The sequence below is a fragment of the Argopecten irradians genome, chromosome 4 (genome assembly GCF_041381155.1).
Source record: "Argopecten irradians isolate NY chromosome 4, Ai_NY, whole genome shotgun sequence".
NCBI classification, from domain to species: Eukaryota; Metazoa; Mollusca; class Bivalvia; order Pectinida; family Pectinidae; genus Argopecten; species Argopecten irradians.
The window spans coordinates 18,029,383-18,150,554 of record NC_091137.1 but is presented as its reverse complement, the minus strand read 5'-3'; the positions used below and the strand labels follow the sequence as shown (position 1 = coordinate 18,150,554).

At 35.2% G+C, this 121,172-nt stretch overlaps 4 protein-coding genes across 4 annotated transcripts in view; 2 read left to right on the top strand and 2 right to left on the bottom strand.

Moving 5' to 3' along the window:
* The first annotated feature begins 10,787 nt into the window (after window positions 1–10,787).
* Window positions 10,788–18,445, top strand: LOC138320819 (peptide methionine sulfoxide reductase MsrB-like). Its single transcript, XM_069264060.1, has 5 exons — window positions 10,788–10,996; window positions 11,780–11,898; window positions 12,454–12,530; window positions 12,779–12,926; window positions 15,602–18,445. Exons 1-5 carry the CDS (start codon window positions 10,867–10,869, stop codon window positions 15,695–15,697), a joined length of 570 nt encoding a protein of 189 aa, XP_069120161.1. The 5' UTR covers window positions 10,788–10,866; the 3' UTR covers window positions 15,698–18,445.
* Window positions 18,446–19,458: 1,013 nt separating this feature from the next.
* Window positions 19,459–33,248, bottom strand: LOC138320818 (peroxisomal trans-2-enoyl-CoA reductase-like). Its single transcript, XM_069264059.1, has 8 exons — window positions 33,092–33,248; window positions 29,648–29,781; window positions 29,060–29,225; window positions 28,603–28,684; window positions 27,976–28,072; window positions 27,475–27,582; window positions 26,802–26,913; window positions 19,459–20,224 (listed from the first exon to the last, which is right to left on the bottom strand). Exons 1-8 carry the CDS (start codon window positions 33,213–33,215, stop codon window positions 20,142–20,144), a joined length of 906 nt encoding a protein of 301 aa, XP_069120160.1. The 5' UTR covers window positions 33,216–33,248; the 3' UTR covers window positions 19,459–20,141.
* Window positions 33,249–39,621: 6,373 nt separating this feature from the next.
* LOC138320817 (sodium- and chloride-dependent GABA transporter 2-like) lies at window positions 39,622–57,835 on the bottom strand. Its single transcript, XM_069264058.1, has 13 exons — window positions 57,606–57,835; window positions 51,690–51,821; window positions 51,027–51,396; window positions 49,095–49,227; window positions 48,466–48,600; window positions 48,144–48,247; window positions 43,626–43,750; window positions 43,106–43,218; window positions 42,781–42,909; window positions 41,719–41,818; window positions 41,054–41,154; window positions 40,547–40,717; window positions 39,622–40,318 (listed from the first exon to the last, which is right to left on the bottom strand). Exons 1-13 carry the CDS (start codon window positions 57,784–57,786, stop codon window positions 40,169–40,171), a joined length of 1,944 nt encoding a protein of 647 aa, XP_069120159.1. The 5' UTR covers window positions 57,787–57,835; the 3' UTR covers window positions 39,622–40,168.
* A 55,770-nt stretch (window positions 57,836–113,605) lies between these two features.
* The window catches only part of LOC138320816 (FMRFamide neuropeptides-like), a 24,535-nt gene continuing 16,968 nt past the window's right edge, over window positions 113,606–121,172 (top strand). The window contains exon 1 of the mRNA XM_069264057.1: window positions 113,606–113,839. Within this exon, the coding sequence (XP_069120158.1) occupies window positions 113,755–113,839 (85 nt within the window). The 5' untranslated portion in view covers window positions 113,606–113,754. The remainder of the gene's footprint in view (window positions 113,840–121,172) is intronic.

The window sequence follows — 121,172 nt, the reverse complement described above, 5'->3', positions numbered from 1 at the left end:
TATAGGTTGTGACGTCAAGTATATTTGCGAGCGTAACGTCATACTTTTCGGAGAAAACGACGTAAATTGCGCCCATAAAATAATGACGTCACAATGGATACCTTCCCGCAAGGGAACTAACTCTGTAATGTTCAAAGACGGAATGTAACCTTATCAAGCGTAGTTGGTAGTCAAATAGACAATAAACTTCAAGCGCTATTATGACGTCATTATCATTTTGACGTCACAATTGTCGTCTCACTCACAAATATTTCATAACTTACCTGGGTACTTTTTTTCCAAAAAAACAATAACAAATAAGAAACACAAAACAACAATTTATCATACACATGTAGCTACAGTTGGTAGTAGACTAAAGGTTATACATTGTGCACACGGTGTGAACTACGAGTGGACACGGAGTGCACGAGGTTTACCCCACAGGTAGACACGGAGTGCACGAGGTTTAGACTAAAGGTAGACACGGAGTGCACGAGGTTTAGACTACAGATGGACACGGAGTGCACTACGTGTGAACACGGTGTCCATTACAGTAGGACATCGTGTTCAGATAATATGTCCACTACATTCAGACCACAGACAGACTAGATGTGTTACAGAGATATGAGAAAGATCTATTTATTCTGTAGTCTATATGGACTAGATGGAAATATTTATTTCGATCAGAAACATAATATTTATTGCAACATAAAATTACCGTTGATTACTGGAAATCATTCGTACTGTAATGTTTATTTGAATTGATTAATATAAAGTATAATGTATCAATAAATATTATCATATAATTTAATTTATGATAAGGATGTTTAGTAGAAGTTATAAAAAAAACAAATTAACTGCATACAGGTTTAAATTAAACCACGTACTGGTTATGTGTCATGGAAAGATAGTTCAAGTCCGCATTGTATAGTTTAAACATTGACTTTTTATCAATCTTACTTTGGATAGTTCGAACCAAAGACGTAGATGGAATTCTTGTTAGAACTCATTAAGTGATGAACCTTACGTGAAGAAGAATTTCATTACTACCGCCTAAGAGATATTTTGATCAGCAAAATATTTTGATTAAAAAATTATATATTGATGGGCATAATAATATTAAGGACATTTAATAAAGAAAATGTTTGTGTTATAGAGGGTTCGGTTCGTTGGTAATGAGTGTAAATTGCAGGACACAAAACGAAGAATTCAAGTGGAATTTGCTTTTCTCTTGTATTGTATTTCTTTCTCATATATCAAACATATGTGGCACATTACATAGAAATAAAATGAAAGTTCACTCGTATTGGTAATCCAACGTAGACACTGAATTAGTTGTCCGTAGATGGCGATCCACCTTATAAAAGTTCAGAATTTGAATAATGTTCACACACACAGTTCACTATCTGGTAATCCAAGAAATATCCGTAGTGACCGCCTTGAAGGTTGGGGTTCCAACTGATGTTCATAAATCAGGCATGGGTTATTATAATAAAATGACCATTGTCCAATAGGTAAACCCGGATGTAATCAAGATTAATAGCATAAAGATATTATCACAATTAAACGACTTGACAATATATCGACAGTTTGATATGAAATATATCTACTTAGCTTATCAATGACACCATTGCCTCAAGGAAGGTTATAAACACTTTGACATGTGAATACTATATGTAATTGGTGGTCACTCCACAAAAATAAGACCACAATGCCTTAGGGTAGATTTTAAACTTGTCAACACATCTATAAGTAAACTATACAATTATATAACAACAAAGAACATCCCAAATTTCTCTATGACAACTTCCTTCTCGCTCAGGAAGACTCTGTCCCAGAGTCTAAATTATTTGTCAAACAAGTCAGTGTTGATAATCTAAATACACCTAGGCTTTTCTCAACTTATAACGTTCATTCAATAGATTTCCCATCAAATTAATACACATGTAATAAAAGTGGATACTGTTGTTTTCAAGAGACTGTCATTGAATTTCATTTACCTCTTCAAATATAGAAGTAAAATTAGCTTAAAGCATGGGTTAAGCAAAACCGCTAAAAATTTAATAGTAACCGAATTGGTTTCCAAAATTTCCTCGTCTTCGATTTGGCCGAAATGGTTGGTTATGATTGGGAGGTGCGTAATATTGACAATTTTGTCGAGACGTTTGAGAATTTACAAGCGAATTTTCTCTTTCGAAATTCTGAATCTTGCTTTCAAGATTAGCGATTGTTTCCTTGTATTTTGTTATATCTTTTTCGAGACGATCTATTTCACCAGATGTATCATCGTGTCTTTTTTCAAAAAATGCATTCTCCCTTTTTAAACGCTCATGTTCACTCTGGTACAAATTAAAAGTTTCTGCAAAGCTGACTCTTAGCTCATTGGTATAAGTTTGATTCTCGTTTAGTTCTGATTTCAAGCGTACATTTTCAGCTTCAAGATTTTCATTGGTGATTTTGAGCTCTTTAAGTTCCAGCTCGTTTTCACTTGTGCCATTGTGACTTTTGACTGATGTTACAATTTGCACTTGAATTTGATTTCTTTTGTTTATTTTGGTGAATTCTGAGTCAGAAAGGTCCGAAAATGGAAATGCACATACGATTGATTTTCGTGAGATGAACTCTGACATGCGTTTTGCGTCCCTGCTTTTATGAAATTTACTTTTTGATTTATGATTTTGGTTTGATTGGTCCGAAATTGGGCGCTTTGAAAAACAAGCCCGTGAAAAATGTCCGAACTTGCCACATTTGAAACATTGGGCTGATTTTGCCTGACAGGTGAAATTAACGTGCTCTTGAAAACAATGGAATACCCACTTACCACATCTAAAACACTGATTCTGAGGCGACGATTTTGGCCTGATAGATGGCATCTCGGGTCCCTGGTGTCTTGTAGCCGTTGTTTGGCAGGCGTCGTCGGATGAACGTGTCCATCTTCGGTTGAAAGGTAGATTTGGTAGAAACGTTGTTCGTATCGTTGAGGGGAATGATCTTTGGTACGACATTTCGTTTCGGTATGTGGTATCCATTGTTGAAATGCGGAGCAGATTTGTGGCAACAGTCTTGGTGCTCCAAGGTTGGGGTCTCGCTGAGGTTCCCGGGGATCTTGTACGTAACTTGGCTTACCTGTGGCAAGTTACTCCGAATTCTCTCACCAATTTTAATAAAGAAAATGTTTGTGTTATTGAGGGTTCGTTTCGTTGGTAATGAGTATAAATTGCAGGACACAAAACGAAGAATTCAAGTGGAATTTGCTTTTCTCTTGTATTGTATTTCTTTCTCATATATCAAACATATGTGGCACATTACATAGAAATAAAATGAAACTTCACTCGTATTGGTAATCCAACGTAGACACTGAATAAGTTGTCCGTAGATTATAAACACTTTGACATGTGAATACTATATGTAATTGGTGGTTACTCCACAAAAATAAGACCACAATGCCTTAGGGTAGATTTTAAACTTGTCAACACATCTATAAGTAAACTATACAATTATATAACAACAAAGAACATCCCAAATTTCTCTATGACAGACACATAAACAGATTAAGTCCTTCATAAAATGTTTAACTATGAAGGTATGGCATATAGTTTTCAAAACGGCAAGGCGCGCGAATATTTAGTTTTATGCCCTGTCAAATTATATACGTAATGCATTTGCTTCATGGAACCTGGCGCGTTTCAATATATAACAAAAATCACACTTTTCAATCATGATATGGCATACCTGTTTATACTGTGCGCGAAATACAGGACAAAGTCTAATACAATAAAAGATCAATTTTGCTTCTACGTATTGGTGAAACACTCTACTGTTCCGTGAGCAACTTGCATTTTTGAATTCTTGGCCATGAGTTGAATACCGAGCAAGTATTCCACGAGCGTAAATAGCGTAGCCCGGTTTGTACGAATTACCTAACATTGAGACTCCCTAACATTGGTCAGACTTGGACATGGCGCCTTGGGCCCCGTCGATATGTTCAGTCAGGTGTATCACAGCTAACAACACCTGTATACGTACCTTATCCCAACCCCAAGAGGTCGATTTATAGCATGATGTACTTAGGTGGCAGCCTCTCTACATATATACATTGTACTCATCACACAAATACGTAAATTTCATGCTAGTCAACAGGGATATGTATTTTAACTGGTTGTTGCATTTTAATTAATTTGATAATGAAAGCTTATATCTTACTTATAAATCCTTGTTTGTATATTAAAATTAAAAAAATATATAATCAAAATACCAGGTGTATAATTAAGAAAAATATTTTGATATTTCTAGATTATTGGAATATCCAAATCCATCAAATTGCTATTTTATTATTTTCATTTGACACTGACTATTCTGAATATGTACATAAAATACCATATTATAATGTTTAATAAGTACCTTATCTAACTTTTGCAAACATTGAAATATTTTGATCATAATATATACATATACATCAAGGATATACATGCATCTTTATTTCATTTAGCAAATAGGCTAAAAAGCCTATGTGCAAAACAAATACAGACATGACAATGGTAAACAGACTTTTTTGAAAAAAAGGATGTACACTATATATATATAAATAAAAAAAAAAGAAATCAGCGAAAGGATGCACACAACAAATATATCAATTATCAAATAATATTGAATTTCTAACTTCATTAGCTCTGTGAACAAAGATAGCTAAATTTTTAACAATGCTACTATTGTACATGTATTTTTGGTAAATTTAAGGTTGTGCCAAACATGCTTGATTTACGCAATGTACAGCTCTCGTCAGCTCCACTTCACGGCTGCCTGTCATGACAATAAGTTACATGTAGGTGTATTCAGCATCACTTACCATATTTTACCAGCTAGTTTTTACCTCATCCCAATCTACTCCCAGGATGCGATGTACATGTCTACCCAGGCTCTCCAACATGCATGTAATTGTATGTGTATCTAATAAATATGGTATTAATGTATTTCAAATTCATAAACAAATAGGATCGATCGGTCGGGAGGATTTTTTTCCTATTTTTTTTAGTGTCTTTCATGCTAAACTGATGGCTGGAACCGGAGTAGGATCGATCGGTCGGGAGGATTTTTTTCCTATTTTTTTTAGTGTCTTTCATGCTAAACTGATGGCTGGAACCGGAGTCTGAGAACGAAATCCCGACTTTTTATGTTTTTTGTTGTTGAAAAGTGGAAAAACAGTTAAGGTCGAGTGTAAAAAATTAGAGTCGGTCGCGTAACCCTATATGATTTTCAAACGGTAAAGTATTCAGATAAAGCCGTACAAACAGAGAAGGCAACGATTCTGCCCTCTGGCCATCTATCGATGGTCACCTTGAGGTCCCTGTATATAGCTAGATATTGTGGCTTACCTGTATGTTTGACAAATTATGATTATTGGACCATGACGCAATATATACGGTCAAGATAACTTGCGGGGTTGGGATCATAAATATATTGTGTTTACCGGCAGATTCAGATTCTTTTATTTCCTTGTTTTTTAAAACATCGGAGAGTTGACATGAACATATACAATATAACAATGCAGACAGTGCTGGACAAACATATAACTACATTTTTCATAGCAAAACAGATACATTGTATGATTAATTATGTATATATACCATTTCATAAAACATAAGATCAATGATTTATAATGCACATTTCAAACCTTGGAATATTAATTAACTTAAATTAGAAATTAAATTATCTCGTAGCTTTAAAGCCAAATCTATATATTTTCCTAACCTGTTTAATTCCCCTATATTCTGGGTTGATAATAAAAGTACCAACTTAAACACACTAGGACGTCTATAATAATATGATTTAATATATATTTTCTTAATTCAGAGTAACAATTACATAAAAGTATAAAGTGAAATTCATCTTCAATGTCATTAGCATTACATACCTCACACAATCTTTGAATTCTCTGACGATTCCTATACCTCCCTTGTTCAATATTTAAATTATGTGAACTAAGTCTTATACGTGCAATATTCTTCTTATGTGAATTATTAATTGATTTTGTTAGGTAAAATTGAAGAGTGAATTTATCTATAATATGTCTATAAAGAAACCCCTTTGATATCGTTTGTACATTTGAAATTAGTTCTTGTCTATAAACATCGTAAAATCTATTCTCAATAATTTTATAAGTAACTTTATCATCTACTGTCGTATTGTTCCAGAGATATGTTAATCCTAATTTATTTAATTCCCCTCGTATATTTAAAATCCAACTGTCATCAGATCGTATCAAGCTCTTAATACACAATTATTTGAGTTACGAATTTTAAGCCAGTACTTAATTATACGTAATTTTCTTAATGTTGACAATGGCAATCTTCCGAGTTCACAATATACTAAATTATTACAAGTGCTCTTTTTTACCCCTAGTATTTTTTTACAAAAATTTAAATGAACCTTTTCTACATCTAAGGCTTTATGAAAACCCCAAACTTCCGCACTATAACTCAATATACTATTTACATATGTGTCAAATACAGAACATTGTGTACTTACGTTAAATTGATGATTTTTGAACTTACTATTGATTGCATAATAAGCCTTATTGCCTTGTTCAGCAACATGTTTTTGAGTTACATAAAATTTCCCATTATAATTGAAAAGCATTCCAAGATAATTGAATCGGTCAACAATTTGTAATTCGCTTCCATTATAAAACCACTTTTCAGTGTTTCTAATAATGCCCCCATTCCTAAACACAACTATTTTTGTCTTATCAATATTCAAATTAAGGCTATGCTTATTATTGTAAGACTTCAGAGCATCTAACATTTGCTGTAATTTCTCTGGTGTTTCTGCAAAAAGCACTGTATCATCTGCATACATTAAAAGAAAAATACTTATTAATTAAGTTCAATTGATGGACAGCATTCATTAATAAAGTGCATTTCACAATCACTTACAAATAATGAGTACAAAATCGGGGAGAGAATTTCTCCTTGGAAGAGACCGATTGTATTTGAGAAAAAATCTGAATAATAACCATTATGCTTAACACAAGATTTGACCGAACTATATAATGATTGAATTATTTGTAACAGTTTCCCTCTTACACCCTGTTTAATCAATTTACTCCATAACTGAGATCTATCAATAAGATCGAATGCCTTCTTATAATCCTTAAAACAACAATACAATCTCCCGCCCTTTTTTACTTAGATACTTGTTAATTAAGGTTTGAAGTACATATATTGCATCTATCGTTGAATAGCCCGGTTTGAAGCCAAATTGAGCATATGTTATAATATCATTTTCAGTACTCCACTTTACTAAACGTTCATTCAATATGGATGTAAAAAGTTTACCCATACAGCTAACAAGAGTTATTCCTCTGTAGTTATTAATATTTTCAGTATCACCTTTCTTAAAAACTGGTGTGATAGAACCAGTAGACCAGGCCTCTGGAAATATGCCCGAATTAAAAATGGCATTAAAAAGCTTGACCAAAAATGAAGCAAGTATGTCCTTACAATCAAGGAAAAGTTCATTAAGTATTTTGTCGACACCACAATTTTTGTTTCTTTTTAATTTGCGTATAGAAAATAATACCTCTTGATCAGTAATTTCCTTATCTAATTCATTAAACACATAGGACAAATTGTTATCAATAAAATCATTAGTATTGTTGGTACATTGATCCCCATTTAGGTTACATTGGCTCGCGAGATTCTTGAAGTGGAGGAAGAAATCATCAATTGAAAGTTTATCAGATGTTTTTTATTTAGTTTTGCAGAATAATTTGTAAAAATGTTTTGGATTATGTTTTCTTAAATATTCCATCATATCACCTTCATGTCGTTGATATTCTCTTTTAAGTCTTACTTCATACTTTTTATAAGCGGTCTTTTTCTCTGCAAGCGCTTTATGATTACTGTCATTTTTCTCATTATTAAAATTATACAAGGCTCTTTTGTATTCGTTGTACTTTTGCTTACAAATATCATTGAACCAGAGTTTATCTTCTTTCAATGCTGATTTCTTCCTTTGACATTCATACGATTTATGTAAATTACAAGTAAAAACATCACACAACGGTCAACATACATCACGTAGAATAGAACCAATTCGTTCAATACATCTTTCAATATCAACCGGGTTTGTCAATGAAGGTCTAAGTGAATCATCTAATGAATTCATATTTTCCATAAGATTTTGTCTTATCTCATTTATATTTCCATCCATCCACCGTATATTTTCACATACATATCTAGTATGAATATCATCTTTAATTTGTCTTACTTCGGATATTTGTTCTATTCTCAACGTAAAAGATATAGGAATAATATATGCATAAGAATCAAAACAAATAGCCTACAACAAGTGGAAGACGTCACATAGTTTGAAGTGATCATGATCTTTTAAAGACGTTCAGTTTTTAATGAAGGATGCGTAATTAAGCTATTTTACGAACACTACTTTTAGAACTTAAACTAGCAAAGAAAAATAATATACAAGTGTATATATTTCAATGAGTGACGATCTACAAGCGCTAGATAACTGATTGATATGCATCAAATCTTTTTATTTAAAAGCTATGTCTTACCCGGTATATGATTGTATTACTGACAGCTTATTATGAAATAAAAAGTGTTTCAAAAGCACAATAAGACTGGTTTTTGCTGTAATTCAAAGTTGTTTTGACTTGTGCAAATGCGTTTATTTCATGTAAATGGTATATATGTGATGCAATCTACCCATAAGACATTGACTTTTGAAAACGTAATGTATTTGATATGAAATGGAAACTACTGATATAAAATTAATTAGACATTTACTTAATGAATATGAATTAATCTTTGTTACTTTTGCAGTGAAAAGGTTTTATTTATGCAGCAGAGATGTATTTACTAAGAAAAATATGGTATATAGTTAGATGTTGTAATGAAAAAAATTAAACACTAAAAATTATAACTATGTATTATTTCAAATTGAAGAATGTATTCTTCCCCCGATCCCTAGCTGTAGCACATCACCATGTCTGTCTAGGTCTGAATGTACCTGGACACCGTGTCCACCTGTAGCTAAATCTTGTGCACTCCGTGTCTACCTGTAGTCTAAACCTCGTGCGCTGCGTGTGCACAAGAGTGTAACCTTTAGTCTACTATCAACTGTATGTTATCGAGCAAGTATTACCGAAAATGACCGTGTCACCGTCATGACGGAAAAATGTGTCATAAATTATTTTTTCGCGGTCATATGACCAAATCAACGTTTTCTACGTCCTACCCAGAAGATTTCTTTGTATCCCGGTATTAGCGTATTATCTACAGCGGTAAACGATATCTGGATCCAGTTTCATCCACATTCCGACTAAATTCTCCATATTAGGAAATATGTGTTACAGAAAAGTTAAGGAGAGCTCCCAATCTAATTAAAATTAGACTCGTAATTCTGCTGCACTTCGATAATCGTTACGCGCGTAATGTAGACTTGAGTATCATAGTGGAGCGGATTTAATTAGATTGGGAGAGCTCCTCAACTAAAATCATTTTTTTCTTAAAGATGCTCCACCGCCGACAGAGCATAAATGGCATTCATCATTTGAACAATAGTTAGTGTTTAATAGTGTATACATAAGTCTAATTAACACAAAAAATAATATAAAATAATTTATTTTGATTTTGGGTCATGCGTAATCAGTACTTCATTCCATATAGGATATAGTGCCACGGAATTTTTTCGGGATGCAATTAATTGTTTTTTCATATTTTTAACTTGAAGTAAAATTAGAAGCTCAAACTTTTCAACGGCGGTAATGGTGTAAAGTAAGTAACTTTTGTAACTGAAGAAAAATACGAAATCGTCTGCTCCTGTTTTTGATAATGAAAAAATACCATTTGTCAGCGGTGGAGCATTTTTAAACTTCTGTAATGTTTCCCTTGTGATGTGTGTTAGAGCGCTATCTTAGCTCCTTTTCGTTATTTCCAGTTTGGAGATTTCTCTTTTCGATATTTTTATTTCAAGGCGTGTATAACAAATAAAACATATTAAATTCCGGAATTCCGGGCTTTCTTACTTCCTGGTATGATGTATCTATTTATTCTTCATTGCCGAAGGAATATTCCACGATGTCGTTTTTACTTAAATAGCTTGTCAGCATTTATCATTCTTCAAATTTTGACGAGAGATTTTTTTTTCCATTTCATTAGAAATTAAACTGGATACATTCACACCATTTTCACCGACTTTAGCCGTCCTTGCCCGACTGTTCACTTTAATCATATGATGAGATATAATAAGATTAGTCCGCTAAACCTGCCTATATTATCACGCTTTAAAAAATTCTTATTATACAATTTAGATCTATATTTGGCAAAAAAAGTAATAAAGATGAAAAAACCTCATTCAGCCAGAGTTAGAGAGATCTTGGAACTATTTGAAAAAAAAAAATAAATAAATAAAACTGCAATGTATAATGAACATGCAATTTATCGATCAATTCATAACTCTTAAGTTACAGTTTGGCCTATATATATACGTGTATCCATCAATCGATCATAATTTCAAAGATCTACAAATGTGTACGTTACACATATGATTTATTATGGTCTCTCACGTGCGTGAACGTACAAAATTGGTGGTGTTAAAATATATTGAAATTTGTCACAGATTATATTAAAGTTTTTTTTAATGGTTTTGAAATCGTCATTTTGATCGGGTCTATTGATGTGAATTTATCATTGTGATTTATATCGAATCAGGGAATCTCCCTTATATTTATAAATAGCAATGAGGGGAATCCCCTTTTGCACGCGAATTTTCTGCGGGGAGATTCCATGACGTCATCAATCGGCACACTGAGAATTTTCCTCGACTTGCAACGGTCTAGGCCAAGTGAAAACATACGGAATATGCAAAATGTCTTCCTCAGTGAAAATGTTGCGCAGTTTATGCCGCATAGTATGCACATCAAGGGCAATTGTTACTAGAACAACAACTCCTGATGCAATGAAAACAATTTCGCCAGCGTTTCAGCAGGTCGTCCGATGTAAGTGAACGCAAAGGGTCAGTGAAGGAGAAATTCATGTTGAAGTTCATGTTTCTCTGTTATGTTTTCACATTATCGCATATGTACCAATTTCTTTACATTGAATGGATTACATTAAATTTCAGTGACATGCCATGTGCATATACGTGGTTGTCGCTTTGTTATCAGACATATGTCGATTTTTTGAGGGATCTGGGGTCCGGCAGATGCCATGTTGAAATTAGGTCACGCACGTAAACAAACATTTCTGTCAGAACCTACATGCATATATATATGTATAGGCCTATAGCATCTTATACTATACACAATCTGTTAGTAGAATTCACGTAATATAAAAGAAAACCTTTATTACAAATACACAAAACTCGTGTAATTTTGAAACAAAACTTTTTTCATAATATAAGAAGTTGTTCTTGCTGGGACGAAGTTGAAGAAATCTGTATTATTTTGGACACTTTTCATACAAGTCTAATAATTAAATCTAACAAAAAATGAAGATCCAAAATTAACATTTTATGATACTCTGTAGTCTGCCATCAATATAAACGAATAATATGACATTAACCTACAGTATAAGCTTATAGTATGTCACATAATATTGTAAAGATAGATTTAAATAAGTAAGCAAACATATTAACTAAGGAATATTAGATATGGTGTTGCAATGATAATAGCAGATTAATAGATTAAATAATGAATCAGGATTGAAATAAATAAGTGGGACAGTATCGGTTTGTATTATGTAGTAATTTAAAAACAAAAATTGATGTTTTGTATTCAAAGGGGCATCTCCTTCTGCACAGTTTGATCCAGAGGACCCTCGCACATATTCAAATAAACACTGGGAAGAACGCCTAACACCAGAACAGTACCTAGTATGTAGAGAAAAAAACACTGAACCGGTAAGATATTTTATTTGCATATTTTTGCTGCTTTCTACTAGTTATCTTACATTTTTGAAGTGTCATAATATTTACTAATTTTACCCTCAGTATTGATGCTAAAATCTTTTTGCCATTACTAGGTATTTGGATATGGAAATTAAAATAAAACATATATATGCAGTCTTTTCTTTAGCCTTTTAGAAGTTATTTAAAGCACAGGTCCTGCTATTATAGTAATACTGCACAGTTAGTCTAAAATCCAGACACTATAGGCAGATGGTTATTAAATGTTATATACAGGCAGTAATTTAAGTCATTGACAGACTAGCTATAAATTGTAGTTTATGTCTGTGTGATCACGACCTTTCAAGCTATGCTGTAAAGTATCAGAACAGTAAAGGTCCCTTTTGGTGAAACCATGTGTAACTGTCATATATGTGTCACCATAGTGACCAGACCATAATCTATTATTTTGACCTTTGATTTAGCTAAATGTCTAAAATTAAATCATAAGAAAAGTTAAACCACATTTAGTAACATTTTACAATTAGCCTGATATTTGTTCTGTTTCAGCCTTTCACTGGTGCCTATGTAAACAAGTTTGAGAAGGGGATGTATGATTGTATTTGTTGTGGAGCAGAATTGTTCAGGTAATTCTATCAAATTGTCTGTCCGTTTGAATGATTTTCTTAATTGAATTCATCAACATTATAGTTTTGGACAGATTACCGAACAAAAATTAGCATGTCAAAATTTTCTTCCAGTTTATGATGCATATTAGTTGAAGATATTCTCTGATAAGTTGAACTGTTAAAAATAGTTCCTGTTTTTGATAGTGTCAGCGGTGGAGCATCTTTAACTAATGTTAATATTATTATCCTGATGTATGGTTTTTTAGCTCGGAAACAAAGTACGACTCCGGATCAGGATGGCCTTCATTTACAGCAGCTCACAGTAAGGTCCCTGGAGATGAGGGAAGTTCTAATATCTTAAGGAGGCCAGACAATAGTGATAGCATGATCAGAACAGAGGTCATCTGTAAAAAGGTAGGTCAGGTCAAAGGTCAAATTTATCAAGGTGAGCTAGGACAGAGGTCATATGTAAAAAGGTAGGTCAGGTCAAAGGTCAAACTCATCAAGGTCAGCTAGGACAGAGGTAATCTTTAAAAAGGTAGGTCAGGCTTAATTTCATACTTCATTATTTTTTCTAAATCTTTTTTTTTCGTACATTTTCCCAAATTCAAAGCCATGGACCCCATTCCCAAAGCAGTGAGAAAATGCTTTCAATTGATGAAAATAAGATTTACAAACAAACAAGATGACCAAGGGCCTTAATGGTCATCTAAAAACCTTGGCAACAGTGGCATAGGAAATTACCACGGTAATTATTGTGTATGATGGCCATGTTGGATTTAGGAATGACCCCAAAAATACAGCACTGGATCAGGACAATATCGGGATCACTTCAGGCAAGTTTCAGCCAAATTGCAGTGGTAGAATTTAAATTCAAGATTGTGGCTGTGGTAGCTATAAGGGCTGTAACGAGTACCCGGGTTAACAGTTACGAGTCGGTTTTTAGTCATACCCAGGTCAGAAAATGTGTACCCGAACCCCAAAGCAGTGTTGTATTTTTAGCAACTACTTCCGAATGATAGGTATAAATAAAGTATTTTTGAAAGGTACCTTCATGTGACAAACATTTCTATAGTTAAACAGTGTTCCAGTGATTTAACATTACCATATTTCACATGCTGTTAACATCTCGTGCCCGATTGTCGATATCGAGAATCCACAACGTAAGCTTACAGCGATGTATGCTTATGTCCTAGAGAAACATTGACTGGACAACAGAAAACTATTAATTTGAAATGAAGATATTGTAAGCAATTAAGTGTACATGTGTGCATACTAAAGAATTAACACATTGTGTAAACAATTAAGCAGTTCCTAAAACATTTTCAGCTCACCTGGCCCAAAGGGCCGTTGAGCTTATATCATGGTGCGGTGTCCGTCGTCCGTCGTCTGTCTGTCCGTCAACATTTCCTTTAAATCGCTACTAGTCATAGAGTTCTGCATGGATTGTAACCAAATTTGGCCACAAACATCCTTAGGGGAAGGGGAACAGAACTTGTATAAATTTTGGCTCTGACCCCCCCACCCCACCCCACCCCACACACACCCGGGGGCAGGAGGGGCGGGGCCCAATCAGGAGGGGCGGGGCCCAATAAGGGAAATAGAGGTAAATCCTATAAATCGCTACTGTCCTAGAGTTCTACATGAATTGTGACCAAATATGACCACAAACATCCTTGGGAGAAGGGGAACAGAACTTGTATAAATTTTGGCTCTGACCCCCCCAGGGGCAGGAGAGACGGGGCCAAATAGGGGAGATAGAGGTAAATCCTATAAATCGCTACTTGTCTTAGAGTTCTGCATGGATTGGAACCAAATTTGGCTGCAAACATCCTTGGAAGAAGGGGAACAGAACTTGTATAAATTTTGGCTCTAACCCCTAGGGGAGAGGAGAGGTGGGGCCCAATAGGGGAATTTGAGGTAAATCCTTTAAATTGCTACTTGTCCTAGAGTTCTGCATTGATTGTTACCAAATTTGGCCACAAACATCCTTTGGGGAAGGGGAACATAACCTGTATAAATTTTGGCTCTGAGCCCCTGGGGGCGGGGCCCAATAGGAGAAATAGAGTTAAATCCTATAAATCTCTACTTGTTCTAGAGTTCTGCATAGATTGTGACCAAATTTGGCCACAAACATCCTTGGGAGAAGGGAAACAGAACTTGTAGAAATTTTGGCTCTGACCCTGTGGGGGCAGGAGGGGTGGGGCCCAATGGAGAATTAGAGGTAAATATTCAAATTCCTTCAAAAAAGAAACAATGAACCTGTATCCAGAACATTACTTGGCATTACAAACCAGGTGAGCGATACAGGCCCTCTGGGCCTCTTGTTATCGTTTTCCTCTGCCTGAAGTAGGCAGTACTTTCGGTCATGCGCACATACATTGCAATCAACATGGCTTCGGTGATCAGAACAGAAGCGATGAAAGGGGCCCCTATCAGTATCGTTTACATCTTCTGGATATTACCATGACAGTTCGGTTTATTATATTTTTAGTAATGAAAGAGTTCTTAAAGGTTGATTTTTTCGTATAACGAGAAAAATGTGTTATTTGTTGATCTTATTATCGATGTGTAATGTCCCGATACATTACCCTTATAAGCTACGGGTAACCGGGTATGGGTCGGGTTGCAACAGCCGGGTACCCAGGGCAAAAATTTTGTACCCGTTACAGCCCTAGTAGCTATCTTGGATATCAGATAAACCCCAAAAATAACAACACATAGTTGGTATGGAACAATGTCAAGATCATTTCAACCAAGTTTCAGCTAAATCACACTGGTTGAACTTGAGAAGAAGTTCAAAATGTGAAAAGTTTATAGAAGGCGCACGGTGCACAGCAGATCAATAGTTGAATACTAATTTAGGCTCATGGCATAGATTCATTGTAGTTAGCTCATCAATATATAAAAGGTTACATTTTCATACCAGTTGGCTTTGTTGATAAATTACGGTAATTTCATCTCAATACCTTGGTAATATTAATTTCCTTTACATTTCATTAAATATAAAAATATGACTCATTAACAAGGGAGCTTACCTTTAGTTCATCCAGTCTAGGAAAAATTATCAATAATAATTTTTTTTTCAGTGCGACTCCCACCTTGGTCATGTTTTCCCAGATGGACCAAACAACACAGAGCGGTTCTGCATCAACAGTCGGTCCCTTTGGTTTCGTGAGACCTAACACATCAGATTCTCATTGATCGACAACAGTCTCAGATTATAGGCTAAAAATGGCACCATCTAGGGACAAATTGTGTATAATATGATATGCTTATTGGAATCTAATTCAGAACTATGAGCTAAGTTTGCAGAGTTCAACAATGAATAAGAATAGTCTTATCATCAAAGTAATTGAGATTTATACTCAAGACCCTTGCAGTAACTGTTATGATGAACATTAGCAGAGGTTCCAAAGTAAAGAAATATGAATTCGGGAAAATCAATCGATGGAAAAAACATCTTAATTTGATACCATGGAACTGATACATCAAAAAGTAAAAAACTTATTTGACCCAATAAACACCCAAATAAGGGGATGCTTTATAGATTTGATTAGTGACAAATTGATATTAAATGCTATATAGTATATGTCCTAATAACATCAAATACTTATCATTATCTAAAACCTATTACGAGTGTTTTCCTCAAATTGTTGCAAGTTATATATATGTGTTCTTAATGTGTGCATAATTTAAAACTAACTTTCCAATTTATGCTTTGTTAAATGAAGAAATAAATATTTCTTCATGTGACAGATGATGTAAAGTTGAGACATGATTTTAAATAAAAACGTCCTTGCGTATCATTATCTACCAAACACAATGATAGAACATGTTTTTTTCTTTGCTTCTCATTACTACCATGGTAGTATCTGTCCCATGTATAGTTCAGTGTAAACATTATATATAATTCATAAATGTTTAGTTATAAGCTTTTATTCCATCGACAAACTCTTAGGGATTTCACTCAAATGCTATCTGAATGATTTAGCATTATCCTGTAAATACTGTAATGTACAGAAGATCTCATGAGTAATGTCCCTTTGCTACAGTTGGCCCTTGTTCTAATTGGAGTTTGTACCAGAGTTAGATCTCCAATGATTTGCCAAATTTGGTATCTGATTTGTCTGTTAAATTGGGTTTACCTGACAAAATTGTAATGATTTCTTGCAGGTTATTGGAACATTTTGAAAAGAAAAGTTTATCGAAGGGCTTTACAATACCGCGGTAACTGATCTCTCACTCAATCCTTCTAACAAGTACACTGGTCACATTTGGTACGAAAGTGTCTTTTGCATTTATTTCAACTCCTCCTTACCCCACCAAATTCTAAATGTTTTTGAATTAATTATTGTAACTTAGGTGAAAACACAAAGATTTATATTTAGTTTTAAGTCATTCACTCCTGAAATTTTACAATGGACTGTTCCAGTTCTTGCAGAAGAAAAGTCCAAATGTGGGTTAATTTAGCTAATGCATTTTAAGTTGGTATCTTTCAGTTACTAATACAGGGTTGATTAATACCGGTGTATAGTTAGTGTTGACCTCTATCTAATGAAAAAATACTTCCTATTTTTTACATGTCATGATATTTTGTGTTATGAGGAAGGTGTGTAACGATATGTACGTAACTAACTATATGGTAAATACAATTTGGTCATTGTTTTACCCTGTATTTCCATGTGAGAAAACTAACAATATGGTAAATACAATTTGGTCATTGTTTTGCCCTGTATTTCCATGTGAGAAATCTCCACTAAATACTGCATATATATAATTAATCAATGTGAATTGAAAATGTAACCGTAGAAAAATTACAAATATAGTATGGTACCATGTAATTGAAGTTTCAAGCATGCTGCATGTACCGTCAATTTTTTATGGGAGTTAATGTTGCCCAACCTAAGAGGATGATACATACCGTACATCTTGTACTAAACACAACAGATATGGAACATTTTGTAATTAACGTTTTTAATCTATATAAAAGATAGGCAGCCCAACAAATGTATAGTTGAAGGGGGGCAAGATACATATTATTGAATTACAAAATAGATTGAACTTCAACTGTGATTATTATATTTATTTATCATTTGTTGCAAATTTTCAAGTTTGCTTTGTGTAAGAAGTTAGAACATGAAAATATTTGTTTAGCTGTTAAGAGTTTAAAGAAAATACAGAGATAAACAAAGAAGTCTTTTCTGTTTGTGATATAGATTTGTAAATATGTAAATATCAGTTGTATATAGACGAGTAGTTTTAATTCATATCTCTGTTCCTGCTTATATATTCTCACTTTAAGTGACTGTCAAAGTTAAGTATAAAGTCCCTGTACTTTATAAAATATAGCGAATTAATATGCAGTAAAAGATTTCTAGCTTGGCGCATATAATGATTTATATTGATTTTATCACAATAGCTGTATCCACTTTAGTCTGGTCTGTGATTTACATTATGAATCTCCGCTGATTATGGACTGTTCCTCACATTTCTAGTCTATATGTTCTGGGTACAACATTTAAAAATTCTGGCTGGAGTATTGGGTATCTTTTCTGTAGATACCATGGCATGTTCACGTCAAACAAAATATCTACAGCATGTTAACTTCAAAATACATGTGTTAACATGAGGTGCTGCTGGAGATTCAATTATACGAATTTATTTATCAAAATAAAAAATAATAAATAATTGCACCCTATGTAGAAAGGGAGGCATCCTCAAGAGATGTTAAATGTTTGTGAAAACATTCTACCATTTAAAAACTGTTGAGTGTTTGTGTTATTTTCAATGTTGTTAAGGATTGCAGATTTACAATATACCAAGTATTGTAACTGTATGATAGAAATATATATGTCATATATATTTGTATCAGTTGTACTTTATTAATTTTGAATTTTAACTGATTGAAAATAAAGTTATCCTGATTTGCTTTTATTACTACGAGTTATTTTTTGTTCATGGTGATTTTATCTGTATCAAACCTTGCCGCCAAATAAAGATTTATTATTAAAAATTCTTATGTAACTAGAGCCAAGCAATCTTATATATTCTCTTAAAAGTAAATCCATTGATTTTTGGAAGATGAAATTTTTGATAATAATGAATGAATCCTGAAGGAGTATTTAGCACTTATATGCCTTAACTTTTTGTTTTGTATGTAAATGCAGCCTAGCTGAAAGTATGCTCTGATTTCAGTTGGCAACAATATTTTTTTGCAAGAATTTAATCACTTAAAAAGATATTAGAAGGCCAGGTTGAAATGTTTGTATATCATATTTACTGAATTCACATTCATGTGTATTGTCAGATTTCCGTGATAAAATTAAACATTGAAAGTTAATATACCTGGTAAATGCTTTTGATTCAATGCTAAAAGCTTTTCAACTCTGAAACATTAAAAACACGAATTCACATGAAACTTTTTTTTAATTTGAGCATTGTAAACCTAATTCTTTTTGTAGAATTACCACCTTTGGTTTTAGAGTAATAATTTGGTGATTTACAGTACAAATCTATGCATTTGTACTACAGTACAAATCTATGCATTTGTACTTCATTTGAAATTTTTTGCAATTCAGTTTCCAGAATTTTTATTGCCTGCAAACTACATTTACTCACAAGTAAAAATAGGCAGGTTTATAGTTCTAACTTATTGAAACACAAAAACAATATATTATTGTCATTTTTTTATTTCATCAAAAATGATATGTGTAACATATTCTCATTCAAATCTGCATACAAAATGTAAATATTAATAATGCAGAACGATTAAACAACTTACTTCTTTGTTCTGTTATTTAAAAAAAAAAAGGGGGGGGGGGGGTTACCATATTCATCGTAATATGCGCCCCTCCCCAATTCTGGAGGAGTTGAAGTTATATAATAACCTTTCCGCCAGAGTGTGGAAGACAAGAGTGTGGAAGAGTAAAAGATGATAAAAATAGATTTTAAATATGCAATTTTTGTGTTGGCCGATTTTTTTAAGATTTCATTTTGTCCACAACTTACCTTTTCATCACCTAATTAGTGCCCCCCTTTGTTTTGATTTTTGAATCACCCTAGACAAAAAATTACAGCGAATATGGTATGTAATCTTGTTTTAACAATATAATTTTTACATGTATAATATAATTGTATGATTAAGTTACCTCCCCTGGCTTCATTATTTTCAAAAATAATTATCTTGGATAAAATAGGAAAATAATGTAACTGGAATATAATGTCATATAATTGTAAGGCTGCATTATCAAATACATAAAAAAATGAATTAAAAAATACTATTACATAGTCATATTCAATTTATGATGCAGCAATGCAGTTTGACATTTGTTTTTGCCACAGAACCTTACAGTATACATACAGAGTACTATTAAGAAAGTTCAATACTTTATACAGTATGCAACACCATTCATGTACTGTGCCAGTATAAGTACAAAGATAAATATTGGTTTTCTTAGTTCTATTGATATTATCAACATTCAATATCAAAACAATCATGTATACAATAAAACACTGAAGTTTATTTTGTTATGATTATCACAGTAGATTATAATCAGCTATATCAGAATTAATTAAGCTGCATCCTTAAAATTCTTTCACACACATACACACGACTAATTAGACAATTCATAGTTTGGATTTGGGCTCGTCATCATCTTCACTTTCCGGCTTGTAGTTCTTCCAAGTGAAGGCTGGAAGTTTTTTGTGATCTGGAGTATAATTAAAAGTATTCAGGTAACACAAAACATTAAAATAATTACAGTTATAAGCTACAGCTCAAGAAAATGTGAATTTCTGAACATGATCAATAAAATATTATTACAAGGATAGAGATCAAAATTAATGTATTAAAACCCCAAAATGATAAAAACCTAGAATTACCTTCTATCAGGACAAAAAAAACTTCATGACTTTTTGAAGGATATATATGTATTGCTGAAATAATGAATTCTACACTATTTAACTGGCTTTGATCTAGATCCACAATTTCTGACTCTTGGATTAGTTTGGCCATTTCGTCACCTTTTTTTGGAAGGAACTAACGTGAAACCTACCAGTGTTAATTAAAAACTTTTTCATTATTTCTACTGGTCACAAGTTGTGTTACATACAATACTTGTAGTTAAAATTCTCAATAAATTCTTGGTGTGGTCAAATCCAAACCATTACTTTCTTTAGTACTAAGTCCTGACTTCCTCTAAATTAGTAAAAAGTCTAAACCATTCCTATGACCATTGTTCATTCCTTTGACCATTGTTCACATCAAATTCTCTTTTCCTGTGTTCTAACTATATAAGACAATGACCCAAACTTCTCTTGCTATGGACTAGCTGACAAAAACTCATACCTCTGGTATTCAAACCTAGATCCTGACTTCCTGTTGGAAAACCCCCATTCCCTATACAGTCAGAATTAGAACTTTGATTTCTGCGATTTAATCAGGTATGTCAAGTCCTGTGGTCGTATACTATCAGCTCATATCTTCATGTAGTCATATTGAAATATATTCTTCATAAAACCAAACTTGTTTTTGTTAAATTACAGGTAATGCACTACCTGGAAATAATACTTAACCTTGATTTACCCATTTACTAAGCACAAAAAATAACCAAAATGCCTGATTTCCCAATTTGTGTTGTACAGACAGTGGCCCCATGCATTGTTTACTGACTTACCCCTGATTTCCCACTTTATAATATTATACAGACTATGGGCCCCGTCTACTTTACTGACTTACCCTTGATTTCCCACTTTATAATATTATACAGACTATGGGCCCCGTCTTCTTTACTGACTTACCCCTGATTTCCCACTTTATAATATTATACAGACTATGGGCCCCGTCTACTTTACTGACTTACCCCTGATTTCCCACTTTATAATATTATACAGACTATGGCCCCCGTCTACTTTACTGACTTACCCTTGATTTCCCACTTTATATATATACAGACTATGGGCCCCGTCTACTTTACTGACTTACCCCTGATTTCCCACTTTATATTATACAGACTATGGGCCCCGTCTACTTTACTGACTTACCCCTGATTTCCCACTTTATATTATACAGACTATGGGCCCCGTCTACTTTACTGACTTACCCTGATTTCCCACTTTATATTATACAGACTATGGGCCCGTCTACTTTACTGACTTACCCCTGATTTCCCACTTTATATTATACAGACTGGGCCCCGTCTACTTACTGACTACCCCTGATTTCCCACTTTATATTATACAGACTATGGCCCGTCTACTTTACTGACTTACCCCTGATTTCCCACTTTATATTATACAGACTATGGCCCGTCTACTTTACTGACTTACCCTGATTTCCCACTTTATATTATACAGACTATGGCCCGTCTACTTTACTGACTTACCCCTGATTTCCCACTTTATATTATTATACAGACTATGGGCCCCGTCTACTTTACTGACTTACCCCTGATTTCCCACTTTATATTATACAGACTATGGGCCCCGTCTACTTTACTGACTTACCCCTGATTTCCCACTTTATATTATACAGACTATGGGCCCCGTCTACTTTACTGACTTACCCCTGATTTCCCACTTTATATTATACAGACTATGGGCCCGTCTACTTTACTGACTTACCCCTGATTTCCCACTTTATATATTATACAGACTGGCCCGTCTACTTACTGACACCGATTCCACTATATATACAGACTATGGCCCGTCTACTTTACTGACTTACCCCTGATTTCCCACTTTATATTATACAGACTATGGGCCCCGTCTACTTTACTGACTTACCCCTGATTTCCCACTTTATATTATACAGACTATGGCCCAGTCTACTTTACTGACTTACCCCTGATTTCCCACTTTATAATATTATACAGACTATGGGCCCCGTCTACTTTACTGACTTACCCCTGATTTCCCACTTTATATTATACAGACTATGGCCCCGGTCTACTTTACTGACTTACCCTGATTTCCCACTTTATATTATACAGACTATGGGCCCCGTCTACTTTACTGACTTACCCTTGATTTCCCACTTTATATTATACAGACTATGGGCCCCGTCTACTTTACTGACTTACCCCTGATTTCCCACTTTATAAATTATACAGACTATGGCCCCCGTCTACTTTACTGACTTACCCCTTGATTTCCCACTTTATATTATACAGACTATGGGCCCCGTCTACTTTACTGACTTACCCCTGATTTCCCACTTTATAATATTATACAGACTATGGCCCCGTCTACTTTACTGACTTACCCCTGATTTCCCACTTTATATTATACAGACTATGGCCCCGTCTACTTTACTGACTTACCCCTGATTTCCCACTTTATATTATACAGACTATGGGCCCCGTCTACTTTACTGACTTACCCTTGATTTCCCACTTTATATATTATACAGACTATGGGCCCCGTCTACTTTACTGACTTACCCCTGATTTCCCACTTTATATTATACAGACTATGGGCCCCGTCTACTTTACTGACTTACCCCTGATTTCCCACTTTATATTATACAGACTATGGGCCCCGTCTACTTTACTGACTTACCCCTGATTTCCCACTTTATATTATACAGACTATGGGCCCGGTCTACTTTACTGACTTACCCCTGATTTCCCACTTTATATTATACAGACTATGGCCCCGTCTACTTTACTGACTTACCCCTGATTTCCCACTTTATATTATACAGACTATGGGCCCCGTCTACTTTACTGACTTACCCTTGATTTCCCACTTTATAATATACAGACTATGGCCCCGTCTACTTTACTGACTTACCCTTGATTTCCCACTTTATATTATACAGACTATGGGCCCCGTCTACTTTACTGACTTACCCTTGATTTCCCACTTTATATTATACAGACTATGGGCCCCGTCTACTTTACTGACTTACCCTTGATTTCCCACTTTATATTATACAGACTATGGGCCCCGTCTACTTTACTGACTTACCCTGATTTCCCACTTTATATTATACAGACTATGGCCCCGTCTACTTTACTGACTTACCCCTGATTTCCCACTTTATATTATATACAGACTATGGGCCCCGTCTACTTTACTGACTTACCCCTGATTTCCCACTTTATATTATACAGACTATGGGCCCCGTCTACTTTACTTACTTACCCCTGATTTCCCACTTTGTATTGTACAGACTATGGGCCCCGTCTACTTTACTGACTTACCCCTGATTTCCCACTTTATATTATACAGACTATGGGCCCCGTCTACTTTACTGACTTACCCCTGATTTCCCACTTTATATTATACAGACTATGGGCCCCGTCTACTTTACTGACTTACCCCTGATTTCCCACTTTATATTATACAGACTATGGGCCCCGTCTACTTTACTGACTTACCCTTGATTTCCCACTTTATATTATACAGACTATGGCCCGGTCTACTTTACTGACTTACCCCTGATTTCCCACTTTATAATATTATACAGACTATGGGCCCCGTCTACTTTACTGACTTACCCTGATTTCCCACTTTATATTATACAGACTATGGCCCGGTCTACTTTACTACTGACTTTATTACCCCTTACTGATTTCCCACTTTATATTATACAGACTATGGGCCCCGTCTACTTTACTGACTTACCCTGATTTCCCACTTTATAATATTATACAGACTATGGGCCCCGTCTACTTTACTGACTTACCCTTGATTTCCCACTTTATAATATTATACAGACTATGGGCCCCGTCTACTTTACTGACTTACCCCTGATTTCCCACTTTATATTATACAGACTATGGCCCGGTCTACTTTACTGACTTACCCCTGATTTCCCACTTTATATTATACAGACTATGGGCCCCGTCTACTTTACTGACTTACCCCTGATTTCCCACTTTATATTATACAGACTATGGGCCCCGTCTACTTTACTGACTTACCCCTGATTTCCCACTTTATATTATACAGACTATGGGCCCCGTCTACTTTACTGACTTACCCTTGATTTCCCACTTTATATTATACAGACTATGGGCCCCGTCTACTTTACTGACTTACCCCTGATTTCCCACTTTATAATATTATACAGACTATGGGCCCCGTCTACTTTACTGACTTACCCCTGATTTCCCACTTTATATTATACAGACTATGGGCCCCGTCTACTTTACTGACTTACCCCTGATTTCCCACTTTATATTATACAGACTGGGCCCCGTCTACTTTACTGACTTACCCCTGATTTCCCACTTTATATTATACAGACTATGGGCCCCGTCTACTTTACTGACTTACCCCTGATTTCCCACTTTATATTATACAGACTATGGGCCCCGTCTACTTTACTGACTTACCCCTGATTTCCCACTTTATATATATACAGACTATGGGCCCCGTCTACTTTACTGACTTACCCCTGATTTCCCACTTTATATTATACAGACTATGGCCCCGTCTACTTTACTGACTTACCCTGACTTATATTATACAGACTATGGGCCCCGTCTACTTTACTGACTTACCCTGATTTCCCACTTTATATTATACAGACTATGGCCCAGTCTACTTTACTGACTTACCCCTGATTTCCCACTTTATAATATTATACAGACTATGGGCCCCGTCTACTTTACTGACTTACCCCTGATTTCCCACTTTATATTATACAGACTATGGCCCGGTCTACTTTACTGACTTACCCTTGATTTCCCACTTTATATTATACAGACTATGGCCCCGTCTACTTTACTGACTTACCCCTGATTTCCCACTTTATATTATACAGACTATGGGCCCCGTCTACTTTACTGACTTACCCCTGATTTCCCACTTTATATTATACAGACTATGGCCCCGTCTACTTTACTGACTTACCCCTGATTTCCCACTTTATATTATACAGACTATGGCCCGGTCTACTTTACTGACTTACCCTTGATTTCCCACTTTATATTATACAGACTATGGGCCCCGTCTACTTTACTGACTTACCCCTGATTTCCCACTTTATATTATACAGACTATGGCCCGTCTACTTTACTGACTTACCCTGATTTCCCACTTTATATTATACAGACTATGGCCCCGTCTACTTTACTGACTTACCCTGATTTCCCACTTTATAATATTATACAGACTATGGGCCCCGTCTACTTTACTGACTTACCCCTGATTTCCCACTTTATATTATACAGACTATGGGCCCCGTCTACTTTACTGACTTACCCCTGATTTCCCACTTTATATTATACAGACTATGGCCCGGTCTACTTTACTGACTTACCCTTGATTTCCCACTTTATATTATACAGACTATGGCCCGGTCTACTTTACTGACTTACCCCTGATTTCCCACTTTATATTATACAGACTATGGGCCCCGTCTACTTTACTGACTTACCCTTGATTTCCCACTTTATATTATACAGACTATGGGCCCCGTCTACTTTACTGACTTACCCCTGATTTCCCACTTTATATTATACAGACTATGGCCCAGTCTACTTTACTGACTTACCCCTGATTTCCCACTTTATAATATTATACAGACTATGGCCTGGTCTACTTTACTGACTTACCCCTGATTTCCCACTTTATATATTATACAGACTATGGGCCCCGTCTACTTTACTGACTTACCCTTGATTTCCCACTTTATATTATACAGACTATGGGCCCCGTCTACTTTACTGACTTACCCCTGATTTCCCACTTTATATTATACAGACTATGGGCCCCGTCTACTTTACTGACTTACCCCTGATTTCCCACTTTATATTATACAGACTATGGGCCCCGTCTACTGTTACTGAACTTTTACCCTTGATTTCTACTTTATTATTATACAGGACTATGGCCTACATCCCGTTCTACTTTACTGACTTACCCCTGATTTCCCACTTTATATTATACAGACTATGGCCAGTCTACTTTACTGACTTACCCCTGATTTCCCACTTTATATTATACAGACTATGGCCCCGTCTACTTTACTGACTTACCCCTGATTTCCCACTTTATATTATACAGACTATGGGCCCCGTCTACTTTACTGACTTACCCCTGATTTCCCACTTTATATTATACAGACTATGGGCCCCGTCTACTTTACTGACTTACCCCTGATTTCCCACTTTATATTATACAGACTATGGGCCCCGTCTACTTTACTTTACTGACTTACCCCTGATTTCCCACTTTATATTGTACAGACTATGGGCCCCGTCTACTTTACTGACTTACCCTTGATTTCCCTTTGTATTGTACAGACTATGGGCCCCGTCTACTTTTATGACTTACCCTTGATTTCCCACTTGGTATTGTACAGACTATGGGCCCCGTCTACTTTGACCGTTTCTCCAGAAATTAGGCTAGCAGCAGGCGACAACAAGTAACAAACACAAGATGATATCTAAAATCAGAGAAGAGAATAACAGCTAATAGACGGATACATAAAATTAATGAAGGATATTTATTTTGAACAATATAAACCTCTTCATTGAATGAAACTTTATTTGAATAATGGACATATGGACTTAACATCAATTCACAGAAGGCTGTCCACATTAGTGCTGAAGCGCTGTGCATGTTATACGTACTGCATAACAGGTAATTTTGACAGGTGGAAAGTTTCTTGACTTTTACTTGATTCAAGGAAAGTAAATAATAATCAATTACTATTTTGTGACCTAGCTTTGTATATTCATCTTAAAAGAATTATTATTATACTGAATATTTTTTTTAACTATTTACTTGCATTATAAGTGAATAATAAGAGCTACATAGTTGTATAAACAAGTGACTTGATGAGAAAACCTCAGATCTCATGTGAAAGTAAGTACAACTGCCATTTGAGCAATCTCTTAGATTCTATTTGAAATGATGTCTAGAGTTAAATACGGTCTCTATCACATGCCTAGAGCCAATGACACAATCACAGTATGTGTTGATTAACCTGACCACAACCACCTACCTCTTCTGGAGTGCCAAGTCGCTTCACAGGTAAAACATCAATCATGTGTTCAAAAATCTTGTTATCACCATAATTTGCTGCTGCAGTCTCTGAGTATATGGAACTTCCCTAAATGAAAATACATGTTCTATATTATTTTTCAGGTATAACCACTGCACAGGTATCAGTTCGATATGGCTTTATGCTAACAAACCCCTAGATAGTACAGAAAGATTGTATGGTGTGACATAAAACACCAAAAAGACAAACAAACAAACAACTGTCTACCAAAATAAACAGTGTGGCCGAGTGGTTACCACAATTAAGCCCCAACCTTTGGGTCATGAGTTTGAAACCCATGTGGGGTAGATGCCAGGTACTGAATGTAGGCCAGTGTATTTTTTTCCTCAACTTTCTGAACTTGGCATGTACTTAATCGATGATCGTCCATAACTGATTATACTTAATAAATATTGTCGTTAGTTTTTACTCTACTGACCACGCACACAAAAGGTCCCTTACCGGTGCCACAGAATTCACTCTCACGCCATCTGCTGCCCATTCTATAGCCAGTGTCTTGGTCAGGTTGTCTACACCAGCCCTAGCAGCTCCTGTATGGCTATAAAACAAACACCATTTTTTACCTGGTTTATATGATTTAGTTTTTTTTCAGACTTTTATTCTTAAATTGATAAAAGATAAATTGCTTTGATGCTCTGAATTTTACAAATGCCAATACCTGTTCATGTTGAATATACAGTATTTCACAATTTTTTGGTTAAAATGTTTTTGATTACAATCCATGCTAACTTTATGACTAGAAGCAATTGAAATGAACTGTTAACAGACGGATGGACGGATGGACGGATGAAGACGCTATATGCTATACACTGGCTCGTCGGGCCAGGTCAGCTAAAACTGATGTGTGTTTAGGACTATCCTTTCACACTATTAGTGAACAAGGTAAACCATGAATCAAATTGTAAAAGAAATCAAATAAAGAAACCAGATTGGTTTTTGTATTTTCAGTCTGCATATAATGAGGTAAGTGAAATGGAAAGTGAGAGAGAATCTGCTTTACGGATGGGAGCACTTATTGGTTCAAATACCATCAGAAGTATTGAACAATGAATTAAAATGAATGAATACCTCATTGTAGGGAAGCCTTTCCACATGTCTGCTATAATGTTCACTATCACTCCGCCATTCTGCTCCATCCATTGATTGTACACTTGAAATAAAATAAAACACACAAAAACATCTCTCAAATAAATGTAAAGTGTATTTTAATTATGAGCCAACTGATTTGTAATAATTGTTGTTCACTTGGCCAAAGTACATGTTAGAACCAGGTGATTTAATTGTGATAAGGTGACAGTTGCATTGTTACATAATAAATAACACAAAGGTGAATGGTCAGGGTTCAAATCAGACATCAGAATATGAAAAGACATTTGTGTGTGCATGCCGAGTTAAAAAACTGTATATAACCAGACTTAAGCTATTGCCTCACGTCAATCGACCACTTGGAAGACAAGTCTCATACTCATACTTTATTATGCTTACATTTATGATAATTTCAAAAGAAATTATGTTTGATTCTCACCTTCCCTACACATTATAAATGTCCCTGTGAGATTTGTATCGATCACTGCATTCCAACCTTTGACCGATATGTTACTGGCAGGGCTTGGAAACTGACCACCTCCGTTGTTAACCAAGTAGTCCACTTTTCCAAACTTGTTAAGAGTTGTTGAAATGAGTTCTTTTACCTGAAAATCCAGACAATTAATTTCATGTTATTACTAACATTATGCATCAAAATTTATTCGAAACTGTTGCTACATGCATTGGAGGAATCAATATATTGATAAAGGAAATGGTTATGGCAATTCCCTTTTCTTCATTAACTTATTGATCTCTGTTTTCATTTTCTGCTATAAAAATTGTTAAAAACATTTATGTATTTGACATCTAAATTACACTGTGTACATTTCTTTTAATACAATGTTAATAGGATGTTAACCCATCAAAACTAATACATCATATATATCTGAAATATTGTAACTTTGTCTATAATAAATACTATAATTGATCAGATTTTAAATCATAAATGCTAAAATTGGAGGTAATAAAGTTGGTTATTCAGATAATATTACAAAATTATGGATCCAACAGTAAATCAACAACTCACATTATCTTCTTTCCTGATGTTACATTGCATGTGTGCTAGATTTGATGGTTTATTAGGAACAATGGTTGATCTCATTTCCTCAGCAGCTTTCTGGAGTCTCTCCATATTCCTAGAGGCTATCATAACTTTACATCCTGAAGTTCAAATATTAAAACAGCACAAAAATTATTCCTTTATTTGGTCTCCACAGAAATGTCAATTGAATGCCAACACCAGGAAAATTAACACAAACACAACATGTAAAAACATATTGTTAAATGTATGTGTTGATTATCTCGGTACAAAATGACAAGATAAACACATACAGCAAAGTATGTAGGCCCATTACCTTTCAAAACTAAAAATTTAAACTTTCTTACAAACAATGATAACACAAGAAAATTTATATTGATGACCTTGGATGAAGTTACTAAATAATCAATGCAAATGTAAAACAAATGCCAGTTTCCCTATGTAGCCTACACATATATACGTTGACAGTGAAAATTCCTTTCGTTGTTTTGTTGTCTGGCACGATGAGTGATCTAGTAAACCAACTTGCCACAATTATGATGACAGCGAGAAACATAATACGACGGGCTTTATAAAAAACATTAACATTTTATTTATTTTTATTTAATTATTTAGAAGGTGATGATAGGTGTATTACTAACAGAGTGCTGATAACATTTTGCCTCTACAAATTTATCAATCTTATTTCACATTCCAATTATAACAAGAGGCCCAGAGGGCCTGTATCGCTCAACTGGTTTGTAATGCTATGTAATGTTCTGAATATAAGTTCATTGTTTCTTTTCTAAAGGAATTTGAATATTTACCTCTAATTCCCCTATTGGGCCCCACTCTTTCTGCTCCAGGGGGTCAAAGCCAAAATTTATACGAATTCTGTTAACCTCAAGGATGTTTCTGGCCAAATTTGGTTACAATCCATGCAGAACTCTAGGACAAGTAGCGATTTTTAGGATTTACCTCTATTTCCCCTATTGGGCCCCGCCCCTCCTGCCCCCAGGGGGGTCAGAGCCAAAATTTATACAAGTTTTGTTTCCCTTCCCCAAAGGATGTTTGTGGCCAAATTTGGTTACAATCAATGCAGAACTCTAGGACAAGTAGCGATTTATAGGATTTACCTCTATTTCCCCTATTGGGCCCGCCCCTATTGGGGGGGGGGGGGGGGTACATCTGGGGGGTGGGGGGGGGGGGGGGGGGGGGGGGGGGGGGGGGGGGGGGGGGGGGGGGGGGGGGGGGGTCAGAGCCAAAATTTATACAATTCTGTCCAAACTTCCACCCCCTAAGGATGTTTAGGGCACAACCACAGGTCTGGCCCGAAATTTGGTTACAATATCCATCCGAGAACGCTAGGATAAGTAGCGATTTATGGGATTCACTTCTATTTAGAAGACCCCTATTGGGCCCTGCCCAAAATCCTGCCTCAGGGGGATAAGTCAGATAGTCACCATTGGGCCAAGGATGCAAAATCTGATCTCACCCTTCCCCTTATTATCCTATTGGCCCCCGCCCCTTGCTCACGGGTCGGTCACCATTTATGCAAAATTGATCCCCTTCCCTAAAAGTTTCTGGCCAAATTTGGTTGCAATCCATGCAGAACTCTAGGACAAGTAGCGATTTATGGATTTACCTCTATTACCCTTATTGGGCCCCTGCCCCTCCTGCCCCAGGGGGGTCAGGGTCACCATTTTATGCAAAATCTGATCCCCTTCCCCTAAGGAAGTTTCTGGCCAAATTTGGTTGCAATCCATGCTGAACTCTAGGACAAGTAGCGATTTATAGGATTTACCTCTATTACCCTTATTGGGCCCCGCCCCTCCTGCCCCAGGGGGGTCAGGGTCACCATTTATGCAAAATCTGATCCCCTTCCCCTAAGGAAGTTTCTGGCCAAATTTGGTTGCAATCCATGCAGAACTCTAGGACAAGTAGCGTTTATAGGATTTACCTCTATTACCCTTATTGGGCCCCACCCCTCCTAGGGGGTCAGGTCACCATTTATGCAAAATCTGATCCCCTCCCTAAGGAAGCCCTTATTTGGTTTGCAACCATGCCCCAAGTAGCCTGCCCCTATTACCCCGCCTCCTACCCGGGGGGTCAGGGTCACCATTTATGCAAAATCTGATCCCCTTCCTTAGGAAGTTTCTGGCCAAATTTGGTTGCAATCCATGCAGAACTCTAGGACAAGTAGCGATTTATAGGATTTACATCTATTACCCCTAATGGGCCCCGCCCCTCCTGCCCCAGGGGGGTCAGGGTCACCATTTATGCAAAATCTGATCCCCTTCCCCAAGGAAGTTTCTGGCCAAATTTGGTTGCAATCCATGCAGAACTCTCGGACAAGTAGCGTTTTATAGGATTTACCTCTATTACCCCTATTGGGCCCCCCCCTCCTGCCCCAGGGGGGTCAGGGTCACCATTTATGCAAAATCTGATCCCCTTCCCCTAAGGAAGTTTCTGACCAAATTTGGTTAAAATCCATGCAGAACTCTAGGACAAGTAGCATTTTAAAGGAAATGTTGATGGACGGACGACGGATGACGCGCCATGGCAATAGCTCACCGGCCCTTCAGGCCAGGTGAGCTAAAAATTAAAAGCAGTCTCTACAAGGCAGTGTGCTGTGCTCTTAAGGCCTACAATTAATATGATGTGTTTAATTAAAAAAAAATATTGAAAAGAGGAATAATATTTCTGCCTATATGTGTACAAGAAACAAACACTCTAACCAATAATTGGCACAGAAAATATTTATAAAACCATTCACTGGAAATAATTGGTGACATTAATTCAATTCAATTAACTGTTGTCTTTAATATGTTTTTATAGCTAGCTATATATAGCTGGATCTAAAAAATGTGTTCATGCTGAATTTTATAAGTTCTTAGAGTAAACTATATTTTCAAAAATTCAACTTATGCTTACTATGCGTAATATAAAAACCCATTTTTATATACAAAAGGAATGATCAATGACCTTTACATGTATGTGCATGGGCTTGATGTCATCACTTCTTTTGGTGAAGTGTATTGACTATTTTACATGCAGCACACTACAACAGGCGTATACCAACAATGTTAGAGGTAAAGCAGGACGACATGCATTTGAAACATTACGTCATGTAAAAAAAAAATGGCTGACCATGGCCAGTGGACTCTCATCTTATCATTGTTATGGGAGTACTATGGTAATGGCCAGATTGTACAAGTATATTGAACTATAATATTGGAAAGAGACGTTGTCTCAATAATATGTAACACACACACACACACACACACACACACACACACACACACACATACACACACACAAATACCTCCAAATATTCCATGAGGGTATTTTGCAATTGTATATAATTACATCAATTGCCTAATATTGAGAGAAATGAAAATAAGCTTGTACGCAAAATGATCTATCCAAATACATTTAAAAATGGTCGATTACCTAAATGGAGAAGCTCCTCTGTTATTGCTTTGCCGATACCAGTGCCACCGCCTGTGACTATAGCAACTTTCCCCTTGAAAAGACTTTTACGGAAAATACTCGACACTTTCGCGGCGGCCGCCATTTTGGACAAAAGCAGGGTCACATGATCAGAGGTAGTCTAAACAATGGTTCGATCTATATCCGGAACAGCGACACCAACCTTGTGCCGTTTTCGATTACAATACGATTTGACTGGCCATGTTTGGACCTAGATGTTCGTTTACGAATTAAAGACGGACCTAGTAGGGTTTTTTTTTTTTTTTTTTAAACGAGCCTGATAAAGCCCTCACAGGCCTGTATCATAAACTGCAGGTCCGCCAGGATTTATACTGTTACATGTTAAAGGGCCACTACCTTTCCGAAACGGCTTTTAATTTTTATAATAGGAATGTAAAACGAGATCAATAATTTTGTAGAGTCGCAGAAGTTATTAACTATACGTTTACTAGCACACTTATCATCACTTCGGAACTGTTTAATTAGAATAAATAAAATGTTAATTTTCATAATGCGGGTCGTTTTATGTTTCCCGCCGTCGTCCTAAATGCCGCGCGGTAGTTGACTATCACTGCGCCAGACGGCAAAACAGCGAAATGAATCTCCACTGTTATCGTACATTAGACAGGAAATCTTGCATATGTTTGGTGTTGTAACCTCATCTTAAGCCATCGATATATATTTTCCTTTGTTATTAATGTTTTTAAGAAACCTATAAATTTTGCTCCGGAAAGGTAGTGGGCCTTTAATGACTTGTTCCGAGGCCCAGTAGCGCTACTTGGCAATCTCTCCCAGCTGGGTGCATAGTGATCCGCACATTTCATTGCGAATGGACGACAAAACAGCGAAATGTGCATGTGTTTGGTGTCGTAACCTCTTCTTAGACTATCGATGTAAATTGTCAGATGCTAGTATTGTAAAAAAAAAACAAAAAAACTTTCATTTTTAAGAATAAGGTGATTTAGTGCGCTTGATACGATTACTAGTGAAATCGGATTGGAGATAGGTGTACATCAATGTATATCAATGACCATGAAATAATAGACCAAATTCTGTTCAACATCTAAATCTTTGAGGACGATATAATTTATGGAATCAGCAACACTATTGAAGAATTAGGAAAGGTTCAAGAGGATATAAATAAACATGGTCAAAAAATGGCAGCATGTTTTTTTTAATGTTTCTAAGTGTAAAACTCTCACTTTGATTCACGGAATCAAGCATAGCTAGGCGTATTCAATGTTGAACGAGGATGGAAATATTATTACCATAAAAAATGACACATCATAGAAAGATTTAGGTGTAAAATTTAACACTGAGTTGAAACTGAACATTCACGTTTCGTATTGCACGGAAAAGGCAAAACTGTTGATCGGATTGATATGACGCACATTCACAGTTATGGATAAGTTTATACCAGTTTAAAAATCGCGAATTAGGTCACAACCTGAATATGGAGTAACAGCATGGTGCCAATTATTAAAGAAGGACATTCTAGAACTGGAAACTGTACAAAGAAGGTCAACAAAACAGGTAAAAAGCCTCCATGACAAAACACATACAGAAAGACTAAAATGACTCGAAATTCCAAGTCTCCAGTATAGAAGAATTAGATATGACATGATTCAAGTATTCAGAATAGTTAATCGACGTAGCAAGTGTAACATCAGGAGGCCTATCTATTCATTCAAAATGAGGACGATAGAATAAAGAGCTACAGTAAAAAGCTTAAAAAACCAGGACTAGACTGAGATGTAGAACCAACTCATTTGCGACCCGAGTTGTGAATGTTTGGAATAGCCTTCCAGAAAACGTCGTCAGTACAGAAACACTCAACTCGTTTAAGTCTAAACGAGGAATGGAGAAATCAGCCGCTGGAATTTAAACCAGATTGCTACTGATATAACCGTGTCAGGTCATATCTGACAAAGACAAAGTCTAGATATAATGGACAAAGTAAAGTGCACGTAAATATATGAAAGAAGAAAACACAGTTTTAATTATGGACAGTTATTTTTAACTCCTAATATGTTTGTGGACCAATAGGTGTGACTCAGCGATTTTTATAGCAACCAAATTCAGTGACTCCATCTAATTTGAGGAGGAAGAGGCATTGTTGCCTATACAGACCGAGGATATGGTAAATAGGTAGTGATAGTAGTATTGTACATACGACCAGGGACAATACTTTGTTTGTTTATTTGATTAATTAACGTCGCAGCTATGGTCATGTAAGGACGGTTGTTGCGTGTATGTTGTGCGAGGTGCGTGTTTTGGGAGACTGCGGTAATTCATGTAGTGTCACCACTGTTTCCCTTTTTATAGTGCTATATCACTAAAGCATGCCGCCGAAGACACCAAGCAACACACCCCACCCGGGCCCGGCACCATAAAAACTTTCTCAGACAATTTTTTACTCCAGCCTATGGAAATTCATATACTTGAGTAAAAAATCTCTCTGAGAAAGTTTTATGGTGCCGGGCCCTGGTCACATTATACTAACAACGGGCGAACCAGTCATCCCACTCCCTGTATGCTGAGCGCTAAGCAAGGGCAGAAACTACCACTTTTATAGACATTAGTGTGTCTCGGCCAGGGGACAGAACCCAGAGCCTTCCTCACAGGGACAATACACAAGAGATTTTCTCACAGTGGCAAATGCTCAACTCAAACCCAAAAAAGGAAGCATTAGGATTACTTAAAATATGTACTGCTCCAAAAACAATTTACGATCATAAAAGGGGCAGCGGAATCTATTCTAATGCTCTTTCTGCATGACATCCTTCCCAGTTCTGTTTATACCATGCTTGGTAAATCGTCATTAAGGAAGATTCATAAGGATTTAGCAAATACATAACGAAATGAAAACAGATGTTCAGGTTAACATGGATTTGAAAGTTATAATGGTGCAGTTTGTAGATTAACTGACGTAACATACTTAGCCAAGGACTTTTGACAAGTCTATTATGATAACAACTGCATAATATGCCTCCTATTCCCCTGCTCTTTGTGGTGCAAAGGATTGAATTATTTGTGATTTTGTGTCTACCATTTTTGTCTTTTAATCTTATTTGGAAAAGACAATGTTGTATTATCTTCCTTGTCGCTCTCACTTGTTTGTGTCTTTATACACCGCTTACACAATTGATATAGGCCATAGATATTTCTTTGTCTTTCCCTTACAATTTTTAAATACATATGGGGTTAAATTGACTTTTACATGTAGTTGATGAGGATGGTATTGGTCAGAAGAACACGACCTCCTATGTGAGGATGTCTGTATATTTTTTTTTTTTTTTGGGGGGGGGGGGCTGCGGTATGTTCGTGCTGTGTCTCCTTGCAATAGTTGAACTGTTGCTCTAATACAGTGCTATCTCACTGAAGCGTACCACCAAATTGTAGAATCCGTTGTTAGATTCCTACATCAAACCGAAATTTCCTTATTGCTATGAGCTAGAAATAGCCTAGACTACAGACAATATAACAACTTATAGGGACAGGCTGCGCTAGTGAATTCAGAAGCTTGAGCTATGTAATAAGACAACCTGACATTTATCTACTAGTATGACCTTTAACCCTTGCGACTCGTTAGCCGTTCATCTGCTCTGTAGGTCGTTAGAATGAACATAAAAGGTGACTCAATTTGTGACATATTTTTCTATTCCGAACTATGATGACTTTCTTCTTTATGACGTCTCTCGGGTTGCATTCTGAATGATATATCCTGTCCATTTTTACTGAAAGACCACAAATAAGAGGTTAAGGAAAGTCCTCATAATGGTCATGTCAATGTAATTATAAATAATATTTTATTTTTACCTGTACATGGTGCATTTTGTTCCCTATAGAACAAAGATACCCTATGATCCAGCCATGGTTGGATATTGTTATGATCATTAGCTCCGTATATGTACCTGGTATATTTTTTCGTATCTAATTTTCTATTTTGTTTATGTTGCAGGCATGGAAAACCCCAGAATATAGGAAGTATTTCTTGAGACTATACACATACTCTCCTATATGTAAAAACCAGACAGTATTAAATGCATGGAAACCATAAGATCTCTTTTTTTATTTCCTGAGTTCATCATCTATTACAAAATTTCTTTTGTTCATTTGAAAAATGCAGCATTCAGCATTTAGCACAATAATTTTGGAACATATTGTCATATACAAACATATATGAAGATGTGAATGTCTCAGAAAAAGGTTTTACTGTAAAATTAAGTATAATTTTGATGAAAAAAATATCTAGTTTATAACTGGAATTGCCCTTATACTTGTTAATTTTCAGTAAGTACATTTCAGCACTCATAAATATATCAATACTGGGAATCACAAGATAGAGTATGCATGGTAATAGTATAGGTACAGTCAATATATACCTGGTACATGTACATTTATACTTGTAGGTACTAGGTAATACATGCAGGTACACTGTATAATTGCATATTAAGTTGATTAGTGGATAAAAAATGGATGCAATAGGGCCTAAGGAGGTAGTACAAGTTCATTTAAACACAACAGTACTGAACACACAATTTTAAAGATTCTTACAATTTCTTCTTACAGATGAAAATAAATGTATCCACATTTGTTCAATTCAGGATCACTTGGAATATGAATTACCTATACATGTATATGTGTATACATGGCCTCACATTGACAAATGGATTTTTGTTTTGATGTTATGCACTGACCATATTTTGGTTGGTATATCAATATTGATTCCTAAACACAGTTTTCAGAAATGCAGAATTTGTCATACCTGTTTAGAATTATATATATATATATATTATATTTTATAACATTGCAACTTTAAATCAAGAATACAACAACCCTTTTAATGTAAATAGAAAAGATGGAGAGAGAGAATAAATGAAATATTTGTGAGCAATGTCTTCTATATAATGAAAGATCTAGGATGTACATGTAAGTTCAATGTTATATTTTTTCCATGACTGCATGTGACATTAAAGCCCCATGGTGATTCTCAACACTGATCCAGTTTATTGCTGTTTTTGTGTAATGAACTCTCTTAGCTATGAAATAGTATTTGCCTGCAAATCTGGATTAAGTCATTTTATAATTTTGAGGAACCACTTTAAAAAATCTACTGAGCTACTGCTTACATGTATCTGTACTGAGTACATTTGTATGTCATTGTCTTGGGGAAATGTCACTGGTCTGTTTTTTGATTATCTCATTTGATTTAAGACAAAAGTACATTCATATGGTGTAGATTAATAAACAAACAAGAGCTGTTGGAGAACAGCAAAGCTCGCCTATTCAGAAGAAGTTGATGTTCAAGTATTTACTATTTAAACTTGGAAATATGACAAATTAACAGACTCAAAAACCCCCTAAAGGGCCCCAAATTGGTTGTATTATCACGTTCAGCAGCCATACATATTAGGAAAATAAAATCATAAACATTTATGATGACTTATGCTTAAACAATTGACAAAATAGAAACTTGCTCAAAAACTTTAACATGGAAATATGACAAATTAACAGACTCAAAAAAAACCTGAAGGGCCCCAAATTGGTTGTATTATCACGTTCAGCATCCATACACATTAGGAAACTTGCTCAAAAACTTTAACATGAAATGGGACGCCAACGCTGACGCCGACGCCGACGCCGACGCCGGGGTGACAACATTAGCTCCCCCTATTCTTCGAATAGGCGAGCTAAAAAGTAATAATTGACACCAACACATGATATATATCTTTGCTATAAATCCGGATCCTTAAACCCCCAGCCGAGCACTTGGCCTGGTAGATCGTTTTAGTCAGCAACGTTGAGGCATGCGCATTGTTAGTAAAAACAAAAATGGCGAAGCGGGATGTTTGAATTGCGGTGTTATACTCAGAAAAGTGGCATATCTGTACTAATAAAAGAGGTATCGTTATGGAAATGATATCCGAAGAATTTTAGTGATATAGAGATTCATTTAATGCGTTTACTTTAAATGAAAACGGATAAAAATGTAGCATAAAATAGCCGTCGAATGGCTCTACGGCACCCACTGCTAACATTTACGGCCCTTTCGCCCATTTCGATGTAGGTGTATACGAATATAATCTAGACGATCGAAGTCAAATTTGAGCTTAAATTGTCATTTTATACTTGTATTTTCATATCACAATAGTATAAATAACAAAACACAGTAACTAGGATTTTAGAGGGGAAAACCCGAATTTTGTACCAAAAGGGGTCGTGTACCAATGGGGTATGGTCACGTTAACGTTTAATCTTGAATTCGAGGTTCACGATTCTTTGGAAGGCTATGGACTCTAGCCAACACACTAAATTAATACATAGTCATTAAAGTGGTACTTCCAAATCCTATAGTTTCTCTTCAGTTTAGGATGTTAAGCCTAGTCAACCAACCAACCATCCATGTTTTACGCGAACCATGGCGCACAGGCGTCTGCATCTGGTTTTGTCCTAACCCTACTATATGAACAAGGTGAGACACTCCATGAACCGGAAGTTGAGGGTACGCTCCAATTCACTCTGAAATTAGACCAAATTTGACGAAAACATTGATTGTCCGCTCGTTCAATCAACGTACCTTAATTAAGATTCCTCTTTTTGCAATGTATGCCAGGTTTTGTCGCGAAGTTACGATTTTTTAATATGAAACAGGGCACGAAGTATCCAAGTAGCGGACGAGGCATCAACTATGGAACGGAAGTTGATCTTTCAAGCAAGCAGTTTTGCAAGTTGCAATCTGGTTGGTTAATCAAATTAATTGACCAATCAGATTGCTTCTTGCAACTGCTCGCTTGAAGAGTTCCAATTCCGTTCCACAGTTGAAGTATCGGAGTGTCTCACCTTGTTCATATAGTAGGTGTAGGTTATCCTATTTTTATCAAAAACAGAAGCAGACGCCTGTGCATGACGTGTGACTCTTGAAGACTTTGAATTGTTGATTTCCAAGTATATTTACATAAAGTACAAGTACAAACTGTTTTATTGGCTTATTGCATATTTTTGTAAATTTTGTTTATGACTTGTGTACAAAATGTATCATGGAGTGTTCTGTTGCTTGGTAAAGCCAACGTTAAAGAGAACCTTCTGGGTAATGTTGCCCTGTGTCTCCCAGGGCAGTGACAGGTATTCATCTTTGTCCACTGCCGGATGCCAATCCAAGGTGGGCCTAACAGTCTGAAGCAATTTCTGAAAGACAGGAAATACTGTTAACTGACTTATATTTGCAGTGACTTTTTCACGGAAAGTCTAATTTCGCGATGTAGATATCTTTGGTTTTATAATTACTACTTTACCTATAATTGAAATATTTTCAGGGAATTTTATCGCGAATTTCTATCTCCCAAAACACGCGACTCGCATTTCCCACACGCAAGACACCATGAGCCATGCATTATGTATAAAATAATGGCTTACCTGATAAATTGTTTTTCCGGGCGAATCATAAATGACATGGATACCTATGATAACTATAGGCACAATTGGCACGCAAGCCAGCACCCACCCAGCATTTCCTATCCAACTAGGGTAGACATAGTCCCCATAGGTAGGTGGTACATACAGCGCTAGACTGGCAATGATCAGCACCTACAACGTAACAAGGTCATTAATGTAACAAACTTCACACACAAATACAAAAAAGCTTACAGTATCGTGGTAGGTAAAGTATTTTTAGTGAATAAGTTATACTTATTACACTTAATGTATGCGCCAAATATATTTTTAACCCCGAAGGACAAATTGTATTCGATTAATCTTCTTTCGCTCCAAAGGACCCCAATTTATTCCGAAAATCAGTGAAAGGTGTCATACATCTTTACGAATACAACTTGGGTTAACCAACACTTGCATTTCAATATATCGAGGAAGTGGATAGAGCATGTAAATCTTTGTAATGTTTACTCTATCTATGAAGCGTCTTACACACAGGAGTAGAGGTGAGAGAAAAGACCAGCAGAATTTGATGTATCCCGGTACCCTCTTCCCAATCATCATCTCCACATCATTCGAGAACCGCTCAGATCCTGGTAATGTAACAAACGACACAAACGTAGATCTACAGACTTTCAATTTGCATTGTTATTTAATTAGAAATGAAAGTTCCGTCATGCACCGTGTATTCTGTCAAGTGACAAGGATTTTAATTTCAAATTATAATAAATATACTGAACAACACTTTGAATATTTTCACCATGAATGAAACATACACACAGAAGAAGAGGCCTATTATTAGAATAACTATATAAACGGTGGTTTATAAGAAAGAAGCTTAAATACCGTATAGCCGGTTAAATTCGTAATTTCGTGGATCGTCGAAGTTAATGCGAAATTTTGATTCGTGAAATATTAGTTTTGATCGAAATACATTTACCTAAAGGATGAAATTGCGAAAAATCTGACCCGTTAAAATAAGCGTCTATACGGTATTCACAATGATAATATTTTTCATATTTGGCAATAGTGTAACGGCGAAAAAGGAGTACAAAATATGACGACCAATACTTCATGATATGATAAGAAATGGATACATATTAATTCATATTGTATTAATGACAAAATAAATACAGTACATAGTCACGTTTACTTACCATAAAGCCAAGCGACTGATAGACACTCGGCCAAGGTGAAAATAAAAGGTCCTAATGTTGCCAAATACCAGTCGATGAATTGAAATAGGTACACTCCTGCCTGAAATGCAAACATGCCAATAGATGTTTAGTTATGGGTGACTGGATTAGCGTCCTAATAACCACCGAGGTGATTACGGCCTCCAGTGAATGCGGCGTGATGCATGGGTTTGGACACTACCGTATGTTACAGTCGTAACTATTGACACGTAATCTGCACACCCACCCGGTCATATTATACTGACAAAGGGAAAACTAGTCGTTCACTCACTTGATGCTAAGCAGGAGCATAAACTACTCACTTAAAGACACCGTCTGAGATGGTTAGCCAAGTAGGCAGAAAATTTCGAACACTCATCTCACAGCCAAAAGGAGGCTATGTCTATCCTGTATGGACTCCCCAGTGTATTCCTCCTTCGGCCTCGGGCAACACTTTGTCTTCGGATCCAACAAATCATCTGTTGCCCTCAACCCTAGTCAACAATTGTATACTGTTTTCATAGGATTGTATATACGCTATCAGCGACACATTATTGCACGAAAATAACAAATATTTCCAATTCATCAAGAAAACGATTCCTTCACTGGCTTCAGATGGAAAAGATTATTTTTGAGAACACACACAAAAAAAAAATGTTTTTAGACAAAATTTACGATGTACTTCTTTCATGCTCTATATTAATATTTGTTTTCTATGAGCCACGTCATATACCGTTTTTGTCGATGTTACTAACCCAGAGCAAATTTTACGATATAATCTTCTTAGATTCGTGCCTCTAGTAAGTCTTTTTTTTACATTACTTACCTATTTTAAGTCTTAGAATGATTCGTGGTCTTTGTATTAAGTATGCATTTGAATCGTAAATCAAAGTTGGTTTTAAAATACTTAGATAGGTTAACATTTCCTACACAAATTGCAAAAATGCCTATTAGAGAGAAAGCTATTGGAAATTATCAAATTTCCACGACAAAAAGTAATTTACATCACCGTCGTCTTTCAATGAAATAGCAACATTTTCTTACCTGTGTGCAGAATGGCAAACCAAGCACCATTGCGATCAGAGTTAAACAAGCTCTGCCAATCATCCGTTTCCTTTTTATAACAGCGAAACATTCCTCAAAGTATACATAGGTTATCTCCGTCAGGGTAAACTACAAAAAAGGAGCACTAATCAATTTAGAATACATGTTACATGCTTTTGGAATGCAATACTATACACTATTGGTGAAAATATCTTTCTTATAGTCTATTCAATGGGAGTGGGGGTAAGTTTTGAAGGAATCACCTTGGTTTATGATACATAAAGCATTGTATTTCCCGACTGTACACATAAGAAAAAACTTTTACTTGACTATCCAGTCCTAATGTTACCATGGCGACGAAGAACAATATCGCCCAGAGGTTCGGGAGGGGCATCTGTGCGATAGCCATAGGGTATGCCACGAACCCCAAACCAGGTCCTACAAACATAAATACAATGGAATCGGCAAACTCAGAAAGTAATGTTTAGGCATATTTTTAAAACGCGATTGGCAAGATTTGACAGTATGGGGGAAAACTATGGTATACTGCAGCAGTGATACTTATTCGAAATAATACACGAACGAATGTACCTGGATAAACGGTCGATATTCAAATAAACATAAACTATAATTATTAACCAATTGTACTTGCAAATTGATGACAATTGGTTTTCATTATCATTTTAATTCCCTTTAAATAAGTATGCACATTAAAAATACAGGTTTCAGTTTGGTAACATATCTTAAAACAGTTTCTTATATACTGTATATTTGATTTTGACAAGTCAAGCTGCCTTTTCTCAATACGGCTTCTTGTTGTTATGACGACTTTATTAATTACTTACCCGATTTAGATACCTCTGTTATTGGAACATTTGCTTCATGTGCCATAAATCCGAGTGCAGAAAATATAACAAACCCTCCGAACACACTGGTTCCTTCTCCAGCAAGGGTCATTATAAAGGTGTCTCTGGATAGGAAATATACAAGCTATAAACGGCCAGGTATCTAGTGTTAAAACCCATAAAGGTAGACTGACTAAAATGGACAGTTTACGATATCCATACACGGATATGTATAGGGTGTATTGTGGTCAATTTCAAGGAAGTGGATGACGCTTTTTTTCTTAATAAACATCTTATTCTCTTTGCCGTGGAATGTTTCAATGTTTCACTTATTTTGCATACGTTGAAATTTTACGTATTTCGAGAGCGATAAGATACCACGAAATTATATCGTAGAGAAAACTATTGATATACAATGTAGCTTATTGAAAAATATGAAATAAAAACTCCGTTTACATTTTTTTCATGCTTGCAATGGAAGAGTTCTTTCCATGATCCTTTGTAACACCCAAAGGAGGGTAACTGTAGTTTTTATTCTGTATGACCTTGCAGGTAGGGCGTTAGAATGGTACCTGCTGCCCCTATTGCATAATGTAAAAGCGACTAAATTTAAGTTTCTTTCTCTTGTTTTATAACCGACTTTCTTATTTCTAAACGTCACCCCTGACACCGCCTCATTTTTGACCTTCTGTTGAGCGCTCGCCACTGTCAGGTAGGCTGTGGGTTTTGTCCCCTGGCCGAGGCACAACAAAATCTATTATAAAAGTGGTAGATTCAGCCCCTGCTTAGCGCTCAGCAAACAAGAAGTAGGACGGCTGGTTCGTATAAAACTATTCAAGAAGACACAACACGACATATGGCAGTCTCCCAAAACACGCACCTAATTTCACACACTACACTTCGCATACATGGGACATGGGAGGCCGGCCTTACATGACCCGGGTTGTTAATAGGTCGTTAATTAATCAAACAAATTCATCCTGGAAAATGATAACGAAAGAGAAAAAAAACCTTTTCTAAACGTATTAACACAAAACGATGAAAGGATGTATACATTTGCATAATTGACATTTTACAAAATAAAGTAGGTCACTGTGACCTATGATGTGATCAAAAGTTATATTTTCGGTTACATTAATGGGTAATGATTTATTATTTGGTTCCAGCAAAACTGGGCCAAACAGAAATCTGACCTTCCTGTTTGACCCCCATAACTCACAACGGACCTGACTGAATCATACCTCATAATAGGTAGGGCGTTAGAATTGTACCTGCTGCCCCTATTGCATGATCGTAAAAGTGTGATGAAATACGGTTGTATTACCATGCTATCCGGAATCGCTGTCCGCTCTATTTTGTCTGTTAATCTCGCCGTCAAGTAGACGCTTGTATTGTTAAGCTATATGTAAGTTAAGCGTTCTAGGGCCTAGGATTATTGTAAATAGAGGGCGCTAATGTCGTTGCCCGGCAGTATATAAAGCCGCGGTTTCAACGAGAGTTTTTCTTAGTGTTGAACGAGCTGCTGAAGCGAAAACACCTAAGTGGTTAATACAAGGTAAATATAGATGTGCCTGAACAAGGCTTGCCTATAGGAGATTTCAGAAAAGATGGCGTGACGTCACAGAAAATTTACATCCGGGTCCTCAAAGGTACAAACACGGTATGGCAACTAATAAAAACAATAACAGATACGTACATCCCTGATACACAATCGATACGTTGACAAAAGTATACACTTTCATACTTGCAAATTCTGATTTCAAAATAGTTTCTTATTGTTTCAGAGGTTACAGACATTTATATTTACAATTGTTTATTGCTAAATATATTTGTTTAGATTTAGTGTTGAAGCCAGCTTGCGAAGCGGTGCCGGGCCGTCACACGTACCCGCTTTTTGTTCACACGTAGAAATCCATGTTGTGAAAAAGTTATGAATAAATAATTGATTTCAATGTATCATATTTCTGTTATACACGAAAAATCTGTTCATAACACTATTTAATATAAATATAACGAAATGTGAACCACCTGGCCAGACCTCGGCCGCTCGTGCATTGCTTCGCTGGTAGATCACCTCGGGCAACAGCCGATAGTTGGGAAATTAATAATATTTATACGTAATTACCAACGTATATCTCAATAAGTACTTGTAAAATATATATATATATTTCGTTATTTCCCATGTATATATTATTTTAAATGAATGTTATAAACCACCGTTACACATAAATGAAGATATACATGTATGTGTACGTAGACGTACAGTATGGCTGCCGATATCTCGAAAAATAAAATAGTGAAATCGTTCAATTTCATGAGTTTATTTTTTATTTTTTAATCACTTTTATTCCATGTGCCGTTATGTGAAGTCCCAAATTGAGGTGATATTACTTTTAAATAATTTGAATACATGTTAGATAGACTACATTTAGATTTATGAATATAGCTACAATGTAGATCGTACTTACTATAAATGCCGACCAGGACACATTGCGCATGGCTTTGAGAATTCTAAAATACTCGAAGTTTTGTTTAAAAATATGATAAAAAGTAACTATAAAATGACTCATTTGAATGTTATAAACTAAATCTCAAAATTTCTAACGAAAAAGTTAACCAGAATACATAATTTTGTGACTATGAAAAATCACGAAATTCGGGATCTCGGCAGCACTGTACGTAATGGCTGCAGTGCGCTTGGGGTATCTACGAAGGCAAATTTTCATTTGGTCATAATCACACATCGTAAGGTGTTTTATTAAGTAAGACTTAGAAAACAGTAATTGCTTATTAAAATATCGGTATAATATTTGGGGAAACTTGGAATTTAATTTGTAGTTTCTGTCAATTTTGTAACTTCTGTCAATGTTTATACGTAGGTCTAATGGCGGCCGTGTTTTTTTCTCGTGGCGGTAGAAAATGGAGTATAAACGGAGTAAAATATATAAATACCAGATGTTTATATCTAAATATTATTGTTAAATATTTTTATTTACCCTTTTTATAATTAAAATAACGCAATAGTTCTCGGATTGTCGTACTATTTATTAGAATAAAATGTAAACAAACATCGCAAGCGGCTGTTTTCCCTCTATGTTTATGTGTAGATATACGGAGTTGTACCTTTGAGCGCCCGGATGTACCTTTGTGTGACGTCATCGCCATCTTTTCTGAAATCTCCTATACACGGTTTAGAGCTAGATAATATACAATACGGTAGAGTTGAGATCGGAGATTGGCGTGCCTGAATAAGGCTTTCCTCCTCCGCGTTATATACTCTGGAGAGTAAGTTGTAAACTGAGCCTTGGGATTGCTCGTTGAATGATTGCGTTTACGTGAATCATTGAGAGTACTAGTGATTATAGTAATATGTAATGATTGTGTGTGAATCATTGCTGGAGTGATTGCTCTGAGAGTACTCGGTAAACGTGAGTGCTCAGTAGCAGTGAGTACTGTGAGTACACAGTGATTTTGAGTACTCGGTAGCTCGGTAGTGTTAGGCCTTAGGGAAAGGTTCTTAATAAATAATATTACATTGATTTTATCGTAGTCTGGTTATATATGTGCGAGTAGGGATTATCGAATCACCCGAGGTAGGGGAGACTACTCGCATAGGCTTATAGATAATTCAGTAGTTGTTGCTAATCATTTAATAATTATTCCGATCTGTATGATTTATGCTGTTTGTATATTTTGAAGTTAAGTTATCATGATCACTCAGAGGCACTGAGTGATCAGTAGGATTGATATTGTTAATCATAATATTTAGGGATATATAGAATCACAGCTAGGTCAGCTGTGTATTATTTGTATATATTTTTGCACTGAGTAATTTGATAGGAACAGTACATAATATAGACACTATAGATCATCAGTTAATAGTGACTGGATCGGACCCGGTAAACGTCACAAAAGGCGACTGAATTATAGATCTTATCTTTTGTCTTCTTTCCTAACTGACTTTATATTTCCTAATGTCTCCCTTGGCACCGCCTCACTTTTGGCCTTTTTTCGCCCTTGTGAGGAAGGCTCTGGGTTCTGTCCCCTGGTCGAGACACACCAAAGTCTATAAAAGTTGTAGATTCTGCCCCTGCTTAGCGCTCAGCAAACAGGGAGTGGGACGACTTATGTGACCGGGTGGGGTGTGTTGCTTGGTGTCTTCGGCGGTATGCTTCAGTGATATAGCACTATAAAAAGGACAACATTTCCACTATACAAGAAGAAACAACATGAATATACCGCAGTCTCCCAAAACACGCACCTCGCACTTCACACACGCAACACACCGCATACACGAAAGGCCGTCCTTACATGACCCTGGCTTTTAACAGGACGTTAAAATAATCAATCAAACAAACAAACCTCATATCATGATGCCCCAACCTATGGGTCACTGCCACCAGAGGGCCCAAATTGACACTCCTTTATATTATCACAACATAATGCTATTGTGCAGGATTCCGGATACATAGAGTAAGTGTTTAGTGATTGTATGGTAGTCAATGCCGGATACATTACCTGAGACAGTTGTTGTTAAATTTGTTAAAACTGGCTAGTGTGATGTGAATTCCCCAGCCGATTGTAATGGAATAGAACACTTGTATAGTAGCCTCCAGCCACACCTAAAACAGAATACCAAACGTATCATAGGTGACCCAGTTATTCATTCAGAAACCTTCTATGTCATTCATAACGAATAAATATGTTTTGCTTCTCTCTTTTGCAGAGTTGATAAAATGAATATTGACACATATCTGAAATAACTAGTAGTCATGAGAATGGCAATTATTTAAATGCATATATTAAGCAGAAAAAACCTAATTGCCCGATGATGACTTACCTGTATGTTCAAAAGAGACTGAAAGTCGGGTTTTATAAAAAATATGATTCCATCTAGTGAGCCTGGTAAGGTCAGATTGTGGACGAGTAATGTCGTGAGAAGTATGTATGGAAGCGTGGCAGTCACATACACCACCTGGTATAGACGAAGGCTTATATTGTGATCGTGGTCAATTACATTAATATGGATATAGAGAATACCTGGCCAGTGTCTTAAATGTATTGTGTTGTATTTTGGCGAGGGTTAAGAAGAACTCATATGGCCACTTTTTTCCATTCTGATCCGAGCCACAATTTCTAGACACTGGCCACGTATACGTTTTATCCTGCAACATTCATTCAAAACACATACAATAAAACTGAAATATGCTAACATTTTAACAAATATGTCTAGCTTTCAAACAAAAGGTCATCGAATCGGCAAAACTGCTGCATGAAATGCTGTTTTCCGTCAGGGCCGAATACAGCGAAACTATGTGTGCCACGTGTATTGCGACAACACCAATGCTGATTGCTGGTTATTATTTTGCAAAGACATACCTTATACTGACCTTAACTCTGTTAACCAACAATTGAATATACACAAAATCAACTGACGTAACGAGGCCTTATTAAGACATGATAGCTTACCTTTCCTGTTGACTTGATGCCTTTGATGACACAGAGGTAGACGACAATCCAGGCAACGACCATACACAGTACCAAATGAGACTTAAGCGACCCAAGGTGATCCACTCCTTCAGATCTGTCAAGAACCTTGTATCTTCAAAACAAAAGAAATTCTGATTCTTTAAAATGTTTTAAGAATTAGATGTTATTTTTCCTTATTTCTAATAATATATATTCATTTTTATTTTCATGTTTGAAGTAATTGTTTTAGTTACTAATATTATTTACAATGTTATCAAACATGGTGTGTCACTGTAAAGATTTAACATTGATGACTAGGTACTAAATGCATAACGTTTTTGCTTTTTGTTTTTTAATTTCGCATGAAGAAAGAAAAATTTTCTGTGTGGAGCACTCTTGATTTGTATGTACAACGTTTGAAAGAAAAATCAAGATGGCGATATATATGAATTGCAAGTATATCTGAAAATTACAATGGAACCTCGTTAATTCAGCAACCTTCATATTGTGTTATAAAGGACCACATAGCGAATCGGACGAAATTGAGAGACATTGATAGAATAATACATTCGTTTTGAAAATATTTGACTGAATAGTGAGGGAACTGTATAAATGGAGGCCAGATTGGCGAACCTGCAGTATACATAGTGTATATACATGTACAGGAAATTGATAAGCTTTCGAATATACCGATATTTTACATACGAAATTTAATACTATATCTTTTACTTGAAAGAAAAAAGGACGGTTTCAGAGAGCATACATGCAAAACTAACTTATGTGAAAGCACTGTTTTTAACCAAACAAAACATTTGTGTACGTAATTTACTGTAATTTAAGGTTGGTCCCGGATTCGTCCTGAAATGTATGTTTACTGATAAACGTGTTTAGATGTATGTAAGGTAAATTAATGTTTTACATAAGGATAATTATAATTCCTATGACTAACTTAGACATGTAAAACATTAACAGCATATTACTCACCGTGTGCTGTTGGGGGTTTGCCCATTAAACTATTAACAGTTCATGCCCCTGTGACGTAATTCTCCATAAATTATAACGAAAGTTAAAGTAGAGTTTTATAGGAATAAAAAGGACAACTAAATGTGGATTTTACTTGTTCAAATTTTCATTTTCATAGATATCTCAACCCGAGTGAAAGATTTTGGCTGGTCAACCCGCGGCTTGCCGGCAAACATCGAGTTGACCAGCCAAAATCTTTCACCCGGGTTGATATATCCCTATCCACTTGGCAGGCACATGTTTGTTTTTTCTCCCTTATCTAAAAATCAGTTATTCAGAAATACTGTTATAGCGTCGACATCATAAATACGTCGTAATGCTTTGAAGTTAATGATTCAATGACGTCATTGTCAAGCGCCTGTGAGTTGTCTTTTCCCTACCCCGGTAACCGTTGGATAACCCCATTAAGTATGTCAGAAGTACACTTTTCGTCTTTCTCTAAATCTTAATTTCATGTATCTTTGACTTTATCCTAGTGACAGGTTATCATCGATCATCGTTACTTTCTGGTCTTTGATCTAGAAAGGACACAGTTATTGTAGAATATATCGTTCTCATTTTGAAATTCATTTATTGAATGCGTAAATATCCCTCGTGCCTTTTCTGTGTTAATTTGTATGTATGCGTTTATGTTAAATATTACAACAAAAGTTAATTTGATTATTCTATACATGTTTGACAATACGTTGTCTAAGATCGATTACGAAACGAGTTAAAAAAATCTATCACTTTCGATGGCCGCGTGCAAGGATCTTAGAGTGGGAAGAAACTGGAATACCCGGAGAAAACCCATGTAATCGGCAGATGATTGAAACTCGGCAGCTAGGTGAGAAGCGAATTGTCACTACACTGGGTGATGTATTCAAGAAGATTTTAGCAGAGGTTGTGTAGATGACAAATGATACTTACTGCCAGAACTCTTCCTCAGCACTATGACCTTTAACTCCTTGTAATGTTATATTCGTCAGGCTTCCATTGATATTGGACATAAGTGGATAGCTAATAGAACTAGCGTCAGTGACGTTACCATGGTAATCTGTAGTATAGCTGTATAAGTTATGTCCCGTAACGTTTGTACTATACATAGTGGATTGGTTTGTTGTTATTTGTTTGTTTTCTGTGAAACTGAAACAATAAGGCGTGTTCCATTCGTTATCGCACGTGCTCCAGGGTAGAGGATTTAAGAACGAAAAATATACATAATACATAACCCAGGCCAGTAGCATTATGTAGTAAGATATACCGAGCACAAGCATAACCTGCAGACCAACACCCAATCCTGAAAAAAACCAATAGCAATAATTATTGAAGCCGCAACAATAATCCACACATTTTGTTTCAATTCATATATATGCCTCTACAATAACAAGCACATTAAACAACCTATACAATCCATTTATTTTAGCTATTTATACTGTAGTTATTTGCGTGCAAATCATTTATAAAGAAATAAAAATAATGTTAGAGATAGAAAATGTGTTCATCTTCGACCCACCATTAATACGGATTCCAACTAAACTTTTAACTGGAGGTAATTCAGTATGTGATAACAACGATAGGATTACTTATTACCTTTAAGGAGCGGACAATAACTCCAAACATCCTTAAACGATTTCCCGGTAAACTGTCCGAGCGACACTTCCAAGAAATATACAGGAATGACCATGAGGAACAGTGCTATTACATATGGGATTAGGAATGCACCTGCAATAGACATTATTCAAACTAAAGTTTGTCATTATTGCATTTGCTTACGTTTATTTATAAATGCCGATAGCAGTGATGGCGAAGGACGTGCCTTATTTATTTATGTATTTATTCATTGAAAAGTGTATACATGTATATAAAGTACTAAGGGTGGTTCATGTCTTTCGTATGTCTGAGCTGGAGGTGTCGGGGTGGGAAAGTGACATATTAAAGCCGCATAATCCGTATCTTTCAGGGTCCGTAAAACAAACAATGACAGGATATGGTGTAATAGCCCTAAAAGGTTATGAACTTTCCCCAAATTAGAAGTCTAGAAAGTTAAGAGGTCCAAAGATATAGATATACAAAATTTTATTTTAGACTTGTGGTCCGAGAGAAAGTCAAAAGTTAACGCCTCCGAAGCTTATAAATGCTACTTTGCGCATGTCCGCAAATAAAAGTTGTGTACCGCAATGGAGCGAGCTTTGCAGTGACAACTCACCGGCTTAGAATCAACTGCTGATTCGAAGTGAATAATTAGTTTATTTTAATCTAAAAAATGTTGTGAATTGCTGAGAATATTATATGGAAACGAATTTGAGCTATGACAACAACTATGATTTGTGAATTATTTACAAAATCCACTAACCTGACTATAAGGTGAGTGGGGCCCCGAAGGGGTAACAGTTTTATTACACCAATCTATATATGAGGAAATATTATATTTTCAACTATTATCCCAATCGTTCAATAAAACCTTGTTATATTGCACAGTTCGAAGTTATATTGCACGCTTCCATGGAAACGTTATATTGCACGGTTCGAAATGTTATATTGCACGGCTTTAGGAACACCTCGGTGTTGTTGTCTAGTTTTGTAGAAAACTTCCGAGGAATCGCGGGTAACAGTGAGTTACGTTATTATGACGTCACAGAGGTTCACGCTCAATTTCGCGCTAACGTTATAGATCTCGAATCGAGCACGTCATGTAGACGTTTATCGAGTAGAGGAGTCAGGACGGACACGGCAAATGCGTTGAATTAAAAGGCTGCATGCAGGTATAATAATGTGAAAGAAGACAATAAGACATATCCAAACCAGAGTTACAACCTGACGTTCGTGTGTTATACGTCAATCTTCAATAGGATTTGAAGCTTCTCCGTACGATACGGTGTTGAGATTTTGTTAATTTTCGTATCCGCTTAACAATATTCAACTGAAAAACTAGTGATTATGTAATAAAACAAATATTCCATGGGTTACTGTGCTCTAGTTCATAATATTTACCCCTCGGTGGTGGTAATCAACAAATATTATATTGCACTCGGCCTTCGGCCTCGTGCAATATAACATTTGTTGATTACCACCACCTCGGGTTACCTCGGGTTATGAACTAGAGCACAGTAACCCATGAAATATTTGTATAATATTCTATAAGTGTTTGGTCGCTTTTTGGAATGGGTACCATAGTAAAATAGAGATTAGAAATCAGGAAAAGTACTGATAGATTGGGGAACATATAACAGATTTAATCTTGGATTACAACAGAAGCATACATAGAGTCGTATTATATAGAGAATACACGGTTAGTATCTTACAATACAAGGTTCATTTTGGTGCGAGACTTAGGAAAGCCGAGATGACGAGGCTTTGCCGAGTCATCTCGGCTTTCCGTGTCGAGCACCAAAATAAAACTTGTATTGTAAGTTACTTACCGTGTATTCTGTTTATCCTGCAACCATTATGGCATTCAAAACGAAAGCAAATTGACAGTTCCTTACTTTGTTTCGCTCGAAGCGAGACGCTTCTTTGATGCGGAGGTAAAGATTCATTCACTTAAAGATGCTCCATGGCCGACAGAGCATAAATAATATTCATCATTTGAACAATAATTGGTGTTTAATCGTGTACATATGCTCAATTAACACAAAAAATAACATAAAATAATTCATTTCGCCTTTTGTGCATGCGCAATCATTACTTCATTCCATATAGGATATAGTGCCACGGAATTTTTTTCGGGATGCAATTAATTATTTTTCATATTTTTAAAGCCTCGTCATCTCGGCTTTCTTAAGTCTCGCACCAAAATAAACCTACTAACCGTGTATTCTCTATATACGTAGCTACTGTTACAGCATCAGGAGTGTATTTTTTTCCGATATCTATTTGTGTATTTATGTATATATGCAGTGATATATATCCTTTTACTATATGCTATGGGTATTACTGTATTAAAGAAGCCACTTTCAAACTTACTTCACCAGTGCCAGTGTGTGTAAGATTGTACTTTTTAGACTTACGGTCACTTAGTCACGTACTCGTTATCCTATCTGCTGGTCTTAATTATATAAAATTCACACCAATACTCCTAAGTGGTGTAAGTAAAGAATAGTAATTGACTTTTTACAATATGTATTATATATTATGTCCAATATATTTAGGCTACATAAATTCTGGCACTAATTAGTACCATTATTCTTCACATGAAAATGCCTAGACCCCTGTAATTCAAGAAATGACTAACTTAGTGTCTAGTGAGGTTTGATTTTGATAAACTTGTGTTCAAAAGATGTGTAATTGTTATAAATTTGTGTTTGACAGAAAACAATTGGAACTGGTTTGTTTTACATGTAGGCTTACACTGAAAAATTATGTACATGTATGTAAACAGTATTTATCTCTGTACATAACTGACATTTACTCCATATTTTCTTTATAGAATGTATGGGACCTTCAACCAGTTGACAGAAGTGCAAGATATGATGGCAGCTAGGTCAAAAATAAAAGCAAAACAACTACATGTATCTCTGAGATCAAAACTGACAGTACAAAAATAGAGTGTGTTTGCAATGTACCCATTATAAACCAGAACGAAATTATTTTCAAGAAGGAAGGACAGATTCAGACTTGAAGTACAAACCTAGCATAATTCTTTACTATTATCACCAGGATATTTTTAAATAATTTATTTCTTCTTCACACAAATGAAAAAAGGAATAATGATGATTATTGCATGTTTATATACCTAGTATGTATAACTTTTGAATAATTTATGAACAATAAACCAATTAAAATGATATATGTCATTTGTCTGAGTTGTTTAATTATGTAGTGTTCATTTTAGAAATGTTCAAACACTGAAAATAAATAGCAAACACGACTGGAGCTAGATCAAAGGTTATTTGGGTCAAAAGTCAATGTCAAATCTCAAGATTTTGGCTCTATAGATATACAGATATCCCTATTATGTGTTATAAAAAAATCTTGTTGTGTAATACACAAATTGCACATATATAAGAATAACTATATATCTGTAGAGACAATAGCCTGTGATGCATGTTGTTAAATTGCATTATTCATTATTGTCTATTTTAAGTTGCAAGGTTTTGATTGAATTAGAAAGGAATAGACTGACAATAACTTCTAACTAGTCCAGGTCAATCAAGGTCTACATGTACAAGCTCTTAGCAACTTCACTTAGTGTTTGGAGCAAGATCATACTAAAGGAATTAGGATTGCTTGAATATATAAAAATAAACTAACAAAATACATCTAATAAAGTTAGATTTTCCACCAGGTTAGACTATATACATACTAAAAAAAGACTTTTTACTACAATTACTCTGATGACATGAGAATCACATGCTATGGTCAGCTTATTTACTACTGGATGCTATTTTGAACTCCAGTCTTTTTTATTGACTTAAAATTCAATGCATAATATGTGTACATGACATGTACAATTTATATGAATGTGCTATTTGTGCATGAATATGATTGTATAAGAAACACCTAGGTCATTCATTATACATGTTTCTGATTCATTTGATTCAGAGGCAAATTCACGACTGGACATCATATTATATGGTAGCTACATGTATATGGTTCATTGGCAAGCTATCATGTACATCACAAATTTAACCAAGGGAGCTGTCTTCATTATCTACACAGAAAATTAATATATAAATAATTGCATGATAGACATTCAGAAATTTTAACACATATTAAACCGCCTTATTTCAACCTCAACCCCATTCTTTCTTTTATTTTTTTTTGAATTTTCTGTTATCCTTGAAATCATATAACCAAATGTTTATAGTTTCACCAGAAAGTTATCATTATGTTTTTAACGAACATGGAGCTTTTCCAACATAAATATCAGAAATATACATACATGTATTCAGTTTTATACTCGTTTATGGCGGTACATGGTGATTTTTAACTAATAGATATGTATACATGTATACACATATGACATTGAACAAAAATGCATATTATGTCAAGTTTGCTCTCCGTGCTTATTTTACTTGATTTATTATTATATTTCAATTGGACCTTTATAAAACAAATGGTTATACAAGGCAAGTCAAATATCTATTTTATATTTATTTTAAAAAGTATCACCAGAGATTTACATATGCGTCTTGTCTATTTCATTATTTATCAATACTGTTATTTATATATCTGGTTTATTTTTGTACAATTTATTATCTTGTCTAGTACGATGTATGGTATCGCAACACGTATTTTATACGAATTTTAAATACCGTTCCCACAAAAATCCCTCCGGTGGCCCCCGGAAATTAGGCAAAGCATAGTCAACCGATCGCCGTATTGTAAACACTCAAAATGTATGGTGGCTGATTACGGCCATCTCGTGTTGTTGTGTTGTCGCCTTGTCGTGTTGTCGCCTTGTCGAGTTGTCGCGGTCTCAAACTGCGACAACCCGAGATTTAACAGTTAAATTGTCGACTTGTCGCGTTTTCGAACCGCGACAAGTCGACAACACGACAAGACGACAAGTCGACAACACGACAAGTCGACATTTCAAACACGCTAATTAGCGCGTACAGAATCTCGTGTTGTCGCGGTAAAATGTCGACTTGTCGTGTTGTCGAGTTGTCGACTTGTCGTGTTGTCGCCTTGTCGTGTTGTCGACTTGTCGTGTTGTCGAGTTGTCGTCTTGTCGTGTTGTCGACTTGTCGCGGTTCAAAAACGCGACAAGTCGACATTTTAACTGTTAAATCTCGGGTTGTCGCAGTTTGAGACCGCGACAACTCGACAAGGCGACAACACGACAAGGCGACAACACAACAACACGAGATGGCCGTAATCAGCCACCATACAAAATGACCGAATGAAGTATTGTGTACACGACGATAATATATATATGCGTGCCTTCCCAAAATCTTTGTTCGGTATATATATTGTTCTGGGGGACTCTTTAACTTCATCACATAACAAAACATTCACTTGTTCATGAAAAGTAACACGTTCTTCCGTAGAAGTTCCCGCTAACATGAACGACACACTTTTGACTGGGCACGCCATTACGTTTGGTCTGGAAAGTCACGTGATCGTCTACGCAGTGAAAATGCATATTCAAACACTCAGGATATCGAATTTTTAATCATTAATTTCTTTTGAACTCGGGACTTTTTGGGTGTGTAATTAGGGGAAAGTTGATAACTTTTTATAATTTATGTACCCTAATTTTCTTTTATTGATTTACGGACCCTGAAAGATACGGATTATGCGGCTTTAATCACTGATCAAGGATGACCTAATTCCAGATATTTACGGTATTGATTCTAATTTCTATTTCATTGAAATAAAAATGGTTCGTTTTGAATGCGTATTCATCACAAAACAGACAGACATCCTTTCTTCATTATGACATTTTGTGAAGCACTTTATGACAGTGTTTCATCCATTTCTTGACTTCTTTATTTAAATTTTAGAACTTTTTTTTTCATTGAGATATCTCATGAATAGTATATCATGTATGTATCCACTCACCTCCACCATTTTTCATACAGATGTAAGGAAACCTCCAGATATTTCCAAAGCCGACCAGATAACCGAGAATTGTTAGCATGTAATCCAACTTACGACTCCATTGTTCTTTTTTTATGTGTTTTTCCTTTACGTCTTTCTGCATTATCAATGTTTCTGTTCCGTTTGAAGTAAATGTCTCCATATGTGTTGTTCATGTAATGGAATTAATTTGTCGAGTGTAGTCGCCTGGAAAGAGATAATACGCTCTGCAGTGCTTTGTCAGACTTCATATACTGGAGAGGTAATACATGTAGGTTATGCGTGCTAATAAATTAATCGTAAATACTATGCCGAGGTAATATAGCTGTTACATGGCATGTATACTATTCCCTACATTATTGTTGTAGTTATAAAGCCTACCAGTTTTAATATTCTGAACATTGAAGTGCGTTTTGGAAAGATATTAAGTGTTCAGGTCACTGTCTTAAAATAAAGATATTAATGGCCTCTAAAAATGCATATTTATGTCATTTGAACAATATTAAAAATAATATGGAAATAATTGCTATTAAAATATGTAATAACTCAAGATGCTGAAATTTTATTTACCCTCTGACACAATTTATATGTAACAAGAGGTGAAATTATTTAAAGGATATATTAAGTATTAGAAAATATATAAGGCAGCAATAAAGCAGGCAGCCAGCAACACAAATGGACAGTGATACCAGCGAACAGAATCGAAAATCAACAACCACCAACAGCATCACAAGAAAGCAAAAACAAAACCAACAGCAGTACAAGAAAGCAGAAACAAAAACCAACAGCAACACAAGAAAGCAGTAACAAAAACCAACAGCAACACAAGAAAGCAGTAACAAAAACCAACAGCAACACAAGAAAGCAGTAACAAAAACCAACAGCAACATTAGAAAGCAGTAACAAAAACCAACAGCAACACAAGAAACCAGAAACAAAAACCAACAGCAACACAAGAAAGTAGTAACAAAAACCAACAGCAACACAAGAAAGCAGTAACAAAAACCAACAGCAACACAAGAAAGCAGTAACAAAAACCAACAGCAACACAAGAAAGCAGTAACAAAAACCAACAGCAACACAAGAAAGCAGTAACAAAAACCAACAGCAACACAAGAAAGCAGTAACAAAAACCAACAGCAACACAAGAAAGCAGTAACAAAAACCAACAGCAACACAAGAAACCAAACAAAAACCAACAGCAACACAAGAAAGCAGTAACAAAAACCCAACAGCAACACAAGAAAGCAGAAACAAAAACCAACAGCAATACAAGAAAGCAGAAACAAAAACCAACAGCAATACAAGAAAGCAGTAAACAAACACCAACAACAACACAAGAAAGCAGTAACAAACACCAACAGCAACACAAGAAAGTAGTAACAAAAACCAACAGCAAACAAGAAAGCAGTAACAAAAACCAACAGCAACACAAGAAAGCAGTAACAAAAACCAACAGCAACACAAGAAAGCAGTAACAAAAACCAACAGCAACACAAGAAAGCAGTAACAAAACCAACAGCAACACAAGAAAGCAGTAACAAAAACCAACAGCAACACAAGAAAGCAGTAACAAAAACCAACAGCAACACAAGAAAGAGTAACAAAAACCAACAGAACAAAAAACAAACACAACAGCAACACAAGAAAGAGTAACAAAAACCAACAGCAACAAGAAAGCAGTAACAAACACCAACAGCAACACAAGAAAGCAGTAACAAACACAACAGCAACACAAGAAAGTAGTAACAAAAACAACAGCACAAAAAGCAGTAACAAACACCAACAGCAACACAAGAAAGCAGTAACAAAAACCAACAGCAACACAAGAAAGCAGTAACAAAAACCAACAGCAACACAAGAAAGCAGTAACAAAAACCAACAGCAATACAAGAAAGCAGTAACAAACACCAACAGCAACACAAGAAAGCAGTAACAAAACCAACAGCAACACAAGAAAGCAGTAACAAAACCAACAGCAACACAAGAAAGCAGTAACAAAAACCAACAGCAACACAAGAAAGCAGTAACAAACACCAACAGCAACACAAGAAAGCAGTAACAAAAACCAACAGCAAACAAGAAAGCAGTAACAAAAACCAACAGCAACACAAGAAAGCAGTAACAAAACCAACAGCAGTACACAAAAAGCAGTAACAAAAACCAACAGCAACACAAGAAAGCAGTAACAAACACCAACAGCAACACAAGAAAGCAGTAACAAAAACCAACAGCAACACAAGAAAGCAGTAACAAAAACCAACAGCAACACAAGAAAGCAGTAACAAAAACCAACAGCAATACAAGAAAGCAGTAACAAAAACCAACAGCAACACAAGAAAGCAGTAACAAAAACCAACAGCAACACAAGAAAGCAGTAACAAAAACCAACAGCAACACAAGAAAGCAGAAACAAAACCAACAGCAATACAAGAAAGCAGTAACAAAAACCAACAGCAATACAAGAAAGCAGTAACAAAAACCAACAGCAACACAAGAAAGCAGTAACAAAAACAACAGCAACACAAGAAAAGCAGTAACAAAAACCAACAGCAATTCAAGAAAGCAGTAACAAAAACCAACAGCAATTCAAGAAAGCAGTAAACAAAAACCAACAGCAACACAAGAAAGCAGTAAAAAAAACCAACAGCAACACAAGAAAGCAGTAACAAAAAAACCAACAGCAACACAAGAAAGCAGTAACAAAAACCAACAGCAACACAAGAAAGCAGTAACAAAAACCAACAGCAATACAAGAAAGCAGAAACAAAAACCAACAGCAACACAAGAAAGCAGTAACAAACACCAACAGCAATACAAGAAAGCAGAAACAAAAACCAACAGCAATACAAGAAAGCAGAAACAAAAACCAACAGCAACACAAGAAAGCAGTAACAAAAACCAACAGCAACACAAGAAAGCAGTAACAAAACCAACAGCAACACAAGAAAGCAGTAACAAAAACCAACAGCAACACAAGAAAGAGTAACAAAAACCAACAGCAACACAAGAAAGCAGTAACAAAAACCAACAGCAACACAAGAAAGCAGTAACAAAAACCAACAGCAATACAAGAAAGCAGTAACAAAAACCAACAGCAATACAAGAAAGCAGTAACAAACACCAACAGCAACACAAGAAAGCAGTAACAAAAACCAACAGCAACACAAGAAAGCAGTAACAAAAACCAACAGCAATACAAGAAAGCAGTAACAAAAACCAACAGCAACACAAGAAAGCAGTAACAAAAACCAACAGCAACACAAGAAAGCAGTAACAAAAACCAACAGCAACACAAGAAAGCAGTAACAAAAACCAACAGCAACACAAGAAAGCAGTAACAAAAACCAACAGCAATACAAGAAAGCAGTAACAAAAACCAACAGCAATACAAGAAAGCAGTAACAAACACCAACAGCAACACAAGAAAGCAGTAACAAACACCAACAGCAACACAAGAAAGCAGTAACAAAAACCAACAGCAAACACAAAGAAAGCAGTAACAAACACCAACAGCAACACAAGAAAGCAGTAACAAAAACCAACAGCAATACAAGAAAGCAGAAACAAAAACCAACAGCAACACAAGAAAGCAGTAACAAAAACCAACAGCAACACAAGAAAGCAGTAAAAAAACCGAGCAACACAAGTAAGGGTAGTAACAAAAACCAAGCAGCAACACAAGAAAAATAACAAACACCATCACAGCAACACAAGAAAGCAGTAACAAAAACCAACAGCAACACAAGAAAGCAGTAACAAACACCAACAGCAACACAAGAAAAGCAGTAACAAAAACCAACAGCAAACACAAGAAAGCAGTAACAAACACCAACAGCAACACAAGAAAGCAGTAACAAACACCAACAGCAATACAAGAAAGCAAAACAAAAACCAACAGCAATACAAGAAAGCAGTAACAAAAACCAACAGCAACACAAGAAAGCAGTAACAAAAACCAACAGCAACACAAGAAAGCAGTAACAAAAACCAACAGCAACACAAGAAAGCAAAACAATAACAAACACCAACAGCAACACAAGAAAGCAGTAACAAAAACCAACAGCAACACAAGAAAGCAGTAACAAAAACCAACAGCAACACAAGAAAGCAGTAACAAAAACCACCAACAGCAACACAAGAAAGCAGTAACAAAACCCAACAGCAATACAAGAAAGCAGAAACAAAAACCAACAGCAACACAAGAAAGCAGTAACAAAAACCAACAGCAACACAAGAAAGCAGTAACAAAAACCAACAGCAACACAAGAAAGCAGTAAACAAAAACCGAACAGCAACACAAGAAAGCAGTAACAAAAACCAACAGCAACAAAGAAAGCAGTAACAAAAACCAACAGCAAGAAGAAAGCAGTAAACAAAAACCAACAGCAATACAAGAAAGCAGTAAAAAAAAACCAACAGCAAACACAAGAAAGCAGTAAACAAAAACCAACAGCAACACAAGAAAGCAGTAACAAAAACCAACAGCAATACAAGAAAGCAGTAACAAAAACACCAACAGCAATTAACAAGAAACAGCAACAACAAAAAAACCAACAGCAACACAAGAAAGCAGTAACAAAAACCAACAGCACACAAGAAAGCAGTAACAAAACACCAACAGCAATACAAGAAAGCAGTAAAAAACACCAAACAGCAACAAGAAAGCAGAAACAAAAACCAACAGCAACACAAGAAAGCAGTAACAAAAACCAACAGCAACACAAGAAAGTAAGTAACAAAAAACCAACAAGCAACACAAGAAAAGTAGTAACAAAAACCAAACAGCAAACAAGAAAAAGCAGTAAACAAAAAACCAACAGCAACACAAGAAAGCAAATAACAAACACCAACAGCAACACAAGAAAGCAGTAACAAACAAACAGCAATACAAGAAAAGCAGCAACACAAAACAACAGCAATAAGCAGAACACCAACAGCAACACAAGAAAGCAGTAAAAAACACCAACAGCAACACAAGAAAGCAGTAAACCAAACACCAAACAGCAATACAAAAAAGCAGTAGCAACAAGAAAAGTAGTAACAAACACCAACAGCAATACAAGAAAGCAGTAACAAAAACCAACAGCAACACAAGAAAGCAGTAACAAAACACCAACAGCAACACAAGAAAGCAGTAACAAACACAACAGCAACACAAGAAAGCCAGTAACAAACACCAACAGCAACACAAGAATGCAATAACAAACACCAACAGCAATACAAGAAAGCAGTAACAAAAACCAACAGCAATACAAGAAAGCAGTAACAAACACCAACAGCAACACAAGAAAGCAGTAACAAAAAACCAACAGCAACACAAGAAAGCAGTAACAAAACCAACAGCAACACAAGAAAGCAGTAACAAAAACCAACAGCAACAACAATAAACAAAGTAGTAACAAAAACACAACAGCAAACACAAGAAAAGCAATAACAAACACCAACAGCAACAATACAAGAAAGCAGTAACAAAAACAACAGCAAATACAAGAAAGCAGTAAAACAAACACCAACAGCAACACAAGAAAGCAGAACAAAACACCAACAGCAATACAAGAAAACAGCAACACAAGTAACAAAAACCAACAGCAACACAAGAAAGCAGTAACAAAAACCAACAGCAACATACAAGAAAGCAGTAACAAACACCAACAGCAACACAAGAAAGCAGTAACAAAAACCAACAAACAAAGTAAAGTAGTAACAAAACCAACAGCAAACACAAGAAAGTAGTAACAAACACCAACAGCAACACAAGAAAGCAGTAACAAACACCAACACAGCAATACAAGAAAGCAGTAACAAAAACAACAGCAACACAAGAAAGCAGTAACAAACACCAACAGCAACACAAGAAAGCAGTAACAAAAACCAACAGCAACACAAGAAAGCAGAAACAAAAACCAACAGCAACACAAGAAAGCAGTAACAAAAACCAACAGCAATACAAGAAAGCAGTAACAAAAACCAACAGCAATACAAGAAAGCAGAAACAAAAACCAACAGCAATACAAGAAAGCAGAAACAAAAACCAACAGCAATACAAGAAAGCAGTAACAAACACCAACAGCAACACAAGAAAGCAGTAACAAAAACCAACAGCAACACAAGAAAGCAGTAACAAAAAACCAACACAGCAACAAGAAAGCAGTAACAAAAACCAAAGCAATACAAAAAAGCAGTAACAAAAACCAACAGCAATACAAGAAAGCAGAAACAAAAACCAACAGCAATACAAGAAAGCAGAAACAAAAACCAACAGCAATACAAGAAAGCAGTAACAAAAACCAACAGCAACACAAGAAAACAGTAACAAAACCAACAGCAACACAAGAAAGCAGTAACAAAAACCAACAGCAACACAAGAAAGCAGTAACAAAAACCAACAGCAAAACAAGAAAGCAAGTAACAAAAACCAACAGCAATACAAGAAAGCAGTAACAAAAAAACCCAACAGCAACACAACAGAAAGTAGTAACAAAAACCAACAGCAACACAAGAAAGTCAGTAACAAAAAACCAACAGCAACACAAGAAAGCAGTTAACAAAAAACCAACAAACAAAAAAACGTACAAACAAACAGCAACACAGAAAAGCAGTAACAAACAAAACACAACAGCAACACAAGAAAGCAGTAACAAAAACCAACAGCAATACAAGAAAAGCAGAAAACAAAAACCAACAGCAATACAAGAAAGCAGTAAAACAAAAACACCAACACATACAAGGCAAAAATACCAAAAAACCAACAAGGAAAGCAAAAAAAAAAAAAAAAAAATACAAGAAGCAGTAACAAAAACCAACAACCAACAGCAAAAACAAAAAAACAGCAGTAAAAACAAGAAGAGCACGAGACAACACCATCAGCAACATAAGAAAGCAATAACAAAAAAAACAAAAACACAAACGAAAAAAAACAAACACCAACAGCAACAAAAAAAACGAAAACAAAAAAAAAAAAAAAAAAAAAAACAGTAAAAAAAACCAAAAAAAAAAAAAGAAAAACAAAAAAAAAAAAAAAAACCAAAAAAAAAAAAAAAAAAGGCCAAAACAAAAAAAAAAAAACAAAAAACAAAGCAGAAAAAAAAACCAAAAGCAAAAAAAAAAAAAACAAAACAAAAAAAAAAAAAAAAAAAAAACAAAAAACAAACAAAAAAAAAACAAAAAAAAAAAAACCAAAAACGCAAAAATATGCAAAAAAGCAGAGCAAAAAAAAAAAAAGAAAAAAAAAAAAAGAAAAAAAAAAAAAAAAAACAGAAAAACAAAAAAAAAGAAACAAAAAACCAAAAGCAATTACAAGAAAGCCGAAAAAAAAACCAACAGGCAAATACACAAGAAAAGCAGTAACAAAAACAACCAAACTCAAGACAAACAAGAAAAAGCAGTAACAAAAACCAACAGCAACACAAGAAAGGCAGTAAACAAACACTCCAACAGCAACCACAAGAAAGCAGTAAAAAAAAACACAAACAAGCAATAGTACAAGAAAGCAAAAAACAAAAACAACAAAAACAAAAAAAAAAACAATAACACAAAAAAACAGTTAATAAAAACCCAACAGCAATACAAGAAAGCGATGTAACAAAAACCAAACACCAAACACAAGTAGCAGAAAGCAAAAAAAAAAACTAGCAGTACCAAGGAAGCAACAAACAAGAAAAATACAAGCAATTGAGAACAGTTAACAAAAAACCAACAAGCAACACAAGAAAGTAGAAACAAAAAACAACATCAACACAAAAGAAAGCAGTAACAAAAACCAACAGCAACACAAGAAAGCAAAACAAAAACCAACAGCAACAACAAAAAAGCAGTAACAAAAACCAACAGCACACAAGAAACAAGAAACAAAAAAAAAAACAGCAACACAAGAAAGCAGTAACAAAACCAACAGCAACACAAGAAAGCAGTAAACAAAAAACCGACAGCAAAACAAGAAAGCAGTAACAAACACCAACAGCAACTACAAGAAGCAGTAACAAAAACCGACAGCAAACAAGAAAGCAGTAACAAACACCAAAGCAAAGCAACACAAGAAAGCAGTAACAAACACCAACAGCAAATACAAGAAAGCAGTAAAAAACACCAACAGCAATTACAAAGAAAGCAGAAACAAAAACCAACAGCAACACAAGAAAGCAGTAAAAAACACCAAACAGCAATACAAGAAAGCAGAAAAAAACCAACAGCAATTACAAGAAAGCAGTAACAAACACACCAACAGCAAACACAAGAAAAAGCAACACAATTTCAAGAGTAAAAAAAAAAAAACAGCAATACAAGAAAGCAGTAACAAAAACCAACAGCAATACAAGAAAGCAGTAAAAAAACACCAACAGCAAATTCAAGAAAGAAGCAAACAAAAACCAACACGCAACACAAGAAAGCAGTAACAAAAACCAACAGCAAACATAAGAAAGTAGTAAAAAAAACCAACAGCAACATCAAGAAAGTAGTAACAAAAACCAACAGCAAACACAAGAAAGCGAGTAACAAAAAACCAAACAGCAAAACAAGAAAGGTAGTAACAAAAACCAACAACAACACAAGAAGGCAGTAACAAAAACCAACAGCAACACAAGAAAGCAAGTAACAAAAACCAACAGCAACACAAGAAAAGCAGTAACAAAACCAACAGCAATACAAGAAAGCAGTAACAAACACCAACAGCAAACAAGAAAGGCAGTAACAAACACCAACAGCAAACACAAGAAAGCAGTAACAAAACACCAACAGCAATACAAGAAAGGCAGTAACAAAAACCAACAGCAACACAAGAAAGCAAGTAACAAAAACCAACAGCAACACAAGAAAGCCGTAACAAAACACCAACAGCAATAACAAGAAAGCAGTAACAAAACCAACAGCAATACAAGAAAGCAGTAACAAACACCAACAGCAATACAAGAAAGCAGTAACAAAAACCAACAGCAACACAAGAAAGCAGTAACAAAAACCAACAGCAACACAAGAAAGCAGTAACAAAAACCAACAGCAATACAAGAAAGCAGTAACAAAAACCAACAGCAACACAAGAAGCAGTAACAAAACCAACAGCAGTACAAGAAAGCAGTAACAAAAACCAACAGCAACAAGAAAGCAGTAACAAAAACACCAACAGCAATACAAGAAAGCAGTAACAAAACCAACAGCAACACAAGAAAGCAGTAACAAAACCAACAGCAACACAAGAAAGTAGTAACAAACACCAACAGCAACACAAAGAAAGCAGTAACAAAAACCAACAGAAGTACACAGTAACAAACAAAACACAACAGCAAACAAGAAAGCAGTAACAAAAACCAACAGCAACACAAGAAAGCAGTAACAAAAACCAACAGCAAACAAGAAGCAGTAACAAACACCACAGCAACACAAAGAAAGCAGTAACAAACACCAACAGCAACACAAGAAAGTAGTAACAAACACCAACAGCAACACAAGAAAGCAGTAACAAAAACCAACAGCAACACAAAACCACAGAAAGCAGTAACAAAAACACAAACAGCAACACAAGAAAGCAGTAACAAACACCAACAGCAACACAAGAAAGCAGTAACAAACACCAACAGCAATACAAGAAAACAAAAACCAACAGCAACACAAGAAAGCAGTAACAAAAACCAACAGCAACACAAGAAAGCAGTAACAAAAACCAACAGCAACACAAGAAAGCAGTAACAAACAAACAGCAAGTAACAAAACAAACAACAGCAACACAAGAAAGCAGTAACAAAAACCAACAGCAATACAAGAAAGCAGTAACAAAAACCAACAGCAAAACACAAGAAAGCAGTAACAAAAACCAACAGCAACACAAGAAAGCAGTAAAAAAAAACCAACAGCAATCAAGAAAACAGTAAACAAAAACCAACAGCAATACAAGAAAGCAGAAAAAAAAACCAACAGCAATCAAGAAAGCAAGTAACAAAAACCAACAGCAACACAAGAAAAAGCAGTAACAAAAACCAACAGCAAACACAAGAAAGCAGTAACAAAAACCAACAGCAACACAAGAAAGCAGTAAAAAACAAAAAACCAACAGCAACACAAACCGACAGCGAAAGCAGTAACAAACAAACCAACAGCAATACAAGAAAGCAGTAACAAAAAAACCAACAGCAATACAAGAAAAGCAGAAACAAAACCAACAGCAATTCACAAGAAAGCAGTAAAAAAACCAACAGCAACACAAGAAAGCAGAAACAAAAAAACCACAGCAATACAAGAAAGCAGTAAACAAACACCAACAGCAATACAAGAAAGCAGTAACAAAAACCAACAGCAATAAAGAAAGCAGAAACAAAAACCAACAGCAACAACAAGAAAGCAGTAAACAAAAACCAACAGCAATACAAGAAAGCAGTAACAAACACCAACAGCAATACAAGAAAGCAGAAACAAAACACCAACAGCAATACAAGAAAGCAGAAACAAAAACCAACAGCAACACAAGAAAGCAGTAACAAAAACCAACAGCAACACAAGAAAGTAGTAACAAAAACCAACAGCAACACAAGAAAGCAGTAACAAAAACCAACAGCAACACAAGAAAGCAGTAACAAAAACCAACAGCAACACAAGAAAGCAGTAACAAACACCAACAGCAACAAGAAAGCAGTAACAAACACCAACAGCAACACAAGAAAGCAGTAACAAACAACAGCAACACAAGAAAGCAGATAACAAAAACCAACAGCAACACAAGAAAGCAGTAACAAAAACCAACAAAAAACAAGAAAGCAGAACAAACACCAACAGCAACACAAGAAAGTAGTAACAAACACCAACAGCAACACAAGAAAGCAGTAACAAAAACCAACAGCAACACAAGAAAGCAGTAACAAAACCAACAGCAACACAAGAAAGCAGTAACAACACCAACAGCAACACAAGAAAGTAGTAACAAACACCAACAGCAACACAAGAAAGCAGTAACAAAAACCAACAGCAACACAAGAAAGCAGTAACAAACAAACACAACACAAGAAAGCAACAAACACCAACAGCAAACAGAGAAAGCAGTAACAAAAACCAACAGCAACAAAGAAAGTAGTAACAAAAAACCAACAGCAACACAAGAAAGCAGTAACAAAACCAACAGCAACACAAGAAAGCAGTAACAAAAACCAACAGCAATACAAGAAAGCAGTAACAAAAACCAACAGCAACACAAGAAAGCAGTAACAAACACCAACAGCAAAACAAGAAAGCAGAAACAAAAAACAACAGCAACACAACAGTAACAAAAACCAACAGCAAACAAGAAAGCAGTAACAAAAAACCAACAGCAAACACAAGAAAGCAGTAAAAAAAAACCAACAGCAATACAAGAAAGCAATAACAAACACCAACAGCAAACAAGAAAGCAAAACAACAAAAACCAACAGCAACACAAGAAAAGCAGTAACAAAAAACCAACAGCAACACAAAGAAAGCAGTAACAAAAACCAACAGCAACACAAGAAAGCACTAACAAACACCAACAAGCAACACAAGAAAGTAGTAACAAAAAACCAACAGCAACACAAGAAAGCAGAAAACAAAAACCAACAGCAACACAAGAAAGCAGTAACAAAAACCAACAGCAATACAAGAAAGCAGAAACAAAAAACAACAGCAACACAAAAAAGCAGTAACAAAAACCAACAGCAACATTAGAAAGCAGTAACAAAAACCAACAGCAACACAAGAAACCAGAAACAAACCGACGCAAACAAGAAAGTAGTAACAAAAACCAACAGCAATACAAGAAAGCAGAAACAAAAAACAACAGCAACACAAGAAAGTAGTAACAAAATTCAACAGCAATACAAGAATGCAGTAACAAAAACCAACAGCAACATTAGAAAGCAGTAACAAACACCAACAGCAACACAAGAAACCAGAACAAAAACCGACAGCAACACAAGAAAGTAGTAACAAAAACCAACAGCAACACAAGAAAGTAGTAACAAAAACCAACAGAAACACAATAAAGCAATAACAAAAACCAACAGCAAACACAAGAAAGCACACCAACAGCATCTGAAAAAAATGCTCCTCTTTTCTTCAACTATCAATTAACCTAATTAGCGTTAAAAACAAGTTTTTCTGTTTACCCCCTGTGACCTTGTATGGAGGTCAAGGTCATTCATTTGAATACACTCGGTAGCCCTTCATTCCAGCATGTTCGAAACACAATATGACGTTTCCAGGCTCCTTAGTTATTGATAAAAATGTATAAAGACTAGCTTATTTGAACCGTGCCAACTTGGATAAGAATAAAGGTAAATGAATTTACTTTTTGAAATTAGTTGACCAACTATTGATAAAAACAACGTTTATTGCAACACAATTGCACTCATTCAAATGTAAATATTGAAACATAATAACCTAATGTATTCAATCCATATAAATGTACATGCATACAATATACTTGTATAAAGAGGTTTTTATTTACGACAGCGTATTAGTACCACTATATAATTTTATTTATCTTGTACGTACAACTTGGTGTATTATACGTACAAGTTATTACAGTATATTCTACGTGCAAACTATTAACAAAGCATATATAATGTATATTTAAGTGTCTGCTATTACCTTGTACATCTGTACGTAGAACGTAGTATCATGTACGAGTTATTATTTTAAGTTGTTCGTATGAGATACTATGCTGTACGTACAAGATAAATACTATAAGACTCTTTCATAAGTGGATATGAAGGATAGGGATATTCTACCCGAGGGTCACAAAATGTAGTAAAACCCGAGGCTTGCCGAGGGTTTTGCAACATTTTGTGATCCCGAGGGTAGAATATCCCTATCCTTCATATCCACTTATGAAAGAGTATTTTTCTTTCATACCTCGACGTTTTATTGCAATTTTACAACTATAATATCCCGCCATTTTGAAATAAATTTGATGAAATCCACAACTTGAAGTCAATTTTTCATACATGAAAAATAACGTGATATTTTCAGGACAAATTCCGTTATTTGCATCTTTTATAGTAAAACCAGTCATATTTGTGAAAAAAATGTGAAAATTTCACCGAGGAAAAGGAGATTTTGTTGACGCCGTGACGTCACGAGGCTTTATTGCATGGGTAGACATGCAATACAGCCGCAGGCGACATGAGTGTATTGCCCTGGACCAGCCAGTATTACACCCGTAGGTATGAAAGAAAATTATATATAGTGTACCCAATACCTCGTCATAGGTATTTCATTGAATATGGATAGCAAACCCTAACCCAAGCACAATACAATAAACAAAACTTTGAATCGGTAAATAAGGACGTTCATACGTTGTAGATCATATCATATTACTACGGTGGCATGATTACTGTCATATCATTTATATACATTTACATTTTCCCCGCAGTCCCACTATGTAACCTTACCAAACGCAGTTGGCAGTAATATAGACAATGAACATCAAGCGCTTATTATGATGTAATTATTATCGCGCTTCATGAAATTTGCCTCTATCCAGTTTGCATTCATATTGGCTATGAATGCCAACTGAAAGACGTTTAATGCTTAAATGATAATTAGCTCAATAATTATTTCGTCCGAACGCAATAACTATTTCGTATTGCGTTCCCACTGCAATAATTTTATTTATTTCATGTCCGCTCCCAGCCATCGTAGAGGATATATACTGAGAATAAAAAAATAAGTATCTACATACAACATAAGGGCTGATAAAAAGGTGGTTATATATGTTATTTTATCTTTTGTCTCTTTCAACATGTTTTTCTCTCAATGATCCTGTGGACAACAAGCTTCTCTATTAGCATGTTGATTGTTAGTCCCTATATACTTGTGTTTTCCGTCATCTGTCAAAATCTGGTAGTTCTTCTATTATATGTTTCATTTAGGAAATAAACTGAATGAAATATTAATGCAATTGAAGCAATCGGTCGAAAGATTTTGAAAAGATATGTGCCATAATGTGCATAATACCAAAAGTAAAGTTTTCTGCGAATTACAAGATTTACCATATATGGTTTTGTTTTAGTAATAAAAAGTCAATAAAGAGAGTTGTAAGCGTTTGACTTATTTATGTTAACATCTAAACATGTTCGCAGACTTCCTGCTGTTTCTAATGTCTATTTACATGTTTGTCTGACTCTCAATCTTAATTGCTTAATTTATCAAGACTTGTGGGATTCAATAGAAATCAAACTTTCACAACAAGAATTTCTTAAAATAAATATCGCATATCTTTCCATATTTTACTGGTGGTTTATGTTTTGTGTTTTGTCGAAGATGTTTTATGCGTATCTTTCAAAATGAAAACTGTCGAGACATCTTAACCACACGGCAACCGCATACTATACATATTATAATTACCATCTCAAAGATCATGTACTCTTTATGGAGACAAAATAACAACCTGTTGTCGAGAGAACAATCGATATCAACTCAGTTAGAATATGTAATTAGCAATAATTATCATTTCAACTGGTACGGTATTGTATTTCTTGATAACTTAATCAGAATTCCTGATAGTTTGAATTCATACTGGTTTTAAAATTGCAATATAAAACACTTAAGGATGTTAACGACTCACTATCCACTTGGTACCAGCTGTTCTTTAGTGTACTGCATGATCGTGCATTGTGGCAGCCCTATCAACTTGGATGGATGGATGATAGTATCCCTAACAAAACCGTTGTGGTGAAATGATGTCATGGTATGATAAGATCCAACAATTTCAAACATACTTACTATAGAATGCTACATTGAAAATGAAACCTGTGGACACATTTCCATGAAGGCACTCATTTCCTTCTAAGTTCGCTATCGATGGGAATATGTTTTTGATAAAAAGGAAATGGGAAATTTTGTTACCACACTTTTTACTGAAATTGCCGATTAGTAATCTCCAAAACTTGATATATATACAGTGTTCTTTTGATACAATGTAAAGTGAAGCAACATATTCCAACAAAATTAAGTTGTAATACTCGTGTTGACCAAACCGTATCTAAAATTAGACTTTTCTTTGTTTGATTATTTCATTTTATTCGTATTAACAGTCAGGGTCATGTAAGGACGGCCTCCAATATATGCGGTGTGTAGCCTGTACCCCTGCTCGATTCGTTCTAAAAAGCGGCTACCGGCGTAAAACAAAAATTCTGGTAAAACAAGCATAACCGGCGTATTCCATCATGGCGGACATTTCTTCAGAGCTTAAGTAACATTTTAATTTTTACATCAAACAAAATCAAAGACTGAATTTAAGTTAATCTAATATATAGCATGATATTCTAAGAAAAACTGACTTCTACGTGTACGTTTATAACTTTCATATTTGGCAAATTAAAAGCGATTAAATAGTCGACGCATGTGCATGGCTGTCTCTGTTTGGTAATGAATGAATGAATGTTATTCAGATAGTAACGGTAGAGTTAATAATATAATGTGTATTTGGAAAAAGGCGATATTGCCAATAAGAAATTTAGCTTTCAAATATTCGTTTTTTTTTCATTACCAATTCATAAATTATTAGAGTTTGATATTAATAGGATACCGTGACTGGCTAATGTCATAGTTTTGTTGTTTCGTATTTTGGAAAATGAACACCCCCCACCCCATTCTCATCTTTACTTCATCATGCATGTTACTCTGTATAATATACACGTGATTGCTGTTTTATTCCAAAAGAACAAATATAACAAATGCATCATACTGCATGAATCTCTTTTATTGAAATAGAAAACATATATGGTGGCCTTTTTCGGCCATGTCGCGTTGTCGCTCCTCACAAAATCGTTCAGCGCGTTCCTGCTGTAATGCACATTTGATGCAATGTATGATGCATTGTAATTTGTATTGTAGAATTATATACATATGAGATAATTTTCTAGGATTACAGCTTGGAATTTAATTGCACATCACAAGACAGTAAGCGATGCAACAATGAGATAATGCGCGGAGTGACACAAAAAAAAAGAAAAAAAAGAAACACTGTCGGTGCGACAAATTTTATTTTCTCGCTTGATCGCACAGTCGCGTGATATCGGCAGGGTATTTTTGTCGCTTTAAGCACTGTCACTCCATGCATTGTTGCAATGGGCCACACGCCAATCATTATTTGTTTTAACTACAATTCAAGAGATCGCTGAAACACTGGTTAGTAAAGCATGAGTTATCTTAACAAACTGGGTTTTAATTAATACCCTGGTGTGGCAATGTTTATTTCTTACTACATGTCACCAGTAGAATTCTTTATCTCATGTCTTGATATAGGAATGAACAGAATGCCCGAACAATCATATTCACTTTTGAGCATTCTTTCTGAATTATGTATTTACAGTGTACATGTACATGTAGGTATAATACTGTGCACATAAATCTATTTTCTTATGTAACGCTCTGTTTAACATGTGTTTGACGATAAAGATTCATTAGAACTTAAAATGTGTTGTTTTCGAAAGTGTAAAACCTGAGAATAAACCTTAAATCTGTTTTTATTGTTATTGATAAGCAGTCCAAGAGAAGTCACTGAAATTTAATATACTTGGAATAAAAATTCCTTTTTTATACATTATATTTACAAATTTTATTACAACCACACTAATAGAATGTACATACACAGGCATTTGATATAAAACGCTGTGACACCGTATGTATTACATTATATAGAGAAAAAAATATCTATATGGCCAAACACCTGGGGTATATACATCTAAATATATACACATACCGCTCGCTTCGATGTATTCGCTTCATAAATGGATATCTACATAAATTAGCGTATCAAAAGAGGCTTCTATTCCTGTCCGTTAATGAATACAACAAGGAAATAACAATGTTTGGAGAATTTATATCTGAACGGAATGAGCTTTGCTTAAAGAGAGTTTCGTCAACAAATATCTAACCTTCTAATCTAACATTCCGCCATCTTGCGCCGGTATTAGACGTTGAATCAAAACGGGCTGAGCAACCGGCGCACTTTTTCTTTGAATCGAGTGACTAAGCCGTCTCGTCGGGTCGCCGGCGGCCGCCTGCTCTTGACGAATCGTATAATGTAACTCTTGCCCATTTTATAGTGCTATATCACTGAAGCATGCCGACGAAAACACCAAGCAAAACGTTCCATTCGGTCACATTATTCTGACAACGGGCGAACCAGTCGCCCCATTCCCTTAAAGGCCCACTACCATTCCGTCGCAAAATTTAAAGGTTTCTTAAAAACATTAATAACAAAAGAAAATATATATCGATGGCTTAAGATGAGGTTACAACACCAAACATATGCAAGATTTCCTGTCTAATGTACGATAAAAGTGGAGATTTATTTCGCTGTTTTGCCGTCTGGCGCAGTGATAGTCAACTACCGCGCGGCATTTAGGACGACGACGGGAAACATAAAACGACCCGCGTTATGAAAATTAACATTTTATTTATTCTAATTAAACAGTTCTGAAGGTGATGATAAGTGTGCTAGTAAACGTATAGTTAATAACTTCTGCGACTCTACAAAATCATTGATCTCGTTTTGCATTCCTATTTTAAAAATTAAAAGCCGTTTCGGAAAGATAGTGGCCCTTTAACGATACAATTCTTCATTTCGCCCAATGAAATATAAAGACTTCGAAATTGAAATTTATCCTTTACATAGATATAATCTTCAGATCATTTTCAATCCATACAGCGAACAATATGAGTGGTCAGTTGCCTAGCTTGACCAGGAAAATACTCCTCTAAAAATAGAGCGAAGTCAAGCTTTACATAGAACATGACGTATTTTTTCCAAAACGAGGCCGCAGCAACAAAATGTCAGATAGAAGTGACAGTCTTGCCACGGCATGTTTAGTTAAAAAACAACAACAACAAATCGAAGTGCGAGGGACTGTTTATACATATCATATAATCTAAAACACTTCATGTTACTTACATACGCTCGCTAACTTTGTACACCAAATATACATGTAGTTAGTCTGCGGCTGTTTGTGCGCTGGCATATGTGTTGAAATTTAACTCACCACGTGCAATGCCGTTACACGAGTCCCAACAGATCCCGGCAAGTTCCGCTTGAGATGTGGCTTCTGTTTCTTCTATTGCTACATGCTATCTCTGAATTTAATTCCCTATATATATCCTAGGGTGCTACCGAATCCATTATAATTTCCTCCACTTTGTTGCCGATTCAGATATATTTTTTTCATCGCACACACTTTCGTTCAGCCATTTTGTTTACTTTTAGTGCGTGACAATGCGCATGCGCCAAACTTCGACAACACAATCCATCGCAGCTTCTGACGGACACCGTAATAAATCAAGGATTTCCTTCAATTTTGTATTCAAGACACATTTGTTCAATCTCAAACACATAAAGAAATTAAATTGAGATATTTTAATATGTTTTTTCATCTTTTCTTCCGCTTATCGCATTTCACCAAAAAATATTTATTTGGTTGGGCGAAACCTACCTTTAAAGGTAACTTTAAAGCCCACTAACTTTCCGAAACAGCTTTTAATTTTTAAAATGGAAATGTAAAACGAGATCGATTATTTTATAGAGTCGCATAAGTTAGCAACTTACCGGTAATGCTACACTTATCATCGTCTTCTGAACAATTTAATTTAGATAAATAAAATGTTAATTTTCATAACGCGGGTCGTCTTATGTTTCCCGCCGTCGTGCTAAATACCGCGCGGTAGTTGATTATCACTGCAGCAGAAGGCAAAATAGCGGGATGAAACCCAACTGTTATCATATATTACGCAGGATAACTTGCATATGTTTGGCGTTGTAACCTCATCTTCGGCCATCCCTATATATTTTCTTATGATATTTATGATTTTTAGAAACCTTTAAATTTTGTTCCGGAAAGGTAGTGGGCCTTTAATGCTGAGCGCTTAGAAGGAGCAGAAACTACCACTTTTATAGACTATGGTGTGTCTCGACCTGACGAGCGCTCAACAGTGAGATGGTGTCAAGGGAGACGCTATGAAGAATACCGTCAGTTATTAATTCTAACGCCCTACCTGCAGGACAAATCAAAGTTTATTAAAGCGTACATAATGTTGTCTTCCAAGCAAGATTTATTTGTTCTAATATTGGATTGCCTTCATGTTATTTATTATTGCAATGTGTGGTTTAGTTACATAGGTAAATGGTACAATGACGGGAAACAGACAGCACGTGTCATTCTTTATGTGTCGTATGGTGGACCTTCCAATGACATGGTTTTACATAATTTTGTTTTAATAAATGATATGTTTTATACCATTGTTTCATAACTTGTAGGTATACTGTTATCAGTTTGTGATACTGTAAAGCATTTTTCTTTATTTTCGCGAGTTTCTGTTTCCAAGTATTTGCGAAAGTTTTTATCCATGAAATAACTTATAAATATACACTATTGATACTGATTGGAAATTCCATCAAGATTTTAAATCCGGAAATATTAATCTTCGTGAACTTGTTTTGAAATGGAAATCACGTTAGCCGCGTAAGAAAGTTGGTTTACGGTATGCCATATTTTACTAATTATTGGGGACCATATAGAAGGCTAACCATTGGCTTAACAACATCACCCTCTTTAAATACAGTGCAATATGAGTTATTCTAACTAAACAAAAGATGTAATGTATTGGAATCTAAGATACATATATATTAGAAATAATTGCACAGTATATGTTGTAAACGCATAATCAAAACTTGCCCAAAACATGGGAGAAAAAATAAAAGAAAATTTAGTGCATTCAATAGAATACCATGTAACATGTAATCATGATCTTCAATCGGAAAAAATACTGTTTTTATTTAGTCAACATCTGATGTAGAAGGAGTTATATGACACCAATATTTTACATTGTTGTATGAAACACGCCATCACCACAAATTAACTAGGATTCTATTTGGTGATGGTTTAGAGAGAAAAAAAACTGTTTAACTGGTAGTACAGTGGACAAAGCGAATGCAGTATAGGCCATCAAATAGCACGCCGGTGCAGTAATATATACAATGTATGACTATCTATATACAGGAAAATCATGGCATAGATAGGAGATATTGTAAAAATTCGATCCGCTCTGCTATAAAATATTAATATCATAGAGGCATGTTTATTAGATGTATTATTAATGCTATAAATATCAGCGTTGTTGAGAATTCATGTCGAGGATTAGAAACTTCAGTATACATCTTACCAGTCTGCAATGCAATAAATTAACTTAATGAAGGCTATATGAAGCCGATGGCTACAACAATGAGGTTCATTTGTAGGGCATTTCTTTGGTCTATCACGGCTAAACACGATATCCTTATACATTTCCGAAAATAGTAGTGAAAGACAAAGGCTATCAGGTGTTGGTGATTTATTTTAGAACGGTAGATTAGATGTAAGGCTTTCATTGCTCAGATTTTATATTCCTTGCTTTTGTGGCCGTCAGTGACAAAAGAAATAAAACATGTATTGAAATAAAGCAACTTAAAATGAAAGAAACCTATGATAAGAAAAGAAATATTATAGGTAGACGCTTTCAGTTTCTATACATTTAGGAGGAGTTTTGATGGAAACCTTTTTAAGCTGTCCAATAAATACAGAATACGGGCACAACTTGTATTGAATTTATACAATATATTGGTGACCGGTAATATCATTAATATAAAGATGAGCAAAGACAATCTTCATGTGAAACTACAGTTATCTTTCTTGCAACGAAGTGAAATCCATTACATTTAAAAAACTAACAATAGCTTTGACATGAAATCCGTAGATCATATACTATTATCTAAAATGCTATTAGAGGTATTTTGTCAAACAGTGTCATGTGTTTATAACAAGTATTGATTATTTAAGACTCCTCTGTGTAAAGGATAAGTAACAAATAACTATCTGAAAGACACTAGCCCTTCCTTCTCCGAAAACTCCATGCAATCAACCAAGGCAAATTTGTCTATAAAGGTTAACGTATACTCTCAAACTTGACAATGTTTTTATAGAAAATGAACAAAAACGCTCATTACAAACATGTGTTTCCCTATATAAAGTACAATAAAAATTATCTCTACCCGGAAGAAAAATTGAGACTCCAGGACCATATTTTTTCTTTAAATATTGACCGTAAGGCTCTTTCATCTATGAACAACATGTGATTCTACCATATCAGGGAGTCAAGAAGAAGATTTTGAACTCCTTTTTGGCCATGGCACTCTGAGCACCTGAGTATGGTGGCTGATTTTGCCATTTTCGCTTTTTCCCGTTGGACGTTACTTTTTTCGCTTTTTTTTCGCACTTTTTTCCAACGCGAAAAAGCCAAAAAAGCGAAAATCCATTCCGTCTCTTTTTCGGGGTTTTTTTTTTCCGTCTCTTTTTCGGTTTTTTGGGGGGCTTTTAAATGGCGCAAATCAGCCACCATACCTGAGGGATGGAGATTTTTGAAAAGTTTTCACATATAGTTCGTATCGGCAAGTAACCCGCATATGGCATTTGAGGGTGTTAAATTTTAAGGTGATATTAACATATCTATCACATTGGTGTTCCAAATCAGTATTTCTTCATGTAAACTCAGCTGAATTGAATTGCATTGTAGAATTTCTCAATTCCTCTTTAAACGATTTTAATCGATTCTTGCTTATGACGCGATTCTTTGCCTATTTGTATATCTAAAATGTAAAACAATTTAGTACTTTGTAAAAGTAATCAAATAATGTATTTTGTTGTAATTTTTGGAATACGAATAAACATGTATGCTTATTAATGCATCATTAACCATCATATCAGCATCGACTGCAAGGTATGCATCCCTAAATTTGAAAGCTTACGTTTTTAATAAAGTGAGCGTATAAATGGGAAAACGTTTTTTTGATAGAGAATATGAAAAAGTACATCTGCCTTTATCAATACACTTCCTTATCGACATGGTGATTTGGCAAACCCAAAGGATGCTTAACCTTCTTAAAGGCTTCGTGATCAACCGGATTATGTGATTTTACGGAGCCTCAGCTACTAACATTGAACTCTTCAAGGTTACAGAGGCCCGTATTATATATAGTGTATTCATTAAGATCGGTATCCAAATCCATTAAGGAAACTAATCGATTTGATTCACAATAGCTAAGAAATTTCATGCGACATATCCAATTACCAACTTGTTATAGTAGGCGGTTAGGTGCTTTATCATTATGTGCCGTACATTCCATATTACATGTTGATCTTTCAAGTTCAGCTAGATGCGGTGTTTGTTTTCTCAAAATAAATCAAGAAAAGTAACGCTGAAATATTAGATTTTATACCGAACTTGGTTAGAAATCTCTGGTTGCCAGATAAAAGAAATTTCATCATGATGTATAAATTCATGCACGAATCACAATTTTCATATTTTTTACAAGATATAAGCATTCTTTTTACTAATAAACCTACTGAAAACTACTATTATCTGCATCATACCGGACAATTTAATGCAGCACTAAACTTAGTAAGGTTTGCCACACAATTTAATGCCTGTGACGTAAATGAAAAAGATAAATGTAAGAAAAGAATACACTAAATTAACTTTAATCATGCCATGGGACAGTAGACACAATTCTAAGCCAACCTGTGGGCCAATGTAGCGATTAGAAATTTATGCAAATATAGCCTAACTGATGGAACTTATGGTGGAACTTTGTCCTCTTTATAGTGCTATTTGCTTAAAACAGTATACACGTGAATTCAAACAATAACATGTTTACATGTCAGAAACAAGTTTACATAGGAGATTTTTTTATTGTATATGTTTTTCTTTGGTGTATTACTAAATAATTCAATCTAGCTTGTTAATGAGGATTTTAATTGGCTAAGAATTACTTCATCAACCCATAACGAAAATAAATGACATTGCAGCTTGAAGTGTCGCTTCTGATTGGCAAACACAACGACGTAATAATTCCATTGAAAAAAGGTCCATAACCCTGGCTGTTGATAGGAAGTTAATTAAGCAATCAATCAATCAATCAAACAATCAAACCCTAAATTAGAGTTTTGGAGAGAAGATCAGTTGTAGAAAAACTAATTTGAATTTCGTTTTATAAAACATAAAGAATTAAAAAAATTGTTCATTAACAATCCTTTATTATATATACAATTAGTACTCTATCTTACTAGAGTAAGATACAGATTGATAATATTTTTCACGTATGTTGGTGTGTGTGTGTGGTTTTTGTTTTCTTTTTATCGTATTGTTAGCTTTTACGCTGTCCGCGGTGTGTCAATGTGTACATTCTGCATTAATAGGTCTTTGTTGCTATATTCTCATATGTTCATGGAAATTTAGAGAAATCGAAATAAGCAAGAAAAAAAATCAACGTCGTAAACAATTCGAGTTATACAGTATCACATCAATACAGGTTAAATGTAATAAAACATTTTTGTCTGACATATTTCAAAACATAGTATCAAATTGACGTTTGTCTTAAAATACATGTTGGTGTCGTTTTACTGGCTTTAAACACGAATTGATTCCTTACATTTCTTAATATTTGTACCTGAAGACTATTTACATAATTAGGAAAAAGGCCTTAAAAGGGTGAGATCATTTTTTTTCCGATGCGATTCCTCAATTGTGTTGCTAATCACTGATGAATATCCCTTTCTTCTTTTTGGAGTTGAGATTACTTTTTGATAAAATTTATATTTAGATCAGGATCCGTTTACAATAGAATGTCTGATAATAATGAATTAGTCATAATCCGAAGCTATGTTTAGAAAAGTTATGAGATGTTTGTGTGAGGGTTGCACGTACTTTTATTGTACATCAACACTATACACAAAGAACTGATTTTAAAGATGGCCTCATGATACAGTGATTGATACAGAGATTCGCAGATCTTGGAAAGGGAAGTCAATCGCCCTCGGAACACTACGATGCAAAGATAAGTCACAACAAAATGATGGATGCAAACATGTGTGATAAGCTTGTCATTATTTGCAATATTGAATTTGTCGGATCGGAGAAAACATCAAAGACATCTTTGGTCTTTAAAATTCTCAGGATTATACAATTTTTGATAAGAATATCTATATATGGTATATTGACATTGTCGTAAGCATCAAAGACATCAATGTTGAAATTAGATAATGTTAACAATAAAGACAAAAAATAGCTGTTAAGGCGGCTATATCAAACTTATAAATAGATCAAAACTTCTCGACCAAAAAACATTACTATGACTTGTGCGTGTGGTCCGACTACGAAAGAAAAGATATCCGTCAAGAAGGCGTGGATACCATCCTTACTGTTTCCATTTAGGTAATAAGTGATCCTACTGGTGTTTCTGGCGTGTGCTGTCTACACACACGTAACACGCAGTTCAAAAAGATCAGAAAAGGTCATTGGTATTAAGTGTTTAAAACAGGAATAGACCAGGCCCAATCGTTGAGGACCCTTTGTGTCACTGCCTCTTCGATTTCACTATTTTTAGCATTTCTCCAATGTCTCCCTGCTGCTATTGTCGATGCTCTAGGCTTAACATTATCGTTGTGTTGAGATTATCAAGGGAAGTAATATAACCTAAAAAGTCCCGCTGGCAAGACAATGATTCAAGAAAAATTAAGTTTCAAAACCTTTCAGAATTTTGGAATAGTGTCCCACACTTTGAACACCTTAACAGATTTTTTTTGTCACTCCCCCAAGGGCAAGGCCCTCTTCATTTATGGAAATAGCAATTGGCGCCAATTTCCCCTACAAATGCATCAGACGACATTACGACTGGATTAATCACTGCTTGGTCCTTTAAGAGACCAGGCGGGATGTACAACAATTTGATCAATAACAACAAAAAGAGAAAAATGATTTTTGTTGACATTTTGTTGTGCACAGTTTAAATTTTCCAAAGGATTTTTCTATTAAATACAAACGCACGACTCGAATTAGAAAGTATACATTTACCTGTAATCTATTTATAAACAGTGCTAAATCGACCTTGTATAGTGATATCGGGAATATTGAAGGATTTATCATACTCCCCAAAAATGTTAACCAATAATTATCCTGTTAAATGACTTGGTTATACGTATATATACCCTGTCGTTTTCATATCGAAAGTACAAATGTATATAATTTCAATTTCAATTTCCAAATATTTTATTGACACAAAGATATTAAAACGTCAATAGGATTAGACATCAGGCATAGCCTATCTAAGTCTTCTCCTGAGAAATGTAGAATTCTTTTCCTTATTGTAATTTGTAGGCGTTTACTCTCTGAAAAGTTAACTTTCTTCTGATAACAATATATTTTGGTGACATTGGTACAAAGGCAATTTCCGTTGAGTCAATGACAATGTCAGTCACATCCATTCCTTTTAACATTAATTGATGCTTTGTAGTGGTACAATGGTTGTCAGCTCTCAATACAAAAAGTTTTGATGTCGGTGGGAAATCCTGTCCTTTTTTATCATGTATGAAAAATTCGTCCATCTACAAAAAGGAACGATGAAATCGTACGTCAAATTATTTTTCTTTTCTGTCTGGGCTATCTGGGCTAGTCCTGAATACCGCGTTGAATATATAATCAAATTCATTTTAAGACATATGTTATCCCAGTATTATTCTTAGTAGTGCATGTTGAGTTCATGGGAACAGGATTTAAAGTTAATTGCTATATCTATGGGAGGTAAAAACTATGTTACTTTGGTTTAAACAGTAAAGGTAATCAATCTCATTCCCTTGTCCCTAATAATACTGACTGGTCTCATGCAATACACTTATGTCACCTGAGATTGTATTGCATGGCTACCCATGCAATATAGCTTCGTTACATAACGGCGTCAACAAAATCACTATTTTGTCTGTAAAATTTTATCAACATGTTCATTTTTAAAATTTAGGTTGGTTTTACTCTAAAAGATACAAACAATGGGATTTGCGTTGATAATATCATGCATGGAAAATTGATTTTCAGCTGCGTTTTTTCCTTTCTTAAAGTGAACAGTCGGGCAAGGATGCCTAAAGTCGGTAAAAATGGTGTGAATGTATCCAGTATAAATTCTTATGAAATAGAAAAATAAAATCTCTCGTCAAAATCTGTCTACGTACGAAGAAATTAATTTAAAGTATAGGAATCCTAAAACGTCCTCCCGGCTGACTATGTCCGTGGTTACATTTCCACGCAGCCTCGCTTTCAATGCTTTCAACTTTTCTTTATTTCAATGGTCAGAACTAGGAAACGTAAGCAGAACTTGACCGTCGTATTAACATGTGAGAACTTTTGGAAGGCCAATGAACGCATTACCACTGATTTTCTTTGCCCGACTATTCACTTTAAAATGGCGGGCTATCATAATATTGTTATTCAATGTCGAGGTATAAGAGAAAAATACTCTTTCACATGTTGATATGAGGGATATGGATATTCTACTTAGGGATCACAAAATTGTGTAAAGCAAGCTTCGGGTTTTACTACATGTTATTACATGTTATTACAGTCGAGAAAAATATCATGTTGATTATACTTGTACAAATAGGTTTCCCTCGTCAATTTAATTTACCCATTTTTGATAATTATCTCTCTTTAACAATCTAAAAATTCAGCGTGGTAAAAAAGTGATTAGTAAAAATAATTATGAAATTATTATTTAAGAATAGGAGTCTATTGTGCTAAAGTCATCAAATTGATAAAAACAGCATCGACGGTCAACAGTTTAACCATCCGGTACAGAAATAGTACACAGGGCAGTCTTGTAGGTGTGGTACTGCGTCACTCGTCACGGGCGGCATTTCCTGGCGTCGTCAGAGCTGTTAATCAGAGTAAACAATGTCTGAACATTGATTTCCTCTAACCTGGACTGAACAAAATGCTCAGAATTCTAGCAAAAAGCCAGAACGTATCTCTGTATCGATGTAGGTTGCTCAATCTTATAGGGACATCGGCTAGGATATAATGGAGTAGACTAGATGTAGGGAAGCAGGTCTCTCAGATTACTGGACTAGTTCCTGTTGAGCATTGATACGATAATGACCTGCCGACAGGGTCATGTTCTGCGAGAACACAGCAGACGCCATGACACACCTTGTCGGTAAAGGCTGGAACAAAGGTATACATATATATATATCACCGGACAGCCGATATGTTATCTTTTCTTCGGTACAGACGCATTCTAAATGACGGATGATTTCCACTTCCACAGCTAGCCACAGTTGTAATCAAAAACACAGCTCTTTTCTAACCTTTAGTATGATGTATGCGACTTCGATGTTTTATCTAGATCGTATGTCTATATATGACTATGCTTACCAAAATAATGCAGTTTTTGTAAGGACAAACAACTTCCAATTACCGTCTAGGAGTGTTCATATTTGATAAAGTCATAATCAAAGTGATAACAAAAGCCAGGTAAACATAATGTATTGACAATTCTAAAATCAACCAGAAAACGATGTCAATTAATTTGTTGATCAAAATCATGAATAAGATATACAATGTAGATTGGAATTCTACAAAAGTGTACTAAAGCGCAAACAAGATGAAATTCAGAGGTGTCAGAAAGATAGGAGGAGTTCCTTCCTATACTTCTGTCCCGTATATTACGCTTAGAGTCGATGATGTAGATCATATTGCTTATTTCATCCGTTGCTTATCCCGAACCTTCCAATCGGTATTCTTCAGGCTATTGGTAGTTGACATTTTTCTCGAGAATCGTGTTAACCATTCATGTAAGTTCTATAGAAGAGGCTTATTTATCACATAACTAGGCCGTCCATCCATGTCATAAATATCGTAAGACTAATATGACTCTTTCATATGTACATATGTAGGATAGAACTATTCCACCCGAGGGTACAGAATTTTGGGTCAGAACCGAGGCTTGCCGAGGTTTCTGACCCAAAATTTTGTACCCGAAGGTGGAATAGTTCTATCCTACATAATTTACATATGAAAGAGTTATTTTCTCACATTGCTTGTCGAGTTACTTGCACGAAAGGTGAGGCAGCCATTTTGTGACAAAATCTTAAGTGCTTAAATAATTGATCGATTTTAAAAATAAGAACGCCATTCGAAAGAGCTCATCAAAGTTTGGTTCATAGTTATAAATATAAACAAGAAATCTTAGGTAAAACGGTTTGAAATGCAAATTAAACAAATGAAATGGTAAATAAATACGGCAAATCAATCGAAATAGAAGAAAAATGACGTCAACTTTGGCTGATATGACGTCATCTGATTGTTCGCCAATTGTGACGTCACAGCTATGTAAGATAGATTTATCTTACATACCTGTCTTTCATGGGACTCTATCTTACATGGCTAGCAATGTGAGAAACATGTGTAATTCCGTCTTTGCATATTACAGAGTTAGCTCCCTTGCGGGTAGGTATCGATTGTTACGTCATTATTTTGTGAGCGCAATTCACGTCATTTTCTCCGAAAAGTAAAAAAAAAAGTAAAAAATAGAATCGATTACATATCAGACATTTTCAGTTATAAAATGTGAATTGTTCTGCAGATAAAACAATTGCATTAGTGTTTCAACAATTATGCATTTTCGCATTGTTTGTCATGATGTCATAAAAATTGTGTCGTCTTTATCAGATAGAGTTGAAGCATGCAAAGAAACGAGTCAAACATTAACTCATAACTTCCATGTTCTAACTACAGCTAAAAAGATAATTTAAGGAAAACAATGCTTTTGTCTGTTTTTCAAAATAAATCATCCTTTTTCCAAGACATAAAGTGAAGATTTTTGCTCGAAATAGTTTTGCATGGAACAATATATTACTCGTACATCGAGGAAAGCAGTCATTACTCACAATTTGCTATGAAAAAATAAAGGAAGTTAGTCTTCAAATAAATAGTCATTTTCGCCGAAAAATGAATAAATAATTCCTGTTGTAGACGATTTATCCTGCGGTCTTGACAAAACTTGTCGATAAGAGTTTGGTCTTGGCCGATCTATCTTTCTTTCGATAAATCAGCATCATGCCTTAGCCTCGTTTAGGATGTAAGCGATTATTAGTGTGCCGTATGGCTGAGGTGGTGTATGTCAATATTGCATTTAGCAGCATTAAGGAATGTCTTTCGACACTCATCGAAAATCCAATATCATCAGATATATAAATGTTCTTTAGAATTGTCACAATATGGCATGATTTAATTCTCCGTACTTAATTCTAAGAAGAAATGAGAATTTATAAATGACTTAAATGTTGTTGATTCTACTTTATACTTGACCTTGTACATGTCCCAGAAAACGGTGAACTATTTTATCTGTTTCCGTATTATTTACGCGGGACAAAATTTTCGTGATTTCAATTAAAACGAGAAAATTTAATTTTCAATCCTTCGTGTTCTACCTTTCAGGGTGTATATGGCTCAGTCACTTCGTCAATGCCGCGTGAAAATAATCGGCTACACGGCATTACATCTTGAATAAATACATTTTTATCAAATCATTTTGTAGTCTTTATGAATTTGTAGGGATCGCAAAACCATTCCAAAAATAAATATCTGGAAACTCCCTTATGAACAACTCCCTTATGAACAGAAAATTTCCTACATGTTGATATTTCGGAGTCTGCTGGTTGGGTATTTAGGTAGCATCAATTTTGAAAAATTAATGAATTTGTGTGTTGGGCAATATGCGTAGATGTAAAACATATAAAGAAATTATAAAATTCGTTCCAGTCTGTTTTGTCCCCTGGCCGAGAAACACTATAAAATTTTTAGTTTCTAGTCTAGCTTAGCGTTCAGCATAAAGAGAGTGAGACGACTGGTTTGTCGGTTGTCAGTATAATGTGACAGGGTGGGAATGTGTTGGTTCGTTGTCGTCGGTGGCATGTCTTATTGAGATTGTTTGTTTTATTAATTAACGTCCTATGCTAGTATGTAGTGTGAGGTGCGTGTTTTCGGAGACTGCGGTATATTCATTTTGTGTCTTCTTGTATAGTGGAACTCTTGCCCTATTTATTGTGCTATACCACTGAAGCACGCCACCGAAGACACCAAGCAACACACTCCACCCGGTCACATTATACTGACAACAGGCGAACCAGTCGTCCTAGTTCTGTTATGCTGAGCGCTAAGTAGAAGCAGAAACTATCAATTTTATAGACTTTGGTGGTCTCGGCCATGGTACAAAACCCAAAACCTTCCTCACAGGGACGAACGTTCAACTAAAGGCCTAAAGTGATGTGGTGTAAAGGGAGACGTAAGGAAGAATAAAGTAAATTATGAAGAAAAAAAAGACACTATCCTAAATTGCGTAAAATGCGTCCACAAGAATACGGAACGATTAATAGCGTACCATGAAAAATACACATTTTATTATTAGTGTTCCTAGTCTCGGATTCAATAATCGCAAATAATTTGATTTAATGTCATACAAATTGTAGCTTATAACATATATTACCTTTTAGGGGAAGTCATCAAGGATGTTGAGGATCTTTTGTGGTATAAAAATCAGAAGATAGGTAGAGATTATAGATATTTTTTGTGTTCTGACCATTAGTGCTAGATACAACAAAAAACCTGATTGACGACTAGCTCTAGAGGAGTGGTTACCGTTCGCGACAAGAAGTCGTTCAGTTCATATACAAACACCGCCTAATGAATATGAGGTATTATACAAAGTGATGATTGCTTACCGGTTTATGGTGATTTCTAGTCCCTGGAATTAGTTTTGAAGTACCATATACATTGACGATTACAGAAATACACATGTCAGCATTATCCACGTTTCTACAAAACCTGTAACGGGGACTCAGAGGACACTAAAATCAACATTACCTGATTGTCCTTGGATGTGTAAGATGTCCAAGCTGATTCCAACATAACCTAATCTAAATCCCTAATCTTAATTCACATACAATTTCGCTTTTTATGTGCGGTTATGAAATATGAAGGTACGGAGTTTTTTTAACTGACAAAAACACACATTCGAGACAATAAAAGTTAATGTAATAATACTATAACAATCACTTGACATCATTTTCGTGTCGTGAACATTATAGGAATACATATAAAATCCTTTAACGTCCTACTGTATTAATAGGTTTATATTAAGATTGATATAAATATACTGATATTTATCTCAAACGTTTAAATCGCTTCAAATAATGGTGAATGGACGTTTATCATACATAATCACCCTAAGGGCTTGGTTAGTAGATTTAAGATGATTTCATTGAATTCATAGGTACACCATCGGGAACTGGCCAAAGAATTATAAACGCATACGCAAATTCTTACTAACACTACAGGTGTGATCTTATATAATCTCCAAAATTATCGAACAATTTAACATATATATAGCAATATATAAGGGAGGAAAAATCTGATTGAAGTGGCAAAATATTTCCTAATATTATGATATGCAACACGTCATTTTGAAAAGAAGTAAAATATATGCATTTTGCTAGTAACAAACTGTATTGTCTTGTATTTTTGTACCTGTGAAGATAATGGTTCGGCCCTAAATGAACCAAGTTGTCTGACAGGCCCTAATACGAAACAAACAAACATACAAATAAGGAAGCTAATACTTAATAAATACAGAATCAATTAACCACAATCTTGTAATGATTGGGACAGTGGTGATTTTAAGATTACTTATTGACATAACAATTCAATTTTATCAATAATTCATCTGAATTTGCTATTTATAACACATTTTATTTTCGATATCATTATTGCCTGCATACTGTCCATGTAGATGTCAACTACAGAAAACAATAACAGTTGTTCGCCGATTACCAGATAATTAATTAAGTGATATAAATGTTGCCTTTGTACCCAGAAATAGCTTTAACATCTACATTCAAGGTAGTAAAAGTATTCAAAGTGTTGGCAGACGTCAATGGCAGAAATATCATGGTCGGAGGCGTCTATACATTTTTCCAGGAAGAAATCTTTGAAAATACTCACTGCATTATTTCGTTGATTGCTCTGTTATGGTTTTGTTTTGCTATTTTTCTGTGTAAATTCGTGGAAATTCAAGTTTTTAACCCGTGACATCATAGCTTTTTTTTGCAAAACGTCGTCTGCATATAGCTTGTTTGCCAGCGCATATAGCGACAATGACGTCAATTTTGTCAAGGTGACGTTCGTAACAAAAAGCGCGCCAAACCATAGTCCCGCGGGAAACCATAGTCACGGGACTATGGCTGAATAGTGCCTGGGGAATGAACCAATGAAAACACAAGAAAAAGTCACGTTATGTACTTAAATCGTTTAGCAGGCTATAACGGAAGTGCGACTACACCTGGAGCCGATGATTTATAAGGTTTAGTTGTTGATGTTTGTATCCTAGAAAATACCAGAATTTGTAAGATCATAGGTAGAAGTCTGCTACTGAATTGGTAAGATCATAGGAAGAAATCTGCTACTGAATTGGTAGGATCATAGGTAGAAGTCTGCTACTGAATTGGTAGGATCATAGGTAGAAATCTTCTACTGAATTGGTAGGATCATAGGTAGAAATCTGCTACTGAATTGGTAGGATCATAGGTAGAAATCTGCTACTGAATTAGTAAGATCATAGGTAGAAGTCTGCTACTGAATTAGTAGGATCATAGGTAGAAATCTGCTACTGAATTGGTAAGATCATAGGAAGAAATCTGCTACTGAATTGGTAGGATCATAGGTAGAAATCTGCTACTGAATTAGTAGGATCATAGGTAGAAGTCTGCTACTGAATTGGTAGGATCATAGGTAGACTGCTACTGAATTGGTAGGATCATAGGTAGAAATCTGCTACTGAATTAGTAGGATCATAGGTGGAAATCTGCTACTGAATTAGTAGGATCATAGGTAGAAATCTGCTACTGAATTGGTAGGATCATAGGTAGAAGTCTGCTACTGAATTGGTAGGATCATAGGTAGAAATCTGCTACTGAATTAGTAGGATCATAGGTAGAAATCTGCTACTGAATTGGTAAGATCATAGGAAGAAATCTGCTACTGAATTGGTAGGATCATAGGTAGAAATCTGCTACTGAATTAGTAGGATCATAGGTAGAAGTCTGCTACTGAATTGGTAGGATCATAGGTAGAAATCTGCTACTGAATTGGTAGGATCATAGGTAGAAATCTGCTACTGAATTAGTAGGATCATAGGTAGAAATCTGCTACTGAATTAGTAGGATCATAGGTAGAAATCTGCTACTGAATTGGTAGGATCATAGGTAGAAGTCTGCTACTGAATTGGTAGGATCATAGGTAGAAATCTGCTACTGAATTAGTAGGATCATAGGTAGAAATCTGCTACTGAATTAGTAAGATCATAAGAAGAAATCTGCTACTGAATTAGTAAGATCATAAGTAGAAATTTGCTGTTAAATAAATAATACACATGCATGCTTCCGTTATCTCTCTGCCATCGTCCACACTGTCCAGGGGTAATTACTTCGGCCTTGAAGTAAGTATAAATCACAAGGCTCTCAGACCGGAATTGAAATAAGCGCTCTCTGTTTCCGGAAACAATTTTCATTTTATGTGGTATTTATTGTCCCGAATGTTGTCGGATGCTCATTCGACAAGAGTAAATGTGTTATCCGGCAATGATTTGTGTCCAGTAAACCTTGGACGGACTCTCCAGGGGCTGATATCACCGTTCTATGTTGATTTGCTGTGCACCTGACTACCGACTTTCTCTACTATATAATAGCTAGCCGATATCCACCGACAACATCATACAGCAATCTAGATCAAACGGATAATGGGATATTGATACTTACGTGCACCCGCTGGTCAGTGGTGGTCAGTCTATTATACCGTCTGTTTCGGCACGTTAGATATATGGAATTTAATGTGTCTTTTATTCAACATTAATCACAAACGGCAATATTGTTGTAGATTTTATGGCAATTGCTCTCGTACACTTAACCACAGTAATAGTACTTCATTGAACATTATTTGAAAAGCGGTTGGTATATTTGGATGTCTATGTAATGGAATCCTCGCAAAATCACACCTGTATCACATATATTCATGTAGCCTGTGATACAACGTCGAAATGCATAGATCCTAAACCAGAACAACCTGACCATTGAAAATAAACCCGCCGTAAATGCGACACTCAAACAGCGAAACTTATTCGTCAATGATACAAGTTTTACATATAATCCAATAGCTATAAATGCTCACATATTTTAGACAAACATTTACAGTGCTAAAAGTTTAATATGTCATTAAAATCGAGTTAGCACTTCATCAATACAAATGAACACTTAAATGCTAATAAACAGAGAAAGGAACCAAAAACTGAAGCAATAATGATTGGGTAAAATGAAAAATATTATTCGAAAAACAAATTCGGGAACTCGTAGTTCAATACATCATCGATATTCCAGGGATTACTAATCACTGTCGCCCCTGTACCATGTCAAAGCAAATCATTTAGGAGAAAATTAATCTCACAAATCATAGGCATACATAGACTTTCTTTTACAAAGTCTACCACTGTGTGTCAGGGGACAGAACCCAGAGCCTTTCTGGCTGGGGCGAACGTTCAATTTAAGCCAATAGTGTGGTGTTAGAGAGATAAAAAGTAAGTATATACGATCCATATTTAGTCACCTTTCATGATTATAATGTGGTGCAGCTGGTAAAATTCTAACGTCCTACCAGCATGGCACGATAGTAGGAGTCAACGTTTTTAATCTTCCTTTGTCGTCAATATGTGCAGAACATAATAAGAAATAAATGATTATAAAAAATGAATGATTATTGTTTAGTATATGTGGAACAATGGTAACGCACTTGATTAGCTCACGTCTATGACAAACGCTTGTTGGATTTTCTTTTTTATTCGAAAGTTAAAAGGGTGCGGGTTTTTGTGATAGCTCATTTCCTCGGGAAGAAATAATTAAATTTCCAAGTCGATTTAGTTATTATATTGAAACGACACATTTACGACAATAATGTTTATTTAGGTGATGGCAGATTGTTTGTAATAAATAATGCTGAAAAAATGAAACTGTAACACGTATCATGAAATAATTTATGTTACGTCAGTCTATCCAAACTATCGGTTCACAGGATTTATCCTTATTTTTTTATTACATTAACTGTCTGTCCAACGCCAATGTACTGATAAACCAATTGGTTTAAAGTAATAAAGAACTGAAAGACAGGGATTTTAATAGTTATTCATAGCACACAAATATTTTTCCTGACTGAAGGTGCTTAACACACAATGAATAATAAATACAGGCTACTTAACCATGGTGGAAAAATTCCTGTTGTTAAAAAAATCCGTTTTATTCGCAATGTGAAAGTTCATCTGTACTCCATAAATGTGTCTTTAAACGCTTACTAGTAAGGTGTAATTGGTCTTCATCATAATACTTAGCGTTTAAAGAGACAATTACCTTTGGTACTGCAGGTAGGGCGTTAGAATGGTACCTGCTGTCCCTATTGCATGGTGCAAAAAGGCGACTAAATTTAGGAGCTGATAGTTTCTCTTCTTCACCCTAAAATCTTTTGGCCTTTGGTTGAGCGCTCGCCTCTTGAGCTAGGCTCTTGGTTTCGTTTCCTAGCCGACACATACCAAAATGGTAACTTCTGCTCCTGCTTAGCGCTCAGCTTAAAGGGAGTGGGACGACTGGATCCCCCCCCCCCTTGTCAGTATTATGTGAACGAGTGGGTAGGTTGCCTGATGTCTTCAGTGACATAGCACTATAAAAATGGCAAGAGCTACAAGAAGACACAGCATAATTATACCGCAGTCTCCAAAACACACTTCAAACACGCTACACACCGCATACATGTGAGGCAGTTCTTCGTACATGACCGTGTCTGTTAATAGGACGTAAATTTAATTACACAAACAAACAGACATGCCTGATTGGTGTCGTCGGCGGCATGCTTCAGTGAGATAGCACTATAAAAATGGCAAGGTTTCCACTTTACGTGAGACACACAATAATTATACCACAGTTTTCATTGCTGTTACTAGGATGTTAAGCCCAGCCAATATACCCAAAACGACCAACGACTGGATAAAAAGAGAGAGGAATGGATGTTTGGCGTTTTATGTGTCTATCGGACTTACACTAGGATGTCACCGCTGTGTCGCAAATTGTGATTCATTTATGGGGTAGTTGGAACACACATCATCAATTTGGGTGGGTGGTGGTTCTTAAAAAGATATGCAGAGTATTTCTAATCCGACAAGTCCGTACAAACTTATAAGCCAATGATTTAAATGCATATCAATCTAGTGTATTAGTGCTAAGTTTACAACCAAGTATGATCAATCATCAAATAACGTATCATTTGTTCTGGTTTATGTAGAGAGAAGTTTATGTTCAAAATATGACGAATAGAACATTCGACTGAGTAGTTACATAATAAAATCATGTTTCTGACACTTTCAGCAGGGCTGTAATTCTTAAATCTCGCCTTTTCTCTGTCTCGCGAGATAAGAGAAATCGGCGAAACATAAACCATGGATGATTGCAGAGTGAGTAAAGTAGTTTGCGATTACATGTATTGATTGCTGTCGTCCCCAGAGAATTATAACTTATGTGTCAAATCCTGAATTTCTCAGATAACACCGTCTTGGGAGGATAAATGTTCAACAGAAAGCGATCAAAAAGAAGCCATTGGTAATTTTAGTTTATTTTTCAATGTCTGTAAATTCGCGATAATTCAATAAATATTTTTTTTTTACTTGAAAAAGAAATTTCTTTCTTTTTTTACAATTATGCTTACAGGTATGATACATGGATTGCTTGGAAGCGACTTTAAATTGACACAAATACAATTGTCATTTACCGACGTCCTAGTTTGCAAGACTCAAGTAAGCATTTTGTTATACAGTTTCCATATATATGCCTCATGGGCAATTGCACAAAATGTCAACAGGTTTTATCTGAAAACTGAAATGGTTCAGACATTTTTGCTTTTCTGTTACAATCCATTTGTACACAACAAACGAGTTATGACACCAATGATAGCAATTAGACAACGGGCCATCTCTCGCGTCAGCCTGTGCCTTAGGGGAGGACCGGAAACAGGCTGCAATTTATCATGTTAATCTTAAACTAAGAGGCATGCTCCCCAGATGTAATATTTCACTCTTCTTCTCTCTTCACTTCACCGCGAAAGTGAGCAGCTCTTAATGCAGCTTTAAAAGCAGCGAAACGAGATAAGCATGTACTACATGGGGTTCCCAGGGGTACGCCGGTATGTGAGCGCCGTTTTTTGTAGAGGTCGTAAAGATGAGTATTAGTAATGTCGTGGGAATCGTGCGACATTGGCAGAAATGTCCGTTACAATAGCCTAATGAATAGAAAGGTCGATAATCCATGACCCGATTGAAACACATATATATGAAAGATGAGCCCATTTAAACTGTCAGTTACCCTTTGTACAGTGCTATAATTTACTGAATTATATAATCGGGCAAAGAAAGGCAAAATAAAATCGAAAACAAATGGCATTAATTGTATCAAGTATACTTGCTTATGAAATACAGCTAACCCCAAATTTCTTGAAAATCACCCTAAATGCAGCGCAGTTGATTTATATTAAAAAAAACTTTAACCCCACGGGCAGGGTATTGTGCAAATTGCACTTCAAAGTATCAGATACGACTACAAAGCACATATTCATATTCCCCGCAGCCTCTCATTCAAAGAGTTAGACAAATATATTTTAGAACTGTGATAAATTGACACGGGGTTATCCTTTTTATCATTTTCAATGGAACGTAAACAGAACTTGATCATCATTTTGTTATGAAACGAATATTGGAAGATCAACCAACAAATTTAGACCGGTTTTCGCTGCCAGATTATTCACTTTAACTCTGAGGGTAAGATATTAGCATTGTACCTGCTGCCGCAATTGCACAATGGGATAAGGCGACTGAAGTTTACTGCTCCTGTTTGGCATTAAGGAAGTGAGACGACTGGTTTGTCCGTTGTGGTTGTCAGTATATTGTGATCGGAGGGTGTGTGATATTTTGGATGTTTGGCAGTACTAGAAAGGAGCAAAAATTCCATGCCTGGTGTGTCGTTTGGGAGACTGCGGTATATTAGTGTTGTATCTCCTTGTATTAGAGGGTCTTTTAATATCGACATGAAGTTAGATCCGTTAGTTGGTAGTATTTCATCATTCCCTTATTTTATTTCAGGTGGAATTATTTTCACATGACTTTTCATGTGTATGAAAGTAACGTAGGATGACGTATGGTGATGGGTATAATGTTCCTCAATTGGACATGCTTTTGTTTTTTTCATTTCTTATAGGTTATACATGAAAAGTGGAAACAAATCTTCAATTTATGATATGTGAACTGTGAAACTATATCGCAATTGACACCATTCCTACACAATACAAACTAATACACCGAGTCCTTATCTCGGCGTGATTTTTTTTAGAAAACCTACACTGATGAACTATTTCGATGACAAATATCCCGGTTAATAGAAGGAGGCGTTTACACGCCCTTGTGCATTAATTCCCGCAGTAAACATATACGAATTACTAAATGATTTTCTTTTTAGCTTGGAAATCAATATTTTTCTATCAAAAAATTTGATATTGCGTATTCGAGATATTTAAGACGGTCACCGGATATGAGAATGACTAGTGTTAACAGATAACTGAGAGTGGGAGGATGGTTTTTGGATTACAGGTGACTGGTTTTTGTTTACGGAAGGCAATACTTTATTAGACGCGGGCCATAAAGGGTGAGAGAAAGCATGATGCATACAATAGAGAGAAAAATCAATATCTCGTGTTTTATTAATGTTTAATGCCAATGTTATATATGCAATGTTAGAAGCACAGATATCAAATGACATAATGGCTTAAGGAAAAATAATGAAAGCCAATCTTTATATTTGGAAGGCTCACCCCTAGGTCACAACCTTGGCAATCTTCAAATGTTGCCAAAATTGTGGGCATTAAATTGTTGCTTTTTTTTTTCTTTTTTTTTTTTTTTGTGTGAAAAAGGTAGATTTTCAGTTCAAATTTAAGTTTTAAGTTTCGTAATTGCAAAAAAAAAAAAAAAAAAAAAAACCCAAAAAACTGTTCTTGTGCCTTGAACCTTAGAATTTTGAAGAACAGTTGTGCATAATATAAAAAAAATATCGATTTATTTCATAATTAATACATACATTTGCTGTGGTTTTATTGCAGTGGTCACAATGGTTTATAATAATATCGTCTCGATGTATCCATTTTTACAAACACCAAGTTTATATTGCTATTTTGACGTCATATTGCCCAAACTTCGAATTCCTCTGTGTGGCAATAATGATCGTGCTCAACTCCATATCTACCAGGTAATGAAAATAATCACGGTTTTTTGGTCACCTGTGACGAAGTCTCAAGTGACCTATTCTAATCGTTCGTCGTCGTCCGTCGTGTGTCCTTAAGCAATTTACATTTTCGATGATTTTTTTCATAAAACTTATAAGGTATAAGGCCAATCAAAATTGTGCATTATTCGACCCCCATCCCACGGGGGCTGTGGGAGGGGCCAAAAGGGCTTAAATTGACAAAAAAAATCAAAAATTTTCTTCTCCACTAACAGGTGTGGTAGGATCAAATACTCTTAATAGAAATGTTTTAAGGCTCTCTACAAAACTTGCGAATTATTTGACCCTGGGGTCTCAGGTTTGTTTCCCCTGGGAAAGGGTTGACTTAGTTTATATAGGGAAAACACAATTTCGAGCATTATTTGGTGATTTGTAATAGAATATTAGTCAAATGTTGTCAGAATTATCCCTAGTAGATGACCATTGAATTATATTAACAAATTTACATGAGTGACACCTAGGAACCTTACAGAGGGGGTCGAAAGGAGTAAAGTGGCCAAAATTATTCTTCTGAAAATCTGGAACTAGTAGAATTAAATGCTCTTCATAGATGAAAGGTCTTAAGGTCCTTTACAAAAAAGTGTGAATTTTATGACCATTAATGAACATTATTTGCTTAGTTTTCATAGAAAATAAGTCAAACTGGGTTAGAATTATAAGCCTGAAATAGCATTTTAACATCATATCCATATTTCTACTGGCCGAGCCCTAGGGGCCAGAGGGGTCGGGCCAAAAGGGGTCAAAATGCTAAAATTTCAAAAACATTTCTTCACATGAATTCACATGTACAGATTTGTTGGAACTAAATACTCTTCATAGATGGAAAGGTCTTAACGCCCTTTACAAAAAGTGTGCATTTCATGGTCCTTGGATCTCAGATTTCCAAAAAATACTATCATGATAGTTTATATATAGGAAAAACACATTTGTGAACATTATTTCCTTAGTTTTAACAAGAAAGTAGTCAAACTGGTTTATAACTTTAGTCTGAAGTAGCATGTTAACACCATATCCATATTGGTCCTGGCCGACCCCCAGGGGCCAGAAGGGCGGGGCCAAAAGGTGTCAAAATGTCTAAAATTAAAAAAAAAATTCTTCTGAATTAAAAAAATTTGATGGAACCAAATAATCCTAATAGATTAAAAACTCAAATTCATAAAATCACAGAATGACTTCAATGGCCTGACTGGCCAATATATAGTGTTTATATGTCTTTGTTTCATTCTGTATCCGAACTCAGGTGACAGGTAAGGCCCGTGGGTCTCTTGTTGTTGTGACCAATATGGTGTTATACCACCCTGGTAGATTAAAATAGCCCTTACAGGGGGTAGGACGACAGGTTCGCCCGTTGTCATTATAATGTGACCGGATGGGGTGTGTTGCTTGGTGTCTCCGGCGGCATGTTTCAGTGATATAGCACTATAAAAAGGGCAAGAGTCCCACTTATCAAGAAGACACAACACAAATATACCGCAGTCTCTCAAAACACACATTTGCACTTCATACACGCAACAAACCGCTTACACACAGAAACCGCCCTTACTTGACCCTGACTGTTAATAGGATGTTAATTTATCAAACAAACAAATAGATTGAGATGAATGCCGAGGACGTTAAATTTAAATTCGATGATGCAAGAATTGGTCTATGTATTTCATTCCGCGACTGTTGAATTCACTAACACGCCTGAGATAATCAGACTTTTTAAAGTCAAAAGAATTATTGGTCCCTCATTTGTTTCTTTATATAACTAAGGTACCTGTATTACGATCGTGCTCTTGCATAATATAGAACGACGACGATAAAAAATCATTTATGCATTCAATCATACACCCGCCGACCTACCTAAGACGACACGTTATTGTTTTACTTTTGATCGGATAAAACAATCCCGGCACCAAAGCAATCCAATAATTCTGCATATTACAAAGGCAATCAGCTCTATTTCAAATCATGTCTAAGTCAGTACATAAATCAGTTTCATTAATGTCTATGGATTTGAATCTCGGAGTGTGCTTTCCTTCCTGACTTAAGCGTCAAAATCCCTAAGAGACGTTTAAGGAATGTAGGCACAAAAATAGCTTAATGGAAGACAACAAAATTAAAGGGACTCCATTGGGACGTATATAAGCATAGTGATGAGATCATTTCACTTTTAGACTATGAATGAATTTAGAAATCCCCGCCTGTACTCTAAAACTGCTGTTTTACTGAACAAGTATTCCCTTCTCTTTACTTTGATACAGACATGCTGTTTAGAATTAGCCAGAATCAATCGGACCTCTGGGAGCTTATATGTCCCCTTTCGATGGTTTATGGTTTCCCCAAAAAAGCAGTGGTTCTTACAATGATGCTCAATTCCTATGTGGTTCCGATCAATGGTTTAGCGGTAGGTATAAGTATCTCATATATGCAGACGTTTAAACACTGAGATGTCGTAAACAGTGCCAAATGAATCCTAAGACCGTTATATTGCATCATAAGCGTGGCTAAGCTTCTCCGAACAATGGTATCGCCCAGCGCCATTCATAGACGCCTGTCCTAAAAGATGAAGGGTTTGGTTCTGATTGCGCTGAAAACGAGTTATAAAACAATTATACCGTTCAACAGTAGAAAAGAATATATAAAACAATTAACTGAATGGTCTATATGGTTTTTCTGTACTTTATAGCCAGATTATAACGGTATAGAGAATAACATTGTTCTTAGAGTTACAGCAATACTAAGCTTTCTGATATTAAATATACATGTCTTTGTTCAATTAAACTAATTTAATTGCTATTAGTAACTTTCTTAAATCATTTGTTCATCATTATATTAATTTGTGCATTGTTTCGTTGTCAATCTGTTCATTTGTCTTTGCCTATGTGTGACATTATTAGTCCCATGCCGGTGAAACCGGAGGGCATTATAGTGTTTGTTCCCGTCTGTTTGTCTGTCTGTCTGCCTGTCCGAATTTCAGATGATAAGTTGGGAACGAATTCATGAGATAATACAGCTTGGGATTAAATTTAGGGTCAAATGTTCAACTTCAAAAGTCACAATTACTAAACATAATTTGTTTCAAAAAGTTTAGTTTCCGGACGATTACTTGAGACCACGTCAATAGAATTTCTTTAAACTTCATACAATGATAGCATAACTAACCAATGATTACCATACATGTATATTAGAAAATGTAATTGACAACAGGGGACGTGTGTTGCTTGCAATATTTACTGTAAGTTGTATTTCAATTGCTTGCCACTAGACAGAGGTTCGTCCACACTTATAAACTTATTCCATTGGCAACATAAGAATATACAATTGTGTTTACATTAATACATGACGTTACTTTTGTAAAGTAATGTCAGATATTTCAATAAAAGAAGACAATTTAATAGCAATAAAAATTTACCGTGTATTGTCAGTAACATGTTGACGTCATATGGCTTTTTATAGCAGATGTATTGTATCGTTAATTAATTACGTTATCAAACTAATTACACTGATTGCATCTATAACATTTAAACATCAAGCAAAAATAACAGGAATCCATACAAAAGTCAGCACTAAAATTTTCACCACTTTTAGGGGTAAGCTTTAATTCAGAATACACATACTGTGTATCATATGAGATTTTCTGTACACTGTGATACGACAGTCTGCTCTCTTTGGTTATCAATATATTATCCGCAGTCTACCTCGCATGGCATGTCAGCACTGTTAAACACACTCGTGATACCAGAAACAAAGATTGTACAGCCAACAGGTATTCCAGCCGTGTCTATCGCCACTCATGTCGATGTAAGTTTATCACTACAACTTCAAACACCATTCCCAATTCTGCCATTTCGAATTCTTTGGGAACACTTCTTAACCGTGAATCGCAAGTCTATTCAATGTAAAATTCAAATTATATACACTCTGTGTTCTTGTGTATCTATTTGTTCAGTTTTCCCTAGAGTATAACGACTTTAGCAGTTTACACTGATACAGTAAGACCGTGAATGTATTTTAGTAATTAATTTAACGTGAAGCAGTGTGAGCTAAAATGATTTTGAAATACGTGTGCTGCCTTGGATATGTTATTACCATGGTTTATTGTTCCATACATTACGTGTAAACTAACATAAATATAGCACTCTTTCCAAACAATGTTAATCCTAATTCCTTTTTAGGCAGGTAATTAAGCCCGATGCTCGGGATTGGTTTTTAATTTCTGTTGCTTTGTTTTTGTCATTTCTTTTGCTTTTATTTCCAGAATTCTATTCTTTCTCTATCTTCTTATTCTCCTTTTTCTTCTTTGATTCTGTTTCGGATTCAGAAAGTTTAATTGTATTTGCTTTCACATGGCAACCGAATATTCAAGTAACTGAATTAGCTTTTCCGTTACTCAGGTTTTGGACTGCAATTGTTTGACATGATAAGTAAAATTTTCGAACATATCATCTTTGGGTTTTCCAACTCATTGATGATAAAAACATATACTTATCAACCCAGAACAAAAATAGATCAGTTGTACCATCAATACTAAATTATCCATTTTGTACGTTTGCAGTTTATACTCAATTTTGTTCTGTTATTTGAACTAATTATTTAATATTCGCTAATTTTTCTGTCTGCTTTTTGTTAAGGAGATTGTTTTGGGATCTCGAACCGCAAACGTAAATGTAGTGATTTAAATTCAAATACATCACCAAATATCAGGATTTCATTGTATATGATGAGTTAATAGGAAGAACAAGACTTTTTATTATGATAAACGTACTCATGAAATGAACAAATCAGTAAACATACATTGGTGATAATTTTTGTTATGATGCACTCGTAGAATTTTGTACCTGTGCTTTATTTGATTCTACTGGAAGTATTAACATTCATCTTATTCAGATTGTTACATCCCACAAAGTCATCTTATTATGTATGCAGCTAATCTCAATATTGTTTTAGTAAGATGTTTGCAATATTGACGTCGTTTTGTTGTAGATTGTTCCAAGCATAATATCTATGGTTCTATTGTTAAGAACCACAGAGAAAAAAAACCCATACGTTCATTTTCAGTTTGACAACAAACAAGCAAAATCAATAGGAACTGGTAAGTGTAACAGTTTCGTAATAAGATATGAACTTGATCTATTATCTTGTTACCTACAGTCTCCAATGATTTCACCCAAGGTAAAAATGTCTTGTCCTAAACGTAAAATCAATGTTTAATCTTCATAATAAATATCATTTTAAAGATGCTCCACTGCCGACAGAGCATAACCCATATCCATCTTTTTATTATCGTGTTTATATGTGTATAAATAACAAAATTAAAATGCATATAAAATAATAGATTTTACTGTTATATACATGCACAATCATTTCTTCATTCCACAGTATATAATGTCATGGATTTTTTTCCGGGTGCAATTAATTATGTTTAATGTTTTTATCTTGAATTAAGATAAGAAGTTCAAACTTTTCAATGGTGCTACTGCTTTTATGTTGTAAAATATGTCAACATTTATAACTGAAGAAAAATACTAAATCGTCTGTTCCTGTTTTGGATATAGAAAACATGCCATTCGTCGGCGGTGGAGCATCTTTAAAAAAATATCATCAGCTAACATAAAAAAAAACAGAAAGTGGGTCAGTGTGAGATCAACTTATTTGTTTTACTTTTCTTCGAATATATATTTTGCAATGTCATGAACCAGTGCTCACTCTATGGATAGCATTTTGGGCATTTCGCTAATGTTCAAACGAAAATAATCATTTTAGCCTATTTTGCTCTTAAGCCATTTTTTTCACTTAACAAAGAAAATATGTTTTTATATGTTTCATTTTTAGTTCATTTTAAATTGATGAGATATCAAATCCTTGTGATTCAAGATGGAATTTAATTAAAAGTACCTAAACATTTGTCATTTCAAGTGTTACACTAACAAATATATGGCCTGGTTAAAGCCTTGAGAAAGAGGTAGGGATATATGGAGGAGTATGAAAATATCATTTTATAATTATTTTGCCCTATGTGCTATTGTAGACATCATTCACATTTTTAGTGTTTTTTAAATGGCTAAAAAGGCTTTATCGGGCACTATATGCAATCCGCTAAAACATTTCTTTTTGGCTAAAGAAAAAAAAGAAAGGTTTTAGCAACTTTTGCTAAAGTGTTTTCTGATCTAGAGTTACCAATTTAACCCATATAAAGTTGATACAATTATTACAAAACGAAACCGGCTATTATTCAAAGAATGACATATTTCAAAGTCTGCAATATTAATAAGCATTTTATATGCACAGACACCCTTTTATAGTAAAAAAAACGCATGCCTCATTTTATCCTTGCACTCGATATACAATATGTTCCGTATATACCTGACATTAAAATCATTCCCTTTCTTATTTGTGGTTCAGTAAATTTAACATCCTTTGACAGATATGACTATGATTTAAGGACTGTCTCCCTCTGTATTTAATGTGCTGGGTCAATAAGTGCCACTTGTATATTTTGGGCGATTTGGTTTATTTCTGATGTATCTATTTTTAAGTCAAAAGTAAATATTGAAAGTATTGGTTACCCACATATAATATATGTTATGTTGCATTCAAAACCCAACCAAACATTTCGTACATGACAACCCTTCTTGGATAAATAATAACCTTTACTGTTAAAAAGGGCACTTAGCCAAATCAATTAACCAATTAGTCGTATTTAAGTGCCATGCCCGAAAATCGCTAAAATACCATTACAGACAGAATATATTCGTCTAAAGTAAAGACACACGGCTGATATACTAAATTTGGCTGCACCGTAAAACAATTTCAAAATTACATAATTTGACAATATTAAGTATATACAGTATTCATCATTGCTTTATTTCATTACATTTTATGTGAAATAAACGTGTTAAAATAATATATAACAATGCTTGTATATTTGCAGTCAATGCTCTCTTTGTTGTGCATTCTACTTAATATCAAGACCTTTTCTTTTCAGAACTGAGTTACGTGTTTGTGTAACTTATCTAGCTCAAAGTGATATAATCTAATTTTACGGTGAATACAAAAAGTTATCAAACTGACGATGCATGAAATGTCTACATCGTGTGTTTCATTGTCAGACATCCCAAGCTGAAATGTCCGAGCAGTTTCCTTGATCTTCCGGCAGGAGTATGAAACCCCATCGTGGTTTACTCCCATATATGATAAATTTGTCATTTCTGAGGAGACCTCATATCCGAGTGTTTATTCGAAGGAGCCATTAAATATGGAATCACAGATCCTTACACGGCGGATTTACCATCTCCGGACCATTAATATCTGCCGTCATTGTAACTGCTATTAGTGGGTAAGACAACGTTCGGGGCATTTGATAAGTCTCGTAAAAACGAGACATAACATTGAGCATGCGCACAGAAAATTTTTAACGGAAGTTCGCCACTATAATTCTAAGTTTGACCATAATGCGGCCAATGTGGCTTGCTAATGACTACTTTATCATGTAAATATCTCACATCCGGTCGTCTGGACATTCTGTGGCACTTTTCGCCAGTAATATGTGGTTCCTGTGTAAATGTCAACTCTTCGACGTAAATATACCGGAAGAATTCAAAATATTCCTATACAAAACCGTAAACAGCAATCGATTCTGGATATATCATACCTAAACACAGGCTTGCTCAAAGAATCATCAGGAAATACGTTTACTCGTCTCTCATTACATCTTAAATTGTTTTGTGGTAATTATAAGGTAATTAATAGATATACAGGTAAACAACACAGTGACATGTAGACAGTACTGGGGACAACACATACATGTAGGACGCATCTTAATTTCTGAATATACAGACGGTGTTCTAATTATAAACTTAATTAATTATTTGATAGATTAGCCTGCAACCGTTTTTATGAATAACATCAACGGACAAAATACCTACCATCATCACGTTCTATGAACTGATAATTGAGTATTTTAAAACATTGTGTTTCGATTTTTACATACAGTTCAGATTATCTAATGATCAAATAGATGGTTATGTAGTAATTAGTAACATCTGTTTCTAGAATCTTATAAAATTCAAAAGATGCTGACATGAATGCGTATGATATTTTAAAGACAGTCTTTAAAAATAAAAAAAAACATATCTTCATAAATATTCCATTTATTTAGCAAAGCATTATTTTTCCATTTCAATACGTAACGCCAATATCCCTATTGTGACGTCACGCAGGTTGTGCAGGTTACGGGAACTAAGTTTTATTATTATTATTTTGTTGTTGTTGTTGTTGTTGAAATGAAAGAATTTCTAAACCAACTAGAAATAAGTATTAAACTAGAAAATGAATATGTAATTTACAATAAAAAGGGTTTAATCAGTCCTATTTTATGTGATTATACCCTGTTATCATTCATATTTCAAAAAAAATAACGCACTTTATTTAGATGCCAAAATGCAGAATGTTACATATTGATTTGGTCATAATCACTTACAATGTAGATAAAATTTGTTGAACTCAATTAAATTAACGTATAATCAATGTGTAGTTACCTTCATCGTCTCTGACCCCGAATTGTAAAAGTTAAAAATAAAATTAATTCTGACATTTCAAATACATTCTACATCATTTACCATGTATTGCTAATTACTACATAACGATGTCTCGCTTTTATTCCATGTGAAAGGGACATTTTGTCTATTATCATTGGACATTTATCTATGACCTGATGCATCGGCCTGGAAGACTATCGAAAGTGATAAACGCCTTTGTCATGAAGATTACGTATTTTACACATAGCCTTGGACATCAGATCTAGACAATTTGTCATTCGCCATACTACTTCCGGATACAGAGCGTTCACCGGAAGTTGTGAGGAAAATAATGTTGTCTCTGGCAAGTGTTATTGATAGTCGAATCCTACCTTTCTGTTAACCAAGGTCCATAAATGCCACACGTGGTTTGGAGATGAAGGATAGATAGCAGCCATTAGTCTTTAACACCTTTACACCATTAGCATTTAACCTATGAACAAACACGATGGAAACATCGTTGTCACTTTTGTATGATTTAATATTTATTTTTAAAATGTTTTTTTTTTCAACCTTTCAGATTGAGGTCAATGAAACCTTCATGTTGGATGACATCAATGAATCAGACTATGAACATGACAAATTATTGGGATTATTCATATTTGGTAGGATGTTTCGCTTGGAAAATGAATTATTCATTTTAAACTTAAATGACAGAACATTATGCTATGATAATTGAGGTAACGATGTACTGTTTCTATGGCTACTGTTAAGGAGGACAACCTATCTGTTTGGTACAAGGACATTGAGTGTGATAGCTCCTTCAGAGAAGAATCTACCAAGGTTTTTCAAATGTCTGCGCCTAAAAACTCGTGTTTTGAAATTAAAGTGTTTTGACACCTTAGTTTAACGTCCCATTAGAGAAAAGGTCAGTATATGGTGTGCAATATAAGTTTCGCCCACGCCAACTATAGTTGGATGTCTAGCGGTTGAATATCATGAATCCCTTAAATTATGTATCAATAGCCATCACGACCCTTATTTTGTCGAGATAAACAATGGTTTTTTTAATGCTTTTATCATCAGAAAAACATTTTGAAATACCACCTGAAGCATCACATTAACATTATTCTGCTTTGGTGTATTTAATTATTTCTTTATGATAGAAAATAACGAAAAATTTGATGAACAAAAATAAATAGCTGTACGAATTTCTGTATCTGTTTTAGGAAGTTCTCACCACAAGATCTGTATAACTGTTTTAGGAAGTTGTCACCACAATATCTGTATCTGTTTTAGGAAGTTGTCACCACAATATCTGTATCTGTTTTAGGAAGTTGTCACCACATTATCTGTATCTGTTTTAGGAAGTTCTCACCACAAGATCTGTATAACTGTTTTAGGAAGTTGTCACCACAATATCTGTATCTGTTTTAGGAAGTTCTCACCACAAGATCTGTATAACTGTTTTAGGAAGTTGTCACCACAATATCTGTATCTGTTTTAGGAAGTTGTCACCACAATATCTGTATCTGTTTTAGGAAGTTGTCACCACAATATCTGTATCTGTTTTAGGAAGTTGTCACCACAATATCTGTATCTGTTTTAGGAAGTTATCACCACAATATCTGTATCTGTTTTAGGAAGTTATCACCACAATATCTGTATCTGTTTTAGGAAGTTGTCACCACAATATCTGTATCTGTTTTAGGAAGTTATCACCACAATATCTGTATGTGTTTTAGGAAGTTATCACCACAATATCTGTAATTGTTTTAAGAAGTTATAACCACAATATCTTTATTTTAAATCTGTATTACTGTTTTAGAAAATTCTCACCACAATATCTGTATCTGTTTTAAGAAGTTCTCATCTTAATATCTGTCCTTTTAATATGGCAATTCTAAATGACAATTTCAACGTACAAATTACGGTATTGTAAGTAATGTTATTTAAAGCAAAGTTACATTACGTTTAACACTAAGAAATTAATACAAATCTCATCAGAATCAGACAGGAACATTAATTTCAAATTATTGTAAAAAATGACTTGTACTTACCATTTTCAATTTAACCGATACTAGATGGAAAGGGAGCGTTTTATTCTTAATTTTGATATAGCTGACCTATTTTCGAAAAGACGTTTGATCGATTTAGAGAAAAGTTCTATTTATGGGTACTACAAAAATGAAATATTTTGGAATGAATTAGGCTTATAGTCCATGGAAATGTCATTATATCGCAACAAAAAATGTAAAGAAAGTATATTCTTTCTATAGGGGATATATTGCATTCGAACAAAGAATTATAATCGTTAATACATTGAATCACTACTACAATTACATGATGGTCGACCACAGTTGGTAATTGAGTTAGATACGGGATGTTCGTGTTATGTATAGACCAGGAATAAGTACAAACGTGCTTCAGTTTTAATAATGCTATTTCATAGTCTTTGATGTACCAGAAGTCATCGCAACTATAGGTCATATAACACTATCCCAACACCGTCATTAGATGTAATGCTAAGATATCTTCCTAAATCTTCATACTGCAAATATCAGATGAAATGGAATTAAGCCCTTATTATAATTAGATAATACATGGTCTTAAGAGATTTTGGATTTCAATGCATAGATCACTTTTTCATATATGCAGGACTGGTCGGTTAGATCCCTAAGGTACTAGCAATAGGGGGCAGGTTAAAAGCTTTTTTATTCCTAATTGTTGCCCAATTTTATTTTTTGATTTTACGGTTCAAAAAGTTTATTACCCAAGCAAGAAAAATGAACATTGTTTATTTGTTCAATTAATTTACATTTTATTAACAGTCCAGGTCATTTAAGGATGGCCTCCCATGTATGCGGTATGATGCGTCTTATTGTATAGTGGAACCCTTGTCCTTTTTGCTTTTTATATTGTTATATTTACTTTGAAACCCCATGGTTTGCACGCCCCGATCAATAGTGTTTTCCTCACACAGGAGGGCTCCAGCCCTACACACGAAAGTGCCTAACTAATATATTAAAAACTGAAGGAATTGAAAAGAAGATCATGGTATATGACATATCGTATTATAATCAAATTTATGGTATCAAAATAACATTTCAATGGTGTATTTTAGCGAGAAAACATTCTTGATATATACTAAGAGAACAATTTACAGAAACATTAAATAACTCGGTCACGACGTAGTCCTCAAATATATGTTTTTTATCCGTGTTTTTTTTTTTTTTTTTTTTTTTTTCTTACACTCTGTTAATTGTTTACTTTAAATCCAATAAGAACAAACTCATACCTTAAGTCTGAGCTAAACATACACTGCATAGAAGGAATGCATTTTCAATTAAACAAACTACATTTTCCAAACACTTCCAGACACGGTAACGAGAAAAAAACCGGATACTGGTTATTTTTCAAAATGGATCTATGAAAACTGAAAAGGTCAAAGAATACGAACAAAGACATTCTGCCAAACGATTTCACTAACGACTGCCATACCATTACCCTATAGCAGAATTCCGCTACAAATGGTTTACGTAATAGATTTATAATTAACATTACATAACATACGTACGATTTGCCAACGATCACTGTCGGAGCAAATTATCTGGAGCACTTGCGCTTCGATGTTAGTGTAGTGTTTTAACAAAACTCTAAAATGGCCAATCCTTTTGGAGACGCTACGAGCAGATGTACAGCATGATTTCAGCAACAGAAAGGTTGAACCTTTAAGGTCGCCAAATAGATGACGTTGTCTAATTCAAATCTACCCACGATTATCAGGTGAAATATGTGGAAGGAAATGTTAGTACCACAAAAGGAATATCTACGTTAAAGGTTCGAACTAATTTCTGGGAGATCAATTTTCTGCCTGTTTCGAGTAGTTTTTTCTGAATGCTTATGGTACTTTTCCTATTTTCTGCATGTTTAAGGTAGTTTTTCTCCTATTTCTCCAGGTAGGGCGTTAGAATTGTACCTGCTGCCCCTATTGCATGATCTTAAAAGGCTACAAAATTTAGGATCTTATCATTTCTTTCCTTCCTAACCGACTTTATCTTTCCTAATGCTTCCCTTGGCACCGTCTCACTTTTGGCCTTGGGTTGAGCGTTCGCCCCTGTGAGGAAGGCTCCGGGTTTTGTCTCCTAGCCGAGACACATCAAAGTCTATAAAAGTGGCAGTTTCTGATTCTGCTTAGCGCTAAGCATACAAAAAATGAGACGACTGGTTCGCCCGTTGTCAGTATAATGTGACCGGGTGGGGTGCGTTGCTTGGTGTCTTCGGCGGCATGCTTCAGTGATATAGCAGTATAAAAAGGGCAACACCGCATTCATGGGAGGCCGTCCTTACATGATCATAGCTGTTAATAGGACGATAATTAATCAAACAAACAATTTTTTTAAAGGGCAACAATTCCACTTTACAAGAAGACACAACACGAACATACCGCTGTCTCCATAAACACGCACCTCGCACTTCACACACGCTACGCACTGCATACATCGGAGACCGTCCTTACATGACCCTGGGTGTTAATAGGATGTTACAATAATCAAACAAACAAAAAATCTCATACTTAGAGTAATTTTTCTCCTGTTTTCTGTTTTCACTGTGTACATTATTAAAGTACAACCTCGATAAAACAGCAAAACGGTTCCCAATTACTGCAGTCTCCAAAATAACTCTCGTACAATGTGAGTCCGCAAGATATCGATTTAAAGTATCATAATACTCTAATATTTCTAAAAACGTCTCCGGGTTTCGTCAAAATTCCATGAAGATAATACCACAGTTTTGGAATAGTAAAACAATATTGGTTCTATAGAGACTTGCCACAGGCGAGGCGAATTCTCAGATAGAACAAAAATATGAAGTTCAATAAACAGCAAAGCAGAGTGATCGTGTTTTGAAAAAGAACGAAAAGTGGAAAAAAAAAATGAAATGACGTCAAATGATACCTCACAATGGACATAAAAAACAATTAAATCTTTGGATTGACGGTAGTCGAACAGAACATTGAACTAATTAAAATTTGAAGAGAGTCAATTTACCGATATAGAATGATAATTACAACAGTATCACATCAACAGGTGGCTGAATCCGATTGGCTCCACATACTTGAGAACAAAACAATCTAACATCAATCTACTTTAAACCTTATGAATGTTTGTGCCGAGCGCGCTTAGCAAAGCCTGTCTTGAAAACAGTTCTCATGTAACGAACGCGATGGAAGGCGTCACTTTATATTTAATACATGTCCTTAGAAAGATTAAAACCAATAACCCCGACAATACAAGATTGTACATACTGGCTCAAATGGATATGATAGTGTTCGTAACCATTATGAAACTACACAGTGATAATCAATTAAGCTGCGGGTTCGTTATTAGTGATGGGTGATTCGAATAACGAATTCACTGCTATTTATTGTTATTTGAATCTCCAGTTTGACAGAGGATTCGCTATTTGTTTGGTTGTTTAGCTAGGGTCATGTAAGGACGGCCTTCAAAGAATGCAATGTGAAGCGTGTATGCAATACGAGGTACGTGTTTTGGGAGACTGCGGTATGTTCGTGTTTTGTCTTTTTGTAGTGGAACTGTTGCCCTTTTATAGTGCTATATCCTATATTTTCGAAGCATGCTGCCGAAGACACCAATCAACACAAACGAATTAATATACCTTTAAAAGTAGTTCGCATAAACCTCATACCTGATTTTAGCTCACTGCTAGTCATAAATTATTTTGATGCATTCTCATGAAAGTGGATCAGAAACATCTTTGGGGAAGGGGATAAATCCATTTACCCTAAATGTGACCTCAAATCCCTTGGGTCGGAGTGGTGGAAATGATACTATATCAAATGAACACTAACAATGGACATACACAGTTTATATTTCTATTGATTTAAGCAGTTGTTGTATTTCATTGATTCCTATCAAATGTCTTCAGAAAAATAGTTATTTGAATAATAAAAAGAATGTGTTATGATTTCAGTAGTCCTGTTCTCGCGTTTGATTAGATCGAGCAATGCAACGTTACAACCTGTAACAACATTTTCCATCTATGTGAGATAACACCGCAAATGTATGTTGAATATCGATCAATTAAGAATGGACAGCCCAGTTTTATTGCCATTGATGATTGTCCAATTAGTGTAGAAGAAGACAGGTTAAAATGACAGCACTCAAAATTTAGTAAACAAAACTATGTACCGGCAGAACACTTTCATTAAATTGATTATCACACGAAATATATTATAAACACAAAACTTCGGAACGTTCAAACACCATTGGCTTTATCAGTTTAACGACCTATTAACAGCCACAGACATGTTGGGACGTGCCAGGTTTGTTGATGGAGGAAAGCCGGAGTACCCGGAAAAAACCACCGACCAGCGGTCAGTACCTAGCAAGTGCCCCACTTGGGATTCAAACCCGCATCCCAGAGGTGGAGGGCTTGTGGTAATATGTCGTGACATCTGAACCACTCGGCCACCGCGGTTTGTCCACCAAGATTGACAGTGTCAATCAACATTTCTCTGTTAGCTAATGAAAATGAAAGTGGTTATTTAATTAAAATTTTACTATCATTCTTCCCATCAAATTTCGAATTTATGTACAATTCGGTGACAACCAAATATACCGAGCCTGTAGACATTGATGAAATACATTATGGTAAAGCTATATTGATTCAATGTTCCATTTCCGAAACCGTCACATCGGACTAAAAGTTTTTCTGCTTTGGTTGTATGCACGAAATCGAAATTTTATGGATTTACAACACTTGTCGTCTTCATAATTCACGATAGCCAAGGAAACATAATTATTTCTTATTCGATATAATTCAAAATTTTCTGTTTTATTAATTCTAAGTAAAAAAAGCATGTAAAATTGAAAAAAGTAAAACTCTTGGTTACATCCATCTTGTATACCTCTCAGTACCAGCTAAAAGTGTGATAAAATACAACGAAACCTGCTTTGGTGACCACCTCTGTATAAGGACCATCTGCTTATAAAGACCCCTTTCTAAGGCCACAAAAGGTTCCTTGGGTGATTTAACTGTATCATATATATGACAGGTTTGAATTAACGCCCTATTACCAATATTTAAAAGGAATAATTATCGTGGTCAAACAACATTTTACTAAGTAGAATTCAAGGAGATCTAGAGACTCTTTTAAACTATGAATCTTAAGATGTTCAAGAATTTTAAAAAGTTAACAATTAGATATATCATAAAGACATCAAATATCCTATTCCGACAATGCGTCCCTATATTGGTATTACACTATATAATCAATCACCTTGTTGGAATTGAATATTGTTTCATAGTAGAGTTTGAGGACAAGTAATTGTTCAGAACACACACCAGTAATGTGACTATTGTTTGTGAAGAATAATCCATTGTGGTGTTTTATTGTCATTTTAGCCGCTCTACAAGTCAACTGTGGTGTTCATAAACAATGGCCAATACGCATATTTATCACGCCATTTTCTATTTCTATTGTAGAAATCCACGTCTGTTCAAATCTAACATTGGTTGCAGGGATACGGAATTAAAGTCATGGTACCGGCCGGTCTGTATGATTACACTGTATAATTCTACATGTACTGTTTTAATAACAGTCTTTATAAATCTCTTACTAGTGGTTTTACGGTTAACGAACAAGCCAGCAACGCTGATCACGTTTAAGATTTGATTTACCTAATTCCGACCCAATAACCGATTCAATCACGACGATTCTACATAGACGCGCATCCCTGATACAATATCATCAAATCTCGCTGTAATCATGGACGCTTGTTCAACAAGATGCACGAAAACTTTTTACACGACAGAATTACTTTCGAACAATGGAGGACTTGACTACGGACTGATGGTAGCAGTCGACAGTGGGGAAGGCTATCCTCCTGTACATTGGCTCCGCGTGGTTGTGATGGAATGTATCGATCCTACTGATCAGGTAGATATCAATAGCGCACATTGTCGCTCTGAGAAGTAATGCCTCCCCTCCCACACCAACCCACTTATCCAATAACAGGCAGCCGAAACGGCCAATCAGAACAATCCTTACATGTTCACGATTTTTTATAAACACGTGACCAATCCAATCCTGTCTTGTTAACATGTCAATTTCCATTGGACAACTACATGTATTGTCGTGGAGACCTTATTAGCACGCGACGCACAGACCAAAATCTCAGTTGTGATACTTAAGGACTTACTAGAACTAGTACCTTCCTTTAGGCCACAAGACATGGAAAGAGTGTAGATAACTACAAAAACTTTACAAAGTTCTTCAGTCCACATCTGGAAAGTTTCATTTCAACATTTCGTAGTTTTCAGATTACACACACTTTAGTAGCTATGGATACAAAGGCTATGGTAATTTGTGGAGCAGCTCTTTTCTTGGCAATTATTGACCTGGCATTTACAGATGACGGAAAGTTAGGTAAGTGTCTTATATGAATGACATTATTTAACTGTAATTATGTATAATACATATAATAAATCTATGAATTGCTTCCAAATTACTATGCACGAAGTGGCATTCGTTTCTTGGAAACGGATTTAGGACGTTACAGTAAAACGAAATGAGCAACATGTATTTTTCCAAAAGTTTGATCTTGATAAGGATACTACGCTGATACACCAAAGTTTTTGAAATAATATTAATTCAAGAACTTTGGTTATTATGAGTTTACCAATGTCTATAAGCTCCATAAGGTATTTATTTATTATTTATTAATTATTTATAATATATTATTTCTTTTCAAGCAAAGCTATGAACTAAAACAGTTGTTATATTAGGGTACCAAATATTATCACTTTAATTACTTGATGTGATTGTAAAGCCGTATGAATACTATCATTGCATTCTTATTTTTTAAATATTCGAGCGTAATTCACTTTCAACTGCTTAAGCTTGCATGGCATCAATGACAGATACATTGATATGACATTCGCGTGTGATGCAGAATACTCAATTGCTCCTGCAATCTACTGTATTACACCATACCAAGTTTACATTTATTATCCAATACATAGCCGGCTGTTTGAATTCCATTAGTGGAGCTCCTCGCGCACCTGCTATGAAATCCAAACATATTCTAACAAATACAATCTAGGGTCATCATCAACACAGTAGAGATATTTCAAAGCCATGCGTATACATATCATAAAGCTAGTTCAGTAGAGAATGCAATACGATAACAATATCTGACATCTGTGTGAAGGGTTAATTCGATAGGTTCTAATTGGTCGAGTGACAGTTGAAGGTCAAATCAAATGTCAAGCTCGTAATAATGGAGAGACATTTTGATTAAGTCGCGAGCTGAATTACGTGTATGTTGCCTTGAATTCGACCTGAGACATCCAATTACCAAAAGTCTTCAATCGTATTACAAAAGCAGTCTCTATTTCTACATCTATCTATTCATAATGACCTTCGCGACATATCGTACCGCTAATTACAGCTCGCTGCTTTATCCGATAAGGAAGGTAGATAGTGCAATAGTTTGATTGTTGAGCAGGATTTAGTTTAAAGTGCTTCCTATTAGGAACTTTGACATTTAATATGATTTTTGACTGTCAAAACCAAAGATAAAATGTCGTACCTGTTGTACCCTAAAAGCCATAAAAATGACATTCTTTATAGACAGAAACCACCAATGATAAACGAAATCCTCCAAATACGTGGAGTGAACGCAAAGTGCAAATATTAAACTTAACACGAGGACTGCATATGGCCGCTGGGACAATATTCGGTAACCGCGCATATATCACATTGGTTCGTAAGACCTTATTCATCTGCTATTCTTGACTTGATAGAGTCTTTAAAATCTCAATCTCTCCAAGTCGTAATAAGTGTCTTTTGCTCACAGATCGACTGTCGTTGCTAGTAGCCCGGATAATCCGGCTGTTCCATAGTCTTTTGATACAAGTCTTTAGCTGATATAGATGAATAGTAGATGCATCGATCTATACGAATTTCGTGTATATTGAATATAGAATAGACCACAAGATTCAAACCCCAATTTTATCGCAACTCTTTCCTACTGTCCAACGGATCACAAAAACGGTAAATCTTAATACCTTGGTTTTACTACAGCTTTTGATAACGAGGATAGAATTCATCTTTCATTTATAACCATATATAGCAGAATATTTTTCTTTTATACTTGGACTCAATTATTATAATTTCTCTTTTTTCCCACGTAAAGACGAATCGCCAATTTAATAACGACACCGGATTTTTTTTTTCTGGCTGAAAATAGAAGCCCCTATTGTGCATTGTTAGGTATCATAGCTACACAGACTATGTGAGAGGTATTGTATTTGATAACCAGTACTAAACATACCCGAGTTAGATAATACAAAATCATTGTTTTGCAATATTTTAGCCACTGGGATAGAATATACATACTTGAGTCCTTTATTACCATGAAATAGTATTTTCTCAGTCGTCACAATCCCGTTTGGCTTAGCGCTAAGCAGGGCCATTCAGAATTACAGAGACTACCATTATTATAGGCTTTAGTATATTTCGGCAAGTGGATAGAACTCAGAGCTTACCACACATGATCCAACGCTGTAAAGAAGGACGTTAAAAAGAACAAAGATAGTTTCGTAAACGGAAATAGATAATATTACAAATTTAGTCGCATATTGCGATCATACAATAAGGTAGCAGTTATAATTCTAAGGCCCTGAAATGAAAGCTCAAAAGAGTATCGCTCACTAAAATGTGTTTAACAGATCTGTAGCACTTCAAATTATCGATTTGATGATCTTTGAATATTTCTGAAATCTATGAAAGTATTTTTATTTAATGGGAATATATACGTTTGCTCAAATCCACAGAGTTCAGATATAGTAATAATTTACTATATTTTACTTATCCAGAAACAAAAGTCCATTTAATCTTTAAGAACATTCTGAAATCTGACATGCACGCTGTACAAAGAAAACTAGATTTACGTTCATCAGATATTTTTACAAGAATTTTAAGTGTCTTTTTCATTGGTGACATTGGCCATTTATAAGATTGGAGATGTTACAGGATGGTAAACGTGTGAAGACCACGACATGCAGACAATATATGGGTAAATCGCATGCGTTGTTTATAGGAGAAGAGAGCTCTCTTATTACTGCTTTTCGTGCTCGATTAGACATCTAGAAGTCAGACAGTAGATAAAATATGACTTATCGTCTCAATTAATAGTCCTTTTTATTATAAATGTCATCTGGTGATCGGAATCGCTACGAAAATATGTGTCTCCAGCGCAAGTGTCTACTAGATTCCTAATTAATCTTTGAACTTGGATACAATTTATCGCTTCTGCATGGCACCGATATTGCACCATTTGTGTTTAACCATACAACCCCAGCGGAGCAAGGACAACTGGCAAGGCGAAAACCCGATAAGGAGGCCACTTTAATCGCGGATTGCAAAATCATATCTCCAAAAACAGTCTGTCGTAAGAATGTTACAGAATGAGGGCCTGCGACTGACAGTCACTCAAACGATACCCCCAGGGAATAGAAATCATGGATTAGAGTGTTGAATAAAGGGGTTGTTTATCAGGATCAACTGGGGAGTTAAGCCCATCCAAGGAGGAAGAGTGGCAAAGTGACAGTGATTTTATGTCCCGTTTTTGTGCTTCAAATTTTAACGACATGAATTTGTAATAATCAGATTGTATTCGGCATATAACAAACATGAAGACTTCCTGTAATGTCCTCCACTCTTTATTAACTCCCTCTTCACTTATTTCAAGGGTAATTTGTCGCTAAATGCTTGCGTAGATTGTTTCCAATTATATAAACGGTAACATGTGTTCATAGTTTTCAAATTCATGTGATTTTGTTTGTGAATCAATATGAACGAATCGTACAATACTTAATGTACATGCCTGATACTGTGAGCGTTCGCAGCATTTAAAATGGGAAACTCGTGAAAATTTTGCAGTAAACCGAACCGAACTGTGTGGAGCAAGTCCCTAAAGGTGTTATCAGAATTCCGATAACTTTAAACAAATATATATAAAATAGACCGTTTTCTGTTAGCAGTATTCTACATTTATGTGTGTAGGTGTTGGTGTGGTCTTTCGAGTTTTTGAATTTTATCTGGTAAATATTGCAACATCAGCTAGTATTTATATAATGCCTAACGTGATAACCACACAACATTTATTATATTATAAGGTTTAAAACACAAAACGAATAATGATGAAACTGATACAAAATTTAGTCAATAAAGACACTTTTATAAAGGAAATATTATATAACGCGGCATCCATTTAATTTATTACTATGACAATGAACATAAAACAACTGAAACAAATCGTATGAATTTCGTTGATAAATGCGAGTTGATATATATATTCTTTTACGTCCTACCATCAACAAGGGTCATACAAAATGTGTAGAAAAGTAAGAGTTCCCGGGGAAAAACTTCCTACCAACAGCACCTAGCCACTGCTTCAAATTTTAAAATCTCAAATCCAGTGGGGTTTGATTATCATAACGTCTTATTGATAGCAATGGTTAAGGACGTGCCTTAAGTATTGGTGGTGGAGGAAAGCCAGAGCACTGTGAGAAAAATCACTCACCATTGGTCAGTACCTGGCAACTGCTACACGGAGATTTAAAATGCTCGACTCAGATGTGGTGTGCCACTCCCGCCATCATCACTTGTATTATCAAGCACTAAATCACGATACATTTATAAAGTTTTAGAAATGAAATATGAACTACTTCCGAAAACAAAATGGCAGGAATTAAAACGTAAGTAAGTGTAACTCATTGACTGTTTTCTCAATTCTATGTGTGGTTGACTGGTCGTAATAGGGAAAACAGTTACATATTGGGTATATAATTATATCTATAACGACATTGTTAACAATACAGCTTTTATGACAAGTATATTAAAATGTGTTCAATCCTCAATTTGATGTTTGTTCAATGTTTAATCCCTCCACCAGAAAAAAAACCCAACTATACTATCCGTAATGGTAATATGTCAAATTATCTTAACGGATCGTCTACCATTACCCCCTTGGATTTAAAACAAAAATAATAATAATAACTTCATTTAAAGATGCTCCACCGCCGACAGGACATAAATGATATCCATCATTTGAACAATTTTTTTTCGGGATGCAATTAATTATTTTCCATAGTTTTAACTTAAAGTAAAATTAGAAGCTCAAACTTTTCAATGATGGTAATGGTGTAAAGTAAGTAACTTTTGTAACTGAAGAAAAATACTAAATCGTCTGTTGTTGTTTTTGATAGTGAAAAAATACTATTTGTCAGCGGTGGAGCATCTTTAATCAAATAGATTTAGAAACATTTCATGATAAGCAGTTTCACTCTCGTATTAAATTTACATAAAAGTCAGTGTCAAAATTTAGTATATTTCTTGTTTCCTCCACATACAATAGAATCTTGAGGATGAAAAACTTGACACAAATTCGAAACTTTTGAAATGTTCCTGCTAAACTGTACCTTCTCTAGTAAAAATATGATAACAAATTATATTTGGTGTTTTACTATTCAGTATTATCAAAAGTCATAACTTGTATCTTGAAATTCATTTCAAATGTTACACTCATTTCTTCTATTGGTTAAACTTTTGATAATAATTTTGCACAGCTTGAAAGAAGAACGCCGAGCATTATGACGAAGAACGTTTTCCCGGAACATTTTAAAAGCGGCATAGTGATTGGCCTAACTAAACTATTGGCTTAGATACCAAGTACCCCACTGAGTAATTCAAGTTATATTATTATCATTATTCACAATATATCTTGGATTTATGAAGTAATAGCCAGGCAAACGACATTCTTTTTCATTTGTTTCCATTTATACGCTGATTTCTCATGACTTTGAAACTCGATGAAAGTTTTCCGCGGGACTAAAACAAACACAATCAAATCACACACCGTGTGTTTTTATAGCACCAAGGTGTCTGTCCTTCAAATGTATTTTAATATACGAAAAACTGAATTTAATTACATTTTTGCATTTGAAGATTCAACCAACGTTGAACACGAACGGGAGAAAATTTAATTATTCATACCATTTGTAAATCTCTTTTAGAGCTGCTCCGTAGCTACAAATTGAATTTCTATGCAATGGACATGAAAGGTTAGGAATAATACGGACAAACAGTCATTTGTAAATGATGTGTTTGATGTTAAGGGGTCACCTTTGCGTGTTACGGTTTGGTTTTTAATCAATATTGATCATAAACTTCTAGTTCTAAGTCTCATACAGACTAATGTTACTGTTAATTACAAATATCGCCACACTATTTGAAATTAGTATCTTTTAGAATTCGTCTGATCATAAGTTAGCTACTGAAATCTTGGTTCGTGTATTCAATTAGGCCAAAAAGCAACTGGAGAAAAACATATTTTGTTTGTAAAATAAAAAGCCTTTGTTCCCCAGAAATACTGACACGACATCTTGTTGACGTACCGATGTCAATATGTTTCATGCGATCGATGATTGAGTTCATTAATTGAGAATAACTTCAATTTCCAAACACGAGAAAACTGTCTGATAAATGTGTCGAAGTATTGATTAGAAAATAAAATAGAGATATATTTTTGTTATTGAAGAATACAAAACAATAAAGTAAATTCCAATACGTTTTAAAGATGCTCCACCGCCGAAAAATGGAAAACTTTGAGCTTCTAATTTTTTCTTCAAGTTAAAAAGATGAAAAATCATTAATTGCATCCCGAAAAAATTCCTTGGCACTATATCCTATATGGAATGAAGTACTGATTGCGCATGTACCTAAGGCAAAATGAATTATTTTGTTTTATTTTTTGTGTTAATTAGACATATATATACACGATTAAACACCAATTATGGTTCATATAATGAATATCATTTATGCGTTGTCAGCGGTTGAGCATCTTTAACAAAATAAACCCGAAGAATTCATCAAATATTGTTAGGCCATAGCTTCCGTTAGTCATGTGATGTTGTTCTATACATATGTTTCGGCCATCAGTAAGAATGATTCGATATCATGAAAGAAGTGGTCGGTACTGTTTATTTTATGTTTAAGATCATAAATACAGGGACTGGGGCGACAGGTTTGCCCGTTGTCAGTATAATGTGACCGGGTGGGGTGTGTTGCTTGGTGTATTTGGCGGAATGCTTCAGTGATATAGCACTATAAAAAGGGCAAGAGTTCCACTATACAAGAAGACACTATACGAACATACCGTAGTCTCCCAAAACACACTCCTCGTACTTCACACACGCTGCGCATTGCATACATGTGAGGCCGTCCGTACATGATCATGGCTGTTAAAAGGACGTAAATTAATCAAACAAACAAACAAAGATAATAAATTCTTGTATGTAAAAATGAAGAGCCACAATAGCATTTAAAGTACGTTTGTCTGTGATCAACATTATTCCCTGTAGATAATCATTCATGTAAGATCGGCAGACATCAATCGGTGACACGTAGTTAATGTATGTGGTTTTCGGAAGACTTAATCAAAAAGATCATTGAGTATGATGTACAAAAATGCGAATAAACACCTTCATAGCTGAAGTTGTATCTTACAGCTAACCCTTCCGTCTGTATCTCGTCACTGATACTAACTAATACTTTCATTAACAATTACAGAAGCCTATAACCGGAGAAACTGAAATATCAAAATATTGGTGGGTGTATGTGAGAATACATTCGGTAAAATCATGTAATTTCAATAACGAATTTCAACAAGCAAAGTAAAAAGGACTATTCTGAA

Excerpts from the sequence above, each read along its gene's own strand:
- LOC138320819 (XM_069264060.1), top strand. The coding sequence starts at position 10,867 with ATGTCTTCCTCAGTGAAAATGTTGCGCAGTTTATGCCGCATAGTATGC. Across the intron at positions 12,531-12,778 it reads TGTGGAGCAGAATTGTTCAG|CTCGGAAACAAAGTACGACT; the intron begins GTAATTCTATCA and ends ATGGTTTTTTAG. Across the intron at positions 12,927-15,601 it reads CAGAGGTCATCTGTAAAAAG|TGCGACTCCCACCTTGGTCA; the intron begins GTAGGTCAGGTC and ends TTTTTTTTTCAG.
- LOC138320817 (XM_069264058.1), bottom strand. The coding sequence starts at position 57,786 with ATGGAGACATTTACTTCAAACGGAACAGAAACATTGATAATGCAGAAA. Across the intron at positions 48,601-49,094 it reads GCATCAAGTCAACAGGAAAG|GTGGTGTATGTGACTGCCAC; the intron begins GTAAGCTATCAT and ends CGTCTATACCAG. Across the intron at positions 43,219-43,625 it reads AACAGAGGTATCTAAATCGG|GACCTGGTTTGGGGTTCGTG; the intron begins GTAAGTAATTAA and ends TTATGTTTGTAG.
- LOC138320818 (XM_069264059.1), bottom strand. The coding sequence starts at position 33,215 with ATGGCGGCCGCCGCGAAAGTGTCGAGTATTTTCCGTAAAAGTCTTTTC. Across the intron at positions 29,782-33,091 it reads AGAGGAGCTTCTCCATTTAG|GATGTAAAGTTATGATAGCC; the intron begins GTAATCGACCAT and ends TTTGAACTTCAG. Across the intron at positions 28,685-29,059 it reads ATTTATAATGTGTAGGGAAG|TGTACAATCAATGGATGGAG; the intron begins GTGAGAATCAAA and ends TTTTATTTCAAG.